The 126,787-nt window shown below is 36.8% G+C and overlaps 2 protein-coding genes and 1 non-coding gene across 4 annotated transcripts; 1 reads left to right on the forward strand and 2 right to left on the reverse strand.

The window, feature by feature from the left end:
- Positions 1-25,469: 25,469 nt before the first annotated feature.
- On the reverse strand, positions 25,470-33,732 carry FGF20 (fibroblast growth factor 20). The gene is made up of 3 exons (XM_090258377.1): positions 33,447-33,732; positions 28,046-28,149; positions 25,470-26,216 (listed from the first exon to the last, which is right to left on the reverse strand). The coding sequence occupies exons 1-3, from the start codon at positions 33,730-33,732 to the stop codon at positions 25,971-25,973; spliced, it is 636 nt and encodes a 211-aa protein (XP_090114503.1). The 3' UTR covers positions 25,470-25,970.
- A 16,466-nt stretch (positions 33,733-50,198) lies between these two features.
- On the forward strand, positions 50,199-121,003 carry MICU3 (mitochondrial calcium uptake 3). Of its 2 annotated transcripts, XM_090258027.1 has the most exons (15): positions 50,199-50,592; positions 72,095-72,248; positions 74,133-74,164; positions 81,666-81,744; positions 83,959-84,006; positions 86,433-86,515; positions 87,527-87,598; positions 90,790-90,828; positions 100,044-100,139; positions 106,983-107,083; positions 107,468-107,639; positions 114,993-115,101; positions 117,254-117,411; positions 118,444-118,512; positions 120,179-121,003. In XM_090258027.1, exons 1-14 carry the CDS (start codon positions 50,203-50,205, stop codon positions 118,510-118,512), a joined length of 1,602 nt encoding a protein of 533 aa, XP_090114153.1. In that variant the 5' UTR covers positions 50,199-50,202; the 3' UTR covers positions 120,179-121,003. The 2 variants fall into 2 exon arrangements, with proteins under 2 accessions (XP_090114153.1, XP_090114154.1); XM_090258028.1 differs by lacking the exon at positions 90,790-90,828.
- LOC149996549 (small nucleolar RNA SNORA66) lies at positions 93,124-93,255 on the reverse strand. Its single transcript, XR_016507530.1, has one exon. It is a non-coding gene; the product is annotated as a small nucleolar RNA SNORA66 (small nucleolar RNA).
- Positions 121,004-126,787: the final 5,784 nt, after the last annotated feature.

The following is a 126,787-nucleotide window of genomic DNA, read 5'->3' on the forward strand; positions in this document are numbered from 1 at the left end:
AAACATATGAGCGTGCAATGTTCTTTAAGGTTTACTTGCCTGTGAAAAACAAAGTATAGTTTTTAACTGATATAAAAATACTATAGATTCAAGTAGGGCAACATGCATAGAGCTTATACACACTGACATTAGGCTTAGCAATTACACAGTAGAATGCACTAGAGTCTTAGCACTGTTTTATTTTAATGATGTGATTAAATTCATTAACATGAGTTTAAATATGAACTCTGTAATGAAGACTGAAACCCAGCTAAAGAGCCATGAAGGGGTGCCCCCCAAAACTGAAATTATCTTCTGGAAGGCAGGTCCCTTGTAGTACAGGCTTCCCCCGCTAGGTGAGTGTGCCAGGAACCCATCTGTATCTGTGTACCAGCTGGAGTTGTTGTGAGAGGCTGTGTTTGGCTTCAGTGATTTTTTTTTTTTTTTTTGAAGACTCAACGTATTTGCCTATTTCCTGGTGGGTGATTTGCAAGAACATCTGCCCATACCACGCTGAGTGTTCAGCAGTTTTTGACCAAATAATGGCATGACCCCCATGCCTCACCCTCCCTATTCACCTGATCTCGTTCCAGTGACTTTTTTTTGTTTTCCCAGATGAAAAATGTCTTAAAAGGGAAATGTTTTGTCGATGTGGAAGAGGTGAAACAAAAAGTGGCAGAAGCACTAAAAGGCACCAAAACCAACAAGTTCAAAAACTGTTTTGAGCAGTTAGAAGAAGTTCCGAGAGTACTTTGAAGGTGACTGAAGTTTAACATGTAAGAATAAATACACAATTTTTTATAAATAAATTTCAGGGGTTTGGGGGGGGTCCCCTCTCATATAATAAGCTGGATCAACAGAAAACAATTTTTAATATTAGAAAGAAGTGCTTAACAGGATGACCTGGATTAAGGAGTTAATGTCATCTTGACTGAAGTTACTATTTTTGTAACATTTATGTTAATTGGCCTATAATAATAGAATCAATAACCACACTATAAAGGATATGGAAACAAAGTGGAAATATAATTCAGGACACAAAGTAAGCTCCAATTAGAAGGAATTCTTTATTTAATTAAAAATAGGGACCAAATGTTTATTGAGCCTCTACTGTATACAAGATAGAGTTCTTGTCAGTTTACATTTGTTAACTCATTTGAGCTCATCCATACACCTTTGACTTAGGTTTATTTTCTCCATGCTCTTCTGATACACTAAAAAGGCAGGTAAAAAATACTTGAAAAAAATGATCAAATCAAAGTAACTACAAAATTCATAAGAAAGTGCACCACACAGTAACATTGACCAGGAAAATCTTATCACAGAGAATATAAGGACAACAGTTTTTCATCCAGCCAAATTCTGCCCAAATTTATGCACACAGGAGTCACCAAAGCTGACTGACTCCAGAGCAAGGGACATGTTCAAGTGACCCAAGCAGCACCTGAAGCAGGGTCAGCCTTCCTGCTTCTTTTCTCTTTCTAATGTTATATTTTTTCAGTGGCAAATTTAGGAGACAGTAAAACTTCAATAACCACACTAGAATCCTTAATTAACTGCTCGTACTTTTCCTACACTTTTGGAAGCCAATGACCAATCGCACACACACAGGCAAAGAATTTTGTATTTTATTTAGTTAAACAAGTGAATACAACTTTTACAATACATTCTAGCTGCAGAATAAGTTTAACTTTAAAATCTATGAACCTTTTACAATCAAATTGTGCAGTAAAAATGGTCAAAAGAGTAGAGCTAGCAAGCACTCGGCACAGCCTAGCGCCCGGGGTCAAAGAGATCTGAGTCTGAAGCATGGCTTTTCTGCTGGCTTGTGAATTATCAACGTATTTATCTCTGTGAAATGGGAACGATAATTACAGCATCTACTCCACAGGGTTGTTGTGGTAATTGAATGAAACTATCCATGTCAAACACATAGGCAGTGTGCGTTCTAATGTCACCAATCCAGTTTTCTTTTTAACTCTCTTAAAACAGGTGTGTGTGTGTTTACGTGTGTGTGTCTTAGAAATCTATTGGTAATAAATACAATCAACCCACACAGATTTTGTTGAATGTACTCTCTAACCTGAAAACACCACCATATTATATAATTCTCTCTTTTTTTAAACAATGTTTTCTTTACTGAGAAGTCTATGCCTTGGTGGAAAGAAAAGCTGTTTGAGAATTAGATGGGTCTGGGTTGAATTTCAGGAGGCACTTATTTACTTGGTGACTGAAAGTTACTTAAACTTCATCCGTCCTCCGTTTTCTCTTATTTTGATTTATCTTTGGTATCAAGATAAAAGGAGCTAATCGACACAACGTAAGTACAAAATAAATAGTAGCTCTTACCATTATTATAATGTATGTGGTCATTCAGTATTTATATGTGAATTTCTATTAGAGTACTAAATATTTATTTTTTATCATAGACAAGATTTAACATTAAAACCATGTAAAAGATATGTTTTAGTCTTTTAATAAAACGTCTTCACTTTACTACCAATTTCAGTGACTTAGAAGATAACTGAACCCTGGCTGGTGTGGTTCAGTTGGTTGCCACATTGTCCTGTAAACAAAAAGGTCGCGGTTCAATTCCCAGTCAGGGCACATGCCTGGGTTGTCGGTTCAGTCCCCAGTTGGAGCACAGACAAGACGCAACCAATTGATGTTTCCCTGACAGCAATGTTTCTCTCTCTCTCTCTCTCTCTCTCTCTCTCTCTCTCTCTCTCTCTCTCTCTCTCTCTCTCTCTCTCTCTCTCTCTCTCTCTCTTTCTCTCTCTCTTTCTCTCTCTCACCAATAAATATACAAATTTTTTAAATAAAAGCGAATTTAATTAACTGGGGATGCAAAGTTTGCCAAATTACTGACATATGTTGGGTGAGAAAGAAGTGTTTGCATATTAGAAAGAAGGAACATGTCATATTAAATGTTTGGGTGGACACAGTGGAGCCTGGGCACCCTTCCTGATACCTTTTCCGTGAGTTGCAAATGTAAGGATTATTTTCCCATCTTAGTCATGCTCAGACAAGCAGGTAAGTCAAAGCATAGCAGATGTACTTTTCCACCTGGATTGCAGAATAACAATGACATATTTGGATACAGAGGATATAAAATCATTATCATATTGTTTTGGCTCTTTCAGGAAGAACCAAAGAGCCTGTAGTGAACTCCAGCAATGACATGGTTTCAAATCAACAGCTGGTTAACATTATCAGGATGAATCATGGAGCAGAAGTGACGGCTGGATAGGAGCCAGGTAGGCCAAGACATACCAGAGATAATTTCTGTGTTTTGAAGGGAGATTTTCTTCAGTGCCTCTGACCTGGTACTACATACATCTTAATTTAAGGTGACATAGTGTGATAAAAAAAATTTTAAGTACAATTATAGTTTAAACCCAAAGAATCTAAACAAATAGAAGTATCTTAAAGGTGGTGTCTTTTTCAGCCAGGCCAAAGCATTCACTTTGCTCAAGAACTCTTGGCTAAATGCTGGAAATATCTGGTGCTCTGTTTAATGTTTATTTTTTTGATAAGGAATAAACTGTGTCTGTTTTTATGGTCAAGTTAAAACAAGACTTGTACCTATGAGTTTGACAGGTAAAGCCACACCAATCTTTTCAGCTTTAAAACCAGTAAAAAAAAAAAAAAAAAACATCTGTTTTATGCTTCTAAGACCAGACAACAAAGTTATGAGAGGTTTTTCCCTTTAGATTTAGTGGTGTCCCCACCTGACACACGCACAAGCCAAACTATCAAACAGAATGATGGTGCTGATGTTCAACACCTGCACTTCCAGAGCTGCCAACAAAGGGAGACAGAGCCTTCTGCTCCCTCCACACCTGCTCGATGGGTGGATGCCTTTCACCTCTTCTGCTCTTGATGGGTCCCCACACGACGGAGGTGGAAAAGTACACTCTTCAAAGGCTGACACTCAGAAAGCAGGCAAACGAGGCTGCTCCACAGGACAAGGTTTAAATACTTAATTATAGAATCTACCTGGCAACAGGCTGGGAAGGAAATTACATATTAATAGGAAAAAAAATGATTCATTTGCTCCTGATGAATGTTCCTAATGAAAATGAGGTGTGTGTGTGGGCAGCAGCAGGGGGACGAGTGGGTTTCTAAGAACACAGAAGATAAATTATTTAAAGCAAACTCATGACACGGCACAGAATTTATGGCAGCCGATTTTTACATTATTAGTAGAAAATGTATCAAGCATAAATACAGCACATACATATTTCTGAAAAAGTATTTTTGAACAACAGTTATGTCAGATACCAGGCGTGTAATTTATAGACTTTGATCATTTGCATACTTAATCAATTTAATGCCATATGCATTCATATTATTTATTTTTGAAGTGGTATGTAATTGTTTAATCTCGTTTTTTGAAACTGAGTTGATAGGTAGGTGTGCATGAAGAAGTGAACAAACATAGCATGTGTTTGGGAAAATGTTTAACTCAATTACTTATTTTAAAGTAATAGAAAAAGAAAAATTCTAAAAATTGTGCAACTTGAAGTACCACATTGCAGAAAATCCAAAAGATTTCACTTTGCAGCACCACTTTAAATAGCAGTATACATAAATGATAATAAAGTATCAGGATATTGTATATATTAAAGCAATTAGGACTTAATTGTGTTTAAAGGTATTATCAAACCTGGGTTAAATGCCTATATAATCAAAGAGAAAGATCTTTTACTATCTTAATTTATCATCAATTAATAATTTTGAATTACCATATATATTTCAATGGATTTTATAAAACAAAATTGTTGGCAAGTTTTAATAGTCAACGGCTTGGAGGCACAGAAATAATTCTTTTTACTGTTAAAAAGAGGAATACCCAAGTACACCACCCTCATTCTTAACCCTGCAATTTGTTCCAAGACTTGAGGGGCCAACGCAAAGGTCGTGTGTAAATCCCTGTTAGACGCGGGCAGGCGCAGAACCCCTCTGGAGTTTCTGGAAGATGAAAGAATGAACAACTTCCTTTCATGCTCTTTTCTCATCCCAGACAGAACAGATTTGTGAAACTAGCACCTCCCCGAATGTTATGCCAAGCTTTGGGGTTCTTTCCAAAAGTTATGAATGGGTAATTTTTTTCATTTAAATAAAGTGATTTAGCCATGAGTCTAATTTTCACCATTCAAGAGAGCAAGTCCACAGAGCAAACCTGACGTCACGGAAACGACCCATATTTTAGCGGCCGCCCTTCTAACCCATGCGTGAACTTTGGCAGTAGTTAAAATTCAAATTGGGTTGTCCGCTCCCTATAAAGGAAGCTACAAAGTGCTGACAGTGTGAGGATAAGGTTCGAGCAACTTAATAGGTTTTAGTGTCTGAAACTTTTGGTAATCTGGCTTTAAGTGTCATGGGTCTTTCAAGGTGGATTCCATCTGTCCTATAAAGTTATGTATTGAAACATAATGCATCCCTTTGATCTCCTTTGTGAAAACCCTATGAAGTCAGCAAAATGCCCCCGTGGACTCCACAGCCAGATCCCCAACCCGTTGACAGGAAAGATTCTAACCCCTGCGCGTGTTAGTAAACAGTCTGTGAGCTGCGTGTTGAAAGCCTCTTCTTGAGAAGATTCAGGGGTGGGCTGAGCCTTGCTGGAGGTACTGCCTGCCCCACTGATATTTTGTACCACAGTAAACAAAGAGCACATCTCAAGCTAGGAATAAGCCTATAAAGTCCATTTATATAAATGTCTGGACTTATTTCCTAGTAAAGCATTTATTTTTAAAAGCCTCTTATAGTTTATTTCCAAAGACTTAACATTCGTGGGTGAAAATATTCCTATGATGTAGGTCCATACCATGGTAAAGAACACAAATAAGATATGTTTGAGTATTTTACTTAAGTATATATATATATATTTATGTTAGTATCCATTTTTTGTTTATAATGCTATGTCTATGTGTGTTCATGTATATTGTATGCTCGAGACTGGTGCGTAGAGGCAACAGTGCGCAGTGGAAATTATGCTGACTTTTGCAGTGACAAAGATCCAGGTCCAAATATTGGCTATTACTGCTGAGTGACCTTGAGCATTTTTCCAGTCTTTAAAAATGAATAAATAATACTGACTTCGCTGATTTTGGGACTGAGGCCAGCTATATTAAAAACTTGTTAAATGCATGACCAAATACTATTTCCCTTTTCTTTCACCATCTCAACATCATAACCAGACTTAGGTCCTAGTTTTGAATCCAATTTAGGATTTATTTAGATAGTTGCTTCAGTATTAACATATGTCCTCAAGTTCTGGAGTCATTGAACATACATTCAGTAGGCTCTTTCGAATGCCAAGCAAATGTGGTCTGTCTGAAGGCTGTGATTCTCTGTTGACATATCCCCTAACAAGGCGAAATCTTGTCTGTCCTTCAACAGCCAGGTCAGGTGTCAGCTCCTCCTTGAAAACTCTTACAGTGCTGCTGGGCAGCAATAACTAATTGTTCTTTTCTCTGTTGTCCCAAATTTTGGCTCATGCTAATGTCAAAGTATCTGTTAAATTGCATTATGATTAGTTCTTGTCCTGTCTGCTTCCTCTTAAAGAAATTGAGTATCATGAGGTCAGTGTCTGTATCCTGGTCTTCTGGATACCCCCCAGCAGGTAGCACAGAGCCTGGCAGATAACAAACACATGACAGAAAGGGACAGAGAAGCAGGGAAGGAAACCAGAAGTAATGCGTGCTCACTTTCTTATGTTATGTTCTTGATCACGTACTCAGCAAGAAGTAAGGCTTAAAAATAAATAAACAGTGCTCATTAACAGGAAAAATCAAATAGTTTTAAGTCTTTCCCAATCATGGGAGTATGATTCTACATTATTTCTGCATCTCCCTCTTCATCTGCCTCAAAGACCTGCTAATTTCCTCATACCATCTAGCCAAGCTATAACAGATGGTCTGAGAGCCATGCTGAATTTTTGTGTGAGAACCAACAAATGTCCTAGCCAGTGACATATGTGTGCACATGGCAGCAATGCTAGATGCTTCAAGCTTGCAAACAGTCCCAACTGGGGAAATGTATGTGCCATGTGAATTTATATCAACACATAAGCCTTTTATTTAATTCAAAATTAGTACTCATATGTAGCTTCCCATTTATAGGCTTATTCCCTTTTCTCATTTAGCCAGTATTATTCAGCTTCCTTGCTGGGTATAGCTTTTTTTCTAAGAATTTTCATTTATACGAATGTACATACACACACACATGCCTCTGTACTGGAGTTTAAAGCCAGAAAAGGGAGGGTGCTTCCCTGTGTCTCTTTAAGAACACAGAGATACACACTCAGGCACATGTGCAGCACATGCATACACACACACACACCACTATGCACAAACGCATGAATGAGTGTCACTTTCTGTCAATCATCTTCTGCAGTGACCTCTGCCAAAGTGATCTGCCTAAAGCTCCAGTGTGAACATTTCACTTTTATACCAGAAATTGTGTATCGCTAATAATAAAGCCTAAAAGAAACTTACACTAATTTTAGCCAAACCGTCTTCCCCTCATCAACTAAACTAGCTTACTTGTGTCCTTATTCCTCCGCAAATATTATTTCCACATTCAAATTGCCATTTTAATGCTTCTCCTATTTAAAAAAAAAATGTTTCCTTTCCTCTTAAGTCCATTGTCAACTTCGCTGAAAAACTTTTCATGCTGACACGTTCTCCCCTCAACCACGGAAGAGCTGGGTGCCCACTTAGTCTGCCCCCGCCCCAGGACACCTTGTGTAGATGTACAGACCATGTCTCATTATAATGCATATAATTGGTTCCATTCGCATTTGCCTCGCAGGGTTGTACGCTCCGGGAGAATAAAAACTGAGCTTTGTTCATCAGGTGTATACTCAGCACCTGGGATGCTGCCCGTGCTTCATTCTTATTAAACAAATAAAATACTAAATAGACATTGTCCCTGAAGGATTCAGAGGAACTTTATGAAAACGTATGTGAAGTTCCAAGGTTTAAATAAAACACCAGAAGGTATAATTGAAGGCTTGGGGATCAGGACTGAAGAGGTTAGCAGATCAGGGTGGGATTAGTCATGTGCAGAAGGATGCTTGAAATCATGTCAGGTTATTTTTATAAGTCAGGTCAAGTCAGTTCAGAACCTTTCCATGTCCCCTTACTAACCAAAAATTCCTGGGAAGCTTCAGTTACTAGAAGAGCATCCCTGGCACATGTTCCAATAGGGCACATTTTTATCGTCACGGCAATAGTCAAATGTCACAGCGCAGGGCAGTGAGAGTGGAAAAAGCACAGGAGGAGAAGACCAATGGCTGTCCCAGTGGCTGGGGCTCTGGGCTGTGGGTGGCAGGGTCAGAAAAGCACAGCCTCTCTGACCCTCTGGAGAGCCCGAGCAGGGGCTCCCAGAGCCGTGGGTGTCCTGTGGTGCCCAGGAACAAGTGTCGTCACGCCCACCATGCGTCCCATACTTCTCTGCCCAAGACGCACTTTCTGGGTCTGGGTCTCAGCTGTTCTTGAATCCCGGGTATAAAGAACAAAATATCGTCCTTCACTTTCACGGTCTCAAGCCTCTTGCGAATTTTCCCTTTAAGCTCCATTTTATGGTTTTAAAAAAATGACGTGTTTCAGGTCAGTACACAGTCAAACCAGAGGTCTACTTTGTAAATAAAGGTGTGACCCTTAAAATAATTTGTTGTATTTTCCTGTGCAAATATCATTTGAAGTAAAGATTATACATTCCTCGTTGATATAATCTCTTCCTCTGCATCAGCTTGGTGCATCGGATGCATTCAGACTGCAAGAGACCTGTCTGCATGCTTCTGCTTGATTGCGTTAGGGATCCGGACCAAAGGCTACTAGTTACCAGTCTCCTCCGGTCAATGAAGGTTAGGAGGTGCCCTTGAAGAATAAGCTATGGCAACAGCAGAAGAAAAGCAAATTTCTGTAATTTATATTTACCTCATTAGATGGCAGCACAACCTTCAAAACCAAAGTCTAACACTTCGGTGAGGAATAGATCTCTTACAGGTTCTGAAGGAGAATTAAATGTATTGAAAATGAGTAGTACATGAGCTGTCTCTACCATATCGTGAATGCATCCATCTGAACACAAAAGTAATTTCTGAAGATCGATTTAACATCACACAAAATTACATTCCTGTTCATTAATTCAAAAAAAAAAAATTTATGGAGCACCTACTAAGTGACAGGAACTTTTCTGGATGCTTCAATTAAATGTGTTCCAGTTGCTTCCATTACACATTTAAACAAAAGAAAGATTTCTGCCTACTCGAGCTTATATTCCAAAAGAGAGAGTTAGACATGAATGGGAATGGAAGTGATACATTAATAGATTCGCTAGGATGTTAAAAAATTATTATAAATGTCTGTGGAAAAAATAACGTGGAATAAGGTCAAGAGAGAATCTAGAGCACTGGCATAAGAGGTCAGAATGTAACATTAATTAGGAAGGTCAGTGTAGGTCTCATTGAGAAAATGAAGTGGAGTAAAGATTAGAGAGAGATGAGGAAGTCTGTCACGCAGAAAACTGGAAGAGGCTTTCAAACAGAGGAAATGGCCAATACAAAAGGCTAGAATATTGCTGAAATAGAATAAAATTTGGAAAGTAATATAAACTAGATCAGGGGGATGCACATGTGGAGAGGGAGCAGATAATATAAGGGCTTGTGAGTTATTGTAAGAACCATGGCTTTCACGGAGCAACATGGGGCCATGTTGCAAGGCATTGATTAGGGACGTGACCCAGCCAAGTTAGATTTTAACAGCGTCATGCTGGGCTGCTGGGCTGCTGGGCTGAGAATAAATAGTGCAGCCAGGAATAAGGGCAAGTGTAAAAGCAGGAACACCAGTCAGGAGGCCAGTGCCCCATCCATGTGCAAAATGACAGTGCTCAGATCAGGACCATAGCAGTGAAGGAGCGGAGGAGCAGTCAGATCTTAGATCCAGTTGGAAGGTAGACCCAGCAGGATTCTCGACAGGTCGGATGGAAGGTGTTAGAAAGTGCAGGGAGTCAACAATGAATCCAAGGTTTTGTTTTTAGCCTGAGTAACTGGAAGGATGGAGCTGTCAGAAAACAAGAAGGCAAAGGCTATGGGTAAATATGTTTTGTGGGGAAAAGTCATCCCAAACATGTTGAGCTTAATATTTAAAAGGGAATGTCAATACAGCATTGGCCATATTATTAGTCTGGAGTTTAGAGTGAAGATCCAGGCTGGAGATGCATGATTGGGAGTCACAAGCATATATGGAATATTTAAAGCCATTACCCTTGATGAGATCATTAAGAGTGTGAGAGTAAAGCGAGAAAAGAAGAGAATTAAGATCTGTGCACTGGTAGGGGAGGGGTACTCTAAAATTAAAGAGTTAGGGAGGAGCCTACCCTCAAAGGAGACTAAAGAGGAAGAATAAAGTAAGGCTGAAGGAAACCCAAGGGGGCACGGTGTGTTGATGTCAATGCAAGAAAGAAAATGTGCTGTTAACTGGTGGGAGAAGTGGGACGAAGAGTAAGTCTGTCGGTTTGGTTTTTAAGAAGAGGAGATAACAGCATGCTTGTGTGCCAGCCGGAATGGTTCAGTAGAGAGAAAAAGATAATGATGTGGAAGAAGGAGCAGAGAAATCCTGGAGTCATGGGAAAGCCCAAAAGGCAGGAAAGCAGAGCAGGTCAGTGAGGATGCTCATGAATGGAAAAGGGGCCTCCGAGCGTATGGTCGTGAATGCAGTAGGGACGCATGACGTGATTGCCTGGCATTAAGAGACCACTTGAAATTTGTGATCATGATTCGAAAAGCAAGACAGACAAGTATCTTTCTCTGGAATAATAAAATAACAAAATTAAGAATAGAAAAATATCTATGTCAGTGCATCACTGTGGAAGGGATTACAAAGGAACTTCATAGTGGAAAAAGAGGTAGCCCCATCAACATTTTTTAAAAACCATTCAGTGAAACTCACAGCACCTGTTGGAGGTGCATCCCAGCACCTCACAGTGCTTAAAAAGTCACTCAACTGTTTTTTCTCTGCCCATCAGGCACCCACTGCATTAGGCACAGGAAAGACACAGAAGGAATAAAACATTGCTCGTGTCCTTAGGGAGCGAACTGTCTAATGATGAAAACAGATACTTACATAGCTCACTTCAGAATAGAAAGACATGTGCTGAAATTGGGGCATCAGTAAAATGCTGGTCACTCAAGAAGCCAGGGAATGTTTCACAAAGTGGCATTTCCCCAGGGACTTGAAAATTGAGGGGGACAGGGTTGACAAGAAAGGAAAAATGATATTTTTCAAGGAAAGGTTAAAAAATACAAAGACCCTAAGAACTTTTTTATTAAAAAAAATAAAAAGCTTTTTCAGGAAACCAAATAATTTTTATACACCTGAGTCTTGGACGTATAAAAGGCAGAGGGAAAATTTTTTTAAGTTGTTGTTCAAATGTGCATTTAATGAGCATTCACCTGACTCCACCTGTATCTTTGCAGTGTGGAGGGTGCTAGCGCTAGAAGAGAAATGATGATAAGAAGTGCTATTCAGTGTTCGTTACTGCGAACAGGATAACTTGTGGATAAAACGAAGTCAGGCTACCTGTGTCTGAGCCCCACGTGCACCGTTTACTAATCCATTGTGCTCTCAGAGGAGCTGAATAAACCCTCCTTGAGCCTCAGTTCTCTGGTCTGGAAAAGAGAGGCATATAATAGTCACCACACAAGGTCGTTGTACAGAATAAATGAGATAGCCCACGAAAGTGCTCCTCCCAGCGCTGCTCAACATGAGGAGTGTTATGTGCCACCGATGATTTACCTGCGTCACCTCCACCTCATCTGAACAGCACTCCTGTGACACAGGGTTGGCATCGTTCTCAGAAAGGAAAAGTTTCATAGCCAAGACGATACATTCTATTAAATGATGAAAGCAGGAAAAAGAATTTTGAGTCTAGTGGCAGGATCGAAGAGGTAAAGAGATGCTTATAGTGCAGTACAGTGTCCATAAGCATGGAATACAATGTCCATAAGCACGGGATGTGAAGGAAGTAAAGAGAAAGCCTCTCAGTAAGACGGGAGGGGACTGGTAATGGTTTCCTGCAAGAGTCGTAGGGGAACTAAGTCCCTAAAGGATGAGCCCATTGAGGGAAGGAGGGAAGGCGTTCCCTCCCCTTGTAGTTATTTGGATTCAATGAGTCATCAACACATCTGCATTACCTGCAGGGCATAAATAGATGTATTCTTAGAAATGTCACTGCAGAAGCAACCTGGAAAATAGATCCATTGCAAAGGGAAGACAGAAGGAAGATCAAGAGACTGATGAAGCGGTCTATGTAAGAGACGGGAAGGTCCTATAATGGGACTGAAGCCGCAGCGATCCATCCTGTCATTTCCCAGGTGGCTGCCTCTGCTTCTGTCTGCACAGAACAGCGAATCCGCATTCTGTCTGCCATGCCCCAGACAATCGCCTCGCTTTCTAAGCCCGCAAAGGGAAAAACCAAAGAACTGAGGATGTCAGAACAAGCACAGGGGTGCAAATGAGTCAAGGGGCCTTGGTACATCCCCCGAAATCCCTGCCCTGGATCTTTTCCCACTTTTATCACATGGCTGTGGAGCCCACCCACTTGCAGGAATGCCCACAAAACCTGGGTCAAGGTGGCAAAACTAATGCTCTCTCTTCTGGATATGAGACAATATCCCCAGCCATGCCTGTTAGGATGTGCTAATGTCTACAGTCAGGCAAAGCTTTCCTAACAGATCACTGCCTTGATACTGCACTGAAAGAGTCTAAAGAACAGTAACAAAAAATGTGTGTGTGGGGGGGGGGGGGATTTAATATAGAAAACCTGGAAAAAAAAATGTAATGGACCCCAATTAAATAAAAATTGCATTTAAGAATCAATCAATAAATAAACACATGCTGATATGACAGTTGTCACACACAAAAAAGAAAGATGTTGAAAGAGGAAAAATTGAAGTAGCAATGTGCTTAACATTTGTACCCTTTATCAGTATGACTATTTTAAACAGCAGCCCCCTAGATGCATGCTATTGTAAGACTTGCAAACTCAGATAATGACAAATGTGGCATTTCCTATAGACCCAAGGTGCCTCCGTACTAATCAAAGGCTTACGAGCTTTTCAATAGTTTTCCCCACCTGGAGTTCTATCTAAACCATATTTAGGCCTTGTATGTTGTGTGTATTTTCTCTTCACTGGTGATGTACAGCCTTTCTGTTGAAATATACACCTCGAAAAGAGAATTTTGGCTCCTTTATTCCTTTTTTTTTTCCTTCCATTAGTCTGTCTTTAGTGGTCTCAGAGGTTTTTGCTTAAGTATTTCCCCCCGGTTAACAGCACAAAGTAACTAATACTTGCTATATTATGTCTTAGCATTGGTATGTTAAAAAAACTTCAAAGGCCTTTTGGAAGTAAATAATCCCATAGATGTAAATTATTTGTTAACCAGTTTTCATTCACATATGTGGTAAGACTGATGGCGCCATGATTTATTTGGGACACACAGGGGGATGAGAATGTGCCTTGGTGGGGACCGAGGCTGTCCTTGCCCACTGACTCCCCCTCCCCAGCATCTTCGGGTTACTGCCAGGGAGTAAACCATCGCTGGCAGCTGCATTGTTGCAACAGGAGATGTTAAATAACCTGCTCAGGTTGAAGGATGGCTGGTCGAATTTTTCACTTGGCATGTGTAACTTGCTCATTTTAGGTTGCCCCACAGGATCTGGTAACCCAAAGAAGACTTGGATTTCCTTGACCCTTCGGGTCTGACAAGTTGAGTCTCTGAATTTATGACTCTCTGGGGTTAGAACAATAGAGTTTCTCTAGGAGGTTAACACTCCTCCCCTTTTTATTACCTTCCCCCTACCCTAGTTTCAATTTCTCATCTTTCAGTTTTGTTTTCTCTCTGTGCTCTCTCAGGCTCCCTGCAAATTTTCTCTGTGCGAGGTACGTGTTTGAACAAATTGAAGGTGGTGTACCCAACGAGTTGTTAGCATGACTTTCGAGTTCTGTTAGAATGTTGTAATAGAAGACACTAGTCAGTAGTCCTGTGCTTTGATGGTTTCTCTCTTGACTAGGCAGTAAGTCAACCTGTAATCACCTGATTTCATTACTACACAAAAACATTCCTTGAAATCGGTACTCAGCTTAATTTCTTTTTCAAGTGTGTATCTAAAATAGCAAAACAGCTTGTGGGGTCTAGCAATCTGCACATAAAATGTTCTTGTTTTGAGTTCCAAGGTTTTTCAAAATAAGTTGTTTCCTGAGTTTCTAAAGAAAAATACATGAAGAATTTGGAATTCTTCAAAAACTTTTGTGATTTGAAGAACACTGAAATTTTTATGTCAGTCCAAATAACTTTTCAATTTGAGACCATCATTGAGGAGCCTTGAGAATGGAATAGCACATAGAATGGTAATATCAATTTAGATATATACCTAAAAAGGCAACTCAACCGCAGTCTCCCATCTCTTCTAAGATGTATTTTATTGCAGAAGCTATAATTTTTTTTGTTTCTGATCTAACATTTAGCAATTACAGTAATTACACTCCTAAAGGGAAATGTGAAAAACAGAGTAAAATAAAATGAAAGATAAGGGGAAGATATCATTGATTAGTTCTGACTGATCAATGTTGATCTTTTGAAAGAGGAGTAATATACGTGGCTAAAATTTGGGGTCTTGTTAACAAAGAAGAAGAGAATAACTTGGAGTCTCTTTTATGGTGGGCAAACAAGTAAAAAGTTTATTATAATTCAGTATGATGACCATTAAAATTACTATGTTAAAGGCTTACCATGCACCAGACTCTACAGTGGATAATTTGTAGACATAAAGTCATTTGATCCTCACAACAACCCATAAGTGTATGCACTCTGGCTGCTGTAACAAAGTACCACAAAAACAATAAAAAAAAAAATATTTTGAAGCAGTTTTTCCATCCTCTACTCAACAGTTGGCTTATTCAGTGACATCCACTGTCTCTTTGAATTTTCTGTTAACACTAGTGCATCAGATTCAGCAGCAGTTCTGAGTGGCACTGTATGCAGGGCAAAGAGTGATTATGAGTCACACACTGTACCCTCCCATGCTGGTCACTGTTATTTGCCAGATGACCTTTCCTGGTGTTTTAAACCACTTTTAACTTTCTGTTTCAATATGAAATGCTCAGTTATGAATTTCTATCTGAAAATGTATCTATCACTTCAAAATTTTCTTTGAATTAAAAAAAAAAAACCAAATCTTCAGACTAATACAAATCTTTTACATGCACAAAAATTTAGTAACAAATTTAGTTGTAAATGTAAATCTCTTTATCAATAGCTATGGATTATGCATTGTGTAGCATACAGTTGTGTGTGTTTTTTTATAATTTACCTGATATTTCTCTAGGTTTGTCCGTGTCATGATTCTCTCTCTGAATATCTTTCTTGTTCTCTGCCCTCAATTCCTCAGTTTCTTTTGCTAGATGTTTCTGCTGCTTTCCTTCTTAATATTAGTATTTCCCTGGACATCATCCTTGAGCCACCTTTCATTACTAGGAAATTTAAGCCTCTCTCATAAGCCAACAATTCCCAAATCGCTATTCCTTCCTTGGAAAGTGTGTCTATGTGCCAATATTTATTCCCACATTATTACTGAGTGGTCCATTTGTATGTCCCATAGGCATCGATTCAACATCTCCCCCAAACATTGAAATCCAGTCTTCCCGGCCACTTCCCAAAGCGTCCTCCTGTCCTAGTCACTGCTTCCATTAATGCACTGCTATTGACTGTGCACGTGAGTCATCCTTGGTCGTCCCTGTTTCTGTTCCCCACATCTCATTTCCCCCAAATGCCATCAGTTTTGCTTCCAAAATTCCTCCAACTATTTGTGAAAGATTAAAAATTACAAATTACTTGCCACTCCTCTCCCCAAACTGGATTTGGCCATGCGATTTCATTTGGCCAATTAAACATTAGCAAATACGACACAAATTCGGGGCTTACTAAGCATTTGTATCTTAGGACTTGTCCTCTTGCAACTTTTCCCTGAGACACGACGGTGTGAAGAAGTCAGTCCTGCCTCCAGGAGGAGAGACCGAGTGGAAGAGGGGAGAGATGGCTTAGGTCACTGGCAGCAGCAACAGCCAAGTAGATGAGTGAGTCCATCTTGAACCAGGTGGGATTCCCAGTCATAATCGCATTGCAGCCACAGGAATTCACCCCAGCAAGACCAGAAATAGAACCACCCAGCCAAACCAAATGCTGATACCAAATAATATATCATTCTTTGTTTCAGCCACTGGGTTTAAGGTGGCTCATTAGGCAACAATATTAACAGAAACATTAGTCCTTCCTCCCTGCGTTGATGGTGCCATCTAAGTCTCTCTGGATTTTGGAGGTAGCAAGAAACCTAATCTCTCTAATTCCTATATTTCCTGTCCCAATTTATCTAAAACCACTACCTTTATTAGATTCACATATAATCATACCATTCCCATATTTAGAGACTTTTAATCATCTCACTGGGTGAATAACAACCAAACTCCTTAATATCTTTCATCTTTAATGGCCCCATACTCTCTACCCAAGTTACTATTCCAGCTTCATTTCCCACCCCAACCCCCTTTGTGTACTCTTGAGGGATATTTCTCACGTGTTTTTATAGTAATTATCATCTACTTACATGAGCTTATATATTTAAGCATTTGTTCCACCATCCGTAGTAACTCTGGTCACCATAGTGCCTAAAACACAATAAGCATTCGATTATTGCTTGTTGAATCGGTGTTTTACCATGATCAGAAACTTGGTTTTGCTTTCTTTCATTTAAATTCAAATCTTGAAAACAAAGCAGTTCTATGTCCATTTTACTGATGAGGAAACAAGTTCGAGTAAGTGCTCAGGTCTCACATCACTAGAGCCTTTAATAAAAGTGTGATTATGTTCCCTAGCAGATATCATTTTGCCCTAATTATGTACTCTACAACTTCAAAAACACTATGGATTTGAATATTTCAAGAAGATAATTTAAATAGTCTATCAAAACCAGGCTCTTGGACAGTGCTGTATAATTTTATATAATATTCTTTGATTCCATGTTATAAATATAGAGGGAATTCCATTCCTTTAGTCTTAATGTAAAGTTATATGGTAAAAAAATTTTTTTTTTAAATTAATGCTGCTTATTCTGGTCAGCCTTCTTAAATAGCCCAATTTTCCTCCACCAATATTGTCAAGGAACGCTTATCATTTTAGGAGGACTGGCCTGGTAAAATCAACATATTTAATCTTCATGTGTAATAGTTGGCCGAATGCCAATAGGATCAAAAAGGCAGGTCTGAGCAAGGGAGAAAATAAGCAAGCATAGACGAGCATGAGGGTAAAATACCCCTTAAACAGATGCAGTAAAAAGTGTGTTCTGTTCTGTAGGGAATGAACAATTTTAAGGAATTGAACAAGTCGTTCATTGTTTCTCTCACTTACCTGATCGTGACCTTGGACACAATCTTAATTTCTCTGTCTTAGCTTGTTTGAAAAAGAAGAGGAATTCTGCCTCACCAGGTTGTTGGAGGCTTAGCTGAACTGGTATACATAGGGCACATTGCACAAGGTTTGGCATATAGCAAGAGAGCAATAAATTGTAATAATTATAATTATCGTTATATTAGATAATAGCAATATTTTAAAGATTAATCAAGTAATTATTCATGATTAGTGCTGGAGTGTTGAAAATGGAGGCTAGTTTCTTACCTTTGATAATATTTTATTTAGGATGCCATTGTTATCATGAGATTGGGAGGAAGATACTGGCCAGAATGTACAAAGTGCTCGTGGCAAACCCAATCACATGGCAAAATGAATGAGACAACTACAGTTGATCTGGACAATATCAATTCACTCCCCTAAGGAACTTGACCACACAGATAACACTGAAGAAACTAGAATTCCGTTGGTATTGGGGAAATAGCTGTTGGGTAGCCCACCAAGGATGTCTACTGCAGCTGTCCCTATATCTTTTCTCACTTCCGCATCTTCCTTCCCCTCTCTAGTCCACTCCAATCTAACATCTGTCCCTCTTGTTCTTCAAGTCGCTTCTTAAAGTGACCATTGTCTCCAACATTCCCAAATGTAATCAACATTTTTTTAGTTCTCATCTTATTTGACCCCAGTAACACACAACACAGTTGATTGCTGCCTCCTGGAAATGCTCTTTTCTTGGTTTACGTAATGCAAAACTTTACTGATTTTCTTACCTAGGACCTCCTTTCCTCCCTGTAATGACCCTTTCTCTCCCACTTGCCCTGATGTGACTCAGAACTTGCATTTTGTTCTCGCTACCCTCTGTACACCAGTAACTCCTAAATTATATCTTTAGCTCACACTTCCAGACCTATGTGTTGAATTGCTTACTTGACTTATTCAGTTGATTATCTCACTGGCATCACAAACTTAACAATTCCAGAACTGAAGTTTTTATTTTTTCCCAAGATTGTTTCTCCTCCATAATCACATCATTTTAATAAATGATACTATTAGTCCCCACTGACCCACTCATTTACTAAGGCCAAAAATCTGGGCACATCTTGACATATTTTTTCTCCTATTCCCACATTTAATATATTACTAAGAATCTGTGATTCTATCCTCAAAATACCCTAAATTTACCCATTACTCTCCCTTTTCACTGCCAACACTCCAGTCCAAGCTATCCCAACTCTCACCTAGGCTAATACAATTGTCTCCTAACAATGTCTATCTTCTTCCACTCTTACCCCAATAAAATTCAATGTCCCTATTGTAACTAATGTTATCTTTTAAAGATAAAAATGAAATGGTGTCACTCTCCTATTTAAAATTCATCTGTGACCTCCCATTATACTAAAATAAGATTCAAACAACTCAGTATGGCCCACAAGGCTTGTGGGTGTGGATGTGGCCCATCCATGTCAATCTCTTCACTCTCATCTCATGCCCTGCTTGTCCTGACTAACTATTCTATGGCCATCTTGGCCTTTTAGTTTCTTGAACACTCTTTCCCAACTCAAGACCTTCATCATGCTCTTCCTCAGATGGCCTGTATTGTTGTTCATACACATCCTATCTTCCACACATGAACTACACAAATTCTTTGTCTTTCTAATGCCTAGTCATCTTTCAGAAAGGCTTTGTAGGATTATCTCAACTAAAGGCAGTGACCTGATGTTCTTTCTTATAGCACCTTATTTTTTTCATTCATAGTCCATATCATGTTCTATAGTTTTAACTTCTATTTTAATTTTACAAACAAACGACAAAGGTGTAATTATTAAAATTTATTGCATACTTTTGCTGCCTGGTAGATGTTATTTGTAATTTAGAGTATTTGTTAATTTACCTACATGTATATGTTTTTTACTAGATGCTTGGAATCCATCTCCCATTCTAGAAACTACTATAAGCAAATACAAATATACAAAACAAGTATGAAAATTTGCTTTAAAACTTGGGGGAACTAATTTAATTCTAAAATTTGTGCATATGACGATGGGATTCTAACTACTATTTTAACTTAGCAAATTTTAGTCCTTGCTAAAAGTGACTTTATTCCTGCACAATGTTAGATCCAAGAAAGGAAAGGAAATATAAATTCAGTAACATCAAGCTTCAAAATTTACTATCAATAATAAGTGAGAAATCTCTAATCCGATGAAATCTAGTTTATTATGAGATATATATATATATCAATAATTTATCTATATGTCCTTACGGACTCTTTCTTGTCCTTGATTTTAACTTACTAGAATGCTTCTATTGCTCCGTGTCAATTATTTTGAGGGAAAAAGTTCCAGTAACATTTTGTCTTTAACATTTCAAATAGGAAATCCCCATTAGTGTAATAAATAATATACTTGTCAGGGAACTGGCAAGCCATCTTAATCAGGAAACTTCCTGGCTGACAATCACACAAAGTTAGGGCCACAAAGCATATCTCAAAGGTTTCAGCACTTGGGTTTTCCTAAATACTTCTTTTAAGTTCTTTCTGAACAACTTTCACAAAGATCAAAACATACTAATTTCATCATTGCTGCCCAGAATCATAAAAGAAACTTATAAAAGTGTATGGACACCTTTCCTAACTTATAAACAACAAAATGTTTCGTGGCTTTATTGAAGAGAGTCAATATGATAAAAGAATTTCCTTATTTATAAAATGGAAAGATTGAAGATGATAGCTCAGATACCTTCAAACTCTAAAAATTCTGTTTGTTTTAATCTTAGACTAAATAAATAGTACATACTTTCCTCTTCTCATAAGGTAAGGTATACTATCTATGTCTCACTATTTCTATATTTTTACTGTATGTTTATTAATGTGCAATGTATTGAACTTGTATACTGAAGATCTGAGTTCATTCTTGCCTTTCTGAGAAGTAGAAATACAAAAGAGTAACTCATTACAACTATCTAGTTTGAATAAACAGCTAATTTGGAGGATTTTCTGCCACTCATTTACTCTCTCTTTCTATACCCTTCTCTTCTATTAAACACATATACACACCACTACCACCTCCACCACCATAACCACCATCACCACCACCACCATAACCACCATCACCACCACCACCATCACCACCAACCACCACCACCACCACAACCACCAGCACCAGCAGCAGTACCACCACCACCTCACTATCACCAAGATGTTTGTTATAGTTATAACTATTTCTAACATGTTGAGGGCAACAGAGAACATCCTCAGGAACCACTGAGTAGAAAAAGCTTCCCTAGAATCTATTTCAGGTGTCTCCCCTAGTGCTGCTGCACTGTGATTCTTGTTCACAGTCCTTAGAAATAAACATATTAAAAAGCAGCAGTGATGACAGAGATAGAGGTTAGGCATCAGCCCCGTACTTCTCATAATGAATCCAGCTACTACTGCCTCTGAATGTCCAACCTGCCATCAACAGAGAACAATGCTGAGCCCACATTTGGTGCCCTTTCTCAAGGAGACTATCCACGTAATGGCAAGTTGTTTACCCGGAGACCCTTCTACCCTGAAAAGGCCTGTGATTGAATCAGATAGGAATAGACTTTCTGGGTAGGCATTGCCTTTACTGCTCACAACATCTCCGCCAGCGTCACTATCCATGAGCTCGTTCTACCTGCACAGGACCTCAGGACAGCAGACCAGGCCTGAGAGTAGGCCCATGGCAACGGGATACAGCAGTCGTATCATGTTCACGAAAATGTGGATCCAAGCAATGATGGGTGGAGGGTTACGGACATGGAGATTCGTTGTCTCCATACCTCTGCAAGGAAGGCCTTAGGGCTCCAGATGCCCAGGTGCTGACAGCCCCCTTGGGAATTGCCTCAGCTGCAGAGAAGCGCACTCCCTGGGGCGGTGCACACCCAGCGACTGATCCAAGCACGAGGAAAAAGTTCCCGGTGAGTCAGGACTCTTTTAGCTCCAGAGCTCAATCAAGATGGCCATGTCCAACATCACATATGCACCACAGGTCAATGCCCTGCCCAAACTTACTTCCTTGCCTTTTCTCCCATGGGCGCTCCTCCCAAGGGCACTGCCTAGTAAATATCTATTCTCTAAGCTCCACTTACAGAAGGCTGCTAGAGTAGTCAAGTTCATAGAAAGTAGAATGGTAGTTGCCAGGAGCTGGGAGGCGAGGGGAATGATGAGTTCATGTTTAATGGGTCAGAGTTTCACCTGGGAAAAATAAAAAAGTTCTGAAGAGGAATGATGGTGATGATTCCTCAACACCATCAGTGTACTTAACGCCATAGAATTGTACATTTTTTAAAATGTTTTAAAAAGGTAAATGTTATGTGGTGTATATTTTACCACAAGAAAAGTGAGAGACAGTGAATACCTTACGTGAAGGGGGAAATTGGGAACCTCTTTGAAATTAATGCTCTTTCTCTATTGCGGAAGGCATGGGAACCAAGATGAGTTGATTTGCAAGGAGCGGTGGAGCAACGCTGGCCATGGGAAGCTGAGATGCAGGGGGTCTGGGAGGTTAGACTGAAGAACTTGCAGCAGCTGCCATCCTGAACAGCGGGATAGCCGAGCCCAAAGGCCCCGACGATTACCTTTATGCTGAAATGCAAACAAACGGGCACGTTAGGTCTCTTCCAAAGGCTTCTGTCTCTGCCTCCCAGTAGCTTTTCATGGACGCGTGAATCTCTTGGGAAATTACTGGAGAAATGGCCAATGGAAGGATTTGGATTTGGACTGGGCCTGCTGTCCGTGCACCAGTTTCTCTGCGGGCTAAGACAAAGGGTCATTAGATTTGGGATGACTTCCCCCAGTTCATAGGAGGAACACTGGCAAGTCGCTGAGAGTCAGAGGAGATCAATAGGACACAAGACTCAGCGCAACTTGCTGGCACTGCAGCCATAGTAACAACCTTGGCAAACCCTCCACGCAGATAGCAACAAGCCACTTCAAAATCACTGGGAGCGGAGCCAAGAGAGGGAACACTGAGACAAGGACTTTGTAAATCTTAAGGATAAACTCCCTGCATGTGAAAAACAAAGAACAACTTCCAAAGCGTTTCCTTTGATTTCTTCTGATCTCCCTTAATTTAAGAAGCCAGGCCCTAAAGTCTGGGGCTCAGGCCCAGTCTTTCAAAGGGAAGGACAAATTGCCCCAAAGTCCTTAACACGCAGGCAGGTCCATAAAAAACGTTAGATCTGCCTGGAAAGACCTGTTCTGAACAAAGGATAATATTCAAGAATCTTAGGGATCAAAAGTAACATTAATTCTGGCAAACCAGAATGTAAGTAGAGAAATTATTTTGATTACCGAAGGATATGGAGAAGAAAGCAGCTGACGTTGCGGGGCTGTGATAATTGCTGGCCACAGAGGGCCAAAGATGTTTTCCTGACGTGCTATCTCCTTTCCCTGAGTGTGCAACTGCAAGAGATTTATTGCACTTCCAGGGAAGAAAAGAGCCTTCGGAAGGTTAAAGAGCAGGACCCAAACAATTGGGTGTGCCCAAAGGGAGCCTCTAGAACCACCATGTATCACAATAGCAAATATGAAATAGCATCAAGATGAGATGGGAGTCTATCAAATTACATAACAAGAGTGTTGCAGAAACTGGGAATAACCCCATACATCACTTATACCCCCTTAGCTCCCTGGTTTGACCAGTCGAAAATAGAGACGCACATTAAATCTATCTTTCAGTAATCCGTAGCCACTGGTGTAGCAAATACATTCTTTTAGGTCCCTGTTTCCTTTGGTCACCAGTCTGGTTTGCCTTCATTCGGACAGAATTGTATCTTTATTGTCCTACTATTAGGCATAAGCTCTCTCTAACACTAGTAAAAGTAGGAATTACTTTATCCTAAAGATTATTTAACCATCTTTACTATTTTTTACATTCATAAAACCAAGGTTTTGAGCTGACACATTTTCCTCTTTCTTTCTTACCCTGAACACACTTAGGTGAACACACACACAATAGCCCTAACACATACATATTCCCATGTAGCTTTATAAAATTATATGTTAAACTCCTGGGCTCACCCCACATATCACCATTAAGTTATTTAAGCAATTAGAGGATGGACAGATAGGAATGACTTCAGAGCATTAAAGCAATAGCCAGTCTTGCTATTCAAAGTGTGGTCGAAGGCCTAGCAGCATCAAGCATCACCTCGGACATTGCTAGAAATGCAAAATCTCATTTCCCTCCCTCCCGACCCCACCAACTTATGTTTAACAGATCCATTCTTTAACAAGATGCCTCAGGTGATTCTGTGGGTAAAGTTTGAGAAATACTGCTCTAGACTAGTGGTTCTCGAAGTGTGGGCTCCATACCAACTGCAACATTATTCCTGGAAACCTGTTTAAAATGCAAAATTTGGTGTGTGGAGAGGCAGGCGAGGGTAAAGGGGGGGATACATGGTGACAAATGGAAAGTTGACTTGGGGTGGTGAACACATAATACAATATACAGGTGATATATTATAGAACTGTACTCCTGAAGTCCATATGATTTTATTAACCAGTGTCATCCTGATTAATTTTTTAAAAAGCTAAATTTTAGGTCCCACCCCAGACCTACACATCAGAAACTCTTCCTCTGAGACCCAATAATCTGTGTTTTCCCAGGTTGGGAACTGGTGGCAGCTGCTACCATTATCATTACCATAATCGCAGCAATGACTGCTCATCTAAGGGTAGTGACATTGACAACTGCAGGGCAGAAGTCCATAAACCTCAGAAAGGGACCCTACAGGGTTTGTATCTGCATAGCTCTCTAAACTCATCTGTGCCACTCTGAACAGATCACTAAGGTCCGGCCACAAAGCCCTTCCTGGCCTTCAGGGCTCCTGACTCACTGTGTCCTCCTTCTGTAAGGCCTTTATTCTCTTCTTAGCCTGGCCGACTCTTTGTTATTCTTTAGGGCCCGTCAACAATGTCACCTCTTTATAGAGAAACCTTCTCAGACTCATCTTATCAAAATTTGTTCTCTTCTTTCTGTGTCCGAACGTTGCTTCCCTCACAGAGCACGTCACAATTCACAATTACAGTATGTGTTCATTTATTTGTTTACCATCTATTGCCCCACTGGACATTAAGCTCCATGATGCAGGGCCCACCTCTCTCTTGGTCACCACTTTGTGCCTAAGAGTATTTTCTGTATAGCAGTCCTTAATGGGTATTTCCCAGATAAATGACTAAATAGGACATAGAATGGAAAAGATAACAGACTCAGATAAGTAGTTGGAGCCTTACCATTGTTAGCGGTGGTACCACTAAGACTCATTCTTTCTGTGATCATAGTGGGTGAAAGAAATGGTCTTTTCACACTGAATAAAAAAAAAACCAAACAAACAAAAAAAAAAAACCAATGTGTGAGTTACCCATAATGTTTGTTAAATTGTTAGGTATCACTAAGACTCATTCTTTCTGTAGTCATGATGGGTAAAAGAAATGGTCTTTTCATATTGAATCAAAAAAAAATGTGTGAGTTGCCCATGTTTCATAATTTTCAACATTAGAAGTTCCTAAGTACTGGATGTTTTCTCTAGGAAACTTAGGATTTTGTCATTTTAAAAATTATGTTATACAAGTCGAGTAACTTTTCTGAAAAGGAATGAAGCCAAAACATAAAATAGAAATGTTTAATTCCCTTTTGAATGTGTGTTGAATTCAATACAAATTGATAAAGCATTTTTCTAGGTCAAAGGAACCAATGTTACATTTAGAAGGCAATTGACTGCAAAAAATATAATCTACACTATACTTTATTTTCAAAAAGAAACTCAAGACCTTTTCTATGTTTAATTATTGTAATAAAGATGTCTTCTTTACAGACAAAGACACCACAACAGAATAATGGCACAATAAAGGGATTTTGGTTGTTCTTTTCTCTTTGTAATATCTTCATATAGCAGTAAAAAATAAACTCTTTAATAAATAAATATATAATAAATATTTGCAAATTGAGAATGTATAAATAGGTCCATCCTTTAAAAAATGTTCCCTCTTGGTGTGGCATGTTTCATGGTCCACATTTCACCCAGGTTTTTTACACAGAATGCCATAACCTGCAAAATCCTTCGAGGTCCTTAACATACATGTAGCAGTAATCCTGGCCAGCTGTGTCAGTCCATGTCTTCAACATGAAGGATCTATTTTAATGTAACTTTTAAAGTAAACATATTCCAGAGAGGCGAAGCACCAGAGCAGCAAACTAGGTGGGGTTCCCATTATCCACAGTTTAACAGATTTTCAGCTTCAGTCGACTAGGAAGGACTGAGCCAGTGTACATGAGGGAACCTAATCCACTTATAAAGAGAGATATTGATCTATATCAAGTCAACATTTTTTGTTTGTTTGTTTTCCATATTCTTTCCAAATCCAGTTTCCCAGTGGAAAATAGGCTCTGTAACATTCTGAATGTCTTCCTGGGTTATTATTCTACTGTGGGAACTGTAATAGGAAAGAACGGTTGTAGTTTGGTTCTTCAGTAAAGACACTGTCACACTTCAAGTGTATATCAGTATGTCCTTATACAATGCGGGAACTCTTTCCGGATCCACTGGTCTAGGCAGGAAATGTGTAAATTTCTGATGTCGTTTAGATCTGGCACCATCTCTTGGAGTTCCGTCTTTGTTAAGTGCCACAAAGTATCTACGGCCCGTGTCTCCGTGTTTATATATGTTGGACGAATAGGTATTATACCAGTTCTCTTCAAATTGTTCCCTAAAGATGCATTCAGAAGTCAGTTTCTCCTAAAAGAGAGAAGATAACTACCATTAGAAAAGAAAAAGAAAAGACATTTGAACCCTAGCTGGTGTGGCTCAGTGAATTGATCACCCGCCTGAGGACTGAAAGGTCGCCTGCTTGATTCCCACTCAGGGCACATACCTAGGTCATGGGTGGGTCCCCTGTTGAGGGTGCATGAGAGGCAACCACACATCAATGTTTCTCTCCTTCTCTCTCCCTCCCTTCCCCACTCTCTAAAAATAAATAAATAAAATATATTTTTTAAAAACATTTGAGGTAAGTTTTTAAGAAAAATCTCAACTCTTTTTGTTAAACTTTTTGCCTATACTTATATCCTTGCCAAGAAAGGAGAAAGATTAAATTGTTTTTATCATACTTTATTTTGCTTTAGTTCTTATGTATCTAGAATTATTTCTCCCAGCAGTTCATTTCAAAGAAAATTCTTTAATGTCAATTCTCAATTTTACTTTCAAATACTATATAAACAATATTCTGGACTTTCTCATGCCCCATTTTATTTCCCTCCTACTACTATTACCACCAAACAAGCCTGTAGTTTATCTTGTTCTATCATTAAACGCCAAAATTCTATGCAGAAAATCTCTACTACATCTTGAAACATTTCAAAATCTTGCTAACATCCAATACCTAAATTAAGGTAATCATGTCAAATCATATATGTTCACTTTTTGAATTTATTAATTGTTTGATGATACATTCCCCATGACTAAATTTGACCTGGACATTATTATAAGGTAAATGTAGTATAAAAGCCCAGTGATTTCTTGTCTCTTCAGAATGGATTCTATGTGATTCTAAGGGTTGGACCACAGTTGATCTTTTTATCCAACACATACACAAAGAAGGAAAATACATGCATTTTTTCTCCATAAATTATAACTCTACTGTTATGATGATTACACAATGTATTTCTCTTTCTTCTGAGCTGACAGAAAGCCTGAAAAGGCAAGATTTGTCCTTACAAAAGACAGATATTAAGTGGATTACCACTTACTGGAATAGTACAGCAAAACAAATTTTTCTCAGTGTATATTGGGAGTCTAACTGTATATTGTGGTCTAGTTGAGATTTTAAGAAAAAGAAGGTACCAGCCAGTGCCATCAGCTATATCATAAAAAATAAATGGTCTTGGTAAATAGTTAGAGACTTTGACTTTAAGAAGTGATTTCATATGTGCAAATGGGTGGGAGAATGGCACCCAATTATACTTTACCAATTTTCTTAAAATTTCATCAGCAATTGTGAACAAATAGAAAATATTTTTATTTTTATGCACAATGCACCTCTGAATGAGCTCATGGCTATTATAATTATCAAGACTGCATCTGTGGTCAAATGAGTGTGGTTACCATTATCTGTTGCATCTTACGGTAATCTAAGATTTCATTCATTCATTTCCTGTATACAAAAATCAGCAAGTGATTTAAACTTAGATACAGAAGATACTGAGTAGAGAAGTTTTACATTCAATGAATGTCAAGGTGAAAAGAGCCTAACATGGCAAAAGGAAAATGCTCTCATTTTCTGTATCTCTGGTAGGAATGATCAAAATACGAGCAAAAATAGAAAGACCTAAGATAATGGCCAGGGGAAAGTAATGAGCTCTGAGCAGTATGGCTTTAGGCTTTAGAAAATAAAACTGAGATACTACGCTATTTCCCAGACACAAAGAAACATATCATGATATAAATGTTTAATTTGTGCATAAGTATGTTTTGCATATTTCTTCTGAAATTCATTATTAGTAGATTTTTTACTTACACAATGGGTAGTCATTATTTTATGAATTACATAACTTTTTAAAAATACGTACTGATCCATAGAGTTCTCCTTTGTCATTCATTCCAAGGTAAAGACCACTGTCCACACCTCTAATACTGACCAGTCCCACTGCCACACTGATGAATTCCAGGATACCTAAATTTATAAACAAAATAATGATTTATGTTTATTAATGAAAATCTTCCCAACAGCAGTAGACCAGTGATATTGCTAAATATAATAATGTGCATGAAAGTCCCTTGTAAACCAACAAGTGCTTTACAATTGTCTTATTATGATGATTCTCCCATTTTATAGATAGGGGAAAAAACTAGAAATAAAAAAATGCTAAGGGTATAATGTTAAGGGTATAAAAACTTAAACCAGACTGACCTGGGTTTGAATTTGGACTATACAAGTCATTTGAACTTCAGTTTCCTCATATGCAAATTGGGTGAAATGCCTCCCTATAGGAGAGAGGTAAGAACTAACACACACTCAGGCATTCAACAAATGGAAGCTATTATTATCATAAATTAGTATATAATAGAGCTGTTCCTCATTGTCTGTGATTTCATTAGTTGATTATAACCCTGTTTTATTAATTATACTTTTGTGGGCTTTTTGTTGTTGTTGTTCCCTGTGAATCAAGTCCATCTTTCTCTAGCTGCAGTCAATATATTTTATATGGGTCTGTTAGTATTTTATAGTTTACAAGAGTCTTCTATTTACATTTTCTATCTGGTCCTCAAAAACATGCCCCTAAACTATGTATAGAGATATTATTATTCCCATTTATATATAAAGTAACTGAGGCTCAGAGAGGTTTACTGACTTGCCTAAGGACTCGACATTTGTAATTAATAGAACCCATAATTGGACTCACACTTCTGAGCACTAATCCAATGTTTCTACTTCAGGACACTGTTTCTTGAAGACATTACAGTAGTTTCAAAACTTTACAGGTTATATAATATGCTGTTTTCTGTCTTGGGATTTTTAAAAGTAAATTTTGTAATTAAAAATAATAAAAGAACTTTATAATTCATTAAGTGTGGTAGCCAAATAGCAAGACTTTAACATGAAAAATGATCTTCTATCAATAAGTTTCTAGAATTATTTTCATTTATCTGAAAGTAAACTAGTGTCAGGAAAACTCTCCATTTAATACACTAAAATATCAAAATAAAAAAAAAATTGAAAACCTTGATGCTTACCTCTGCAACACTCTTTTTCTAACCTTTCAACTAGAGTTTTTGTCTGTTCTTCCCCTTAGACTCTGCGGGGAAAGTATATAGACATACTTTCTGTACTTGGAACTTCCTTCCTCAATAGCTTCCTACCTTCGCCCCTTCATCCCCTCTTAAGCTCTACAAACAGTATAAATGTGCACCATTTAACCGGACCCTTGCTTTTAAGTCATTTCTTGATTTATTGTGCAAGTTTCTCTTTGGGCACGTGATGTTCCCAAGTCCAAGGGAAAGTACAAAATCTAGCTATTTGTTTATACAGAGGGCTCTGTCCTGTCCAGAGCCTAATTCATCTTTTGGCAGAGCCATAGATTCTTAAGCTCTAAATGTAGATTCCTAAGAGTGCAAAGGAGCTCTTTCAAACTATTAGAAGACCATGTAGAACACTAGGGCTAGCAAGGATCTTAGAGCAACAATATGCTACAAGATAGTCCATAAGTGGCTTAAAAGAGCCAGTGTCCCTAAGTGAGAGCAGAGAGAAGATAAGACAGAGCGGGAAGACACAGACTCCTTAGGATGGCCATTATCATGCCAAATATAGAGGCAGGGAATAAAGGCAATTAAATTTACTGTCAAGCTCATTAGAAATAAAAATATCGGCCAAATCATGATAGGTAGGATTAGATATCTTAATAGAATTTCATCCAGAATATATTTACAAATGTGTAATTACTTGAAGTTGTATTGAATGTTAAATTCAAACTGAAAAGGATACTGTGGCTCACATGTAACTTAATTCTCTTTAAGTATCTGATTTACATTAAGATGCCCCTGTCTTTCAAAGAACAGGAACTGATTAACTGATTAGGATGTATAATAGAACCAGTTTTCAAATACAATAAAATATGCTTCATTTGCATATAGACCAATTATATAAGAGATCTTATAAAGTATTTATTTATCTTGCAAAACTAAAATCACCTACACTTTAATTCTTATCTTAAGATAATGCTATCTTGTTAAAAATATATATAGTTGTAGAAAGACAAACATTACATATAATCTTAGAATAATTATATTTAATATTTCAACTTTATTAAATAACACCTAAAACTTCATACATAACCAGGCATAAATAATTTTGCAATGGTTGATAGGGTTGACGGGAAAAGGGTTATGTGTTTTTATGTTCCTCTTAAAGATTTTAGCCACACTTTTTAATTCTGATCCTTTTTCTCCTCAAGGAAATAGTATACCACATAGTAATTTGTAATCATTTGATTCTTAAATGAGATTTGACAAGTCTCTCTTATTTATAATATGAGGTGGCAACTCAGCTAATTCCTTCACAAAGAGTAGACATGAAAAACTTTCCTTGAGAGGTAATCACAGATTTTAGATAGATTTTCTAATGCCCAGTGTCCCATAAAAAGACTTGGAGGTACTTTGTCTTTCTGGTATCATTTTCAAAGCCAGCCTTTTTAAAAATCATAATAAACAGGTGAGTCAACCCACAATGCAACCACATCAGACAAATCTATGGAGAAGAGGGGAGAATAAAGGAAAAGCCTTTAAAGAAATATGTTTGATCTCAGGCTAAGCTTTTTTTTTTTTTTTTTTTTAAGTAATGACTCCATGTTTATGTATTAGGTAAAGTCTTCTTACTGTACTACTGTGCAGAGAAACTCTATTATAAATATAGAGCTAACTCTGATAGGAAATTATTTTAACCTCACAGGGACCTTTCAGTCTATTGATGTGGTTTTGAAATTTTAAAATCCAGGATTCTGACCTTTTTATTTAATGATGGCCAAATCAGCATAAATTATCAAACATGTTAATTAACTCCAACGTTTGAAAGAGCCAGTCTTAACTTTTTCAAAAATCTTTTGATGACACAGAAATGAACATAAAAAATAGAAAAATAATTTCATAATTAGTCATTGAAACACTAGTAAAGAAGGCAGCTAGAGAAAGAAGCATGTAATGTTACACAAGCTAAATATAAACTCCTCACCTACACTGCTTTGTAGTAAGTGACGATGACTAAGCTGTCAGAGGCCACTCGACTGCACTGTAATGCATTGTAGAGTCTTCTCATTCCTTTAGACCACCAGACGAATCTGGGTTAGCTCCTCTTTGTGTAACAGTAAATATTTTGCTCTGATATGTAGCCTCCCGCCATAGAATGCCAAACCATCACAAAATCAGTCTAAGTCATATTTTGGCAATTACTAAAACATTATACAAAATTTTAGCAAAAAACTTCTAGTAACATAGTGATTCTGACATGCCATCTTCATTTCTTAAGGAATGGATTTAAATACCAGTTTAACGAGTGTTATCAAGTCTACAGTATTTATTAATCTCTTCTCATAGGGTAAGTCTTAGAAAGGGACACAAAGTGGAAGGAGCAACCCTGTGGTTGGGGAGATTACAGTTGAATTCCAAGTGTCTTAAAAGCAGAATTGCCAAGGCTACCCTACATATCGCAGGGGGAAGCCTGAATATTATCTAAGTTTAACTTCCACCCGATCTACTTATAAGCCTTCATGCATTTGTGTCCATTTCTAAACCTTCTGGTAGCTGGAGGATTTTTCTGTCATGAATGAAGCGCAATCATTCTTTACCGCAAGACAACTGAGCCACCTGGTGTCAGCAAAGTTCTTTAGAATCAGAATCTCAGCCTCTCCGATTTAGAAACCACTTTCCGAAAGTGACCCCAAGGTTGGCCAGTAGGTCATGACACTCTTGACTCATAGTCAATGAGAATTCGGAAGAGATCAGTGGAAGCTGCAAACATATGGGTTTTACAGAGCTAATTTTCTAAGCCTTTGAGTGCTACCAAATGACCACCACATGCTCATCCCTACATCTAGAGCGACAAACGCCACTCAACCCAAGAATTACCCTCCGCCACAGTTTTAATGAGGACTACAAGCCAAAGAGGGAATGAGACTAAAACAAGGAGATGAGGACAAGATAAGAGAAGGCCATTTAGAGATGAGATTCTCAAAGAATCCCCCAGCTCGAGGAAGGGACAGGAAACCTGACACCGTGTTTGGTCCTTTCACATTGCTGCTGACAAGTAAATGGTATTAAAAAAAAAAAAAAAAAAAAAAAGCGAGCCTCACCAATGATGCCCCAAGTTTGATAAAAATCCTTTGAGAGTGCTAGGCAGTTAACTGCTATGTGATGAAAAACTACCACAATGGGGGAGAGTTACTGGGATGTTGGAGCATCTTAAAGTGATCGCCTAATTTAACCCTATCATTGCACAGTCAAGAAAACTAAGGCTCGGACTGCAGAGAGCATGGGCTAATGACACAGCTAGTTAGCAGTTAGAGACCTTACGACTCCCCAGTCCAGTGTCTTAACAATCATTCGCTTGTTTCTTTCCTTTAACCCCTTCTGCTCCGAGGCACTGCTGGAGGTATTCTTAAACCTGTCCCTGGGTGTTCCCACCCATATCTTCTTTCGGTTCCCCATTTCCTCTTACGTGCGGTCAACACCAAGATCTTTGCTTTCGGGTTTCACAATTTCTAGAGGAGCTTGGCTGAGGGACTGAGCATGCTCAGTAGCCAGGTAGACTTTTTTTTTTTCCTTTCTCTCACACCCAAATAGAACTTTATGAGCTTGAGGACTGCTGCCAGGTGGCCAGGTGAGCCTGACAGTGGCGACGGTGCCCACAGAAAGTTAATCTGTTACCTCTTTAGGTGAACACACAGTTCTCTAGGTGGACATGTAAACTCTCGCATCCTTGTATGGACAAGAGTGAGCCTCTGAGCAAGTAGCCCTGAATGCATAATCAACTGTATAACTGTGGGGTATGTTTAAAAAAGCAGAATACTTCCTGTTATTAATTTTTGTTAATTGAAAAAAAAGGTAGACAGCCTTGGGGAAAACGTGAGAGGAAGTAGGAGGAAATAATATGTGTATTTAAAAAACAAAAACAAAACAAACAAACAAATAAACAAACTGCCCAGTAAGTAGTTCGAGGAAGATCCCAGACTGCAGGAAGAGCTGGGAAGCGAAGTGCACGCGGCGCCCCGACCCTTTCTCCTCCCGCCCCCCGCGTCCGGGGGCCCAGTGAGAGGACAAGTCCCGGGGTTCGCTGCACTGGCTCCCTTCAGCCTCAGCCCGCACCTCGCCCTGGAAGGGTCCCGGGGCTCGGGCTGAGCGCAGCCCTGTCTTCCTGAGCCGGCGAGGAGGGGGGCGGGCGGGATGGAGGAGAGGAGCCAGGGTGGGGGAGCGGGTACCTACCGAAGAGGCTGTGGTCCTGCCGCGTGCCCTGCACGGTGCCGTCGGGCAGGATCTGCAGGTGGAAGCCGGTGCGGCAGTAGAGCTGCCGGCGGCGCAGGATGCCGTGCAGGTGCGCCAGCTCCGCCGCCCCGGGCCCGCCGCGGGCTCCGCGCTCCGCCGCGCCCCGGCGCTCGCCCAGCAGCGGCGGCCGCTCCCCGGCAGGAGGCAGCAGGAAGTGCGAGCCCACCTGCTGGCCCAAGCCCTCCAGGCCGCCCAGGAAGCCCCCGACTTCGGTCAAGGGAGCCATGGTGCGGCCAGAGGGAGAGGCGGAGTGTCCGGAAAACAAAGGGCCCCCAATAAAAAGTGCACCGGGGATGGGGAGGTGAATGGAGAAAAATTATAGCGAAACGAGCGCGCCAAGTGAAGACCCGGTTACTCCCGTGAGGTCGCTGAATGGACTTTGCACTGGGGTGGCCGGGAGGCTTGCACTGTCTCGGAGCGGTCCTCTCTCCTGGGGCAGGTGGGAGCTGGCTGCGCGCTTTGCAGACACATCGACCGCTGCGGCTACGAGCACGGGGCAGGGGGCTGGGGGCTGGGGGCTGGGGCTCCCGCTCCGCGAACTGATCAGATCAGCCCTGTGTACATACACACCGAGTATATAAGCAGATCCTCTTGACATATGCTAATCAAGTCCTTTCATGCGCGCTGGGGAGGTTCTGTTTGAAATCTTAAACCGGCCTCCTCTCAACACGTTTTTGCTCTTCGGAAGTGACCAAAAGGGGCCCTTCACGGTTCTCTATCCGTGCGGTCGCAAAAATCATTCCCACACTTGGCCAAAGCTGGCCAGCGACTTCGGGAAGGCGCAGGCAAGGCCCCTCTTTGCGGTTGTCTTTGGAACAACCTTGATGCCGCTCGGGGGCTGCAGTGCAACCGCCTTTGATGTGAGCTCCTTCGCAGTGATACGGGGCTGGTAAAGGGAGCCCAGCTTGGCGGGTGGATGGAAGAAGGGGAAGTGGGGAGGGAGGGGAGGCTGGGAGGGGGATGGGTAGGGGAGGAAAAGGAGAGAAGAGGAGGAGGATTGGACTCCTTGGGAGCTGCTGGGAGCCTGCAGTGGACAGGTGCAAAGAAAGGTAAGAGAGGGAAAAGGAAAAAAGGGCGTTACCTGAGGCTTAGACCTGCCCAGACACACATGAAAGGAAAATCAAAGCTTTGACAGTTTAACTCGCTAATTTTAAAACACTAATAAAATGTACAAGCATTACTCTTTTCTTTTATCATTTAGATGGGGGATTTTCTTTACATAATCAGGGTTAGGTTAGGAACACACATACCCCCCCTTCCCAGGTTCTCTTTAATGTCTATCGTTACTCAGCACATGATATAACCAAGATTGTCTTGTATCTAATGCATATAAAAGTTTTAAATTGTGTGCTAAAGTCATGAACTTTTAATCAATGTAATATAATAATAGAATACAATCCTGAATCAAGGGATTAAGAGTAAATCCAAATAGGCTGAAAAGACATAGTTTTCATTCTCATATTTGCCCAAATAGAAGATGAATATCTGTAATATAGTCATAAAGGATGAGAGGCCTCTGGGGCCCTGGTCCAATATAAGAACACTTTTCTTTCTTCTTGGATGCATTTCCTTTAAGGTTAGATTTTTGGGGGGTGGGGGGTTCACTTTCCATTATAAAAACAACTGATGGAAAACAGTTTTGATTCTTGATGTGTTTTTGAGACAATGAAAAGTTACTGGTAAAAAAATATTTTTTGAGGATGCCTGTACCTATTTGTAAAATAAAAACTCATTGAAGTGAAAGAGTTGGATACATGTCCATTTGAATTTATGAACTGGTTTTGGACCACTAGTTAAATTCAAGATATTTCCATTAAATTTTTTTTTCAAGAGTAGAAGAATTGAGAATTAATCATTTGGCAGATTTATGATTCCCCTGAGCAAAAACTTTTAGGCAATCACTAAAGATTAGTTTTTCAGTCTTGTTTCATGGTCCATTCAGCAAAAACCTAAACCTGGGAGCACAAAACGATGTGACTGCTTTATTTTATTTGCTCTAAGGGATTTTTTTTTATTTTTTTTTTTTTTGCTAATTAATTGGCAGGTGCTTTAAAGTAGGTAAAGTTACACCTTTTCATCACTGTGGCCCTAAGTACTGACCCTTGTGCAACCAACTTATAAAAGAGTCCTTAAAGCGAGTGATTTACTGTTGATAGATATGAAATAAAACAAAAACACTGGCTAAAAACAATAAATAGATAAATCACTTTAGAAATGTATACTGCTAAGTCTGTTTTGAAGGTTGTCCCAGGTAAATGTCATATTATTTCACCTTTCAAATAACAGCAGTCTGTCTTGTGGTGGGACCCCCAAATCCACCATAATCAAGATTTCAAAGCACATCTGTGTAAACACTATCACATCAGTGTAAAACATCAACCAATGAGCTTTTACTTTGAACCAAATCTTCTTAATTGCAGTGTTAAATCAAAGAAAGTTAGATCAAAGTTGTGTGAATCTCATAGAGGGATCACTAAAATAGCCAGTACATACATTGATCACTTTTAAAGAAGAGATACTTAAAGGTTTAAAACAAAGATCAAGTACCTTTTAATGAGGTTTGTTTCAAGGTCTAAGTTCTGTACAGCATATAATGCTATTAATTATTCCACAATGAATATATAGCATCATCACCTGTTCCTTGAGGTACTAGTTTGGTACAAAATTCACTATTTTAATTCTATAAAATATTTTCCCACACTTAGAGTTTTGCTGTGTGATTTATAGCTCTAAGACTAAGTTTCTTGTATTAATTATATATACAAAAATATAAGGACATTTTACACACAGTCACCAAATACTTTAATAATAAAAAGTACAGCTTTGGCATTTTCAAGTGCATTGCCTTATTTGATCACCACAATGACACTATGAGACAGACACATTCCACTTTATAAGGAAAACAATTGTCTTGGGTTCTCATTCAGGATTCAGTACTACATCCCAGGGCAATGTCCTTAAACTCTCCATATGCCTCTGCTGCCTCTTTTATAAATTAAGTATAATATAACTCCTACCTAGTTCAGTATGCCTAGGGTTGCTAGGAGATTCAAAGGCAAAAATATTTAGGGAAGTGTTTTTAAATATTTCCATGCATATAAGAGGCTAGACACCTTCAGTTGTTGGAAAAAATTTCTGCTTTATCGTTTTACAAATGTAACTTATTTGAAATACAAAATAAATCTTTTTCCCCCCAAACCAAACCTTTAATGTGTAAGTTTTGAATGGTGCTTAATGCCATTTTATAAAGGGCTAGAATAGAAACAAAAAAAAGATAAGGATTTCTTTTGTTTGCACTAGTCATGTGACAGGAAAAGATAACACTAAAGATTTTTTTGCTCATGCTGTGATGATATCATGGGAAGTTAAATAATTTTGAAGAGTGTTTTACAAGAGTGCATTATTCAACTTTTAAGTATACACTGCAATCTAATCAACTCTCCCTATACTTCCTAGAGACCACACTTCCTTTGCTGTTCTACAAATATGTGGTACAATTTCTACTTCCACAAATGTAGTTACAGTTTTCCAGGCTATATAATTTCTGTGTAGCCTTTCAGCAAGCATATTGTCATGAATCTTTATTTTTACACATAAAAAATTTGCCTTTTGATACTTCTACAGGTATTTAACTTGAAAAAAAAGAAAAAGAGCTGATTTAAAAGTCTTGACTTATACTCCCCAATAAAATAAAAGTACATCTGCTCACATTATTTTTATTTGCAATTGCAAAATTATTGGCAACAGCATAAATATCCATACATAGAAAACTGATTGAATATGTTATGATATGTTCACACAGTGGAGCATTATACAGCTGGGAAAAAAATGACAAAGCTCTCTATAAACCAATATGGAGTATTTCCAGGATATATTATTAAGTGAAAAGAGCAAAACATCAGCATAGTTTATGTGTCGTGTGTTACCTTTTCTGTAAGAAAGAAGGAAAATAAAAAAATTCTACCTGTGTGTGCTTTTGTTTTCGCCCCGAAAATAAACATGGGGTGGATAAACCGGAAACTAATGAAGCCGGTTACCTGGGGTGTATGTAAGAAAAAGAGCGCCACTTCTTTGAGAACAACTTTTATAGAGTTTTGACTTTTTAAGAAATCCAAATGTTATATATTTTTTAATTAAAATAAAATAAACAAGAATAAGAGGGAAATGGAATGAAACCAGAGACAAATGAACCTAACTGAATTCACAGAAGGAAATATTGTTTTTAAAAACTAAGTAACTTTCTTTTTAAAAAAATAATAATTTCTTTATTTGTTTGTTTATTTGTTTATTTTTAGAGAGAGGGGAAGGAGAAAGAGAGGGAGAGAAACATCACTGTGTGGTTGCCTATCACTCGCGCCCCCAACTGGGGACCTGACGTGCAACCTAGTCATGTGCCCTGACGGGGAATCGAACCAGCGACACTTGGTTCGCAGGCCGATGCTCAATCCACTGAGCCACACCAGCCAGGTAAAAACTAAGTAACTTTCAAATACAGTTTTCGAACTATATAATTAAGGCCTAAAGACCAAAAGAAACATAAACAAATAGTGAACTTCAGTTACAAAGACTGTTTTTCTCAGTGGTAGGGGTCAGACCAGTGTATTGTAAGATTGAACCAATCAGTAGATATACTGACAATAAAGGGCTATGTATTTCACTGTTAGAGAATGGAGTTACAAACATGAAAAGAGGAAAGATTAGAATTAATATTGTAGTGTTGAGTTAAAGTTGCGGTTATCGGTATTACCAAAAGGGGTGTGTGTGCGTGCGCGCATGCGTCCATGTGTGTGTTTATCTTAGCTCTGTCTACTAAAGAAGCCTAGAAGGAAGGATACACTGGAGACAATTGAACACACTCAGTGCCTAGATCTTTAGTTTCTCAATTCAAATGACCACTAAATTGACTGATGATTGCTGGAAAATATCTGTTTTGGGGATTGAAGCATCTCTTTCTCTTTAAGACTATTTTTTAGAGTAGTTTTAGGTTCACAGCAAATAAGAGAATACAGACTTGCATAGCCTCCCCCATTATCAACATTTCCTACCAGGGTGGCACATTTGTCACAGCTGATGAACCTACACTAACACACCATCACCCAAAGTCCATAGTTTACCTTAGGGGAATGTACAACTCTTAGTGTTGTACATTCCACGATTGTGACAAATATAAAATGACACGTATCCATTTTTATAATATTGTACAGAGTATTTTCACTGCCCTAAAATCCTCAGTGTTCTACCTATTCATCCTTTCCCTCACGCACCCGCTGGCAAACACTGATCTTTGTACTGTCTCCATCGTCGTCGGCAGCCATCCGTCTCAAGAGACGATGGTGTAGCTTCTTAAGAGTCTATCTGCACCGCCGAGAATGGCTGTGCAGTCCGACTCGGGAGTGACACGGTATCTGTCTCCTCCCGTGTTGAATCGACATCTTGCGATGACGCTGGAGTGTCCTCTCCAGTGAAGCTGAAGCTACAGAGCCTGGGCAGGGTGATATGGAGGGTCTGCTGTTGCCCATGCAGCAGACCCCCCCTCTCTTCGCAGCTGAAGGGTCCAAGGGAAAGACGGAGTCAATACAGCTTGGCTTCAGGTGCGCCGCAGGAGTTGCCGGTGTTGACTGCAACGTCAAACCGCCTTAGGGACTCCGGCTCCGGATTTTCTGTCGGGGTTTACTCCCTTAGCCTTTCCCCTGAAGAGGTATGCCGCAAGGCAGCGGAGGTTTTTTGGAATCAGAAAACTATGTCTCCATAGTTTTGCCTTTTTCAGAATGTCATATAGTTGGAATAATACAGTGTATTGCTTTTCCAGATTGCTTTCTTTCACTTAGTAATATTCATTTCAGTTTTCTCCATGCTTGTCTATGGCTTAAAAACTCATGACTTTTTAGCACTGAATAGTATTCTGTCTGGATTTGCCACCGTGTATTTATTCATCTACTGAAGGACATATTGATTTCATCTGAGTTTTAGTAATTATGAACAAAACTGCTCAATAACCATGTGCAGGTTTTCATGTGGATATAGTTTTCAGCTCTTCTGAGTAAATACTAAGCAGTGTGATTGCTGGGTTGTATGGTAAGTGTATGTGTAGTTTTGGAAGAAACTGCCAAATTGTCTTCTAAAGTACACTCCCACCAGCAAGGAATGAGAGTTCCCATGGCTCCACCTTCTCACCAGCATCTGGTGTTGTGCATTTTTGGTGTTACGGTGTTGTGGGTGTTGGTGATACTAATATGTGTGGAGTAGTATCTCTTTGTTTTTTTAATTTGTGATTCCCTAATGACATATGATGTGGGGCATCTTCTCATTTGCTTACTTGCCACCTAGATATCTTCTTTGGTGAGGCATCTGTAAAGATTTTTAGCCCATGCTTTAATTGGGTTGTTTACTTTCTTTTTTCTGAATTTTGAGTTAGTTGCATATTTTGGATAACAGTCCATTATCAGATGTGTCTTCTGCAATTTTTTTCCCCCAGTCTGTGACTTATCTTCTCATTTGCCCAACATTGTTTTTGGAAGAGCAGAGGGCTTTAATATGAATGAATTCTAGCTTAGCAAATTATCTACAGGGTGGGGCAAAAACAGGTTTACAATTGTGAGTATGTGAATCACAGTTTATTCTTGTATTACTTATTAATTGTATTATTTTCCCATATGAACAACTGTAAACCTACGTTTGCCCCACCGTGTATTTCATGGATCATGCCTTTGGTGCTATATCTAAAAAAACTCATCACCATACCCGAAGTCATCTAGGTGTTCTCCTATGTTATTATCTAGGAGTTTTATAGTTTTAAACCTCATATTTAGATGTATGTTCTGTTTTGGGTTAATGTTTGCGAAGAAGTAAAATCTGTGTCCAGATTCTCTTTTTTTTTTTGCATGTGGATGTCCTGTTGTTACAGCACTATGTACTAAAAGATATCCTACTTTTGCTCCATTGACTTTTGAGACTTCATCAATGATCATAAGTATAGTGGACTATATTTATGTGGAGCTATGTCTAGGGTCTGTATTCTCTTCCACTGATCTATTTGTCTATTCTTTCACCAATGCCACAGTGTCTTGATGCTATAGCTTTATAGTAATTCTTATGCTTAAGTATTGTCAGTCCTCCCAACTTTATTCTCCTTCAGCATTGTGTTGGCTAGTCTGGCTCTTTCACCTGTTCATATAAACATTAGACTCAGGTTTTCAATTGCTATAAATAACTTTCACCAAAATATATAATGATAGGAGCAAGGTATTCATAGAATAAAACAATAATCTATGAGTGCAACTGTTCAAATAAATAAGCAACCAATCAAACAAATAAAAAATAAAGGAGAAGGGAACACTTGTCCTTATGGTAGAATACCTGCTAATAAATACTGAAAAAATGATGGAATTAGCAAATGATGGTTTTACTTCCATCATAGGATCATTGCTAATACAGCAAAATAACCAATGCATGCTAAAATTAATTGGTAAAAATTTAATGAAGAAGAGACTATTTATACAGACCCCTCACAAATTGTTTCTTAATCACCAAGAGAAGATGATAACTTTACAGTGGATTAATGCTAATAAATACTATCTTAACCAAAAGAGTAAACAATGATAATGGGACAAACCATGTGCCTCTTGATACCCTAAGAAGGACACAATGTCACTTTTTTTCGTGTGCCTGTCAAAAATGCTTAAACTGAATCTAGTCATGAAAAAAGCAGCAAACCCCAGTTGAGAGATTTTCTTCAAAACAACTTACCCATACTCTTCCAAACTGTCAAAATCAAGAAAGAAAAAAAAAAGATTAAGTAACTCTTCCAGATTAAAAGAAATGTAAGAGACATAAAAACTAAATGCAATGTATGATCTTGGTATGAAGTCTGAACCTGAAAAAGTAAACCATAAGGGACATTATTGAAACAAGTGGCAAAATTTTAATATGGACTGTGAATTAAATGATGGTATTGCATCTATGTTAAATGTCCTAATTTTGACCATTTTACTATGAATAGATAAGGAAAACTCTTAGAAAATATAAAATAAAGGTTTTTGGATAAAGAAGCATGATGTTTGCAGAATTATTCTCAAATGGTTCAGAAGAAATGTATATGCAGCTATATACAGAAAAAGAGAAGATAGATGATAAAGCTGATGGAGTGAAATGTTAAAATTTAAAGAACATGATGAAAGGGTATGTGGAGTTCTTTGTACTATTCCTGTAACTTTTCTGTAAGTACAAAGGTAGATCAAAATATAAGTTTTTAATGTAAAGTTTTAAAGGTCTCCACTTAGTTATTAGAAGAACTTTAGTTACAGGAGAGAGAATCTAAATTCAACAGCTATTAGGAAGGTGCATGAGATAAACCAGAATTCCTGGATTTGAAACTAAGCATTTGCATAGGAGAGTTCCAGTCACACAAAATCTGCCACCTGGACCAGAGCAGGTTACACACGTGTATTCTCTGGGGACACTGTTGGACACATGTGGAAAACTGAATATTGATTGAGCAAGAAGACATATAGTTTGGGGGACCAGAATCAGGCAGAGTGAAAATATGATACAAATTGAACATCGTCCTCATTGCCTCCTTATTTCAGGAACATCAGCTACTGTGATCCAGAGGTCATCCTCATTTGACCCACTACAAAGAGCAAGAAGAGTAATAAACAATACAGACTTTGATTTCTGCCTTGTATTGTTTTCTTTCCTTATTCACCTTACTAGACACAAGCAAGGGACTGCCACACAATAGTTATGAGACCTTGGGAAAATTACATCTCTCCCCGGAGCTCAGGTTTTCCTGTATAGACCTGGGATAATGAAGTATGTTGTATCCAACTTGCTGAAGTGTTGTAGGAATCATATGAATAAATGTGTATGAAAATCCATTAGTGCTATATAGCATGTAAGATATTGTTTTAGTGACAATGATCATTATCAATTTTCCCCATGTTTTAGACCATTTAAAATTCCATTTACTCTGGAGGGAGACATATTAGTAATGGCAGCCAAGTAAAGCATTTGTAAGGTGAGTACCAGCTTGGAGCCAGTACCAGATATGTAAGTGATGTTTCAAGTCACCTGCAACTTGCCCTGAAGGTAGCTTAGAGAAGATAAGACAGATGTCAACCACATTTAATTGTAGATTTTAAGAATGGGTGTCAAGAATACAGTTCATAATAGCATAGTTATTGAAATTTGTGTGTATAGTAGCCTCGTTTGAGTGCTATCCTAAGGAGAAACAAGTTCATTGGTGTAGTCCTCACACTAGAAACTATGCTCCATGAGGGCAGGGTCTTTGTGTGTTTTGTTCACTAATGTATATCAAGCCCGACAACAGTACCTGGCATGTTTTTACACTTGATAAATTTGTTTGTTGATTAACATACATTTAAACCTGAAGTATTGTACTTGCTTTGATTTTTTTATTTATTTTATATTTCTCCTAGCTAAAAAAGGTTCTGAGTCATAGAATGTATATTCAAAGACTTAACTTTCATTTGACTGTTAAAAAACACACCCACACTAGGAAAAATATTGTTCATCTTAAAAAATAAGAACCCGGGGCTTAAAAGTCACACTCAGAGAGAAGGAACAGTCATGGGGGTCAGCCACTAGGGGACGGTGTGGGCATACACGCTGCCAAGCCCTCCAGAAAGCCAAGAGCGACCTTGATTGACAGGCAGGAATTCCGCCAAGTTTCACTTCTTCAGGCTCCAGCCATTGGTGAATTCCTCAGGCAAAGTTTCACTCCCCAAAACAAAAACATAACAACAGCACCATGATGAGTAGGTCATTGGCAAAGAGAAAAGTCAGACAAACTGTGTCAATGTCAATAATCTTATGAAGAATCAAATGCAGCTGTTTTGTCAGCTGTCAGGACACCGTGGAAGTGTTGACGCTGAACACACTTGACTGCAGCTATCCCTGCGGACTAGGCTATAAGTTTCTAGCTGGCAATGAAATTGTGAAATGAGTTCAAGGACTAGGAGCTCAAGTCGAGTACATCAAATAGCAAGGGGCTGGATTCGGAGTAGTTTGTTGTCATATAAAACCAAATGAAAAGATAAGTCCTTTGAGAATTGCATCACCTATAAAATTGCATGTACCAGAATCTGCAACAAAAAGATGTGATCACAATAGCAAATAACCTCTCTGTGGATTTTTTACAATAAGAGGAAACCTTCAGACAGCGACCTTTCATGAGTGAGTTCAGTAAACTCCGATCCACTATTATTTCCTGAGTGTTATCAATATAATAAAATGAAAATATTTCTAAATGAGCTAAAACTATTGAAAGTATTTTTTTCAGGGCAATCATTTTAACCTAACAGTTCACTGACCTGAGTTTCTGAACTTTGAACAATAATTCAATCCATATCTTTATTATTCTGAAGAAAGAACTTCTCATGTTAAATTCACGTGGACTCTCGGTCATTTTATAAAAGCAAATATTTGCCTTTCCTTCAAAAAATATGTAAGTTCTTCCTATATAACAGGCACCATCTGTGTTTAAAAGGCAAAACACAAGCTCTATCTTCGTGCCCCTGACAGTCTCGTTGGTGGATACAAACAAAGAAAGGAGAACATTATAGCGGTGATGCTATGATGGGAAACTTCAAAGTAGTTTATTGGAAACAGGTAGCAGGTGAGACTCGCTAGCCTTGCAATGGTGTGAGCGTCTTGGAGGAAGTTCCATCTAAGCAGAGTCCTGTTAGGGGGAGCCAAGGAAGGCAGGGGACGCAGACAACAGCCGGGTCAGAAAACAGCTCCTGGGAGGGCACCGTCCATTCAGTTTCCTCTTCTCTATGATACAGGCCTCAGACTCAGTGATCTCTACGGTCCCATTCAACCTCACATTTTATAATCGGAATTTCAAGGTACTATTTAATTGGAAAATAGAATTCAGTAACTTTACTCTATAAACTAATTTTCACAAACTGCTGCCCTCGAATTATTTAAATTCTTCTTCCCTTCAAATCAGAACTTTAATGAAGATAAGGAAGATTCTAATGATGACACTCAAATATTGATATTTTATCAAAACAAATATGTAAAAAAATGTGTTTATATATACATGAACTTTCAACATCTGAAATGCTATATAATTATAATTTTTGACTCTGACATAATCCACATAATAGCATATGTAAACTGTCTTTCAAAGCATAATTTTTGTTACCAATTTCACATAAACAGTCCAAATAAATTTCAATACAAAACCACATAGTGGTTCATTATCACTTTTAAAACCTTTGTCCCAAAGCTATAGTTACATATCTCTACCTAGTGGCCTCTTCTAGTTGAATGTCATATCAGTCCTTCAAACTTATCAGAGAAAGAGTAGAAGAAAATTCAATTTTTATCTGCAGGCTAAAAATAAGAACAAAGGCACATTTACACCATATTCTGAAATCCATTTCTCATTTGTCTCCTCTTTTAAAAGACTTAAAATAATGGATTACTCTACTTCATGCTTAGCTCCTCCTTCATTTGGTTTATTTTCAGTTTGAGAAAGCACCTGGTTTGAATAATGATCTTGAGTTTCATATATTAGTTTCATCATTGTTTGATGTTCCTCTTCATTTAAAAATCACTTTAGGGACTAACTCTTCACAGATACATAGGTGTTTAATAAATAAGTCCATGTAATATATTTAGCCATAGTCAAGAGTTCAATGATTAATTCTAGATATAGAACTCAAGCCTTCAGTACATAGATTCTGATCACAGCATATGCCCTGGAACAAATACTACACACAATAAAATCATAATCAAATATGGTTTCCTTTGTATACCCTGCAAAGATGAAGGAACAGACCTCCTTATTCTGGAATAATTTGTTCAAGGAGACCCATGCACCTGCATGATGACGTTAGAGTAGCTCACTTAGTGGCTTTTTTTTATAAAGTCTTACCATCAGTGAAAGGTTCACTTCATTCCTTTTGATGTGGTGGTCTGAGGTTTACAGGTTCCTGAACATAAGATTTGAAACAATCCTGAAAAAATTGCAATCACTTTCAAGGTGCACGAGTTTTGATATGCTTCAGTTGCCAAAGAATTTATGAAAACCCATACTCTCAGACTTTTCATTTTTAGATAGATCTCTAGTGTTTGAGGCAAACTGATTTATTTGAACAGAAAAAGATATTGCATAGTGATTTAGAATGACTACCTTTCTGTGGACAAAATATAAATTTTAACTCTAATAAATGTAAGTATTGTTTAGATGTAGCCTATCATTATATTGTAAATTTGAAATAACATATTTTAATCAAATTTAAAAATCAGTATTAGCATAAAGCAACACTTAATTACCCAGCAATATCAGATGAGAACTGGGCCTTAGTGGTTACCAGCTGGTAAATGCACAGCGTTTTAACTGGCTCACTGGAAACTCAGCTTGAGTCTCCGCCCTGACTGGTGTGACTCAGTGGATTGAGCCAAAAGGTCCCTGGTTTGATTCCTGGTCGCAACACCTGCCTGGGCTGCAAGCCAGGTTCCCGGTTGGGGGCATGAGAGAGTTAACTGACTGATGTATCTCTTACACATCGATCTTTCTCCCTCCCTTCCCCTTCTCTAAAAAATAAGTAAGTAAAATCTTAAAAAAAAAAAAAAAAAAAAGTCTCCACCTGGCTCTGGGTAGTCAGTTATTTCTGTCCCCACCTGAGATTATTTTTTTTTAATTGAAGTCTTTGGAAAAACAAATGTAATTATTTGGAAAGAGTAAAAGTAACTTCATAGTGATCTCTGTATATAGGTTGAGTGAAACCAATTAACAGCCCCAAGAAGGGAAGGGAGGTTGTGAAACCACTTTTTGACCAAAAGGTAGGTAAACCTTTGTCACTTGTAACTGAAGATTTCTTTTGACAGTTTCCAGTAAGGACTCCCTACCCTCTCCTCACACACACACACACACACACACACACACACAACTTAAAAAGGTTAAAAATTTTTCAGGCTAAGCTATCACTAAATTCTTTTCTATCTTTGCAGTGTAAATACAAATGGTTCACATGCATATTACAGAAACATTTAAGTATTTTTGAATGTATATGTTCCTGCTGTTATTTGCACTGTCTCCTCTTATTGAAGAGTTGTAAAAAATTTTTTTAAAATAAAACTCCGGTGGTTCTCTAATGCAGCTCAGCCCAGTCTGATAGCTTTCCCTTAGCAGACGTACTCACCCACCAAGGCACTTTTTCCTATTAATTCTGGCCTAATATGAAAAGTTGGCTCATCACACTGATCTGGGTAACCAGTACCAACCAATTGGAGTTCGGTAAGTGAAACTGGTTTGCCATCCTGCTAAGCTTCTGCATGTACGTACACTGACTTACCCTGTGTTCTGCTTGATTTCTCTAATGGCGCCCTCTTGGTGCTGAGCATTCCATCTGTTCCAATCCTACCCTCCTGTTTGGTTATCTGCCCTTCAAGCAATTTCCCATCCAACACCTGACAATCTGGATCTACAGCCAGACACAAGGGTATGTACAGGTTTATTAGGCCTTGCTGCCAGATACCTGCTGGGTCTATCCATCTGGACATTTCACAGGAGAAAGCACTAAAAGTCAAAGAAGATAACACACTAGGTGGTTGCTTAAAATAGCACGTTATTTTGGGTTTTTCCTTAGTACATAAGGAAAATACCTAATGAGCATCTTCTTAAGGGTTTTCAGGCACCAAAAGATGTTTGTTAAAATTTTCAATTTTTTGCTTTTATCTCAACTCTTCACAAGTTCCTCCCAAGTGGTACAGTTCACAACTGAATACATTCTCTAGTAAATAACACATTAGTATAAGAGCATTAGGAAGAAAATCTATTTTTTATTTTATATAAGCTCTTTATTGAAGTACAACATACAGTAAAAGGATATGCAAATAGTAAGTGGACTGCTCTAGAAATTTTTCCAGAATGAATACATGTGTCTAATTGGCACCCAGCTTAAGAAACAAAGTATGAACAGAACTCCAGAACCCCTTTTCTCCCTCTTTCAGTCACTACCCTCTACCGAAGGAAACCACTATATTTCTGAACATAAGGATGAAAATGTATGTGGTTTTGACATTATAAGTAGAATAATACAATTGGTTCTTTTGTGTTTGCCTTCTTTGACTCAACTTTCTGCTTGTGAAGTTTAGCCACATGATTGCATGTGGCTGTACTTCAGTAATTTTCATTGGTATATAGTATTCAACTATATAGATATACCACCACACTTAAAAAAAAAAAAAAAAAAAAAAAGAAATCCAGACAACTGTAGAAGAACAAGTGAATATTTGTTAGTTTTGGGCCAATTACAAGTGTTTCTCTCTGTGTCTTTTGGTGCATAAAGCAATCATTTTTTATGAGTATTTCACCCAGGAGAATGGGTGAAATGTCACTCAGCAGTTACATTTTTAGAAAGATTATTTGTTTTGCTACTCTAGTGCCATTTTCTGCATGACAGATGATTGTTATATTACTCTGAGGCTATTCTCCTCCAGAAAACCATTTTTAATGGCATAGGTGCTTGAATCACTATCAGGCATGAAAAAAAGGATAGAACCATTGAGAAAGGGCTCACTTATTTTTAGACAGGAAGATATGCTAATAGCAAGTCTGAACTGCTATTCCTTGTTTCTCAAGTAGATAGGATAAGAAGTTCTTGCCGCTAAATGGAGGTTGAAGACATCAATAAGAATTAAACAGTGAGACACTCAGTAAAGGCCCTGGAAATTATATAGAATAAGAAGTTATATAGGTCAGACAGCATAGATGAAATTGTCAAAAAGATTGTTACTGGTCTTGAAGTCAGAGAGTTAAATATGAACAACTGGCAACCTGCTTGCTGTTACCAGTGAGCTACGTAAGAGCAAAAAGGGAGCTGCCAAGGTCAAGTCACTGACCTTTGGCCATGGATCATGGTGGAATTCCTCAGAGAACCATGAGAACCTGATGGAAGCCTATTGCTTTAAGGCTCTAAGTCCAGCGGGATCATGCCAAATTAGAATATGTATGAGAATAACAAAATCACAAAACTTGTTCCTGCATTAGCCCTCCTCCATGACCACGCTATTTCATCTTTCCTTGACAAACCCTTGCTTTCTCTTTCTGGCCTTCCATGTGCACTAGTTGAATTTCGAGACGTGTGGCTGGGTTTACAATCTCCTTTAGTTTCTGATGAGCTACTTCATATTTGTTTATCCCCTAATTTACCATTTCTATCTTGCCCCCCCCAATAATAATAAATTCCCATCTTCATTTAATAGACATTAAGTTTCTTAAAACTAGAAATCATATACATATGAAGTCATCTTAGATGGAAATTTTCTGACATTTTCTCTATGTGTAATATGTTGCTATTGTATTACCTCCCTAATTCTCTTTAGAGCTGCTCAGCTTTTAATATGCAATCAATTAAAATTCATTAGTCTGTCCAAGAATTCTGCCATTTAGGCCATGTTGGAAATATATGAGAAAATCTGGAAATTGTGTTCAGTTCAAAGTAAACAATGCCAGAAGTGTGTTATATATCCCGACAGTAAATGCTTCTTGGGATGCTGAAATTTTCTAGAATTCAGAGAAGGCAGAAATGAAAGGAATCTTGGTGATAAAGCAAGGAGCTACCACTGGGTTTTCCTTATAGCATTAGCTATGTAAAACCAATAAGTTGAATATGAAAAAAATAGAGATGGTTTCCTAAAATAGACACATTTTGTTCATTGGTCATAGAGGATTTTTTCGTGAATCACTTTTAATGTCTTTAGAAAGAAAAGGTCAGCCCCAGCCAGTGTGGCCCAGTGGACTGAGCACCAGTCTTGAACGCAAAGGCCGCGGGTTCGATTCCCTGTCAGGGCACATGCCTGGGTTGTGGGTTCAGCCCCTGATTGGGACCCAGCGAGAAGCAACTCGTTGATGTTTCTCCCCCTCCCTTCCTCTCTCTCTGAAAAATAATTTAAGGAAAAATTCCATTAACCTCTATTGAAACGAGATGTGACTACGGCGTATCTGATACATTACTATAGGCAGGGGGTCAGTGAGGAAGGGGAAGAGCAGGATCTGGCCTAGGAAACGTGGTTTGTTTGCCTCTGCAAACCAGAGTCCACTGATCTCATCCCTTGTGACTGCAGCTTACTTGGGACTCCTGGGTTGAGGTGTCCACACCCCTAGACCCAGAATATTTTAGGGGCTCCAGGCACCGTTCCCAAAGCTAGCGTTAACTGTTAATTTGCCATTTTTATGACTTGAGCCAAATTTTCATAGCTCGTTTTTGCTGGACTCGTCAAGATACAGATTGCAAATTATTCGTGACCTTGTGCAGAAAAGATCAGGAGGCCGTTCGGGGACTGGACTTTCTTAAAGGGGCCCAAGGCCCATCCGGTGAAGCAGAGGCGAGGGGCCCCGTTCGCGGAGGGGCGCCCCGACACCCCCGTAGGCGAGGGCTCGAGTGTGGTGCCGGCTGTTTGCGGGCAGTGTCGCCGCGGGCAGGCGCAGTGCCGTCTGTCTGCGGGGCGGAGGAGCAGCCGCCTTCTCCTCCAGTTCGTGGCCGAAGACCCCGGGTTCCGCGGGTGACAGCTGCCCCGGGGGACCCCAGGCCACGCGTTCCTCTGGGTCGCCCTCGCACAGCAGGAACTCCGCGCACCGACTTCTCGCGAGGTTTCCCCCCCACGCCCCCCCCCCCTCGCCCGCCCCCTCCGAGATCTGCCGCAAGCAGCCGCTCCCGCTATGGCTGCACTGAGGAGGCTCCTGTGGCCGCCGCCCCGACTCCCGCCCGCACCCTCCCCTCACCATCCCTTCGCTGGGCCCTGGGGGCGGCCTGTGGGGACAGCCCCGGGCCCTCCGGGCCGGCCCTTCTCCTGCCGGGAGGAGGAGGAAGGGGCCGTGGCTGAGGCGGCGTGGAGGCGGCGGCGGCGCTGGGGGGAGCTGAGCATCGCGGCGGCGGCCGGCGGGGGTCTGGTCGGCCTCGTGTGCTACCAGCTGTATGGCGACCCCAGGCCCGACACCCCCGGGGCGCCGACCCCCGGGCGCCTCTCGGAGAGCGCGGACATAGAGCTGGAGGACGCGCCCCGCGGCCGGGGGCTGCTTCCCATCCCGGTCGCCGCTGCCAAGGAGACGGTAGGTGCGCGTGCGCGTGCGCGTGCCGGGCCGGCCGCAGGTGACGTCCGAGGGTCGCGCCGCCAGGTGTCCGTTCCACCTGAGTGCGGGGAGGGGCGCTGTGACAGCCGTGCGGAATGCGACTGCGGCTGTGGGCCGCCGTGACATTGGAGGCTGTCGCGGTGTGAGCGCGGTGGCCGCGGGCAGGGACCTCCCGTGACCAAGACCCAGACCTGGGTCCGGTCTTTGATGTTTGAGAACCTTAAAGGTTGCCGCAGCTGCCACCTCTCCACGGAAACCCCAAACCAGGACAAAACAGAACAGAAACCGAGGAAGACATCAAGGGCACGACGGGCAGAAAGTGGAGGGTTGCATCTGTGACAGGAAGGGACTCCCAGGCGGAGCCGGGCCACAGCGAAGGATCCGCGAGGTCCAGTGCAGTGCAGTGGTGTCAGTCCCCAAAGACGTCACTGTATGGATGTTTATTAGACGTAAAGGACCAGGACCGAATGCCAGAAGTGTGTACCCTCCGTAGTATTATTATAGGTCAGAAAGAATGAAGATGTCACCAGATTGGAAAAGAAAAAAAAGGTGTTCAAAGAGGTTATATCCCACCCACCCCCAAAGGTAGGCTTTCTTAAGGAAGGGACACGTGAGAAGACGGACAGGACGGCAAAAGTAGGAAACCGAGTGGGGCTCCCTCCTGCAGAGGAACTTAAGATGAAAACGTTCAAGTATCATTATGTACCTAATGTAAGGGACAGATGAGTCTAAGGCAAGAGTGAGTCCAGGGGCCGGATGTCTTTGTACGTCCATATATTTAATACTCATGTAAATGACTAGGAAGGCGTCCAGGCATATTTTCCTTGCAAGAGTAGAAGCGTGTGAAGGGCTTCGATGACAATAATTTAGAGAAGAGGCGACTATTCTGTTTTTCACTGAATGAGATGTCTGTACCCTTTATTCTCTGCCCAGATGGACGGTGCTGGTGCTTCAGGTGCGTCATGTCCTTGGGCGGAGGTTGTTGATGCATTTGAGTCAAGGAATCTACTCTATGGACCTTCTCGCAGACAATCGCATGAAGTACTTGTATACGATGAATACTCAAAATACTAGCAAATACCTCCGACCCTCACACACAGACACACGTACATTAATTAAGTTTGGGTCCTGATTGACCGAGACAGAACCGTTCATCAACCACAGTGGATCTGGGGACAGAATGGGAACATAGGAAACAAGCAAATCGTGTTTTATCTTCTCCTTTTTTAAACCTGATTTTACCTTTAAAGTTGAGAGGCAGTACCATGCGGTTTTGAAAAGACCGCACTCAGAAAGCCAGGACTCTGGCTCCACCGCTTAGCAGGTGCATCATGATGTAGCCTCTCAACTGTTGATGGTGTCTTCCTGGTAGAGTTATGAGAGTTAAATGAGATAATACATTTTTTAAAAGAATGGGACCCCTAGCATGTATCGAGCATTCAATCAATTTGTTTCTTTTTTTGTTTTATTCATTTATTTACTTATGGATCTATTTACTTACCTTATTATTGCTTATTTATAAATATACTCTTCCATAGTTTTAGATGTTAAATAATAGTAAAGTCCTGTGTCTTACCCTTCCCGGGTCTCCAGTTATATATTCTGATCATTATTTCTTTTGTATTTGACCTTTTTCTTCCTCTGAAAACTTTTATAATCTTCTCTTTATCCCCGGTGTTTGAAAACTTCACAGTAATAAGCATTGGTGTGGGCATTTTTTCATTTATTTTGCTAGGCATTTGAGGGCCCTTTCAGTATGGAAATTCATGTCTGAAAGTTCTGTGTACTTTTCTTGTATTATTTCTTTGACAATTTTCTCTTCTCCATTTTCTGTTTTCTTTTTCTGAAACCTCTGTTAGTTTGAAGTTACATCTTCTGAGAGATCCTAATCTAATTCTAATCTTTCTTATAGTCCAGCTACTTAAGCTTTGTGTGGGTTTGTTTTTATGGGAGATATCTTTATCTTCAGAGATGACTTTATCTTCTAATTTTTCTGTTGAATGTTTTAGCTCAGTTATCCTAATATTTTTAATTCAAAGAACTATTCTTTGTTCTTTGCTGTTCATGTGTTACAACATTCTATGTTGTTTTATGGCTGCTACATTTCTCTTTTTACTATAAGGATATGAAGTATAGTTGCGCTTTTAAATTGTCTCCTGCTCCCTGCATTGTGTTGTTTCTTCTAGGTTCTTTTTTGTGTGTGTGTTTGATTTTCTATGCTTTTATTTTCATTTTGGAGGTTTTGCCCACCTGTCGTGGTTGTTGCCTCTCTGAGACCACTCAGAAGCTCTGTATACAGGAGCATAGCTATTTATTTGACGATCTGGGCTTTTCATGAGAGTAGCATCTAAATTTCAGTATTTTATAAAACCTTTTTCCCTGGTGTCATTGAGCTTCTCCCAAGAAGAGGAGAGGTGGGAGGTGCAGTAATCTGTATGGAGGCACAGGTGCACATGTGTGTGAGAGCATGTGTGGGGGGAGTATCCAATGATGTATTGTACCTACATACTGTTATCTGATCCTCTGTTTTCAGCCACACAACTTGCCCTGCCAACACAGCGCCTTGTGTTCCGAAAGCCTTGCCCTTTCTGAGGGCTATAGCTTAAATTAGCTTACTTCCATTTGGTATCCTTCTTCCCAGGACCCAGGCTGTGCCTCTGCTCCGCTGGTCAATTACCACTCCTCCATCTCCTCAAGCTTATAAAACTTTAATGAATTCTGTTGAGTGTTTCGGTCTCCTCTCCTTTTCTCTTTAGTTCTTGTATGTTTATACCTTAAAAAAAATCCATTGTGATTTTAATGTGGTTTTGGGAGGAAGAGGTTGAAAGAAACTCATAAGGTCAATCTGCCATTTTTCAGAAATAATTTTAAACCTGTGTGGCCACTTCATTTATTATGCTCATTTGATTTTCCTGAAGTGGTAGAAATGATTCCTTTTGATGTTTAAAACTGTAACTAAGAACCCTTGATTTATAAAGCCTCTTTTAAGTAAGCAGCCTATTATATTGAACATAGCCTAGCATATAAACTAAGCCATGTGTGTCATGTGACTAATTTAACTGATAGTCAGTGGGCAGGTGTAACCTACAGACATACAGTTCTGTTACCAAGCCTTAAATTTTTTTGTTTTAAAGACATTGCCTGTGATCTTCCAGAATGCCTTCCTGACTCTTTTGTATACTTCCAGATGATGGCTTTTTGCAACTATTTGTTAATTGTCTTCTCTGCTTGTCTCCACCCTTTAAGGAGAGGCCTTTTGTTAGTTTTGATCACCCTTATGCCATCATTGCCTGGTATGGGGCTTAGCCTTTGGAAATATTTGTCAAATCAATAACCTTATACTAAATATTTGCATGGGACATGCACATTGAAAAGGCACAACCACATCCTGTGAAAATTAATAGTTTAATATTTTGTTCAGCTAAAGTAGTTATTTATAACATTAGAATTCGGAAGTCTTCAGTTAAGGTCAAAATTCCAGGCTTTGGGAAATCAAATCACATGACATTGTATTTATTTTACTTGTGCAAGTTCGGCTTGCCAATTTTTTTGGGTAAACATGGCCTTGAATGTTATTAATATTATAAGGAAGTGTTGACAAGATTCTGTTTAGAACTTTACAGTTTTAGTCTTAAAGCATTATTTTTATTAGTGAAAAAAATTTGTTCTATGACTGCCTTTTTGTCCAGAATTAATCTACTAGATTGCTTAACACACTTTAATCCACATGATGTATTTTATGATTTGTTCATCTTAAGAAGCTTTGAGCAACTTAATTTAGTTTTACTCTCTGTGGAAAAGTGAATAATATTTGTACTTATTTTTTATATTTCTATAATAATTGCCAGTAGTCATGCATTTTTAAGTTTCTTTCCCTTTATATCTTTTCTAACCTCTTTTTTTAAGGCAGCATATTTTGAGACATGAGGTTATGCTTATTCTTTGCAGAATATTGAAGAATTTGTCAGATGTGTAAATACAGAAAAGTCCTAATTTTTTATAGAGTGAGGGGAGTCACATAGACGTGAGACTGAAGTGCTGTGTAGAATAACACTGTTGTACAGGAAGCTAAACTAGGCAACCCCTCATGGTTTTCTGAATCACTCTCTGACAGATAAATCCACCACATTCCACCAGCGTCCCTGCTCGTGGCCTGACCAAGTTGTAGATTCACATACAACAATTTGAGGGTAGATATTTTTTCAACTTAAATCACAGAATAAAATGTGGATGAATTCAGAAATCATATCCTTTTTGGTTATACAAAATCAGGAGTTATAGAAATGCATGCACCTTTTGTCTGGGTTGCAGTGAAAGCTGGTTACAGCATTTTATGGAAGCCTTTTATTCAGAGTCACAGAAGGAATCAGGAAATGAAACTGTTAGGACCTTGAACTTAAATTTTAAAGAAATTCTCATCTGTAATTCTCTTCCAAGACTTAGAAATTGTCAAATAATGCATAGTAATCAGTTTGAATGAAGGTATATAACAGGTTTTCTTTTTTGTTGGTCTATGTAATTTCCTCATGAAAAAACAAATAAAAACACTGAGTTGTATTTTGAATTCAAATTCAGGTAATAATATTTGTGTTTAATGTGAGTTCCTAATTGATTCTCACTTTCTGACATATAATTCTATTTATATAATTTGGGCAGAACTGTTTATGAGAACTAAGTAAAGTGTAGCGGCACTCTTATTGATTGAATATATAATTTACATTTAATAACTTTTGAGAAATGGATGCCATTTTCAAGTTAATGATTAAAGAAGACATTTTGGGATTATTAAAACAATTATATTAACCCCAAATTTATGAAGCTTCTTTGAGGGAGGTTTCATTCATCCCCCTTTATCACGTAAGCCTTGTATTGCATAGATTTTAATAAATTCTTATATATTGACAAAGTGAATGAATTCTACATCCAGAAATAAATTATAATTTTTTTATTATAGTTCTTTAGAAATCTTGCTTTTTTACAAAATCATCTCATCTATGCTTTACTAGGGAGAAACGGCAGTGTAGCAGTGAGAAGCTGCAGGGTCAAGGGGTTGGTATTGATTAGATTTTAGGGATGAGGGAGATGGAAGAGTCACACACATTTCATCCGGGCTGCTCAGTGGATTGTGCAGCAGTGCGCTGAGACTGGGTCTTCCGAAAAAAAGGTTGGAAGTAGTGGGCATGGATAATGCTTTTTTAACTTGCACAGTGCTTCCAGGTGTCTTTTGGACAGCTGAAGTGAATTCCAGGTGGACACAGAGGTCAGATATGGCAGAGCAGAAGTTATTCAGGTAGTAGGGGTGTATTGTTTGATTGCAGGCTGATAAAGGAGTTCTTTTGTTTTGTTTTGTTTTGTTTTTTGGTGGTATGTTTTATTCAGGAAGTGTTCTCCTAGAATGTACAGAGAAAGTGGCGTTCTTGAATGTACTGTATGATGCAAGCGCCTGGAGTTATGCTTTCTTTTGTAGAAGAACAGAGTAGCTCCCCAGGGAGTTTAATTCCTTTTGGAAAAACAAGGTACTGGGGCACGGAAGGATGCGAGTTACCTTACGAACAGTAATTGGTGAAGACACTGTGGTATATCCACTGATTCTTCACAGCACTGCATCCTAATCCAAAGAAAGTTTGACCTTCACGTAAATGTTTAGCTTATTTTAGGAAGATATAGATCTTCCTCCCTTTCGTTTTCCTCATGTCCTTCCTGCAACGATCTCCTTGCCCATATCTGCTTATGACTGCCCTCTACAACAGCTTTAAGTTCAGGAATTAAAGTGATTATGGAAATAACATAATGAAATAGTGAAACAGGGGTGCAATAAAAAGAAATTGGCTCAGGGTCAGGAGAAATGAGTCAAAATAATGACTTTGCCTTCCTCACAGGTGCACTGTCCCTGTGAGTCAGCGCCTTTTAGTTGGCCTTCCAGGAAGACTCCAAAAAGAACCCACTTTAATTTACATTTCACTGGCCAAAACTTAGTCAACGGGCCCAATTTAATTGCAACAAACCCTCAGAAATGTAACCTGTATTCCTTGGGCTATTGTGCTTCCCGAAAAATCAGAGTTCTCTTTCTCAGAAAAAACTAGGTAACAGGTAATAGATTATCTGTCAGTTTTTGTTAGGTTTACAGTATATCGCATCGGGAAAATGGCTTTTAAATGAAATGAAAATGTTTGTAAATAAATTATGGAATGCCCATTTAATAAAATCAGTTCTTTTGAGTTCTGGTGTTAGCAATACAGCATACTACATAATCTGTCATAAAAATATTTTAAACATTCTTTTAATGCTCTACTGTACTTATAGTAAATTTTTTATTTCTTATTTTTTTAAGTTTTATTTATAGCTTTTTTTCCATTACCATTTATCCCCCTCACACCCCCCACCCGCTGCAATTGCCACACTGTTGTCCAATACTTACAATAAATTAAGGAAAATCGCCAAAGGCAGAAATAAAGAGGAAACTAATAATAGAATATTGTGAGCTGTAGCTTACTTGGGGGAGCAATACGTCGTGATTTGTGGAATTCTAGGGACCTGGATTTTAATGTCTGTGTGGAGACAGGAGACAAGACTTTGGGAAGTTGGAACTGAGACCTTACCCTCCTAAAGCCAGAGTCCATATCAAAAGAATGGGCTAGAAAAAAAAAGCATGCACCCAGTAAAAGTTGATGACAAGGAAATCTGAAAATGTCTGTTTGGGCTCTAAGTAGAATAAAAGGACTCTCCTGAAAATGTATAAGCACGGTCCCACACTGCCTCAAAATGTATAAGCAGGGTCCCATACCGTCTCATATGGAGTCACAGTTAGACTTGTGTAACCCAAGCAGAGAAGAAGCTGATGCTGCTGGCAGAATGGTGTGCAAAACTCCTTTAGAAAGGAAGGCCAGAACACTGGCCATGAGTAAATTCTACAAATAAGATCATAAGAGGATAAGTCCATAATCCCAAAGTATAAAATAAAAGTTCTGTGAAAAAGAGTCAGTAAACTGATTAAATTCCTAGCAACTTAATAATGGGATTATTTGGTTGCATCTATAAATTAAATATTCAGAAACAGTAAATACGTAATGAAAAAGAATAAGAAGATTACAATAAAAAATCAAGAACTTAAAGAAGTGTAAAATATGGTTATTGGATGTTGGAAAGGTTAGACAGGATATAAGATGTAACTGAAGAGGAAATTAGTAATCTGGAAGACACTTTTGAGGAAACTACAGAGAATGTAATATAAGAAATGGCAAATATTAAGGAGAGTTTATGAGACATAGAAAATAGACTTGAGAGGATCTAAAACTCATCTATTAGGGGTGATAGAAGGAGAACAGAGAGAAGAAGAGAGGCAATGTACTAAGAGATAATGGCTGAACAATTCTCAGAAAGCAACAAAGACATTAGTCCTCAGATTTGGGGAATATAAACAGTCCTGAGCAGGATAAATAAAAATAAATCTGTATTTAGTCAGATCATTGTGAAACTGTAAAATCAAAGACAGGGCAGGTTTCCTTAAAGGGATAGCTGTTGGCCTGACTGAAGACTAATCAGTGGCAATAGATAGAAGCCAGAAGATAATAGGCTACATCTTCAAAATGCTGAGAGAAAATAACTGCCAACATAGATTTCTATATCTGAATAATTGTCATTTAGGGATCAGAACAAAATAAATTTATTTTCATAAGTCTGAGTTTACCAGTCTTAGATCATCATTCAAAGAACTATTAAAGTGTTATTATCAGGAAGAAATGAACATATAAAGAAGAATGAACTTCAAGGAGCAATGGTGAATGAAGAAATTGGTAAAAATGGAATATTTTTCAACAGTGACTATATATTACAACAATATTTTTAAAGGAATTAAAATTAAGTGGTTCTCAGATGTTGAACAAGAACGATATGCAAGACAATAAGGCTTGATTAGAGTTAAAATGCTATGAAGGAAACAAAAATATATGCTTACTTGGTGACATAATCCAAGTGTATTAGAGTTTTAAATGTGATAAGTGAAACTTTAAGATATTTAGGAGAATGTATTTGTTAATAAAATTTTGAACCTGAAAGGGGGATTTTCAAAACAAGACAAAAGCACAATCTAGAATGGTAAATACTGTTACACTTCACTTTATTAAAACAAAAATATCTAATAAAACACAAAGAAGTCTTGGAATGGTAGAAGACACTTACATAACATAACACTTGTAAGGAATAAGTATCCAGAACATATCACAATGATCTCCATATCAATAAGAAAAAAAGGCAACATAATAGGAAAATGGACATAGAGTCTAAACAGGCAAGTCAAGAGAAATATATTGAAAAGACCAATAAGAACATGAAAAGATGTTCAACATGACTAATTATAGGAAAATACTATTATAATCAGAGTAAAGCATCATTTCTTACTAATTAGATTGGTGAAAATAAAAATATTGAATAGTAATATGGGCAATGATATGGAACAACAAAAATTCTTATACTCTGGTGGTAGGAGTACAAATCTTTGTGTTAGATTGAGGGTTTACATGCCTCATCGCTCTGAAATTCTGTCTATTTATATACCCTTGAGAAATTGAACCGTATGCACATGTTTAACAGCCCTTCACATGTCCTTGGTACCTCGATTTCTTGTCTCACAAAAGCTATTCCAAAGTGCTGTGCTCCCCTGCACCTGCGGCATGCCTCACCTTGCCCTGTCTCAAGCACGTGACCTCTGTTTTGCATTTGATAATAAATTTATAATATGTAAAACCTAGATTAGATCATCAAGGAAGTAATTATAGATTAAAATAAGAGAGGAGGTTCAAGGACTGACCATAGGGCGCTGTGCTGATGAGAAGTACCAGCAACAGTATTGAGACAGAACTGCCAGAGGAGTGGGGCAAACTCAGGAAAGTGTGGCCTTGGAAACCGAGAAAAATTATTTCAAGGAGAAGAGAGTTATCAACAGTGTCAGATGCTGTGAGATGAAAACTGAGAATTGACCTTTAGATTTAGAAACAAGGAGGTCGTGGATGACCTTGACAAGCAGTTTTAGTGGAGTGGTACAGGGGAGAACCTGCTGAAGTAGAGGAAATCAGAGACAGGAAATGTAGGCAGCTCTCTCCAATAGCCTTGTAATGAGCAGGAGAGAAATGGTGTGAAAACCCCTATCATGTAAGCTACTGTTACAATACAGTGGATACTTTAAAATCATAAATGGTCAGTTTTCTATTTGATCTCAGCCAGGGAAATACTATTGGCTGGTCTTCAGCAGTGCGTATTTCCACATAGATACATTTCACCTACAATACTTAGGGATTTTCCCACACTGGGAGTTTGTTGTTTAACCTTTCGACCACCCAACAAGCAAAGAAAATGTTATTCCTTTTATCTTCATAGAAGCTTTTAAATAAGCCTGAAGCCATTTGAGAAAGCCAAGTGTAATACTTCCATGAACATCTTTTTGGCTAGAGTAAAAATAGATGTGAATAGAATCTCATGTACATCTCATAAGATTTTTGCCCACAAATTATAAAATAAAAATCCTTTTTTATGTTTTATAAAATGTTGGTACAGTTGCCAATATCAGGGTGTAAAATTTCTATTCATTTTTTATTTTAAAAATTAGTATTGATTTAATTTAATGTAAAACAAATGTTTTTAAAAATAAACTAGCAAGGATGAATAATCTAAATAATTTTGGTTAATACAAATGGTGTTTATTTTTCCTTCCCCCATTTTTCATTTTCATGTCTGTTTCTTGGCTGCTAAGAGGTAATGCATTATACAGTGTTTAGATAATTGATATAATTGTTTCAAGTTACCTCTTTAGGGTATTATCAGCTTGTAGGCATCAGTTTCTCTAATTGTCAAGTAGTGAATCCTTTATCTGGCATTTAATCTTGCCTCCCTGGGAAAACCAGACCTTACCACAGAGTAAATTTTCAAATTGCTGACCTGAAGTAACATGACACTGTGCCTTGGCAGTGAACCTTTGCTTTCTGTTATTCTTAGGAAGGATAATGATTTACTCTGTTGCCTGAAGGCCCTAGTTTCACTACCGTAAGAAGTGACATCTAAGTACTAGTTACAAAGTCTGAGTTTGGAAATTCCAAAGAATGTAATTTCATTGAGACATATTTTTCCTTTTTTTGGAAAGATAATTGTTTTAAAATGTAACTTCTATAATTTTTCTAGCACTTCTTGAGCCACTGATCTAGCATGACTTAGAGGATCCACAAAGTACCTGAAAACGATCATTACTTATTTTTAAGACTAAATGTGTGTGTTACTTTACAGGTGCGTTTGAAATTTTTACTTCCATGAGATTCTCCATTTTTATAAGTAGGGAAACTGAGATTAAAGAATTATAATATAGCACACAGTTTCTCAGTAAAACAGAAAAGGTAGAGCTTTCTGGAACTAGAAAGAAGATTCCCTAAACAGTTGTTTAGCAAGCTTGAAAAGAATGTTAAGTAATCCCATAATTTCCTAGAAGGTGTACAATGTAATTTCCTAGAGGAGTGAAATGAAAAGGCAAATTTAAATTCTCTTCTACCTCTAGATCCTCTGGATTTCTGTGATTTCATTTTCCTGTTGTGTGACCTTGCATTTACAGTGAATATAATTTATGTACCTACTCTAAGACCCATACTTGGGTAGTTTTCAAGAGCAGTTTTGCAAGATGTTTTTGATATGAAAAATTCCATTTCCTTAATGAAATTTGCCACATCTAAAAATATTGCAGTAATACCTTACCTTAGGATGTCTGTATCTTCTGATCCTATGAAACACCATAAAAAATGTTAACGTATCTAGTTAGAATATGCCCACATGAAGCCAAGATATCATCATTGCATTACATTTAATAAGTAATATTTGTCAAAAAGCACACAATCTATAGTTTCATTATTTTGACTGATGTTGCTTTATTTTCAGAGTGAATTTTACTATATTAATGAAAGAAAGGAACTTGTTAGAATTTACTATTTAAGTTTATATATATGAATTTTGGGGTAATTTTATATATTATTTGTTACTTAAGTCTTAGTGTTTTTAGTTATTTTATTTGGATATTTTGAGTATTGCAATCTGTCACCAAAGTTAATTTAGGAATAACTCAGTTTTAAATCATAGATCAAAAACTTAATGGTCATCCTCATTTTACATATGGATAGTTCAATTCTGTTTTTGTAAATTAAACTATTGGGTGGCAATTACTTCAACCTCCCGTAGATACTGTGGGTAAGTCTATGAGGTGGAGCACAAACATCTGTTGACACTCAGCGTCTTCAATATTCAAGGATGGAGGACCAGAACCAATGTTTTCTCGGTCTTACTGCAGTGTCTTGTGTAAAGGATGGAGTTATAGAAGCATTTTGCCAAATTTGGAAAAACAAAGCTGGGAAGGTGCAGCTGCAAATATTAAATTTCAAGCGAATAGTGGCTGTGTTTAAGACTTTGGAAAGAAATACAATATGCAGAGGATAAAATGTGTGAAAGTGTCAATCTAAGTGAATCACAGTAGTTTAGTATTTCCTAAAAAATTGATGGAGGTGATTTAGATAGAAGTCTTACCTCCCAAGAGGCTACAGATGTGGTTTGTTTGGGAAGTGTATCTCTCCAAGATTTTGCTAAACATGCTATATATAATTCTAATGTTTTTCTCCCTAGTCCTTTATATTCCATCAGTCCTTGATGTTGTCACCGGGAGTTGGTGGGACAGAAACTGCAAGCTGTTGACCATAATCTCTTCTCTTCCCTCATAATAGGGTGGTGATGCCCTGTTTTTTATTTTCCAGTATCCCTCACACTTAAATAAGGCCCTGTGATGAACTTCTTTTCAATTGAATGTAAGCAGAAATTAATTATACCACTTCTGGGACTGGCCTGTCCTGTAAAAGCTTCTCACGTGAACTTCTGCCATGCTGCGGGCGTCTCCCCCTGCAACCCCCGCCAACCCCCGCTTGGTTGATAATGGTAGTCACCATCACCCTGTGTCTCTGAGTGACTGTGTGAAACAGCTCCCTGATTCCCCTCCCCACCCCAGACCTAGCATTCTTCTCTGGACCCTTATGAGAGAGAAATAAACATAATTCTGTTGTGTTTGAGCCATTACAGTTGAGGAATTTAGCCTATCCTATCTAATATAGTAGAGGAAGGAGTAATTGATGAAGGCCTTGAGTATTGAGATGGGAAATAATTGTTTTTTGTTGGTTTTTTAAATTTTTGTATTTGGCTCTGACTGATTTGGCTCAGTGGATTGACTGTTGCCCTGCAAACCAGAGGGTTGCTGGTTCGATTCCTGGTCAGGGCACATGCCTGGGTTGCAGGCCAGGTCCCAGTTGGGGGGCGTGTGAGAGCCAACCACACTTGATGTTTCTGTCTCTTTCCCTCTCTCTAATAAATACATAAATCTTTTATTTTAATCTTTGTATTAAAATTTTTTATTCAAAAAATTTTTATTCAAGTATAGTCAGCATACAGTATTATATTAGTTTCAGTTGTACAACCTAGTGATTCAACATTATTATATACAATACCTTACAATGGAACATCCACACTAAGTCTAGTAGCCATCTGTCACCATGCAAAGTTATCACAGTATTATTGACTATGATCCCCTTCACCTTTTCCACCCATCTCCTCACCCACCTCTCCTCTGGCAACCATCAGTCAGTCAGTTGTTCTCTGTTTCAATGAGTCTGTTATTGTTTTGTTCATTTGTTCGTTTGTCTTTTAGATTATACATGTAAATGTAATTATGCGGTATTTGTCTTTCTCTTATTTTATTTAGCATAATACCCTCTAGGTCGATCCATATAGTCACAAATGGCAGAATTTCATTATTTTTATTGCTGAATAATATTCCATTATATATATACACACATAAACATATATATTTATATGGATCACATTCTTTATCCATTCATCTAATGATGGAGAAAAATGATTGTTTTTTTGATGGAAGTGAATTAATTGTCAGCTGGACTGATCTCCTATGTTCTCCTGTTATGAGAGTTCAGCTGACCGCCCATCTGTAAGTTCAACCTCACCATAGACGCTAAGACCAACAGAGTGAATATACGGAGCTTCGTATTAATGGGGAATTGACCGCTTTTGACATTGTTAATGTAACTGATGCTGTGATTTAGCCCCAGTCTTAAGGATTCCTGTCTTACACCCCAGTGACTTTATGCAATATCCAGTAGACTACATTTCTTCTTCCTGAACTCAGATTCCTCTGGACTTGGTCTATTCATCTCTTCTTTAAGTAATGGATTTCAGCCAGTTTGCCTGCTGCTTGAACCTCTCGGTATCACCTGTATCCCTAACTGACATCCACAGTCTGAGTCTTGTACTTGGTTCACGTAGCCACATAAATTGTATGCTCCATTTCCTATCCCTTTCTGTTCTGGCTTCTTTTGCCCTCCACTGCTGCAACCTTCCACGCAGCCAAAAGGATAACCTACCAAAACTGAGACTCTTTCAAATCATATTTGCGTTTGTCTTTTTCTCCAATGATAACCAAGGAACTTCTCTGTGTTGTAACTCCTAATCTTCATTCAAATTTCAAAGCTGTATTCTACTCTTTCTGGCTTTCCCTAATTCATATACTTATAAAATCCTCACCAGGTTGCTGTGCATTCATTTTTGTTATTTCTGTAGTCAAAGGTTAGAAGAATTTGTGAATTGCATTCATGTTTTCTGGAAAGATATATAGAAGCAAAAATTACTCCTTTTTGTAGAAAAGATTTGGTAATGTATAACTGGAAGAAGCCAACTGAAGTAATATGTAGCTAGTAACATTCTAATTACTTAAAGTTTGAAGTACATAGAACTCTCCTTTTAAATCTAAATATGAAAAAAGAAAAAAATCAACATCCAGTTTTTATATGTAACAGTCGCTTGGGAGGAGTGCCTGAAAATTGAGGGCTAAATTTTAAAACGTAAGCCACAAGTTACTTTTGCCTACATTCCTGCTTAAGAAGAGATTCATTTTACTGGAATTTTTACTCTATTAGCATAATAAACAGACAAACTGAAAAATAAAATCTATAAGCCTTGTTACAACAGTTAACCTTAAACAATTGCCAACATTAGTTTTGAAGATATGTTTAAACAACTTTTAAAAGAGATGCATGTAAGTCATGTGATCTCTCTCTCACTAAAGCTTTAGATCCTCTCTGATTATCCGTGCCTAAATTCCTGACTGGAGCCTCTCCCGTGGTTGTCCACGGGATCCGTGGTTGGATCCACACTCTGTATCCCTTTGGCCCTTTATTTCCCAGTTCCCATTTATTTTCATCCATAAACATTCATTTATTCATGCAATAAACATTTACTAAGCCTCTTAGATATGCCTGGCAATTTTAATCACTGCTTAAGTTCTTAGAAAGTAAGAAATATTGCCCCTCTCAAGGAATTCATTGTTAATTGGCCAGACAGATATGTAAACAGGTAAGTGCAACCCAATTTGAAAATGGGGGAAAGGAGAGCCAGTGATATAATAGCGATATATGAAGGAAATAACTAGGATTTATCCAAGGTATAGTGTTGACTGTCAGGGAAGGTATATTGTAAAAGTCTAAGATATGTTCTTTCCAGGGGTGTGATCAATTAGGATTGATTTGGAGCAGTCTTTTATACAGTCGAGAGTGCATGGCATCAGAAGTTTTCTGGCAGGTAGCCCTCCTAAGAGTCTGACTAGAAGAATCACATAGATCACTTGATATAGAGAAAAGATTCCCCTCCTTGGCAAACAGCAGCAAAGGTATCAGGGCTCACCTCTAGAGAATTGAAAAGCTAATCAGAAAACTGAAGCCAATCTAATATTTCTGGAGCTGACCATAACTCAGACACCATTATGTTTCCCAGAGCTCAACCAGCACAGAGTGAAAATTAGACTCATTCTTGCTTTTATCAACAGGTTAGGACTAGACTTTGATTAGGATTAGCTCAATTGGTTTTAGGAAGTTCTAGCAGTAGACAGCCATTGAACGTGTTTATAACGAGCAGGTATCTGTAACAGAGAGTCTAGAAGGAAGCATCAAGGAGACCTCATAAAGAGCACCTTAACACCAAGCACTGGAGTGGGTAGGTAAGCGTGCATCATAGTTTCAGAGGAACTACTAAGCTTCAGAAAAAGGTCTCAGGCACAGGCCGACAGGTAGGAACCCAGATACTGAAATTGGGAAGTGATAGGTGGGTTTTCATGATAGGAATGAAATCAGGAGCTCAGTTCCTGGTGCCAGAACAGGACAGACACCGCTACCCAAATCTTTTGCCTCAAAGTCTTCGGTTACCTCCATCCTGGGATAAGATTGGTTCTAGAGATGGATGTGGAGCAAATACCACTAGCAGTACTGATGTAACTTCAACCTCAGATGCTTATAGGAAGTAGAAGTCAAGGACACTATTTCAGAACCCGAGTTCTCATAATAAAGACTCCGGTTCTTATAAAAAGCAGGGAAAACATGAATTCAAGGAACAGATAATATCAATTATATTCACTATCTAAGAATTTTTAATGAGAACAAAATTTTAACATTAATAATTATTTATGGTGGGTTTTTTTATATTTCATTTCATCTTTATTGTTTTTTTCCATTACCTCTTAGTCCCCTTATATCCTTGCCCCTCCAGCAATCACCACACTGTTATCCATGTCCATGAGTTTTTTCTCTGTTTTTAATTTTTTACCTGATCCCTTCCTCCTCCCGCAAACAGCCCCCAGAGCTGTCAGCCTACTCTCCATCTATGAATCTGTCTGTTTTGCTTGTTAGTTCAGTTTGTTCATTAGATTCCACATAATGAGTGAAATCATATGGTAGTTGTCTTTCTCTCAGACAATATAATTGAATGATGTTTAGGTTACTTTTAGGCTTTAGAAATTAAAAGATATATTGAACTTAGGTAAGCAAAAAAGGCATTAAAGTAGACCAGCCAGTAAATATAGGTATACTTAATCTGCTCCTTGTAACATAAAGATTATACCCACAGATTCATGCCAGTGTGCTCGAGGGAAATGGCTGTGCATATTTGTGTTTTTTTAAAGCTTCAGAACACATCAGTGTAGGTAAGCAAGACTGTCAAGAGGATTAATAGACTGGTTTGAATATCATTTTCCACCTTTATTTATTGATTGTTGTTTCTGAATGTTCAAAGCAGTGTATTAAAATTTCAAAAGGTTTGGATTTTTTAAACTTTGGAAAATTCAGAAGCAAAGCTGAATCTCTTAAAGGTCTGCGTTCCTTCTGACACTTGGCAGTCTGCTGAGCTCGCACTGCCCTTTACCTCAGGGAGTCTAGTGGTTCAGGTCAGATATCCTCAGCTGAACTTCACGGACTGCTGCTCCATGCCAGCCTCCTACACACGGTAAAGTTTAACGTGGTTAGATCTGTGCCACAGTAAAAAAATATGTAAAATTCGTTATCTATGCTTTTACATCAGTAGTTAAGAAACTAGTCTGTCCATAAACTATATAGAAAGAAGCAGGTGGGTTCTGGAAAGGTTTGCAAGTAGTTAGGAATGATTAAATGAAGCTTACTTATTTGTATTTTTCCCCTAAAAGTTTTTGATAAAGAAGTAATCTTCCAATCAACTAATTACTTTATATGATTCACTTGTATATAATAGGCATGCATCAAATATCTGTTGAATGAATGAATAAATTTACTTTAGTTCATTAGTTGAAATTCATCTTGGAAACTAAAAATAGTTCAATAATAATGTACATAATAGAGTTTTGCTCAGTACCTTTTGAGCTTTGGGGGGGGCATTTTTGTTTATGCTTCTACTTGCCCAACACATTTTAATTGTTTGGGAACTCTGTTTATGTTTTTATTCTAGTAAAAAGGTAAAGAAACAAGAGGACCAAATGATCTCTAACAACAGTTCTAACTATAAACTCATTTATTTTTGGTGAACAAAGGAGACTAGGTAAACACCCATTCCTGATTTAAGGTAGAAGGTAATTATCAAAACCAATAGCAAACATTGTATTTAATGGCAATTCATTAGGAGCATTCTCTTCAAAACATGGAACAAGACAAGAATGCTTAATATTACTGACACTATTCCACATCATTTTTAGAGACCCAGGCCTTTAGTAATTAAGGCAATGAAAATGAGCTATAAATATTAAAAAGGATAAGCTATACATCTGTCACTATTTTGGAAGAACTCATGATTCTCTACTTAGAAAATCTAAGAAAAAAAAGATATTAAAATTAGTAAGGAATTTAGTAAGGTCAGTTGAATACAAAGCAAATATACTAGGTTGGCCAAAAAGTCTTCATGATTTTTTCCATAAAATAAAAGGCACATTTTTTTATTTTCACCAATAACTTTATTGATCTGGATATTTTGAGTATGTCAGCTATCTCTCACGGGGTATAACATTGATTTTCCTCAGTTATGTCTCAATTTGATCACTATCAACATCAACTGGTCTACCTGACCATGGAGCATCATCCAACGAGAAATCTCCAGCACAAAACTTTACAAACCACTTTTGAAACATTTGATCAATCACAGCAACTTCTCCATACACTGCACAAACCTTTTTTTTTTTTTTTGCAGTTTAGTTACATTTCTACCTTTATTGAAATAATATAGCATAATATGCTGAAAATGTGTATTGTCTTCCATCTTTGATATTAAAATGGCTACACAAAATTCACCAATTTTAGTAAGATTCTTTTTAAATACCTGATGATATGACAGCTGTCCCAATACAATCTAAAAAAATTGTTTCAAATGAAGTTAAAGACAAGTAAGCACTACTAGAGCCATGTTACGGAAAATCCCAAACCAGTGTTTTGGCCAATCCAGTACTAAAGTCAACGGCTGTCTCATTCCTGTGAAATAACCAATTGAAATGTAATAGGAATAAAAGGTTCCATTCCCAAGTCACTTTTTTACAGAAACCGTGTGAGTAAATCTACCAAAATATCTAAAACTTTTGTGAAGAAAACTGCAAAACTTTACTGAAAAACATAGTTGAAGACTTGAATAAATAGACATTCACATTTCCAGTTGGGAAAAATCAAATCTTCCTAAATTATACCAAAATTCAATGCCATCCCAAACAAAATATCAGTAAGATTTTTAGAGTTTGAAACATTCATTTTAAAGTGTACTTTGAAGAGAAAATTGCATATCAATCACCATGAATATTTTTAAAAGATTGACAATAAGATGGAGTCTTGCTTTACTGATGTCAAAAATATATCCAAAAGCCATCGTAATTAAAACACTATGACATATTAGTAGGAAGAGACAAATAAGTCAGTGAAGAGAGCAGAGAATATAAAAAACTACCCAAGTATTGATTTTCTGTTATGTCCGACATCCCATCCCTTTCTCCAACCAGATAAGCCAGGTTCTCCTACGAGATGATCTAGGATCTGTTCTAAAATCATTCCAGTGTAAGTGGTTCATGGGAAAACGGGTTCTCACTTTTTGCCCGTCCTTGTTCCGTTTCAGCAGTGCCACTGTGTGTCATTCCATTGTGTGACATATTACACCAACTAGAGCAGAGGCAATGGAGGAGGCAGCCTCTGCGGTCGCAGGAAGCCCTTTTAAGCAGCCAGCTCTGGTTATCTTTTTTATTCATAAATCATATGTTTCCTTTTAGGATATGTATATATTTTTTAATCTGAGAAACCATTTCCAAGTTCCTCCCCAGACCTTCTTAAGGTGATGCAAATAATGCTATTCCCCCCCTCTCCCCCTGCCCCAAATGCTTACTTTTCCTGAGGTAATCGTGGACAGAATTCAGGCAGGACAGTTTTAATGAAAACCTTTCATTTTACTTGGTAGATCTCTTCTGACGTCCATTCTCAGGTAAAGAATACAAAATTATTCTATAGTTCTGCCTGTTTGCTCTTTCCGTGTAAAACATATTAGAGGCAAAAGTCACAGTTAGGCCATTACTGTACAATTTTAGGGAAGTAGCAAGTGTTTGGAAAAAAGGTAGTGGCTGTGGGTGGACGTGAGAAATTAGATGGAAAACAATAGGGTCTGCTAAGTGTTAGTGGAAGTGAAGGAGAAAGGGGCGTGGTTAGCACTGGCTCATACAAGGGCGATCAGATTTCCAGCCACAGTGGTCCAGCAGGTTTGGCCCTCTGTGATAAATGGTAACTGCCTAAGGAAGGAAAGTTCAGTGAGAAAACACAGGTACCTCATGGCCAGTAATGGCAGCGTCGGATAGGAGAAGTCGCAGATCGAGGCCATGGTGGGTCATAGCAAACACTGGGGTTCAGGGTGTTAGCCTGAGGCGTGGCTTCAGGTCGCTGCACAAAACAGCTTTACAGTGAGTGGTCCGCCAGGAAATCACAGGAGAAGAGTTGATTGGGGCCACCTAGGCCTAAGGAAATGGGCTAGCAAGAGGAAAGCAGGAAAGTAACTTGTGACCACAGACAAGATTGGGTTCCCTGCGCTGGGAGGAAGAAGAAATATATGTATAGCTGGGACTGAAGATGGTCGACCGATCTCTGAGGAGTGTTCGGGGAGATTATTGGCCGTTCTTGACATTGAGTCGTTCATCCTCTGACTTTGCACCCACAGCAGAGCAAAAACGACTTCATAACACCATGGGTTGCCTGAGCGCTGTTACTACTGCACTGCTGAGCTAGCTGTGTGTGACCAGGTTGCTTTCTCTCTCTAAAGCACTGTTTCCTTTGTGTCATTGCTACACTTCAGAATGTCCCTAAAGCCATTTGTTTCCTGTCAGATTAAATTCCAGTGCTTTACTCTCTCATAAAGAAATTGTTGTTAATTACCTACCCTTTTCTATGAATGCAAATCCTATGTTCCAAGAAGATTATTATTATCTTTCAAATATGCTGTGTAAAGCTAGAATGTTTTTAAGTCTTCCCGACATTAAAATTTGTATTTTCTTCTTCCTGGATATTTTTAAGGCTGGTCATTGTAACATTGTTTTATAACAGTAAAATACCATGAATCACCTAAATATTCCACCATTGGGATTTATTAATTGTGTTATGCTATAAGCATTTACTATGAAGTAGTACACAATTATTAAAAATGATCCACTAAACTATATTTAGTGACTTGGGAAAATGGCCCTGATATATTAATAAGTAAAAAAGACCAGAATACTGAATAGTATAGTATAACCCATTTTTTTGCTAAAAAAACTAGAAATTATATCTATAATTTTCTAAAATTATCTTCTAAATTATATACAGTAATTATGTGTTACTTTTGTAATCGGGAAAATAATCCTTTTGTTAAAAAATTTTGTTAATAGTTCAGAGAGAAAATAAGAGTGAAAAATATTTATATACAGAGATAGGTCTTCAAATTAAAGAAAACAAAAGACTTCCTTCCCCTCAAACACACACTCCTAATTCTGTTCACCTTAACCCTAGGTGGAATTCAGAATGACTATCGGTAGTAACTATACTATAGTTATCTAGAGTTAGCCACTTTAGTTCTAATCTAAGCACTACCACTAAATGGTTTCCTTAGTGGTAGTGAACATGAACAGCCTGTCAGGGTTTCACTTTTAAAGACAATTAATAAACTACAATGACTAGACTTCTAATTAAATAAATAGGCCTATATAGAGAGTGCATAGTAGACCTTCAGCTAGTGTTAGTGTTCCCACTAGAGCAGCGATTTTCAACTGCTATGCCGCAGAATGTTTAAAACATGCAACACCTGACTATTTAGTCAGGAGCACGGACCTCTTTTCTCCTAGATCAGTGGTTCTCAACCTTCCTAATGCCACGACCCTTTAATGCAGTTCCTCATGTTGTGGTGACCTCCAAACATAAACTTATTTTCGTTGCTACTTCATAACTGTAATTTTGCTACTGTTATGAATCGTAATGTAAATATCTGATATGCAGGATGCATTTTCATTGTTACAAATTGAACATAATTAAAGCATAGTGATTAATCACAAAAACAATATGTAATTATATATGTGTTTTCCGATGGTCTTAGGCGACCCCTGTGAAAGGGTCGTTTGACCCCCAAAGGGGTCGCAACCCACAGGTTAAGAACCACTGTCCTAGATTGTCAAAAAACAAACAAACAAAAAAACCCGACAACAACCAACACAATAGTAGCTATCTGGTGTGAATGAATAACTACTTTTTTGGTCATATTGTGCAGCAGAATTTTAGTAATTAGTTTATGTGTGCCATGAGATGAAAAAGGTTGAAAATTTCTGCTCTAAATAATCTACTAGCTCAGAAATGTAATATTTTCTAAGACCAAAACTGAAGAAATAAATCACGAGTCCTTCCAAGCTACAGTTTAAAGACTTTATCAGACCTTTAACAATATTTATTATAGGATCTTTGGAATATTAATTCCTTTTATTCATATGGATAATTTACTTATAAAATTATTAAGTTCTTTAAAAGGTAGCATTTTCACATTTTCACTTCTATCGCAATTGAAAACATTTATATTCTACAAGGAGAGATTATTTCACACAGTTCAAATTGATTTACTCTCTTAACTTTAGATTGCTGTTGGCAGAACAGACATTGAAGACTTAGACCTCTATGCTACATCTCGGGAAAGGCGATTTCGTTTGTTTGCTTCTGTAGAATGTGAAGGGCAGTTATTCATGACTCCATATGATTTTATTTTGGCTGTTACAACGGATGAGCCCAAATGTAAGTATATTTTTTAAATTATCTCAATATTATGTTTTCTTTTTTATCTCTAGTGTAAAGCAGTATAAGTTTTTCAGAAGAACTAGCCAAGTGATGTGGTATTTTGAAAGACATTATGCTGTACAATTTTACCAGACTAATAGATTACAATACAAATAAGTGTTAATCGAAGTATACAACTGGTTGTTTATTGTAACATTTTTTATTTTATCTACTTAAACAAAACCTAAAAGGTGAGTTTCCCTTCTAGAACTAAAATAAGTAATTGATTATTCTCATATAACTTCAAATATCATTTTAATTTTAGTTTTAAATGATGTTTTATTTTAAAAACTTAGACATACATTAAAATATTAAAAATAAAATAAACATTAACCTATAGCTTTAAAAAAATAAAATATATCCAATAGAATTGAAGTCCCTCTTCACCCAAGTTATATTTGTATATGCAGTAACTTCACATTAAATAAGGAGTTTAGAAAATCAGAAATTCCTTTGAAGAACAATCTTAATGGCTCTTTAGTCTTTATAAGAAAAAGCTAATAATATTGAGCGTGGTAACATATCCGGCAGAATGAATATGTCTTTTGTGAATAATTTACCCTGGAGATCTCATAAACTCTACAAAACTCAAGAGTGTGTCTAACTTCCTCTTTTGATAAATAGCTGCTGAACATTGCACAAGAGCATGTACATGTACCTTTGTGCCATTTATTTTTCTTCTCTTCTCACTGCTATAATTCAAAAGCAACAGAATAGTATTATTCACAGTGTCCTGCTCATTATGAAAAGGAGGATGTCTTTTATGTGATTGTATACAGTATCATAATTAAGGTTAAATGCTGAATTCTACTTTGTAGACCTCTGATTTTAATCCCTTGGTTACATGTTTCTATAAACAACCTTGGGTAAGGAAAGAATGTTGTTGCTACATAAAGAAGAAATATATCTGCCTAGAAATCAGTTTGCTAAATTTTAGAACATATTCCCCCCTTTTGATGTTAAAATGATATATTGCTTTAAAAAAGAGAATGTTATGTAGGCAAAAGAAATGCCTATCTTAAAATCTTGAATTTGATATGTTGTTTACATTAACTATGGTTAATTATACAGAAATAACCACATAGCCATGTAGGAATATTATTGGTTGTCATTATTGTAATGTAGCTAAAATACTTAGTATTGACCAATTCCTAATTCTGCTGTATGAGAGGACTTAATACTATATAAACCTGGAGATAATTCTCAGGCAGTCATTAGATATTCACAGTGTTCAAATCTGAGCAAAGGCAACAGCAATATGACTCAAATTTATTTCAACTTTTAAGAGTTACAGCTTTTGAGATCCTCTGGAATGTGAAGAGGAATCAGAAGAAAAAGTGATGGCTGGTATTTTACTCAACTATAGCATTGTTAGGGAAGAAAATGGAAACAGGATGAGACTCTAGCTCACATCATTTGCTCTCTCCTTCATCTCTTTTCCCTTTGTCCCCAGAGAGATGTGACCTTTGAATTATAATCAGAGATACTAATAGAGCAGAGATCATGGGTAACACCTTAAAATTATGATTTCTCTGCTAGTATTTTATATTCTAGTATGAATATTAACAAACATCATTATTGGTGTTTTCAAACCATAGATGTTTGACACAAAATTAGTTAACTTACTTTATAAATCCAGAAATCCTCAGAGTAAGATAATGTGTTTTCATTTGACTTATTATGAATAGTTTATAGTACATGAAACAAATATATATCATAAGTAAAATATCTTGGATTCAAATCTTGAGGTTAAAGGAGCTATGCTTTTTAGGTATAAAAGATTGGTGTTATGAGTTTCAGTTGTTGATAGTTATCTAATTTTTATATGTTTGTTTATTGTAGTTGCTAAAATGTGGAAGTCACTTTCCAAACAGGTAAGTTAAAGCTCTTGGTGTACATTCTCTCTCTCTCTCCCTCTCTCCACACACACACAAACACACACACACACACACACACGTGTGCACACACTCACATATCTAATGAGATTTTTTTTTTTTCTGGAAATTAAATCACATCCAAGAACTATTTGAAGATGTGGCCCAATGGTAACACTCACGTGTGAATGTAAATTGGTATACCCACTTTGGAAAGCAGTTTGGCAGTATACTAAAATTAAAGATACACATGTCCTATACCTAGCAGTTCTATCCTGGGTTTAAGTTTCACAGAAGTGCATGCATGTATACCTAGTAAACTTGAATATGCCCTATGATCCAGTCGTCGGCCGTCGTCGGCAGCCGTCCGTCTCGAGAGACGATGGTGTAGCTTCTTAAGAGTCTATCTGCACCGCCGAGAATGGCTGTGCAGTCCGACTCGGGAGTGACATGGTATCCGTCTCCTCCCGTGTTGAATCGACATCATGCAATGACGCTGAAGCTACAGAGCCTGGGCAGGGTGATATGGAGGGTCTGCTGTTGCCCATGCAGCAGACCCCCCCTCTCTTCGCAGCCGAAGGGTCCAAGGGAAAGACGGAGTCGATACAGCTTGGGTTCAGGTGCGCCACAGGAGTTGCCGGTGTTGACTACAACGTCAAACCGCCTTAGGGACTCCGGCTCCGGATTTTCTGTCGGGGTTTACTGCCTTAGCCTTTCCCCTGAAGAGGTATGCCGCAAGGCAGCGGAGGTTTTTTGGAGTCAGAGTTTTCCTTCTCTGATGTACCCTGACTGGAAGATCGAACCAGCGACACTTAGCTCGCAGGCCGACGCTCAATCCACTGAGCTAAACCAGCCAGGGCATGATCCAGTAATTTCATACCAATGTGTATAACCAGAGAAACTTTCACATATGCAGGACAGGTTCATAGGAATGTCCTTAGATTGTTCATGATGGCCAAAAAGACTAAAATATGATAGCAGCAGTAGAACTAATAAATTAGTTTTGATATAGTTTTGTTTTTTTTGTTTAATTATTTCACTTAGCTTAATATTCTCAAGGTCCATTCATGTTGTTGCAAATGGCAGTATTTCATCTCTTCTAAGGGCTGAGTAGTATTCCATTGTATACATGTGCCACATCTTTATCCAGTCTTCTATTGAAGGACACTTGAGTTGTTTCTATGTCTTGGCTGCTGTGAATAATGCTGCAGTGAACACAGGGGTGCATATATCTTTGTGAAGAAATGTTTTCAAATTTTTTAGGTAGATACCCAGAAGAGGGGTTGCTGGCTCATATAGTAACTCTATTCTTAAATTTTGAGGAGCCTCCATACTGTTTTCCATAGCGGCTGTACCAGTTTCCATCCCCACCAGCAGGGAATGAGGGTTCCTTTCTCCCCACAACCTCGCCAACACAGGTTATTACTCGTTTTGTTGATAATAGCAATTCTAACAGGTGTGACATAGTATCTCATTATAGTTTTGATTTGCATTTCCCTAATAACTAGTGAAGTTGAGCACCTTTTCATTTATCTGTTGGCCATTTGTATGTCTTCTTGGGAAGGCTCTGTTCAGGTTAACTGGTTTGTTTGTTTTGGATATTAACCCCTTGTTGGAGCTGTTGTTTACAAATATCTTTTCCCATTCAATAGGCTGCCCTTTTGTTTTCTTTGTGGTTTCTTTTGCTATGCAGAAGCTTTTTTAGTTTGATATAGTCCCATTCATTTATTTTTGCCTTTATTTCCCTTGTTTTTGCGGTCAAATTTATAAACTCTTTTCTGAGTCCAAGGGCTGTAATTACAGTTTAGAACCTATGTTTTCTTCTATGTAATTTATTGTTTCAGGTCTTACATTTAGGTCTTTGATAGATTTTGAGTTAATTTTTGTATATAAGGGTAAACAATATTCTAGTTTCATATTTTGGCATATGGCTTTCCAGTTTTTGTAGCACCATTTACTGAAGAGGCTGTCTTTTTTCCATTGTATATTTTTGGCCCCTTTCTCAAAAATTACTTTCCCATATACCTGTGGGTTTATTTCTCTGCTCTCAGTTATGCTCCATTGGTCTGTGTGTGTGTTTTGTTCCCTGCCAATGCCATGCTGTTTTGATTATTGTCACTTTATAGTATAACTTGAAGTCAGGGAGTCTGATACCTCAGCTTTGGGCCCCCCACTTTAGGATTGCTTTGACTATTCAGGGTCTTTTGTGATTCCATACCTATCTGATGATTTTGTTCCATTTCTTTTCTTTTAAGTGTCATTGGGATTTTGATTGGGATTGCATTAGGTCTGTATATTGCTTTGGGCAATAATGTTATTTTATCTAGACTACTTCTTCCAATGCATGAACACAGAATATCTTTCCATTTCATTGGGCTTTTCTCAGTCTCTTTTAATAATGCCTTGTAGTTTTCAACATATAGGTCTTCCACATCCTTTGTTAAGTTTATTCCTAGGTATTTGATTCTTTTTGTTACAATTGCAAAAGGAATCTTTAAAAATTTCTTTTTCTGAAATGTAATTGTTAGTATATAGGGACACAGTGGATTTTTATACATTCAATGTAGTGATGGAAGTCCCAGCCAGATCAGTCAAGCAAGAGAAAGAAAATAAAGGCATTCAAATTGGTAATGAAGAAGTAAAAATATCACTTTTTGCAGATGACATGATTCTTTATATAGAAAACCCTAAAGACTCCACCAAAACAATTAAAAACAATAAACAAATACAGAAATGTTGCAAGATTTAAGTATAGTTTTAAAAAGACAAATAAAAAGAGAAATATATTATGTTCAGGAATGATTCATTTAGATGAGTAAGGGCCCCTAATTTTCAAAACAATTCTGGAAAAAAAAGAAAAGAAAAGAAAAGAAAGATGAGGACAATTGGGACTGTATCGTGTTAAGATTAATAATAAAGTAAAATAGTTAAAGTAGTATTGCTATTATAGCAATATTTTTAATTAGATCAGCATAACAGACTATAGGATCCAGAAACAGATTCAGGCATGTGTGGGAAGATCTATAAATCATTGGAGAAAGCTAACCTTTAAACATTAAAACAATAACCTTTCTTACATGTGGGCAAATAAAATTAGGTCTCAAACTGACCACCATATACAAAAGCAAATTTCAGGTGGATTTTTTTTTTTTTTTTTTTTTTGAGAAACAAAAATTCTGATATAAGCAAAATAAGAAGCCCAGGAGGTTTTATTAGACAAAGACACATAAAGAAAAACTCAAAGGAAATCACTGACAAATTTTACAACGTTAAATATCAAAAACTTTGGCATTCAAAAAAATAGTGTCAACAGTGTTGAAAGATGTATGACAAATGAGAGAATATGCTTGCAGCATTTTAACAGGAAAGCTTTAGTGTCTTGTAAGTCATAAAGAACTACTGTAAGTCAGTGTAGAAAAGAAAGTCATCTCAATAAAAAAATGGACAAACAGGGTCGGACTGACTGATATATATATATATATATATATATATATATATATATATATACACATATATACATATATATGTAAATGAGCTCAATATCAGCAGTAATCAGAGATACGCTAATAAATTAAACCAGATATGATACTACTTCCCAGCCATCAGATTGTCAGCTTCCAGAAACCTAGTAATAATACCAACACTTAGCATGGACAAGAAGAGAGGACCCAGGTGAGAATGTAAATTGGTATATTCACTTTTGAGAGAAATTTGACCGTATGTAGTGAAGTTGAAAGTACATATTGAAAATCCTACTTCTAGGTATGTGTACTAGAGAAACATTTGTGCATTTATACCGGGAGTCTTGTACATGTTTCCTGCAGCATTAATTGTAATAGCAGAAAAAAATTAGAAACATTATAAGTGTCAATCAGTACAGAAATGAATAAAAGAATTGCAAAATAGGCATATTAAGGACAAATAACAGTAATACAAAACTAAAACGAATAAATGCAGTAGAGCTACTTATATTATCAGCATGAACAGAATGAGCAAACACTAGGTTAAGTAAAACAGCAAGTTGCAATAATATAGACCAGTTGTTCTTTAAAGTTCAAAGACCTTTTTAGGGATCCATAACGTCAAAACGATTTTCATAATAATACTGAGAAGATACTGGTTTTATTTCTCTCATTCTGTAATGAGGCTGCATGACCAGTGATGACAACATCACTTTGACAGCTAATATAATATGAATTTGTATATATTTTTAAATTTTATTGTCCCTATTTCCACATGCATTAAATATTGATAGATATAACTCACATGAGCAATATCTCTTGAATCCATAATAATTTTCAGAGTATAGAGTTACATTTCAGAACTGCTAATATAGACAACTGCTACATAGTTATGAAAATTAAAATGAAGAATATTGGGCAGGAAAATATGCCCATTATATTAGATGCAAAGAGTAACTTACTAAACAATATGTAAGAAATGATTTACTAATTGCCACAATAATAACAAAATACTATGTGAAAATGCCTGATAAAGAATTAAACTAGTCCTGGCTGCTGTGGCTCAGTGGATTGAGCGTTGGCCTGCGAGCCAAGTGTCGCTGGTTCGATTCCCAGTCAGGGCACATGACTAGGTTGCACATCAGGTCCCCAGTTGGAGGCACGAGTGAGAGGCAACCACACAGTGATGTTTCTCTCCCTCTCTTTCTCCTTTCCCCTCTCTCTAAAAATAAAATAAATAAAATTAAAAAAAAATTAGACTAAAAGGATATTAAACTTTTGTGGTTCATCCCTGGATTACAATTAGTTTTTATTTTTTGTATTTACTAATTTTAATATATGTATATTAACTATATAATAGGACAGAATTCTATGCATTTAAGGAAATCATATAAATCTTCTAAAAGGCAACTGTAATTCTAGGTAACTGAATTCAACCCAGCAAATATTTATTTGGTACCTATTTGCAAAACTGCAGTATAATTCTGACAATAACCACCCAGTTATTTTCAGACTCCACAGGTTTAAGGACCCAGTCCCCAACAAGACTGCCTTCATTTCAGATGCCAGCTACAAGTTCAAGGGTCCCAGGCCACCCATACTTCTAACAACTAGCTACAAATCCAGGCAGTTCCCACAACTCACCTCAAGTTTAATAATCTGCTAGGCTGACTCATAGAGCTCAGGAACCTCCTACACTTAAAATTACAGTTTATACTTATAAGGGACACAAATAAGGGCCCTCCTATACCATTAAGTAAAAGTATAGGAGGGCCCCAAACACAGAGCTTCTGTGCCCTCTCCCCATGGAATCAGGTGTATCACCCTCCTGGCACATCTGTGTAGTCACCAACCTGGAAGCTCCACTGAGCTTGGGTCAAGAGTTTTAATTGAGGGTTCCATTGAATAGGTATGATTGAATGGATCGTTGGCCACATGATGGAACTCAATCTCCAGTCCCTTTCCAGTCCCCTTCCCAGAGTTTGGGCTAGCTCAGAGCCCCAATGCTTTAATCCCATGGTGGTTCTTTCTGGTTCTCAGCCCCCATCCCAAGTCACCTCCTTAGCACAAGCTCAGGTGTGATGCTAGGATATAGAGTCTCCTTCTCAGGAACCCGGGACAAAGGCCAATCAACTTCTTTATTATATGACACTACTACGTATACTGCATATAAAGGACTAAGATAGGCACTGGAGTGGGGAGAGAGATTCCCAGCCTGAATGGAAATAGAGATTTTAATAAAATTTTGCAGTCCTTAAAGTGAACAGAAGACAGAGAAGATGAGTGTGTCAGTTGGATGATCTAGATCAGAAGAAACTAAATTATTACTAAAACCAACTGCCTAGAATCAGTAAGGATCTGGCCAGTCATTCACTAGTTGTGTGACCTCGGGTTAGTTACTTATGTTTTTAAGACTCGGTCAAGTATGCAAAATGAGGGTTTTCTTTTAGAATTAAATGAGATACTGTAATAGCCCACTGCCAACTACATTGAGGGCACCCGATGAAAGGTAGCTAAGTTTAAGCCAAATACATAGAAACAGCTAAAATGAAAGAAATTAATATTTATGTAATAGAAATGGTAAAAACTAAAGTTTTCTATCTCTTGCACTAACAAGCATATTTTTGAGTTTAGTGTGTTTAAACAGTAAATACCCCGGCTTCCCATCATGATTCATCCCTGAGTCTCTGCCCTCCTGCCATGTTCCCCTTCGGTTGGCGGCATCTGTTACCTGCAGTGCAGGGATAACGCTCCGAAGGAAACGGAAGCCAGGACTTACAGATGGGCTGCAGGATGTGCACAGGTCCCCTAAAAATACCGCTCCTGCCTCTGGCATCCAGGGATTGCTTATTTGCATGCTAACTCCACTTCGTAAAGAAAAAGATGGTTAATAAATGCCACAGCACATTTTTAAGCACAACTCCGTCAGGAAGGACTTGTCTAAAGTGCTTCCCAACCTGAATGTACATAAAAGTCACCTGGGTATCTTGGTGAAAACACAGGTTCTGGTTCAGCGGGTCTGGAAGGAGAGCTGAGAGTCTGCATTTCTAACCTCCCAGGTAATGATGCTTGGGCTTTGGGGGACCGGACTGGGAGGAGCAAGAACCAGGTCTGGAAGCAGAAGTGGTTTCTAGGGCTTTTCAGTGTGCTGCTTGGCAGACTGATGTTTAGATTTCAAATTATTTCAAGTTATCTCACCAAATCCTTTAATAATTTTTCTTCACAAAAATTTAACCAAATTATAATTTTCTGTTAGTTATTTCCAACACAGTATATATAATAAATTCAAAATTGTTTTAGTATCTAATGATTAATTCAAATGTTTAATTTTTTCAAAATAGTTTCCCCCACCACCAGCTGTGATAGTTTGATTTAAAAACAAACAAACAAAAAAATACGATAATCAACAATTGAAGTCTGTGTGCTTCACTGAATATTTAAGTTAAAATTAGAGGAAAAAAAAAGAAAATGTCTACAATAATTCAGTGTTTTTGTCCTCCCATTTCCTCTGTCATAATTCTTTGGGTCACTATTAAAATATTCTTCAGTCCTTCCTGATATACCCTTTGTCCATTTACTTCTTCTGCAACAAAGCCCCTTAAATCCAAAAGGGCAACAGAGAACAGACAGTGTGTGAAGCCAGGGGGTCCGCTCTGACCTTGATTAGGAAGCCCACCTTTTCCAGTGGTGTTCAGTGGTGTACCATGACGCTGTCCTTTTCTGACTGGCTCCACAACTTAAACTCACTGTTTTATCTTCATCTGATTATCACATATATGTTACTCTAATTATTAAATTTATCTCATCCTTTGGGTAGCTCTAACTGAGCTACCACTTACAGCATCTTTATCATTTATTTTATGTTTGGATGATGGGCAGCTACTGGGTTTTGTGGATAAATGAACTGCAGGTAGAGAATAGGATAAACACAGCCATGCCTCAGGTCTTCTAAGTGAATTTTTTGGATAAAAATTCAAATATTTTTATCTATTGTAGAATTAATTTACCTATTAATCAGCATATGACACTGTATGTTATAGGAATTAAATCAAATGCTCTCAGAAACACCACCAATTTGGAAAGGATCATCAAAGCTATTTCGAAGCCTTAAAGAAAGAGGTAAGTTAACTTTAGTACTCATGCATTTTAATATTGACCTAATATTACTTATGGTATTTATATATACAGATTTTCTTCATATTTAAAATTATTTTACAACTATGTGTGTTTATGTGTGCATAGAGAAAAAACAAGAGAAAAACATACAAATATTAATAATGGTTTATTCTAGGTAGTAGTGGGATTATGGGTTGTTTTTATTTTACTTTTTATATATATATTATTTAATTCTTCCAAATTTTTTTACAACAAAATGAACTTTTATGGGTAAAAAAGAACATTTTTAACCATATTGAGAAGTATAGACTATATTTACCCATAGAAAACATTTTTCAAAATACTAATCTCTAAATGTCTGTTTTACTTTTGGGAATTATAGATTTTCTTAAGTTTAATCAATATAAAAAACTTATTGGATCTCTTGTTGGTCACCCAACTTGAACATGTTTTTTATAAAAACGACTCTTACTGCAAAATTCATTTGTTTCTATTTACTCTATTATCCATATCTATGTCTCTAACTTAATTCACTAATTTATACATATAGTCAAATTACATAGCTTTTATTGCAGTTTTCTTTTACAGTGTAATTTTTGTATGTATTTATAGCAAAAACTAATAAAATGTTTAGATTAATTTAATCTTACAAAGGACTGTTTCTTTGAAGTATGTTATTTATATTTTCAAGTATAAGAATATACAAAATAAAAATATTAAATTATATAAAGTTACCTTTTTCTTTTGAAAATGCTTAGCATGAAGACAAATAGTTTAAAGGAATAGTTATAACCCATATATTTTATCTAAGTAGAATTAAAAATTGCTTCCACCTAGTTCTCATGGAATCTGAAAGGAGGAGACACTTTTATTTTAGGCATTTCATAAATTAGGGTTTTAAAATCTTTGCAAAATTTGTGCCAAAGTATCTTTAAAGGTTTTAGAAATTTTTTCCTGGAAGTTGTCTTGAAGATTGCCATTCAGATCTTAGGGTGGGGTGATAAGATCAGGAAATGTATTCCACTAAACCAGTTTGAACAGTCAGATGGAACTGTGGAGACCATTTCCCATCCCATTTCCTTTTCTCCCTCCTGTATTTGTGCTTGCTTTCTTCTTCTTCTTCTTCTTCTTTTTTCTTTTAAGGGATCCCTATGGAATCTAGGTATTGTATCTTTATATACATTGACCATTCCAGAATCTTTCTCCCATAACATTCATGGCAATCAACCAGAACTATGTCTATAGGTCACAATATTCTAGTATAAACAAAAGAAGGGAATGCTTTCAGGGCCTCCTGGCTCGTTCCCTTCACGACTTCTGACAAACTGCCTGACAGTGACTCCTCTTTTCTTTGTTCTACAACAAAGAGGGTCGCCTCCAAGAACAGCAGGTAAAATGGAGGTTTAAAGTTCACAATCTGGTTATGTAAGGATTCTTTATACCCTTTTACCAAACATCAGGACTGATATCTGGAAAAGTGTTGTTGGCTTATTCCCGAATTTAATTTCTCAGGATCCACTTGGAAAGTCAGTTTGCGCATTAATTCTAGTCTTGGGTATAAAGTCCAAAAATAAGAATTTGAGTAACAGAATTCATATTTTTATTTACTCCAAAGTAATTCCTTTTAAAGTTTGTGATCGTGGCATTACAGAGAATTCAGACTGCAATACACATAAAGTACAAGCCATAATTAGAATAAAAACTTCTTAGATTACACTTAATAGAAGCAAATTTTATCAATGATAATGATAACTTGAAAGCAGAAAAAGCATAACTACAGAGTTTTGTTTTTTGAACGCCGAAGGAAGAAAGTCTAAATGTTTTATTCAACTGTTACTAAGAATTAAGTACTTTACATCTTGACCCATTTCCAACCTTTTTATTTTATGTTTGATCCATACACTGAAAACTAGCAACAAGTTTAAAAGTTACAGCTATAAGGAAACATTATAATTTTTGTTTTTATTGCCAGTACCATGTATATCTGAAAGCATTAATGGGAATTTTATATGGGTTTCTACAAAGTTAAATTAGTTTGTTGCTTTTTTGCTCTGATTTTATAAGTTGGTGTCATTTAAAATAATACTTAGCATCTTCTTTAAAACTGTAAGTTCTTCATTAATATAACTTACTGCTATTATAAGAATATTTTACTTGATAAATATGAAGAAAAAGTAATATTTTTATATAGCATAACTGATACTGTTTATCTTCTAGGTGTGATTTCTTACACAGAGTATCTTTTTCTTTTGTGTATTTTAACAAGTAAGTATACTCATTAAATATATTTCTGAATGTAATTTTTTAAATCAGAATTTTAGAAAACAAATCTTTCTTAGATTCTCTTACTATTGAAAATCATTCCATGCTGTTTTGCAAAATTGTTGTCCCAATGGCCATGGAAAATGCTAAATATGGCATATTGAGTCAAAATCATAAATATTATTATGGCTTACAGTATAGTAGTAAATTTAATATCATACATTAATCCCTGTGGTTTAATCTACATGAGAGCCTGAAGGTCAGGACATAAAAATGGTCTGTAAATTTCTTGCTACACTATTCAAATCACATTTTCTGCAAAACTAGTGTGAAAGAATGAATCTTTTAATTAGTAAGTCTATCAGAATGCACATAATACATCCTAAAACAGCTTCATTTTTCTCTTCCTCTTATATGACGCGATTCTTATGAAATACATGAAGAGTTTACTAAGGTTTTTAGTTAAATTTCATTGCATTTAATGGTGGAACTATACTCCAGCCACCTGACCTTTCTGTTCCTTTATTCCCGCCTCAGGAATTTGTACTTTCTGCCTCCTCTGCCCTCAGTGCTTTTCTTCAAGATCCTCATGATAATAAACGTCATTCAGGTTTCCTTTGAAATGTGAAGACTTAGAGAATCCTTCTTTGAGCTTCCTTTCTAAAATAGCTCCCTCTCTCATCTCTTCCTTTTTATCCCTTTACAGTATTTCATTTTCTTCATAGTACTTAAATTATTTCAAAGTATTTGTTTATTGGTTTACATGTTCTTGTCTGCCTTGCCGCATTCGAATGCAAGGTCCATGATGGTAAAGATTTTATCTTTTTTGTCCATTTCTGTATCGAGAACAGTGTTTGACACGTTAGCCTCTCAAAATGTAGCTGGTGAATGAATGAAAAAATACATGAACGAAAGACTATCCGTAGTGGAATTCCCCACTGTGGGGATCCGTGGGGATGTATGGAAACCAGAACTATGGTTGGAGTCCAGTCAATGGCCAGTGCTACCAGGAAATGAGGGTGGTGCCGGAGTATCTCAGAGCCTCGTTACAAACTTATCCTGTTAGCTGGAATAACAATTTTGGTTGCAAAATTCAAAGTTATAAGTACCTAACCCGGTAGAGTGATAGGGAAGACTAAAACAGAACTAGTTAAGAAAGTGATATGTTAAGATGGGACAGAGTATGTGGCTTAAGGGTGTTGGAATAAACACATGGTGGCTTTTGCTCGCTGTGGAAAGGTAAGGACCTTTGGATGCCGGAACTCTTCTTTTGCAGTTCAGGAGCCCTCTTAGAAACTTTTAGGAGTTTGAATTTAAAAATGATGGATGTCATTTAGACTAGAACCAAAAAAATGTGAAAAGAGGGCTGGCAGGAAGTAGATTAGATAATTTGTGTTACTTGTCTATAGTTTTCTCCTCTTTACTTTTTATTATTTTAACTTTATTTTCCCTTCCAAACAATGCTAATAAGGGCTTCTTTTCTATATTTTCACGAACTTTCTAAAGCTTAAAACTTAGTTATCAGAGATGGTGTAACTTTTTTTTCTTTCTCAAATGAATAATAGTGAAAGTAACTTTAGATTCCTAAATACATGCAAAGAAATGAACTTGCATAAAAGCTGGCTTCAGTTTCCTTTATTCCCAGAGACAGCTATTACTGGTTAAGAAAGTAGGTCTGTATGCTTCTCTTTTGCCAGGTTCAAGATTTCTTAACAGGTAGTGGCAAGTGTATCTGCGGGAGGTCCCTCTGCAAACTTTTTTGCCAGTCATCTCTAAAGAGTAGGTCAGATGTTTTGGAAAAGGCATGTCCACTGAACTCCTCCTTTAATGACATGTTCAATTTTCCTTGTGTCCAAGTTTTCTTTCTTATGCTTTAGACGTGAAAAGAGAAAAAGGATTGAACCTCATTGTAGGATTCATAAAATTAAAGCGGTTCATAGGAGGTGAAAGTCTGTCTTTTTCAGAAAAGTAATTGTTTCTTGTATTTTGGGAGGAATTGGGAATTAATTATTTAAGCCTCTTATTTTATATTTCTGTTTTTAAAGCCTCTACAAGTTTAAACCCAAATATGTAATCTTGCATGCTTGACATTTATTTTCACAGGTCATTTCCATTATAATTTTCCCTAGAATTTGGACTAGTTCATTGTGCCTTATTTATTTTTTGGAAAGAAGGTAGTCAAATTTTACTGTCAGTACTATACAACAAGTATCACATAGTATTTTAAAAATATATTATCAATTCTGCTACTAAATATGCTAATATATGAAGCAGAAATGTGTGTACTTATATGCAGCTTTTATTATATTTAAATAATAGTAACATGTTGCTTTCAATTTATTGGTTAAAGACGTGTTTACAACTAATAGGAACTTTGTACTTTAAAACCATTTCCCATTACATAAATACTTTTCTATCTTTTCTGGCAGAGCCACATGCAGGTTTTAGAATAGCTTTCAACATGTTTGACACTGATGGCAATGAGATGGTGGATAAAAAGGAGTTTTTGGTGGTATGTATATTATATGCTGAATTTTATCAACAATTAAATATTGCTTATGTTTTCACATTATTTTAAATAGGATTGTAGAAGGAAGAATGAAAAATTTATACTTTCACCTTAATTTAATAAAGAAGTATATTCTCATGTACTTTGAATAATTTTTACATTGTAAAAATGTAACTTATATTCAGTGTATAAAAATGAGTATAGTTGATTACACTGTTTCTGGAAGTTTGAAATGTATCAGATATTTTCTGTTGTGTGTATAACTTGCAACCTGAAGTGTCACATGTGCCCAGTTAGTGCTCAGGCCCCATCGCGCAGGCTGCCCAGTCGCAGCAGCGCGGCAGGAACTCCCCTTCCTTCCTGCTCCTGGACTGATGATCACTGTTCTTCCTTTGCCTTTCATTCATTTCTGCCTGCACTCCAGTCTTGTCTCCATTTTCCCATTCTCTTCCCCTGTCTGTGACTGAAGGCTGATCTACAGTAGGAGGAGTAAGACTGCTTTTAGGTATTTGTCCTTTGATCTTCCTTACCCAATGTGGATGCTGCTCTGGCGACATCATTCATCGTATCACCCCACCCTACCTTCCAGAATTTTTCAGTCTCTTTTTACCCACGTATTTCTGTGCCTACTTCTGTGGCAAAATGTCTATTCCATATTCTTTCTGCAGAAGACGGGCTCGAACCCAGAGACCCTGAGTCCTGTGCCAACATTCTTTATACCCCAGGAGGCCTCATCTCTTTCCTGTGACCCACAAACCCCAGGTCTTTGTGCCTTAGAGATAAAATGAAGCTATAATTTTGTACATTTTACTTAACTGTGGATTCCTAATCCCAAAGGATGTATTTTCTTAGCCTCAGGGAAAAAATCAGTATATATATATATATATATATAGTCCTTTTAATGTTATTTGTAGATGAAGCTAGCTATTTTCTGCACCTAGTTAATATAGGGTGGTAGGTAGGTGCCCTGAAACTCTTGTGTGCTACTTGATTCTTGAGTGGTTTCCTTTTTAGCTTCAGGAGATATTCAGGAAAAAAAATGAAAAGAGAGAAACTAAAGGAGATGAAGAAAAGCATGCAATGCTGGTAAGAATAATTTATAGCCATTTCTGATGGGTTTTCTAGATAAGAATTTCTTCACTCATGTTAAAAACGGTAACTAAAGTCTGTAGTTTTATAGCTGTCCCTTTCAGAAATCGTTTTAAAGTTCTTATGTAGAAAAATTGCTTCAGTATTGATATGCATCAATATCAATATTTATATCAAATATTGATATTAAATATCTGTATCCATAATTGCATTTATGAAATCATTTTATTCATATTGTTGTTATCCATGAGATTTGAAGGGTATATTATACTATAGATTAATACTGATCATTATGCAGATACAAATTTGAAGGTGAATTGCAAAAGATTTAATTCTATATATGAGTGGATTTAGTGGTGCCATAACAATATGAATGTTGAAGCAAAAACAAGGAAATAATGTGTTTTTTTGCATTCTTAGAAGTATGTATTATAGATTTCTTCTTCTGGGATGATGTTTTCATCTTACCCTGAAGGTAGAATGAGCAAAACAACATTTCATGCCACTTTCCTACCCGTTTTCTTTTGCTTGTCCCAAATATTTCAACATGAGACATCCCAGGTTCACATAATAAAAAATAACGGGTGCTGAGACCTTACTCTCAGGCACTAAACTAGATGCTTTGCATGCATTTTCTCATTTAATCTAGCCCGCAGTTCTCTGTTATCTGTAATTATAGATGTAGAAACTGATAGTTGGAAAGGTTAAATATCTTGTCCAAAATTACATAACTATTAAGTGACAAAGCCAAGATTGAGCCCATGGCTGGCCAGCCCCAAAATCTACACCCTTACTCACTATACCGTATTTCTTCATCTAGTACTTAAATAGCAGAAACATGGTGAATTTTGTTGGCATGTAAATCATAATTGCTCCATTTTCAAATTAGTGATTTTCATTGGTCTACTGGGAATTCAAATAATTAACTTCAGAGAGTTACAGCATTTTTTATTCTTATTGTTAGAAGCATAAATATTAGATTTTTTAAAAAACATGTATTATCCAGAGAGGATGGGTGCCATGTTCAATCCCAATAGATGTATAAAATGTGTATTTACATTTATATTAATAAAAGCAGAATATTGGGATCATGCAACACATACTATTTTATGCTATAGTTGACTATGATATATCAGTATTTGTTGAACTGCCCCCAATATACTAATTGATAAAGTTTATGGAAGGCATTCTTTAAAAAAAAATCAAAGGAGCTGATTATACTGTCAGCCAAGTATTATAGGGTTATTAAGGGTTCTCTAATTTAGGTCTCATGGTTTTCAAATTGTAATCAATAAATCCTATATGAATTAGCCCCATAAGTGCAATTTTTAGGTTATTAGCAAGTTAGTTAAATACCTTCATACTAGAAATTTAAATACATTCATAAGTAGATAATATAATATACTCAAAGAATAAACAATTATTTTAATTTTGATAAGTTAACAGCTATAACTGACTATGTACACAAGTTAATAAAATATCATTTAGGAGGTTGAATTATATAATTAATCTTGATATACCTTAATGATAAAGTAGATCATATTTTAGTGGAAGGAAATATAACTTTAATTTATTTGTTTATTTATACTACTTCCAGAAAGGACTTATGAGTCTTCCAGTAAAAGTACAATAAATATTATTCTAATCATTAACATTTACTAAAATATGTAAGTCAAGTAACAAAGGGAGAGAGGGGAGAGAGGAAAGGAAGAAATAGTAGCAGACAACCCACACTGAGAAAACCTGCTGGGTCAGCACAAATCTTCGCTCTGAACTACATCATAGCCCAAGTAAAGTAAATTTAATACTGATTTAATGCAAATCGTCTGTAATAGTAACATAGGAAAACCTCATTAACTTGGACAAATTCGGGAAAGTTGGTCTCAATTATGAAATCTAAATTATATCAGCATACCCAAAATTGTATTATTTTATATGTCTGTGAAGCTTTCCCTAGCAGATACATGAAGACTTGTTTTCAAGAACAAATAAAAATAACTTAGAAGTAATACATAACTTGTTTCTTTGTAAAAGAATGCTTTCTAAAATCATTGATCTCCACAAGGACCTCACATAAATTTATCTGACCTTGTTTAATTAGTGCTCCTAAAATCTCATTTACCTATTTAGCTATCAGATGGTTTCTTAAAACAGCCTCAGAACTCTGTAACAATACAACAGTACGGCTCTCTACAAATATTTGTTGCTGTGTTTAATGATAAAGATCATTAGTGGTAACTTATTGTTAATAGTCATCACATTTTAAATTATGCAAATGTAACTGATGAGATTTTGAGTTCTGAAGCAATTAAAATTTATAGTGAAAATATGTGGATTATATTAGAGAGACAGGATAGCACAGACCCAAAGGCCAGATTTCCAGGCTTTGAACATTAGCTCTGCCCTTCATAACTTCGGTGACCTTGAAAAAGGTTCTTAACATCTCTATGGCTCAGTTTCTTCATTTTTACAAAGGTGGTAACGGGAGAAATAATCTCATGTGATTGTTGTGCAAAAACACAGAGCCACTTAACAGTATGTGAACTATAATAAACACTCAAAAAGCAATTAGAACCACGTAGCTATTTGAACTGAATCTTTATATACCCAAATCAAAATGAAATCAAAACTAAATTAAAAAATACTTACATGCCAAATAAAACTAACTATGCCTCTGTGCTCTAGCCATTATAAATCTTACTTCCACTTAGCCCTCACGTTTCTCCCAGGTAAGTACCGTCTCTGTTTTACAGATGAGAAAGCAATCTTAGATGCACGAACTTGCAGAAGGCTGTGGCACTAATAGAGCAGGTCCCTCATTCCATTTCCACTTTCACGCTGCTCACCTAGGTTTCCGCACCCCACAGAGTGGCCCAGGCGCATCTGCATGAAACCACGCCCTCCGGAGGAACGTGTTTTACCTCGTGCGATAGGTCTATCAGAAAGTTACAGTGAAAGTGGTGGAAATGAGCACAAATTCACTTAATGTTTAATGAGATTTTTAAAACTTTGCCACTCATCTTTAACGTTTATCCCACTTGTATGTGCGCTCTCTAGATATAGAATGTAGCATAATGATTTGCCCTTCCTAATTGATTACTTTGTCATCTTTTTCCTTTTTTTTTTGGCTGTACTTGGGTTCGTTCTGAAATGTGACACTTCATTTGGCCCTTTGTGCTCTATGTCAGCGTCTTCAACTTTATGGATACCATTCACCTACTAACAGTGTATGTACAACACTTTAAATGTTCTTTATGTGAATAGCCCTCACCTGTTATACTTGATAATGTTATTTTGTTACATAAAGCTGTAATCTGCTACTGAAAGTGTTTAAAAATTTATTGAATATAATAGGATACAACCAAGCCAAAATTTTTTATTTCCTTCCTAGATTTATGAAAAGACTAAAATATACAGAGTATATATCTTTAACTTTAAATTAAAATAAAGATGAGTGAACAACAACTAAAAATTCTGATAGAACAATTGAAATTTTATAATTTTCAGCAGTATTTGAAGAGTTAAATACAAATTATGGAGCAGATTTTCATCTCCTGCTTCTGCAGAACACAGGTATTTTAAAAACTAGATCTGCATATCTGATATACATTCTTTTCTCAATTCTAATACAGAGGTATGTTAATGGATAGTCTTTTCTTAGTTCTCAGTATTTCTTCCCAATTTTTTTCTAAAGCCTTTGATGCCTGCCTACTGCCTATGGTCTATACTAAAGTCTGGTATAAGATGACATATGGTATGCTTAATATATCGATATATCATGTTATTTCTCAAAGAGGATTATGATATTCAGACTCTTCTTTTCCTGACAAAGTTGGGAGTTCTGTAAATGATCTTCCAAAAGTGCTCTCCTTACCCTAAGCTTCTGTCTTCTTTGCTTTCTGGTGGAAAGTTGAGCTTGCGGGTTAACCCAGCTACTAAACAATCAAGAGTAAACTGCGCCCCTTTCAAATGTAAACATGTGCAGTTCATTTAATTTTCCCAAGATCGAAGGGTCCCTCATGATACAAATTCCACCAGAGAGAAGGCCTTGAATTCAAGGTAACTGACTCAGTGTTACCCTGCTAAAATGGTTCAGTTTAGTGTGCAGCTCTGCAAATAGCCGTGCTGCCTCCTGTGTTGAATAATCGAAAGTCCAAGCTACAGTCTAGCTTTGCATATACTGGAGGCCAGTTCAGCGTAAAATAAACCTAAGATATCTTGCAAAAGTCACAGGGATTGGACCTAGAATGGGTTGAAGAATAAACCAAGTCCACGTGATCCATAGGATGGACTAGGTATGTTGATCCCTTACAAGATGTTTAAATTTTTTTCTACAAAATTTACTACCATTTGTCATTAAATAAGGGCTGCCTTTTTCTTAAAATTTTTAAAAGATTTCTCTTAACCAGTTTAAAACTTTGTAAAAATATGGAAGATAAAAATCTTACAGACTATAATGCTATATTCCATGAACCATTTTCTGATTGTGGCAATTTATAGTTCTCCTTTAAATTCGTAAGTAATTTTCAAAAATGCAAGCAAATAAGAAAAATTTATTTAAATTTAGAAAAAATTCAGGTAGCCTGAAAATTTATACGAAATATCATTGGTGTATGTATTGCACAAATATGTTATGAATTAACTAGTTTACAGAGCTGTAGATCAACTGGAGTGATAAAGTATTTATGTGAGTACAGTTCATGGAGCTCAATATAACCTAAGATTCTACGTTTACGAAGAAATTCCTCAGTAAGAGCAGAGGCCCTGTTGGCTTTGGCTGCAGAGAAAGGGATTCTGTGTTCTCTGTAGCAGCCTGTTCCAACATGTAGTCACTGCACCAGGTTCTGCCTGTGTTCGATCAAATCATTCTTTGTGCTACATTTCTTGCTTCAGTATTCACGAAGTCATTGCCTTATAACCTTTTCTGTTCCAAACAACCCCGATTCCTTTCATATTTCCCATATAGTCAATTCTTGATTATCTTACCATTATATTGAAAATAAATATTAAAACATCAAAAGAATAAATAATGCAAAAGTCAGGTATATTTGATTTTGGCATGCCTTATCTGACTTTTTAAAGTATTTAAAGATTATCTGACTTACCCTATTTCCATTGTGGTCAGAAAATGTACTAATTTTTATACAAGTTTTTGACATTATTGAGACTTGTTTTATGGATTAAAACAGTGTCAATATTCATAAATGACTGGGTTATATTTTTAAGATAGAATATATACCAGTATATGTGTGTATGTGTGTGTATATATAGATTAGATCAAACATGTTAATTATATGTTTTAAATCTCTCATCACTAATGATTTTGTCTGCTTGATCTGTCAATTAGCATGTTAAATTATACATTACAATGATAGACTTGTCCATTTCTACTTATAATTCTGTCATTTTATGTATTTTAAAACATTGTTATCGCCTATTGAAGAATATAAATTACTTATGTCTTTTTAGTGAATTGAATCTTCTATTATATCCTATCCCTAGATATCTAGAAATTTTTTTAACACTGTACAAGGATAGAACGGACCCCCTCCTAGCTTCTGAGGCTAACACATTTCTGGCCCCACAATTACTTGAGAAAACCTGGTTTCCCTCTCTTCTGCAACATTCTGCAGAGTTAGTGATCACATCTCCATGAAATGTTTTTGTCTTAATGTCTGTTTTGTTGTTAGAATAAATATACTGCCTTTATTTTTATTTTTTTAAGATCAAGTGTTTTATTATATTTTCCACTACCATTTATCCCCTTTATGCCCCCTCCCCTGCCTTTATTTTTATTAATAGTTTGTGTTTTTTTATTTTCTGTTTCTTCCTCTAGTGATGATGAAGCTTTTCCTGATTTTTAAAATATATTTTTAGTTCAGAAATTCACTGCAGATAAAAAAAAACTAATAATAACAGTTTAACCACCATATAGATCAAAAAGAAACATTGCCATTCTCCAGAAAGCCCCTTCAATATGTCTCTCCAACCAAAATCCTTTCCTCTTCTTCTAAAGATAACAACTTCTATGGAAAGCACTTCTTGCAATTTTACCACCTACTTATGCATCATAAATAATATAATTTAGTTCTACTCATTCTGAAACTCATATAAATGGGATCACGGTACATGAGTTTCTCCAGGTCTTACTTATTTGACTCCACGTCATGGCTGTCACTTTCATTCTCCGTGTTGTATGTGGTCCCAGTTCACTGACGTTTGTGGCTGTGAGCACAATTATCAGACGTTTGGTTTTCGGGACCGCTTTACAGGGTTGAAAATTAGTGAGGACCCCAAAGGACTTCTGCTTATGTCGGTTACACCTATCGATATTTATTATATTAGAAGTCAAAGCTGAGAAATTTAAAAATATTTACTAATCCATTTTAAAATAAAAAACATGTTAACAAATATTTTGTGAAAAATAACTCCAAAAATGTAGCAAGGACCGTGGGATTTTACATTCTTTGCAGATCTCTAACATCTGGCTCCGTAGAAGGCAGCTGGTTTCTCATAGGCACATCTGCATCAGTCTGTCGCAGCGTGTTATTCTGGCAACAAATACCATCAGTGGTTTCCTTTGGAGTGACAGGCTCACTGAGTTCACTGTCAAAAAAAAAAGTCTGCCAGATACCAAAGTCTGAACAGCCATAGTTTGTCTATCCATTGTTCTTTCAAATAAGAATGATTGTTCATGAACAAAGTGGCTACTTCTCTTTTCAACACAAACCACACACAACCGTTTTTTCTGAAGACAACCGTGTTGCATCAGTAGGCGGGAGGACTGCCGCTTCCTGTTCTGTCACACTGAGCATTGGAAAGACGTGTGCTTGAAGGTCAGTTTAACAATGTTGTAGGTTTATTCTTCAGCAAGTACATTATAAGTGAGACTTTTTTTTTTTTAATGTGAGTATATGGAACTGGAAAACGTAATGGCTTTGGTCTTTAGTGCCACCGCTGTCCTTATACTAAGGCTTCGGAAGCCTGAGCCACCGTTGCTTTTGCAACATCAGTGCAACTGTCAACATGGTCTTTGAGATGCTTTGAAGAAGATACCGGCTTTATATGTTGTCCAGCTTTTTCAGTTCTTCTCAGTGAGAAGATTGGTGCTATTGACTAGCTTGTCAATAATAAACGTCTGGTATATCTCCTTCAACCTCTCTCTTTCCTTATATTTAGGTGTGTCTTTATTAGAAGTATATTTTGTGTATTTTATTGATTCCTTTTTATCTGCATTCTAATTGAAAAATTCAGTTAATTTATAATATGTGATTACTAATTTATTTGGATTTATTTTAGCCATTCTATATACTTTTATTCTCTCTTAGCTTTTTATTTTCCTCTGTATTCATATAGAAAACATTCTATTTCCTCTATATTCTTGAATTTTCAATAAGTATACTTAAAATAATAAGTCAGGTTAGGCCACATCTTTACTCTCTTCCTCAAATATAGATTCTTATAGTGCTTTAATATCTTTCTTTCCCCTCCTGGCATGGGTACTTGACATTGCACACTATTTGCATTTGTCTTTTTTTAATACCACAAATTAGACTTATTAAATATATACCATGAGTGTTCATTTAGAATTACTTAGATATTTGCCATTACTTACGAGTTCCCTCTTTAATCTCACCCATTCTATGATCCTCAAGTGGGTGTCTTTTGGTACATTTTTTTTTTTAACCCTTTTTCTGGAAATATCTTTATTTTGCCCTTATTTTCCCAAAGTTTTATTAAAATATAATTGACACATGATATTGTATTAGTTTAATGTCTACAACATAATTTGATATATGTAGATATTGCAATAAATTTAGTTAACATCCATCACCTCACATAGTTACAAATTTTTTCCTCTTGTGATAGGACTTACAAGATCTCTTAGCAAATTCCAGTGTCCACTACAGTTTTGTTAACTGTTGTCACCATGCTGTACATTACATTACTTATCTTACCTGGGAGTTTGTACTTTTTAACCACCTTCACCACTTCCCCATCCCTACCCTGCCACCTGCCTCTCTGGCAGCCACTCATCTGTTATGTGTCTATGACTTTGGTGTTTTGTTTTTCTTAAGTTGAGGTATGATTGACATATCAGTTTCAGGTGTACAACATAGTGATTCAATGTATGTATATATGCCCTTATTTTAAAAGGTTTTACTAGATATATTATTGTAGGCTGACACTTATTCTCAGCAAATTATATCGTTTCAGGCTTCTGGCTTCTTTTGTTGAAATTAAAAAGTCAGCTCTGAGCCTAATTATTATTCTTTTGTAGATAATTTGTTTTCTTTCTGGCTACTTTTAAGACTTAATTTGTCTTTGGTGTTCTACAGTTTTACTTTAGTATATCTATCTCTCTTTGCTCTTATCCGTCGTGAAATTTATTGTGCTTCTCACAAATGACGATTGTTTACACTTATTAACTCTTGAATATTTAGTGCCACTATCTCTCTGAATATTGTCTCTTTTCATTTCTCTATCATTACTTTCTGGAGCTTTCATAGATATTCATGCTCTCTTCTGTGTCTCTAACCTTGTCTTTCATACATAATTGCCATATTTTTATCTTTTCACATTGCATTCTGTAAAATTTATTCAGATTATCTTCCAGTTTACTGATTTCCTTTCCAGCTATATGTTATACAATAGTAAATTTTAGTGGTTCTGGTTTTCATTTCTAGATGTTTTATTTGGTTCTTTTTCTAATCAACTTAATACTTTTTGGTCGTCTGCTTTTCCCAAAAAAATCCTTTCAAATACAGCTTCATTTTTGAAACTTAATAAATTTGTTTTATATTCCATATCTAATAACTTAAATATCTGGAGTCTGCAGGTCTTGTTCTGTTGCTTGTTGTTTCTGCTAGTTCTCACGGTGGCTTATGTTCCTTTACGTGAGTATATATTTGTTGGAATGCGTCTGTGTGGATTTCTTTAAGTACTCAGGTAAGGGTGTGTTTTTCCTGTGAAGATTGTGTGTGTGTGTGTGGATGTATGTGTGTCTCTATGTTACGCCGCGGGGAACTACAGTCCCATTAACTTTAAATTACAATTCTCAGATTACAGTATTTCAGTCCACAGTTGTCATAGCGGCACAGATTATAAAGTTTTGTATTCTTCTCTGTGTATTTTTAAATATCACTAATAGTAAAGGCAGTTTACTCTCTGATTCTGTGGGCTGCTATTTTGGTGGTTGGTTTGTTTTTTTCATAGTTTGCCTAATCTCAGAGTATAACCATTTTCAAACCCTAACTACATATAGGGTGTCTTCCTATCTGCACAGGATATGCTCCCATCCCTAAATCAGTCTTCCTTTTTTTTCTGACTTTTTCTTCCTTCCTTTCATCTTTACTTTCTCCCTTCTTTTACTTCCTTCCTTTTTTCCTTCCATCCTCCCTCTGTCTTAGTCCACTGGGGAGGCTGTAACCAACTACCGTAAACTGGGTGGCTTATACAGAACAGACATTTCTCACAGTTTTGGAAGCTGGGAAGTCAAAGATCATGCAGCCAGGAGAGTGGGTGGGTGGCTGATGAGGGCCCACTTCCTGGTCCACAGAGGACATAGCCCTCTTGCTGTGTCCTCAGCTGCTGGAAAGGGGCAAAGGGGCTCTCTTGGGCCTCTGTGTAAAAGCCCTGATCCCATTCATGAAGGCTGTACTCTCATGACATCATCACCTCATAAAGGCTCTGCCGTCACCTAAGGCCCTTGGGGGTTAGCATTTCAACATAGACACTTTTCAGATCATAGCTTGCCCTTCCCTCCCTCCCTTCCTTCCTTCTTTCTCTCTTTCGTTTCCTCCTTCCTTCCATCATAAATGCCATGGAATGCCTTGCATAGAACCATGCTTTGGCTCAGCCAAAAAGTCATTACGGATTCTTGATCCAAACTGCAAAGACTGAGGAAGTTCTACAATTAACCAACTCTAAACTTAGGCTAAAAATTTATCAGACTTACAGTATACAGTACAGTTGGGACATCATTTCACCTGTACCATTCATTTTAAAGTTCTTCTGAACTATCTACGTCTTTTTCCTCTTTGAGTGAAGGTCTGCACCTACCTTGCACTCTGGCAGGGAGGCCTGAAGCTCAAAGAGTCATCAGAAACACCAAGGGGACTGAATTAAGTCCTTGACAATTTTTCTACTGTTTACATATCAAAACATTTCCTGGCCATCACATCACTCAGTTATATTTGGACACATTCCCCTGTCAGTCTTTCTTTAGCCTGCATGGGTCTGTTCTGATTCTGTACTTGCTTTGCATTTCTTGCTAATAAAATTTATTCTGATTTTTATGGCTACCTTAAATTTATTTTAAATATCCTATTATATTTTTCTGGCATTAAAGATTTCTACAAGTTCTGCATGTTCTGAAATTTTACTCTTAATTATATTATCAATGTCATTAATTAAGTAATTAAACACTGGCTCCTGAACAGAACCATATATAGGAACAGTGTGCCAGGAAAATCACTGATATATTAGCTATATTTTCTTGTTAATTGTATATCATATATTTACTTAAGGCAGGGCATGACAGTAGTTGCTGTAAAAATATTGTCCCTTCTGTCAGAAATGGTATAATTTATAAGTCTATTTAAGAAATTGCAGCAATTCAGTTATATATTCAAGCATAATTTAATCTTTGGAGTTAAATTTAAAGGGGAAAAGCTTTCTGTAGGAGAGGACTGTAAGCTGTTAGGCTCTAAATAACTTTTTTTATTTTAAAAAATCATATACTGATAGATAAATATATGTTCTTATTTTAAAATTTAGGAACACAAAAAGAAGCAAATAAAAAAATATTTAAATGCCATCATTCAGAGGTAATCAGTATATAGGAGTGTATTTAGCTCTTTTCTTTGTGCAGAAAATATATTTTTTCTATAGAGATTCATGTCACTAAAGTTTATAAAAGTAATTTTATCCTTTAATAGGTTGTCAATATTTTTTCTGATGTCATCAATGTTTGTATATGTGTGTGTGATGGATGGTGACAAGTGTCTGGAAATAGGCAAGAGGCGTGGCTTCACGAAGCAAACCATTCCTGTCCCCCTCCTGATGACAGTACAGGAAGCCTTATCTTCTAGTTTGACAGATTTAGTAATCCCCTTCTTTATCATACACCAACTTTCTGTTACTATTTTGGTAATATTCACAGAGTATTTAATCTAGCTACTATTTATTGAGGTTCTCCCAAACCTGTATAAAAGAAAATGAACTGTGTTAGTTCTGTAATCAGCTCACTTTACTTATGTAGCTTATAACTGTTAGTTAAAGCTTATTGAGTTAGAAAAGGGGATAATGAGCCAATTCTCTGTCATGTTGTAGCGTTTACAGTGATAGGAATAATTATGTCTGTGCTATATAAGTGACTCCTGCTAAATAATACTATATTGTTAACATATTTGAAGATGTTATTAAAGTATGGCAATAGGCAGTGCTTTCTAATTAATAATGCCCTAAGGCTTGATTGTTGAAATAATTCTCAGATACATTATAATTTTTAGTGGCATCGGACTTCTAATAATTAACACACAGAAAAATAATAGTTCTCTCAGTATCAGCTGCTCACTCCTAAGTATATCATTCAGCATTTTCTTCCCACAATAAGCAAAAGAACCTGTGAAATCTTCCTGATACTGTAAATACTGACAGAAACTTTCATTTAATTATTTTTGAGTCTCAATAAACTTGTTAGGTATATAGACTATAAACTCTTAAAGAGCATATAGTTCTGCATTTCCTACGAAGATTTGACTATAACTCTTAATCTTGATATCACCTTCTTCAAACTAGTCAATGCTGAGCTAAAGCTAGCGTTCTGTCCTTGTAATAGATTGGAAAGTACCTTATCTATTCCCAACAAGACCACACCTATGAAATCCCTGAGTAGCTTTGAGTAGTTTGACTTAAATGGACTTATTTTGTTTGACAAGTTTTGGATTAATTTAAATTTTGTTTCTCTAAAGTGTGGATATGGTCATTTTGATTCTTTGAGGCACTGACACAATGTATGCAGGCCAGCAATAATTCATTTTTAAGTGGATCATGAATTTTATTGGTTGCTACAAAATTCCCCAGATATTCTACAAATGAATCTACTTCACATAAGGTGTGAATAAAATTTTTGTATCACACTTTCATAGAAGTTATGCATGTTTTGGTATCAGAGCACGGGGGAAGGGGTGAAGAATATGATTCTTTCTGACAAAGCCACATTGTACTTAGAAATATTGGTTATATACTATTACACCTTTGAAAATACCCCGGGTTTACCAGCAATGTAATATAATACTGTTGTGTGCAGCAGAAAACACAAAAGGTAAGCTAATGTGTTTTCTTTTCAAGGTTGGCTAGAAGAGATTCAAAGTGTATAAATGATCATTCCTTGTGACTGTTCTTTAGATTTCAGCTGTGCTTCTTAAAACCTCTACAGGTACTTAAAGCAGATGCTGAGGAACTCGTCTCCAGAAGCTACTGGGACACACTGAGACGTAACACAAGCCAAGCACTCTTTTCAGACCTTGCAGAGGTATAATTAAACCTCACCCGGGTCACTGTACAGTTTGCCGTTTTGTTCATCTTGTCCTCACGTCATTTTAGAGGCCTAATGATGGGAGCAAAAATATAGTTTACAATTCTCCTTTTCTCCGGTAAAGCAAGAGTTTCTGTCTATCAACGGTGTATTTGAATGTTAACTGTGCTGGCAGAGGCTGCAAGATCACTTAAAATGGTCTACGTTAAATCAACTTGTTTGTTGTAGAAAATATGACTTTCCAACTTAATTAAAGGGAAATGTTATTTTTTTGCTTAAGGATCACTTTCAGAAAATGTGAAAATACCTTTAACTTGCAATGTTACATGAAATGCTGAAACGTTTAACTTGGTAAAAGACAACCAACGCTTTAGAGTTATTGTAGATTCAAACAATTAAATTCCCTAATGTGAGTAGAGTGGCTTACCAAGCGTATGGAGCAGGTGTGGGAGGAACTGTCAGCCAAGGAAGGGAAGAATCTTTCACCTTCTCGTTGTTTAGGGTTGCCAGTGCATGGAAAATAAAAAGCAGACTGACCATTATCCGTAGTGTTTTTGAACTTTATAGCGACACATACCTTATTGCTACATTCGGGCTGCTCCCACCACCCCACTCTGATTATGCTGCTCTTAATAGGGCTTTCTTATTTTAAGAGCTAGGCTATGTCTTACAGCTTAAACACTATTGTGTGTTTTCTATTGAGAATTTTTAAGAACTGTTTTAGAGATGGCTATCAGTCTTACCATAGATAACTTTCCAGTAAACAGTAAAAGATATATACGAGGTCTTCCCAGAAGGTATCCATCATGTAATATGAAAAACAGAGATATTTCTTAAAAGATATAAGGAACATTGTACATAGGACAATGACACCTCAGTCCCCTTCAAAGTAGGCACCTTGGGACCTCACACAGTTTTCCAGTCGCCATCAGCTGCCCCATCATATTTTACTGAATCTCATCCACAGTCTGAAATCTCTTTCTTTTCAAAGGTGACTTTAGTTTTGGGAAAAGCCGGAAGTCACAATGGCACCAAATCTGGGCTGTAGGGGTGCTGAGTCACCTGGGTGACTTGATGTTTTGTGAGTTGTCGTGATGAAGCTGCCAATTGCCAACCAGCTGCCCACAGCTGCGGCCTTCTGCATCATCTGAATAGTGTCCATGGAGGAATGTTCAAGCTTAACACAAATTTGGTGCAGATTCGTTGCCCTACTCACTCAATCATTTTGAATGCATTAGCCTTACGGTACACATACGTGTTCACTTAATGGTGTCTGCCGCCCCCACTGACTAGTACGGTGAAGATGTCATTGTTCATGCATGTACATTCCAGTCCACTCTCCTTGGCTGCCAGGTTACATCAATGTCACACAAACCGTTCTCATTATATTAACAATGGCTGGACTTTTTCTGGACAGACCTTGTATTTTTATTAGCTTTTTCTTGATACAGTTGGCTTCTCATTTCATTTTCTAAAGTTTGATGTATAAAAGTTACACCTGAAAATATCTAAAGAAGTAATTCTTCTTATTTACATATACAGTGTTAATTGATACCTCTAGACTAGGGCAAACAGAAATGTTCATTTTTTTGTCAATTGTACTCAATTTTAAAATCTCCAAACAAATAAAGCATTTTCCCCTATCTCTTATCTGCCTTTGATATATCAATATGATGTCATTATAATGAGCAATTAATCTTTTAAGATTCCCTTTTGAATTTGAACTATTTTTAGGCAAAAAGTGGTAATAGATGTTTCATTTAGAGATATTTTAGAAGTCCTTAATTCTGACATCATTTATGCAGACACACACTGGAAATGCTTAATTCTGGAATCATTTGTGCAGGCACGAGGTAAAGGCACTACTATGAGCCATTACTTTTCAGTGCCTACAAGCGAGAACCCCACGGGACACCAGCCCTTCGCGTCCCTACATGCCACTGTGGCCTCGCTTCCAGAGATGTCACATCACTGTTGTCTCTCCCCACCGTAGACTGTCCACCTTGCAGCCTGCCTTTAATCTCATTTAACTCTGCTAGAAATTCTCACAATTAGACGCAATCTGTTAATTAGACGTTGAATTAAATTTAAATCCTGGGAGGTTTAATATCAGAAGACCAGTCAGCTCCTACATATACTTAAAGATTATAGATGATTAGAAGATCTTCTGAAGATGTTCATCACTCTCTCAGAGGCGGGCTGGAGCTAGCTTTTTTGGCTTCCCACAACTAATTCTGTACGTCTCTTCCCAACTCACTATCCTGTTAAATCCCATTGGTACCTTGAAAGTGTCCACGGTAGGAGTATTGATACCACAAAAATTGGCAAACAGTACAAATCAATCTTTTTTTCCTGGAGAGCCCATTTACTAGCACACTGTAGTCAATCCACACTATGCTAAATTAATTGATTCAAACATCATGAAAGTAAATCTGATGGAGAAGAAGAAGTAGAAGAGAAAAAAAGAAAACAAAACTTTTATTGTATTCCAAAGAAAATAATTATTTGGGCATTATCTCTGTTACTGCCCTCCCATATTAGAGAGGATAATTGAGAATTAACTATAGTTAAGTTACAACTCATTCTAATTCCTCATAGGTTACAACTGATACCAGTGTAACACTGAATTGTTTATAGTATCAGTATTTCATGATTCAAATTGGTTCAGAAAGAAAGCTTAGAAATCTATTTGTGTTTTGTTGTTTCTTACATATTAAAAATGTAAATATTGAGATAAGCATTTTTCTTTAAATATTATAGGTAAATTTAAAATTATCCTCTCATGTTCTTATTCCAGAGCTGTTTCTAACAACGTTTTTCAATTATGGTAAAACCATGCTATAATGAAAATTTGTATGCTGCAGCCAGCACTATTTTCTAACTAAAATAATAGGTAATAAATTTATAGTATGATATAAGCCTCTCTCAAACAATTGTTGAATACAGTCTGAGTACTAAAATTATAAATACTATAGTTTTATAGATAAAATTTAAAAATTTTGTTTGCTTTAAACTCTACTTGTCTTTAATAAATTTCAATAAATTATTCAGAACCTTTGCCAACAGGTTAAGAGTTTGACAATTTCCTCCAACCCTTGAATAGAGCTTGATAAGATTATCATGCTAGTCAATAAAAATATGTTCAAGGAGTATCCTTAAAACCCTTTATTTTAATAGTTTGACAAATTCTTATTTCATGCAGATTTACTAGTTTGTTTATTGCATATTTTTTATGAACTTATTTACAGTAAATTTAAATCAAAACCAAGTTAGATAATGTCCTTCCGCGTAATGACCCATGGGTTCTTTTGTGGCAGTTTCTTGCTTTGTTATGAAAACACCTGAATTCATTTCATTTTAACAATGAGCACAAGAATCACAGGGATAAAGTCTCTATTTTTGTCCCAACGCTCCTATGATGTAAGTTATATAACACGGTTAGGATACCAAGGACTCGGGGGTGGTTTTCAATAACTCCCAACAGTACTCTGTTTCACTGAGGGGAGGGGGGCAGTTTTCACCATTTCCATTTTCTAATTTTTTTCCTCTAATGTCAGACTTTTACTTATGCCTCTGTGGGTCTGGATTATCTGGATAAGTGCAACCTAAGTCTAATAAGATTTTGATGATGAAAGACTGTAAGTGAAGATCTGCTCTGCTCAGTGGCATGAGAAAAACTGGCTGAATGAGGTCATTATTTAAACCTGTGTAAAACAAAGCCATCTTATTTCAGTGTATTATGTCTTGAGGTAAAGGACATCGCGAGAGAGGGCATTCATAATTATGTTATCTGAGTTTACTAACTTTTGGTCTTCCTGGAACCTCTCATTTTAAGGCTTTTTTTTTTTCAGATCTATAGAACATACATGTGTAGTTTCAATAACAAAAACGTAAAAGTGTACCATGTAAATATCTTTTTTTTTTTTTTTTTTTGGCAGTAAGCATCAACATTATTATCTTTTCTATCTTGCCTGGTCCATTTTTAACTTCTTGAAATACATTGATTTGGCCAAAATAATAACAGCTAACAGTTATTGGCTATTTACAACATGCCTGTTATAGTACTACATGATTTGCATGTGTTACCAAATGCTCACAACAGCCCTTTAGAGAAGGTACTATTGTTATTCCTCAGGATAATCATATCCTCAGAGAGATTAACTTCCCCAAGGCCTCTTAAATAATAACGAAAAAAGTCAGGCCTCAAAGCCGGGATTCTGACTCTGGAGCTCATACACATTCACCGGTCGCCATGCTACTGCTTATTTGTGAAATAAGCAACTTTTCCTAAAACACCATCCCCTCCTCGTCTTATCCATTTTGTCCCTCCCCCACGTTCCATCCCTCTAGCTCCCAGATGGATACCCCCAGCACGTTCCTCGTGCTGACTTTTTACTGGCTATAGCCTTCCCTCCTGTGCTCCATTTAGGCATCTTTTTCAAATCTCTCCTTCCCCTTCTCATTTAAGCTGTTCCATGGATACTCGACTGAGTAGACTTGATTTTATACAATCACAACACGTGTTCTCCCCCACCAAGGTCTTTTTTCTTTTTTCAAAGCATCTTATGACTGCCTGTAAGAACATTTGTTATTTCTTTTACACACATTTTCTCATTTTGTTCTCAAAATTGATATTATAGATAGGGTTATTCCCTCTACAGATAAGATAGCTAAAGGTCAAAAAGTCACTGGACCCAGGTCTTTTGATTTTAAATCCTGCTGTTTCCATTGCAGCAGCCTGCCTCCTCAATCTAAAGCCGCTGGTGAAGGTAGCAGTTCATGCCTTCGAGGCAACACTCAGAATTACCCTTGTCCATTGTCTGTGTGGAGCCCTGAAAGGCTGGTACCACTAGTATTCCTCAGCATCCATAGTCACTTGTTCAGGGAGGTATATTTAAAAGGTGGTGTTTGACATCTGGCTTCCTGACTATGTTACTTCCCCTCTGGCAATCAGATATTCAAAGAAATTGGTTGTATCATAGGGAACTTCTCGGTTATTGCAACTTCTAGGAATACTTGGGACTTGTCAGCAAACTAAACTGAGAAATAGTGAAGATCTTCTAAACAAATTGTAAGGAGGTTATAAAGCAGAGATTACTTTTAAAATTTAAACTAAATTACTTTAATATAGAGACTAGATGATTACTAAGAATGTCAACAATTTTAGATCATTTAAAGCAGAAGGTGTCCTACATATTGGCATTTTTAAGAGACCTGTGAGTAGTCAGTGAAGCAGAGAGATCACTTTAGAAAAAAGCCTCATGGATTAAAAGAGGGCAGGTTGGAGGGGAAAAGACCAGCCATATCAGACATTAGAAGAGAATAATATTTGGGTTAGGGAGAAATGAAATAAAGATCCTATAAATGTTATGAAAGATGAAGGAGCTACCTTCATGGAAGATTGGAAAATGGGCTTTGAGGAATCAAAAGATATATGATTTCACTCATGAAGAATCTAAAAACAAACTGAACAAGCAAAGTAGAGACAGACTTGATAGAAAGCAGGGTGACAGCTGAGAGTGGTGGCAGGGTAGGGGGTGGAGGGATCGAGCAAGAAGGAAAAAGGGCTACTGGACATGGGCCACAGCATGGTGATTGCAGGGCAGGGAGGAGGGTCTATGGAGACTAAATGGTAATGGGAAAAATACAATAAAATTTTTTTGAAATGTTAAAAAAAAAAAAAAAAAAAAGGAAAGATACCAAAATTTAGAGTGTGGAAGAGGAGAAAATAACCGATCCCCGTAGAGAAGTATATGCTTTCTATTTCTTATGTTTTTTTATAGAGTACTCATTGTCAACGTTTCTGGCCAAGAAGTAATACATTTCAAACAGGTCCCTTTTAATAGAGAAAGTGGTAGTTATTAGTTGACCTCTTAATTTTCTTATAGTTCCAGGATAATATATGAGAGAGGTACAACTTTGTGAAATTTATCATGTCTTACCTGAATTTGTAAGATAGGTATGAGTTGACGGCCAAATGAAGGAAGGGAAGAAAAAGAAGGGAACAGAAGGGGAGGGGGGCTGGGAGGAAGGTGAAAAAGGAAAAGCCTATAAAGCTACATAAAAGGAAAGAATGAAGATTTTCCATAGGCCGTTGAGCTTTATAAGGACTGTAATTAAGCTGTTTTAAGAATACACTTGTTGGAACTTGGTTTATCAAGTTGAGCAGGAAAGGAAAAACCCTCTGGAATTTTTCAAAAAATAATGTAAGACTTTTTTTTTGAAAACAATTATAGATGATGTAAATTCCAAAGTAATACTACTGTAGTTTCTCTTTCAAAATATAGTGTCTTCTACCTAAAGTACCATAAATATGGAATACAATAAAAATGTAACATGGTTAAAGGAAGTTACTTTGTAAAAAGCTTGAGACCATTCCTTTGTCAGCCCCATATATTCAATAAATCTGAAGAATTCACCTCTTTTGAACATCCTAAAAAAAAAGAATTTGTCAAGTTGAATAAGAAAATCCATACTATGTTACTTAAGTAAAAATAAAATATTTAGATGATTGCTAAAGGAGTTCAACTATTTTAGATCATTTGAAATATAGATACTCTATATGCATAATTTAAGGTAGAAAGCTTCCTAAAACAATCATATTTTTAAACTTTTTGATGATAAAGATAGATTTTATTTGTATTTCTATTTTCTAATTTCAAATTTCATTTTAACTATAATGACATTTATTAATACAGCCTTATGCTTTTCATTCTAATATTAGTATATTTGTATTCTGGATATTTAAATGCTGATAAAATGCTCTGAGGGATATTGGGTATCCCTATTCTGTTTGTTCATTGCAGCTAACTTATAAATTGTGATTTTTTTATTTTTAAGCGTGCTGATGACATTACAAGTTTAGTAACAGATACTACACTTCTTGTACACTTTTTTGGAAAGAAAGGAAAAGCTGAGCTCAACTTTGAAGATTTTTATAGGTGAGCTTAATGTTTATATTTGCATTGAAGAAAATGTTAACATGCTCAAGTCAGAAAGGTCTTTAGAATCATCTCATGCAGTGATACCTCTGTGATGTTTTCATCCACTTTCAAATGTCCCCTTCTAGTGGGACCTGTAAACCAGTGGTCCTATTGGTAAGTATAATAGGGAGTTCCTGAATGGTAAAAAAATGGCTGGGTTGTCATTTCCTCTGCATTCAGAAGTACTGCAGTAAACACTGGACGCTGCCCATTCACAGCTTGAAGCCTCATCACTACCCTGCAGGGTATTTTGGTTACGCCCATTTTACAGGTGAAGAAACCAGAGCTCTGTTATCCGCACTCTTCGTTTCTCATTCATTCTCTTATGTATTTTTGTCATAGATTCATGGATAACCTTCAAACAGAAGTTCTAGAAATCGAATTCCTTTCCTACTCTAATGGAATGAATACTATCAGTGAAGAAGATTTTGCTCATATTCTTTTACGATATACAAATGTGGAAAATACATCAGTATTTTTGGAAAATGTGCGCTACAGTATACCTGAAGAAAAGGTATCTAATCCCCCATGTTTATTTTGTTACATATGTTATTACATAGGTTTATAAAATATATTGTCCTTTGTTAGTTCTTTCCCTCATCTGTGGATTAATAGATACTTCAGACATATTCCATTTTTTCCGATGTGTGCTAAGTGTTCTGACTAAATTTTTAAAATTCAGTAATTTAAAATTCTGGGAGATATTCATATTTTTCTCAGATATGCTAAAAACCATTAAAGCTGTTAACAATTGTTTTATTCAAATTATGGATATCATTTTTCAATAGAATTCTGCTGAGCTGGATGCTTTGACTACTCCATAAACATCACCTCGTAGAAAGCAGTGTATGTTGACATCACTCCAGTCACACTTTATTCTTTTCTATAATATTCTTAGTAAAAGGTCATTTGAAGATGGCCATTGATGAGTGAGTGATCTTATCAGCAGCTGAAGTGAGGTTTTTCAAAGCCTTCAGAGGAGGGCATGAATGGTTAAGAACCTGGAACAACTGATTGTCTGTTTGTTTAGCAGCAAGTGTTTTGTCAGCAGCTCTGAGCAGTTGTGCATTATCTGTGGCCTGTGAATGCATCATTGTAGCCAAACAGAACTGGTGTTACAAGTGCCCCTTCAAGCGTGGGATGTTTGGGATATATCGCCTTCTGTTTGTGTTTGTAGAAGGATCAAGTTAATCTACCCAAGAAAAACTTGCAAATAGTTTGACTTTGTTTAAAATGGATACATGGTGACAGTGCTAACAGTTCTCCGTGTCCCCCAAGGAATGAGAAAAAAGGCCTCAATGCATTTGACCATTAGTTCTACATAATCTCTCAATTAGAAGTCTTTTATCTGTTTCACATGTTAAACTGGATTTTTCTGATTCATAGATACTTCCCTAAAACTAAATATTGGAAGTCGAACTATGTCGAACTACTAGGGTATTTTAAGGGCCTTAAAGAATCTGTCTTTTAAATTCTTTCACCTTATGGAAGCTTACAGAAATCTGTAACTCAAAAAGTTTAATTCCAGGGTGAAGAGTATATGAGATCTCTTTGTATTGTTTTTGGAACTATGTTTCACACTTAAAATTATTTCAAAGTAAAAGTCTTCAAGTTAAATTCAGCTTCTGAAAACTAATTGATAGAAATATCATAAGCACTACAAATCATTACTGTAAAAAGGGGAAAGTTTTGGCAAATGAAAAAGTACTGGTTCTCACTGAATTTTTTTTTTTTTTTTTTGGTTTGTTTGTTTTGGTACTATCTCATTAACCCTTAGGACATCTTCCAGATATTGACATTTATCTTTTAGAAAAGGGAAACTGACACTCTCAGGTACTTAGACACCTGCCCAAAGATTCCAACCCAAGACCCTAAGCCAATGATACTATCACACCTTACTTATGTCTCGCTCCTTCCTTTCCTTTACTTCTCATCCTTTTCCAAAAAAGGGATAACTACTATTTGAATAGCACTTTACATTTTTTAAGTACTTTAATTTCCATTTATTTATCTAGCAGATGCTAAGCACCTTATTCTAGCCACTGTGGATCAAGTGACTAGATAAGGAATATCCTTCTCTCATGAAAATACTTACTGGAGAGACACAATAAACAAGTAAGCAAACAATAAATATGTGACCTGTTTTCAGATAAGATAAGTATTACGAAGAGGACCAAAAGCCATGGAGAGTAGGAAAGAAGATGTACTGTTACGGAAAGCTTTTCCGAAGAGGTAGCTTTTGAGGAAGGACTGAGAAATATCCTGTGCAAAGATCTGGATGAACAGTGTTGTAAACAGGAAGCAGCAACTACCAAAGTTTGCCAACCTTGCCTTTGAGAATAGGTGTGATGTTCATTCATTCAGCAAGTATTTGCTGTGTGCTGTGACACTCAAATGTGACCTGACTCATGTGCCAGATGTGATGGGATGCATATTCCAAAAGATGGCCTTGGCTAGTCCAGAATCTCAGTTGGCCCCGCTTTGGAAGGCAGAGAAGTCAGGGCATTGTAGGAGTGCAGGGAAGGGACGATGGCTTGGACTAGGGCAAAGGAGAGAAGAGTGGTCAGATGTTGGCTCATTTAGAAAGTAGAGCTCATAGAGCTTGTTGCTGGATTAGTCTTTCACATGAAGGAAAAAGGAGGAATCAAGAATTCCCAGGTCTTGGCCCGAACCACAAGCCGACACAGTGGTGCCATTGACTGAGCTAAGAAGACTACAAGTTTGGGGTTAGGGGAGAATCAGTAGTTTTCTTTTGAACAAGTTAAGCTTGAGTTTCCAATGAGATATAAAGGGAAGAAATCATGCAGGCAGTTGGATATTTGACTGTAACAGCCAAGACTACTTTGGGCAATCTTTAGTGAATAGACTTCCAACTTAAACTTCTTCCCTGAACTTTTTAAAAATTATTTCTTTGCTTTTTAGAGAGAGGGAAGGGAGGGAGAAAGAGAGAGAGAAACCTCGACTAGTTGCCTCCCTGGTACACGGGGACCAAACCTGCAACCCAGGCATGTGTCCTGACCGGGAATTGAACCAGCGACATTTCACTTTGCAGGACAACACCCAACCAACGGCGTCACACCGGTCAGGGCACTTCTTCCATGAATTTCAGACTTTTACATCATATTGCCTAGTCAGCATCTTGCTACACACACCATCTAACTGTTTCAGTTCATAGAAACCCATTTTCCTAGTTGTTTTTTCTAGCCAAAATTCTCAGAGTCCTTCCTTTCACATTCTACATCCAGTCCATCACGAAACCCTCCTGACTCTGTCTCTGTCAGGGTTTGCCCATTGCTGCCCTCTCTGCCGCTCACACCCGCGTCACCATTCTCTCTGGCCTGGACTCTTGTAGTTGCCTCTAAGTCATCTCTCTGCTTCCAACTTGGCCTTTCTACCATCTCTTCTCCATGGAGCATTTCAGAAAAGGCTTTATTCCATGATTCGTAGGAACTCCTATTTTCCTCCAAGTTAGAAGCCACAATTTTTAGTGGCCTGCGAGGCCTGCACGGGCTGTTCCTTCTTTCCCTTTGGCCTCATTTCCTACCGTCTGTGTTATTTCCCAGGGATGTCTACCCTTCCAATCTGATATATGAATAATCACCTATTATATAAGTAATACAGAGCCTCTGACATAAGTAATAACCTGTTATGTAAATTATAATATTCTCCCTTGGCACTTCCTATTTCTTCTTCCCTTGATCTATTTTTATTTCCTTAGCATTATCACCTCCTAACACACTATATAGTTTGTTCATTTTTATTTTTCATTGCTTTTATGGATAAACAATAGAATATACTTATTTTTATAATTTTTTTTCTGTCTTCCCTAACTAGAATATAAGCTTCAGGAAGGCCGGTATTTTTATCTTTTTTATTTTATATCCACAGTACCCATCCCCCTAACCCTCCCCTCTGACAGCTGTCAGTCTGTTCTCTGTATCTGTGAGTCTGTCTCTATTTTGCTTGTTAGTTTATCCTGTTCATTAGATTCCACACGTAAGTGAGATCATATGGTATTTTCCTTTCTCTGACTGGCTTATTTCACTTAGCATAATGTTCTCCAAGTCCATCCTTGCTTCTTTATATACTAATGTAGAACAACCTCCAAGACATAGCAAATGAAAAAGAGCACAATTTAGACCAGCGTGTACAGGACACCACCCCTGGGTTAGAAGCCAGCCTGTGCTGATTCTGGAAGGACCCACAGCACTGGAAACTGGTTCATCCAAGAAGAGAAACAGCATGACCAAGAGACAAACGTGGGAGAGGGAGGTTTTGTGTTTTACATTCCTGTGAGCCTTTTGAATTTTGAACAAGTGAATACATTGCCATATAGAATAATAAAAATAATTTAAATGTCATGAGATCAGGTGAACTATTCAAGGAGAGACTGTAGATAGAGATTATAGAAAGGAAGAGAAAGAGCTTCTGAGAATAACTACATAATGTAAATATGAACAAGAGAGTAATAAAATTATCATTATTAAGCCCTGAGGAAACTGCTCTTCAGAGAGATTTAAGTGACTTACCTTAGGTCATTCAGCCAGTAAATTTCAGAGTTTGGCCCTGTCTGGTGTGGCTTGGTTGGTTGGAGCATCATCTCGTACACCGAAAGGTTGCAGGTTCGATTCCTGATCAGGGCACATGCCTAGGTTGCAGGTTTAATCCCTGGTCAGGGTGCAACCAATCAATGTTTCTCCCTCATGTCAATGTTTTTCTCTCTTTCTCTCCCTCTCTCTCCCCCTTGTTCTCTAAAAAGAATGAAAAAATGTCCTTGATTGAGGAATAATAAATTAATTAATTGAATAAAGACAAGAAAAAAATAAATTTCAACAAAACTTGTTTTAAAAAAAATTCAGAGTTTGAATTTTCTGTTTATTCTAAAACGAAACATTTCCCTCTGTCTTTTAAAGTTGTTTACGTTTTTATTTTATTTTATTTATTTATTTATTTATTTTAAAGTGCCCCCTAACTATTCCATTCCCAGGAGGTCTATCACCTGTGCTTCTAAGCTGTTCTAGAGGACTGTGCCCCTAAAGTTGTTTATATTTTTTTAAGTAATTACATAGTTGCCATGTAGGTCAGTTAACTCTATAACCTGAACAGTATAAACAGTGGCATACCGAATTTATGAGACAGGCATGAATTTTTTTGTTGGAAACAAACATAGCTTTAAACACGAGGTGCTCATAAGATCATGTTTTCTGAACGGTAGTTTTTACTTGCATAATAATAATGTGTTCTGATTATCTATTTGGATTTTTCAAGTTAATTGTTTCCTCGATCTAGTCTTTTGTGGCTTTTTGTTTTTTTATTAAGGTAAAAATTATGTAACATAAAATTAACGATTTTAAATTGAACAGTTCTGTGGCATTTAGTATACACACAAGGTTGTAAAACGACCCTCTTTATCTATTTTCAAAATATCTTCATTACACCAAAGCAGACCTTATACCTACTGTGATTTCTTCCCCTGGCCCCCAGAAACCATCAGTCTGTCTTCTATCTTGATGGATTTACCTGTTATGGCTATTTCATGTAAATAGAAACATGGAGTATGGGAGCCTTAATGTTTGGTATCTTACATAATACTTTTGAGGTTTATTCGCATTGTAGCACGTATCAATACTTTATTCCTTGTTTTGACTGAATAACATTGTTTATCCATTTTCCTGGCCGTTGGCATTTGAGCTTTATTCCATCCTTTGACTATTGTGAATAGTGCTGCTGCGCATATATGTGTGCATGTCCTGATTTGAGTACCACCTTTCAGTCCTTTTGAGTTTATAACTAGACTGGAATATAAATATGTATATTTGTATCACCACCCCCTTATTTTATACTCATCCTACTGGGTGTAAAGTCGTATCTATATGATTTCCTTTACCTTAACCAAAATTCTTGATTTCTTCATATGACTTTGATTTACTTTCTAGTTTATTTTCAGCCTGAAGGACTCTCTTTAGCATTTAGCTTTTGTTTATCTGAGAATGTCTTAATTTCTTCATTTTGAAGGATAGTTTTGGCACATATAGAACTCTTGGTTGATAGATGTTTTTTCTTTCAGCAATTGAAGTATCCTACTCACTTCTGCCCTCCATGGTTTCTGATGAGAAATCAGCTGTTAGTCATATTGGGGATCCTATTTTATGTGAAGAGTCACGTCTTTCCTACTGCTTTCTAGATTATCTGTGTCTTTGGCTCTTGACAACTGAGTATAATGTGTCATCATTATTCCAGTGTCTGAGCTTCCTCAGAGATGATTTCTATTGATTTATTTTTTCCTGTCAATTTTTCTGATTCTTTGTATGTATTGTAATTTTCACTAAAAATGAAACATTTTGATTATTATAATGTAGTAACCCTGGAAAACAGATTCTCCCCTGCAGTTGTTATTTGTATTCTTTGTGATGTGCAGTCACTAAAGATTCTGTTCTATTTTCTTAGTGGTTAGCCAGAGAACTGATAATTTCCTTACATGCCCAGAGCCAGGAAGGAAAAAATATACTACTCTCCCTGAAAGTATTGACATTTTTGTTTACACTTTGTTTAAAAATATTTCCTTCTCCTTTTTTTCACTTTTACCAGCATTAACATGAAACCCTGAGACAGACCCTGTTGCTGTGGCAGCTGGTCGCAGCATAAACTGATTCAGAACCAGAGCAGCGACCAGTTTCCCTGGCAACAAGCTCTCCACATCAGGACCAGCCCCTTCTGGCTCAGTCTCCCTAATGGATTTCCTCTCTGGGAAACATGACAGGTGGGGTTGGATCACAAAGCAGAATTCAAGTTTGGGATAACCAACCCTGAATATAAAGAAACAGAAAGAAAAAATGTGAAGAGAAAAGACAGTGAGGGTTCTCCTTTTAAATAAAGAGAGATTATAATTGAAATGGAAAAAAAATGCATATCAAGATTTGTTCTTATTATTTTGATAAGAAAATAATAAATATCATTTTGATAATCACTTAATCAATAGCTGGCTTATATGAAAATAGCCTCCTCTGGTTCCTTCCCTAGCTTCCCAGGGCTGCCTTGTGAGTTTCCCTTCCCTTTGTACCTGCCCATTCAGGTCAGAAATCAGTGAGCCTAAGCTCTTGGCGCTCTGCTCTTTTCGGTTTACTTTTTCTTTCAATTACCAATGTTACTGAGGAAAACACAGTCATTAAATGCAGCTCTTCATGGCCAAACTTGTATTGTCTGAGGTATATGGTGCTTACTCTAAATAACTTCCCTGTTTAATTCAAGTAAGAGTAGTGGCAATAATTGCAATTTATGTTAATGACATCCCAGTGTCCTGTCCATGGTCCCAGAACTGTATGTGTACAGTCACTGTGCTTCCTCCTGCTGTCCCTGTGTCATCATGGCAGGAACAAGTGACAATACCCACTGTTGGCTTATTTTGATTTTGCATTGTCATTATAAAGACATTAATTACCATAACGTAATGCTGAATTATATTTAAGGAGTATATGTGCAGGGGACACTTTTTAGGGTTTTTTTTTTTTCCTTCATCATCATATTTACTTCTGGGGTTTAAAAAATTCAGGCCTGAAATACAGTTTTCAAAATTGAAGATTTTTAACCCATTTTTATTGTAACAATTTTTTGGAACTTCATGCTAATATGACAGTATTTTTTAAATATTTTCACCTAATGTTGCTAATGGTAGCAACATTGCCCAAAAGGAAAGCATCTGAGTGAATTTTACTTTCCATTTGCAGAAAGGTTCAAAATATGCCCTGGGAATGTTTACTTGCACCTTATATTGCACATTCTTAATCTATTTATTTCTCATAAGTTAGATAACTTACTTTCATAAATTTTGCAATACTAAAATGTATTTACTTATATTCTCACAATATAGGGCATCACATTTGATGAATTCAGGTCATTTTTCCAGTTTTTGAACAACCTAGAAGATTTTGCAATAGCCTTGAATATGTATAACTTTGCAAGTCGTTCCATAGGGCAAGGTAAGTAATAATCTTTTAAATATTAGAAGCAAAAAATACTCCTACATTGTTTCTAGGGACTTTGACAGGAATTTTATATATATATATATGTGCATACACACACACACACACACACACACACACACACACACACATATATATATATATATATATATACCATGAACTTGCCTGAAAGTTTGTTGTGTACTTCAATGGGAAATCTGTTTTCCCTAAGCAAAGTTTAGGGAAATGTGCCAAATTTTTGTATTAGCAATACAATGTACAGATGACCTATATTACAGAATTGTATACCTGAAACCTATATAATTTTATTAACCAGTGTTACTCCAATAAGTTCAATAAATAAAAATATAAAAATAAATTTACTATTGCCCTTCATTTTGTATTATGGGGAAAAGCTAATGACGTTCATAAAAGTTCAAAGAGGACAAACCTCATGGCCACGTAGTAACATTGAAGGATGTGTGTCTACTTATAGAAGGGTCAGCCGGTCACGCCTCGGGCATCCTCCCAGGATCTGACTGCCATTACCCACAGTGCCTGCTGACTCGGAAACCTGAATTTTGCCAACTCTTAGCTATGGACTTACATTAGCCGCATTTTAAGAACGATGTATAAAATTGAATGTCAGTTTTGCTTAATTTACAAAGAAATACATCTGTCATAGAACTCAATGTTATTAACCTCAGGAGCAGCTCTTTCCTTCCTTTAGGTAGACCGAAAGTTGAGGCCTTTTTCTAGGGTTCTGTGGCCGTGAATATCTTCCCTTCTTCCCTCATGGCAATACCCTTTTTAAATACCCACACCATTGGAGGACTTCCCGTTCATGTCTTTAAGGTGACTTGACCTGCCTGCCATAATCTAATAAATGCCATTTCCCAAATGTCATCTGAGGGGACAGCCTTGTTATTGTAATGCCAAGTTCTAGGGAGAAGCCCAACTGCAGCCTTTAAATACTAATGATAATTACCTGCCTTCCAAAAGTGTAGAGATGAAATCCCTCATGTGGCTTCATTCACTTATTCATTGAGGAAGAGAAACCTGAAAACTTGTCATGCATTACCCTTTGTCTAGTCTCGATGTCCAAATAGGGCATCTTCTCAACTCAACCCACTTTAGTGTTTTAAAACCAAAACCTTTGGGAACCCTGCCTTGCCGGACGAGCATTTACTGCCATGATAAACCTACTAATCAGCTACAAAAGGAAAACAAAGTCTGCTTGCCTGGTTCAGAGCGGACAGTTGTTCTTCTACCTTGTGGAACTGATACATGGGAAAAATCAATCGTGTCCTCTTGCAGGTACTAGGAATATATCGTCTCTTTCTTTTCTGCTGTCACTACTAGCACCTTCATTCAGACCTGATGTTTCTGCCAATTCCCACTCTCCTCTCTGAAGTTTCCTACACAACGCACAGAATAATCTTTCTAAAACCCAGAGTAACCTTCCTACGACACGCCTGCTGGGTGAGACTCTCCAGTTCCGCAGTTCCCGGCTGAAGAATGTACAGTGCCTGGGCAGAGCTGCTCCAGCTCTTATATGTCCTGTCCGGGTGGCTCGTTGTTTTCTGAACGTGCTTCATGCACCGCCTGCCCCCTCCACGCCTCTGTTCATGTGGTCCCACCTGCCATTTCTCTCACCTACAAGCTGAAATCTTCTGGCCTTCAGGGCGCAGCTCAAACACAGAACTGCAGCCTTTCCTCGTCACTACTCTTCTCCCTCCTTTCCCTACTCCACATTCCAGACGGACGTGATCACTCATTTCCCAACGCTCATAGCGCCTTGTTGGTACTTCTGTGTGGTCCCGTGTAATGGTTATTTGGGCAGGTGTCTCATGTCCCATCGGAACTGTAAGTTTCTGGAGAACTTGCTCATCTTAACCTCTAAAGTATCTGTTGCTGATAGTAGGTGCTCATTAAACATTCATGGAATATGATTGCATTATTAAGTTAAGATATAGTTATTCTTAGTCCTTTAAATTACAACTACACAGAATTTTTGTTCCCTGAAAGATAACATAATTAATAAAAAGTCATGTTACATAAGATCATGACCCATATTTATATAAAACTACTTTTATAACCTTTCTAGTAATTAAGACATATTATAAAAATAATGTTAATGATCTACTCCTTCTCTGTAACATTTATCTAGATGAATTTAAGCGTGCCGTCTATGTAGCTACTGGCCTCAAACTTTCACCACATTTAGTGAACACAGTCTTCAAGATTTTTGACGTTGACAAAGATGATCAATTAAGTTATAAAGAATTTATTGGAATTATGAAAGACAGACTCCATAGAGGATTCCGGGTAAACCTATAAATTTCAAGCCTATTGATACTATTTTTTTTAACTGAAAGAAAAAAATCCACCTAAGTTTCAGAAACAATTTATATAAATTTTTAAGGATATAAACATGAAATGTTATATTTGAAAAGAAAAACATAAGGCCCTACCTACTTTCAAAAACAACTTGAGGTGATAAAAATAATGCTTTTTTAAAATATAGAGTCAGTTTGAATTTTGATAGCATTTTCATATTCAAGTAGTTTAATGTCTTCATCCAGATTTACGGGGGGTGGAGGGGGGGTGTTGCCAAATATTTTTGACTAATTCAGTCTGCACACTGGCTTTTAAACTTGTTAGTATACAAAAAATATCACGATTTCTCATCTCAAGTGATGTGGGTTTCCACCAGGCAACTTGTGCTTAAGTCTCTGCATGTTCAGTACTCTTTTTTTGTCTCTTGAACCGTTCATTCTGTTAGCATCTTATACTGTAAATATGAACAATTCAGTGATTTTTTTTCTCAGAAATATGTTTTAAAGAATGAAATATAGCGTAAGTCAGTAAATGTTTACATATCTAACATTTGCGGATGGTGTCACAAATGGAAAAAGGAAAAAAAATTCTATTAACAGCTAGAATATGCAGTCTTCTGTCTTTAGTAAGAATACCCCTAAGCATTATACTTTTAAAAAGAGAAAAAGTTATATGTATAAAACGTCAATATTTATCTTAGGGGTTTTAAAGGTTTTTAATGATTTTTTAAATTCCGCGCTGCCTTGCTAAAGATACTGTGTACTTAACTGCCCCCTAGTGGTGAGTTGTTAACATTTGCGATGATGGCTCAACTACCCGAAAGGGCATGCATTGAAAATCATCTCCCTCAAAAATTTTAGAGTAGCAAGATCAAATTAAAATATAAAATATGCTGTAAACCTCTGACACTATATTCCTCTCTTAGGTGTTGTGTGCTTTTTATTTTTTCTTTATTTAGTGTATATCTGTGGTCCCATAAATTGTATTTACATTTGCATTTTTTAATCCTCTGTTCCACAGGGTTATAAAACAGTTCAGAAATATCCCACTTTCAAGTCCTGTCTGAAGAAGGAACTTCACAGCAGATAAGTATGTCAGCTTCTCTGTCTAAAATTGTTCGGTATCAATAAAGGAAGGGTCATAAATTATTTTTCTGCTATGACATTTAGGAAATAGCTGAGAGAGATACAATTTATGTTTAATTTTTAGGTCACTAATTCAATTTAAGAATTACTTTTTTAATGATTTTATTTTAGACCAGTAATTCAGTTTAAGAATTAGTCATTGTAAAAAAGTACTGCTTTGCCACTATAAAGTTGTGATCTCAATTAATCCAATTGGAATTCTCTTAGAATGTCTTGATTGAAAATTATTCTGTTTAACCTGCAGCTTTGTATCTGGGTAGACACAGAATAATAACTCCAGGTTGGGTTTTTATAATCTAGGATCTTTAACATCTAAGGAATATTTTTTAGGATCATGATTCCAAACATCTGCTACAATTACAGCCCCTAATTTTTTTAGAGTTATTTTAGGTGCATAACGCTGGGTGGGGTACTTTCCGCAGATAGAGTCTCATCCAACCCTCACAGATATCCCAGTTAACACACAACAAAAGAGGCCTAATGAGTCACTTGCCCAAGGTAACATGCTCTAGTAAGTCACAAACTGGAGTCTGAGCTTCATTCTCTCTGATGGCAAAGCTATCTTCTCTGTTACTTTCTAAACTATCACTGTAGAATCCAAAAGGGAGGAAGAGACAGGGAACCCGTTCAGTTTTTATCAACCCAAAGAAAGGTCTCGGGCTTGCTGCTGGTCTCCCAAATGAGGGGCTTGTGTCTCCTTTTCTCTTTTATAAGTCAATGTACCTTAAGATTTTGGTCGGTTATGGGTTCCAACTAGTTAGGCCTCTATTTGAAGGTTTTATTCATTCATACATGTTTGCAAATGTATATTTCTTGCTTTCTTTCTCAAGCTTGAAACATTTATATTTGTATATAGTAATATTGCCAAAGTGATTCCAAGAGACATCAATGCATATTATTCTTTAAAAAAGAGTTTCGTCAAGTAAGTTAGAGAAATAAAATAAAGATAAAGAGGTTCCTTCCCCCTTAGACCTTATGGGATCTTATTATGCTGCCATGTATTTGTCTCTTTAAAAGAAAATGGCAGTATTCTGTATTTTGCAAAGTAGCTTTGAGACCTAATGTTTTATGGAAGCCATCTCTGGAAATGCTGGTCTAAAATGCCTAGTGGCAAACAGGCTTATTTATCTATCTAAGGTGGTAATTGTTGTGATTGAGCTAACAAAAGGTCTTCCTAATCTCTGTTTTCAAGAACTTGATGCCACCCTGTAAGAACTTTAAACATTAAAAAAGAGAAGTAGTACTTTACCATCTATATGTTCATATCAGTAGTGTTGCCAGCTAACTTGTCATACTGTCACACTGACACTTGATTCTATGCCACAGTGCAAAGGACCGTAGATAAAAATGACTGCATTTACTGTAGACCTTTATAAGACTGAGTATTAGACAGGTTACTAAACAAAACACTGAATTTTTAAATTAAAGAAAATAGTTTATGATTAAGTCTTTTGATCCTTATATTTCCTGTTGGGAATTTTTATTATGTACCTTACTGTTCCATATTATTATCATAATAATATTTGATTAATGCCATCACCTTTGAATTTTATTCTAAATAAATATTGCTTATATATTTTTTCTTTTTTTTTCTTTTTTTTTTAAATTAGGTACTTGTAAAGCAAAGTTTAAAGGATTATCTACATGGCAAATGCAAGGAGCAAAAATTTCAGAGAACAGAAGCAGGCCTGAGGTCAGACTTGAAGAAATGAAGGAAAAGGTGAAATGCTAATTACAATCTTCTTGAACTGAATTCTTGAACTTAAGACAGATAAAATGCATCTTCTAACTAACTACAAATGTTATGTGTTATCAGGTTAAGCTTTTGCCTCGATTTACTGAACTCTGCACTTTTTCATTCCTTTCAGAAGTATATAGATACTTCCAACAACTATATAAGAATGTATTTTAAATATTTAAAAATGTATTAGAAATTTGCCTAATTCCAAAATAATGTATGACTCCTGGAATCTAGATCACTTAAAAATGAACAATGACATATTTTCTTTGGTTTTAGACTGTGAACTTATTTAAAGAAAATGAAGGGCCTTAGAATTATTGATAAATCCATATTATTTATTTTTAGTTACGTTGAAAGTGTTTTGAAAAACCAGTGGAAATTAAAATACTGTACAATGTGATGGTTTACACTGTACTTTTAACTTTTAAAAGTACTTAATATGCATTGTTTGAATCATATAAAGTTTTTAAAAAGTTTTTGTTTATCAAAGTCAATAGAATGTCTGGTATCGTGTTCTGTACAAAGAAATTTAAATGTAGATTTTTTTTTCTCAAAAAGAGTCATATATTGATGGTAGAATAGGGATAGTTATAGCAGTAGTCACTGTCATTGTCACTACTGCACTAACATGATGCTGCTCCTGACTGCAGATGGTATATGTTAATAACACCAGTGAAAATACCTTGCAGTTCTGTAACTTACTGCACATCGATAGCAATGTCTGAAGCATCACACTGAGTGCTATAAAGGAATAATATAAAATGGTCTAAAGACTTCTGTAAATATTAGGTAGAAATTATCATTTTGTTTCTTGAAAAAGGACCACCTGCAAAAGTGATGCCAGATACTAATAACAAATTATTTAATGCAATTCATTATTTCAAAATAATATCTTAAAAAAGAAAAGAACTTTCTACTAAAAATAACAAAATTAGATTTCCACTTGGAGAAAATTTGATAGTACTTAATGGAAATTTATTCGGTTAAAAAGTTTAGTTTATAAAAGAATACTATACTAAAGTAGAACAATGAATTTAAATTAATATATTAATGTGTTACACGTAGAAGATGTGTTTATTTACCTTCTTTTCCAAGATGTATTTAATGTAAGTTGCATACACTCCAGCTATTATCTTGCTTTTGCTTATGAAAATAAGAAATGCTGACTTTGTTTTTATAAGTTATTAAATGTGAAATTGATAGCTGTGCATCAGCCTATTTATAAATGTTATTTCCAAGAAAAATGTTATTAGCATTTACTATGTATTTGACTTTTTACATTCTTTATCCGATATTATTTATTACATTGATATAGAAAGATGATTCATAAATATGAGGATTCTGTACAGTACAATAATTTAATTTCACCTGCTTTCAAGGTTGATTCAGTTGATTCATATGAAAATGCCTATGCACTCACTTAACATACCCAGGTCTATTTTACTTTACCTGAATGTTCTCAACATTATTTGTTATGTAAAATAATTGAGCCCTGGCTGGTGTGGCTCAGTGTATTGAGCACCGGTCTGCAAACCAAAAGGTCGCCGGTTCAATTCCCAATCTGGGCACATCCCTGGGTTACAGGCCAGGTCCCCAGTTGGGGGTGTGTGACAAGCAACCGATCAATCTAACTCTCACACATTGATGTTTCTCTCCCTTTCTTTATTTCTCCCTCTCCCTCTCTAAAAAATAAAATAAAATAAAAATAAAAGCTTTAAAAATATTTAAAAATATAATAAATGAAAAATGTAATTTACTTTTACCTTTGATTGTAAGTTACATTATCTTGCATACATGGGAAAATTGTCATTTAGAACAGTCCTATAAATGTACATTAAAAACTGAATTAGCTCATTAAAATTATTTCTAATTCTGCCATTTTCTCAGAAATACTACATATGCAGTCTTTAATACTTACCAGAGTGAATGTACATTCATCTCTATGTAAGACTGCAGCATAATATTAAAATGGGAATAAATGAAATATTCTAGTCAGTTAAAATGAAAAAGAGTAGTAAATTACAATGAATCCCTACATTTTATCACTCATGAACTTTACCCTGTAATTAAGATGAGAGATAAAAAGAACTCATTGGATTGTTGTTTACATCAATTGAAAAAATGTTAAATGCTTTGAAAATAGTAATGTACTAAATATTTGTATGCTATTATTGACAGTATTTCCTTCTATAACCTATTCTTTGGACAGATGAAACTATACATAAAATTTTAATATCATACTGTTTACAGAGAGTCTACATGATGAAAGGTTTGTGGTACTTCTCAGAATCATTTAATATCAAGAAATTCATTTAACTTAAGTTCCAGTTTATTGTTTTTATTATAACATATAATTGTAAATCAACCTTACATTCTTATATTATCTTAAAATAAATATACCTGCTCTTGAATCAAGAAACTTAGTTCTTTGCTTTTATGTATATCTGTGGACTAATGGCTTTCTAAAAAATGTCACCTTCAAACTTCAGAACTGTTTGTTGGTTACCAAACCTTCATTGATCTTATACCTTCTACTATTATAATGCATGACAAGGAAATTAATCTCAACACTTTTGTAGGTAAATATATCACAGAGCCATAAAGCTTCTCAAAGAGTGTACTAAGTAGGAACTGATAATTATAGAATGTGGTCATTGGTACTGGAAAGCTTTCACAAAGTTTACATGTGAATTAATGGAGCATCAGTTTTGCTTTATATAACTGATTGCTTAAAATGCTTAAAATAATTAAACCAATACTACACCAGCCCCTTTTATACTAATGTTGGTTGTTTTCTAGGCATCATCTTATTAAAGTGACTCTTAGTAATTTACCAGTTTTCAAAATACACTAATTATCATACTTTTCATAGCTATACATTAAATTAACCTTTTCACATATAGATTTTACTTCTTCCAAAGGATATAAAAATAATGAACTGTGTAATATTCAGTAAGTATAAAATAAAAAATTTAAATGATAAGAAAGCATAGTGTTTTTTTTCTTTATCAGTAGCTCATAGAATACTGGTATACCTTGCAGTCAATCATATCTTAAATTCTGTGAAATATTGTAAGATGAAAATCACTGCAAGGATAGAATTCTCTTTACAACTTTATATCACAATCAGTATTTTTGCCACACATCTTAAACTGAGGAATATATCTATAATTGTGACTATGTGCATTTCATATACTATGCTAACGGGAAGTAAAATCATTATTATAAGTTTTCTGGAAAAGATAAATTTTATCCAGTGTTGTAAAGGAAGAGAAGGACATATGTTTATAAGAACTAGAATAGAGAAGAGATGAAGAGGATGGAGAAGAAATCTGAATGAGTAGATTTTTAAACTTGGAATTGAGTAAACAGTTTTTAGAAAAATAAGTTTTAAAAAATGCAATAAAGCAATAATGTCAATAAATTTGTTCATATAGCAGATTGAAAAGATAGACCGGTTCTGTAGTCCGCAGTATTGGTCGGTGTGTGGGGCAGTTGCTGGCGGAGCTGTAAATTTAGATGCAACATGTCTGGAAGGAAATATAGTAATATCTCAAAGTTTTGACTTAGAATTTTACTTCTGGGATTTTAATATCCCAATACATTATAAATTTGCATTTCAAAAATGAAATAGTATGTAACTATGAGAAAGAACGCAGTCCATTTATCATGCAGACGTGAGATGATCTACAACATATTTTTATGGGAACCCAGCAAAATTGGAAGAGTGGGTGATACACTTCTGTCTGTGTTCAAAACACATCTTTATTGCAAAGAATTATATTTTAATATATCTTTACCAAAGTTATGTGTACAATTTGTTAGAAGTCAAAGATCTCCAAAGGGTTTAAATAAAATACTGCAGTCTTCTTTCCTCATTTCTGCGCCCCAGACATCTTTTAGCAGTTTTCTTTCCGTATCTGCCTTCATATTTCAAGATAACATGCATATACCAATATTTCTTGATTGACTTTATTTTTAGTCTATCAACTGTTGACTTCCTACAGTGGGAGATGAGGATTTGGCTCTATTACACAACCCCCTTCAGGACACACACACACATATTTCCCCTTCCCCATCCGTTCAGTATAGTTAGAGCATAATTTCAGTTAAATCAATTATTACATCATCATCAATTGCAATATTTCCTTCTTTAAACATCTTCTTTCTTTCCCTAGAGATAATAATTTTCTCCTTTTTAATTTGCTTAATTTTTGTGTAGTTCTCATTTACCTATCACTAACTCATCCCCAGACTCATCTTGTTAATATATCCTAACATATCAAGTAATATGTACATTTTTATTACAATTTTAGCAGTGTGTCCTGGAGCTCCCCACCCTACTGTCCCGTCTTGAATGGTTGTTCTCTAGTCCTAATGCAGCACTGTCACTCCAGGATCTCCCTTTGTCATCTCTCTTACCCTCTCCACATCCCAGGTCTTCCTCTTTTCTTTTTTCATTTTTTGGAGTGAAGCCCAATCCTACATAGTTCCTGAGAAAGGCTGCTTGGTAAATAAATGTTAGAAACCTAGTATGCCTAAAAATGCCTTTATTCTACTCCTATGCTTTGGTAACAATTTGGAACTTTGAACTTTCAAAATATTGTCCCATTGTCTTCCAGCTTTCAATGTTTTTCTCAAGAAATCAGATGCCATTCTAATTCCTGACCTGGTTTCCACACACCCCACCACCACGCCTGTTTCAGGAAGTTAGTAGCCTCTACTATTGTAAAATTTCTAATTAATATAACTTGGTAAAGGCCTTTTACTCACGGATTGTGTTGGACACTCAATAGTCTTCTGAATCTGAAAAATTATGACATTTAGTTTGAAAAAAAGGAAATTATTTCTTTGAGAGCTTTCTCTTTTTTTTTTTTTCTCTGTCCAGTCTTTCTCAAACTCTCTTACAGGTGTTCTCCACATTCTAAAAGTAGAGCATTCCTGTGAAACCTCTCAGTAGCCAAAATGGCATAAAGCAAAGAGTAACCCCGATTTTTCTGAAAGTTCACATTGTGACTTCACTTTTATGAAAGACCCTAATTCGTACCTGTTTCCATTAACCAAAACAAATCCTAAGATAATTTTCACTTAAAAAGGAAGCCATTACTGTACTAACAGGGGTCTTATGTAGAAGCAAAGTGGTGTAACATGAACTTTGGGAAAGTGGGGGATACTTATAATCAGATACTGAATCTCCTAAACTCGTTCTGTAATTTTCTTCTCTTTTTTTCTTGCTGTTCTTCTTCTTGTCTTTTTATTGTACCTTTTAAAAAGAATACCTGAGATTTCTTGAGAACTTTTTTATCTTTTATCCATTATCTTGAGTTTTTACTTATTCCATCATATTTCTTAATTTCTCTAAACTAACCTTTTATCTCCTTTTTCTGTGGTGTATTCAGTAGCTTTTGTTCTCTCTCTGATTATTAACTTCAGCATCTTTGAAGTTTTCTTCTGCTTCCTTCAGAGCCTCATTCCTCCTTCCCATTTGTGTTTTGGGTATCTCACAGTAGAGGTTTTTCTCCTACACCTGGTCATTTTTCACTATATATTCATTTTTTTAAGCTCTATGTGCACGGAATGAACTTTTGACTGATGGGTTTCACTCATTGCTGTTCTGGCTGGGCCATTTCCTGTGAGAGACCTTAACTAGTAGTGTTGATAGGTCTTTCTCTTGGTCAGATTTCTGCTGCCTGGTAATTCAAACCTTAGCTGCTATTTGGTACACAAGGCGCTTTGTAGGTGAGGCCTTAGGTATATTTAGTGAAGGGGGCTGTGAGTGCTTATATTGAATGAGCTGTTACAGCACTATTTTGAGTGTTTTTACCATGTCTTTATTTACTGTTTCAAGAAAGCACATTTTTAAAACTTAGAATCTCAGTCTGAAAAAAGTGGAAATAAATCATGAAGGTCATATGTGGGTGGATTTATTCACCAAATCCAGAGTTGGGTTACTTCCTTTTTTGTTTCTTTACTTATTTTTTATTGTTTTTTCTATTACAGTTGTCCCACTTTTCCTCCATTGCTCCCCACCCACCCAGCCCACCCCTCTCCCATAGTCAATCCCCACCCCGTTGTCCATGTCCGTGGGTCATTTATACTAGTTCCTTTACGAAACCCTTCCAGTACTTACCCCCCTTCTCTACCTCCCTATCTCCCCCGTGATAATTGTTATTCTGTTCCTTGTTCGGTTTTCTTCATTTGTTTGTGTTGTTTATTAGTCTCCAGTATCAGGTGATATCATGGTATTTTTCTTTCTTTGCCTGGCTTATTTCACTAAGCATAATTCTCTCTAGTTCCATCCATTTTATCGCAAATGGCAGGAGTTCCTTCTTTCTTTCCGCTGCATAGTATTCCCTTGTATAAATGTACCACAGTTTTTTAATCCACTCATCTACAGATGGGCACTTAGGCTGTTTCCAGCACTTGGCTATTGTAAATAGAGCCGCTATGAACATAGGGGTGCATAAGTTCTTTTGAA

This window comes from Furipterus horrens, unplaced genomic scaffold (assembly GCF_987537825.1).
Source record: "Furipterus horrens unplaced genomic scaffold, mFurHor1.1.pri manual_scaffold_12, whole genome shotgun sequence".
NCBI lineage: Eukaryota > Metazoa > Chordata > Mammalia > Chiroptera > Furipteridae > Furipterus > Furipterus horrens.

What these genes read in the sequence shown, in the direction of transcription:
- FGF20 (XM_090258377.1), bottom strand. Translation starts at nt 33,732, where the DNA reads ATGGCTCCCTTGACCGAAGTCGGGGGCTTCCTGGGCGGCCTGGAGGGC. An exon ending in GCAGGACCACAGCCTCTTCG is followed by an intron (nt 28,150 to 33,446) that starts GTAGGTACCCGC and finishes TTATAAATTTAG; the next exon opens with GTATCCTGGAATTCATCAGT. An exon ending in AAGGAGAACTCTATGGATCA is followed by an intron (nt 26,217 to 28,045) that starts GTACGTATTTTT and finishes TCTCTCTTTTAG; the next exon opens with GAGAAACTGACTTCTGAATG.
- MICU3 (XM_090258027.1), top strand. Translation starts at nt 50,203, where the DNA reads ATGGCTGCACTGAGGAGGCTCCTGTGGCCGCCGCCCCGACTCCCGCCC. An exon ending in ACAGTATACCTGAAGAAAAG is followed by an intron (nt 107,640 to 114,992) that starts GTATCTAATCCC and finishes CTCACAATATAG; the next exon opens with GGCATCACATTTGATGAATT. An exon ending in GACTCCATAGAGGATTCCGG is followed by an intron (nt 117,412 to 118,443) that starts GTAAACCTATAA and finishes TCTGTTCCACAG; the next exon opens with GGTTATAAAACAGTTCAGAA.